Source organism: Temnothorax americanus, unplaced genomic scaffold (assembly GCF_048541705.1).
Source record: "Temnothorax americanus isolate GAGA-0224 unplaced genomic scaffold, ASM4854170v1 Scaffold23, whole genome shotgun sequence".
Lineage (NCBI taxonomy): Eukaryota > Metazoa > Arthropoda > Insecta > Hymenoptera > Formicidae > Temnothorax > Temnothorax americanus.
Window position 1 is genome coordinate 1,753,941 of NW_027509371.1, and position 144,179 is coordinate 1,898,119.

The window sequence follows — 144,179 nt, forward strand, 5'->3', positions numbered from 1 at the left end:
TTATTATTTTTACTATTTACAAAGATTTTTAGGAAAATTTAAGAATAGATAATCTTTGGTTGAAAGAGAATGCATATGGTACACAATAACGTAAGAAAAATTTATCATAAAACTCTGATTTTTTTTCGTACTTTGAAAAAAGCTATATATATTAATTCCAAGAACCGTAATATTTTCTAAATTATATATTGTGAATATTCTATTTCCCATATATATTACTCATCGTTGAAAGCTAAAAGAGTTTATGGTACAAAATAACGTAAGAAATACTAATCGTAAAAATTTGATTTTTTACGCACTCCGAAAGCTATACATATTCCAAGAACCGTTATATTTTGTAAATATACTGTGAATTATATTATATATTTTCAGCTATAATACTCATCATTGAAAGCTAAAAGGTGGATGCAAACAAAGTAGATGATTTCCAACCAAATCATTGATTAAACCTTCAAACGTTAAACCTTCTATAAGGAATTTGTAAATAGGGGAAAATATACATTTTATGTTTTCCCGCTTTCCGATATATTCTATAAGTATATGTATAAGCCCGTAAGTAGGTACTTGTATAACAACACAAGGAACTTCCGCTCGTTCCGTTCGTAATAACGTATTCTGATTGTTTGAAGAAGAAGTATTACCTTTTATACTTTAGAATCGACGTTGAAATTTAACGATGGTTGTAAACTTTTATAAGGACCTTATTAATGATTGCATTTTGCCATGGGAACTGTCTTTATAGTTATCCTTTATACTTTATAGCAATCTTCATGTAACATTTTCCGTATTACAGTCTATTTTGCTCTTGTTTCACTTGTTTGCACATAAAATATTAAACGTATATTAAATCTGCTGATGTGTTCATCAAAATATGATTACTACATTAATGTAACGTTAATAACGATTCTAATAACTTTAAAACACGTCTTAAACTTCTGATGTATTAAATAATGAAAATGAAAATATATATACATAACAACTTCTGTTTATATATATATTAATCAAATTTTACTTTAAACTTTAGTTATAGAAGATATATAATGTTGGAAATTGTGACGAATAACGATTTCTCTCAATATTTTCGCTAACGAGAAATTGTCTTTACAATTGGCTGGAGAATCTACAGTCGAAAGGATACCTGATGGCTTTAGAAAACTTTATGGATTATCGCTGCAAGCGCGCTTGTAGCGAGGAGAAAGGTTAATAGGTGCGCATTCGCTTGGTTGCCCGCGACGCTGAATACGCTTGTACTGTGCTCAAAACGAGCATATCAGCAGACTATAGGGAAATTAATACCAAAGCATATGTTCCGAACAGACCTGCCTAACCGGCGCTCATCGGCTCATGGTAACCAAATCCACGGTGCACAACTTGTGTGCAGTGTGTGCACGCTGGTATGCGTGAGCGAGGAAACGGGGGTGGGGGGAGTAGGAGAAGATAGGCACAAAGTCCGTGGAGGGTGCCAGTTGGATGATATAGTGGATACCGGTCCGTGGTGGTGGCATGGTGGTTACAGATAAGGAACAGGTCGCATCGCGCAGAGCTCCCGGGGTTGGGGGAGACAGCGCGGCGCTAATTTAGTAAGCGGCGAAGGGGGTAGCGCGGCAATACTCGCTTTCAGCTTTCGTGTCTGCGAAGACGGAAGTAACGCCGTATACCTGCAGACGCTTTACATTCAATAGAAACGCCGATACTTCTACTCATGTGTTCCGCACAAAGTATCATAAATAAATCGGTATAATTGTCTCGCAGAAACGAATCGTCGAGGTAATCGAGTAACGTATAACATCCGCGTAATACATTCATTATCCGCGTGTCGAAAAATTAATGTTTCGACATCAAAATACCGTATCAATGAAATATTTCACGGAAGTTTAAAATTTAACACGAAGTTATCGGTATTTTTATTCATTGAATACGCGAGTAGGTTGTAAATATTACAGGTGAAATACGATTTTCTCCAAAAGCGTACCGGTTGCCCGATAATTTCTCCGAAAGAATCTATCGGTGCAGTTTTTCTCCGAGATTTTCTTTCGCAAAGTAAGACCGGCGCGTTACGAGGTATTCTCCTCAAAAAGCCGATACTCCGCAATCTCGAAATATTGTAAATATCCGAGTAACACCCGCGCGGATAACGCACGTAAAGCGCGGGTTATAGTCGAGTATATTTCATCCCGCTCGCGCTCGCGTTCGCGCACGCCGCGCGGAATTGGGTGACTATGACGAAACGCGGGGGATTTCGCCAGCCGGCGTGGCGGAGATTCGCTTCTTGCGCGCCTCGCTGTCAAAACGGGGGAAGAGTATGTACGCGGAAGAGTAAAGTAGGATACTGTGCCGAATGGTTATAGATAAGGCGAGTCTCTGCTGCTCTCCGAAGAGAGAAAGAGGAGAAACAAAAAGAAGAAGAAAAAGAAGAGAGAGAGAGAGAGAGAGAGAGAGAGAGAAAGAGAAAGAGAAGGAGAGAGGGAGCAGGCGCAAAGTTTGATCCCCTTCGTTCTCTCTCACTTTGGCCCCTTTCCTTTTGGATCTGCTGGAACGCGCGCGCGGGCACACCTGCTCCTTCTGCGTGTTGCTCATGCGAGAAAAGAACTGTAAGAGAGAAAAAGAGAGAATTGAGGAGAGGATTGAACTGGGATCAGCGGAATTTACTCCGGCGAATTGTGTGAGCACGCGTTTTCTCTGCCGCGCCGCGACCAAACGGCGCGCGCGGCGGCGAGACGCGTGACAGAAATTGCGTTTCGCGCGAGTATCGATGCGTCCGGGGATATCCCGACTTTACGATGCAAGTACGAGGAATATTCGAATGCGGTGGCAGCGAGGATCTTAGCAAGGATCTCTCAGTTTCTCTCTCTCTCTCTCTCTCTTTCTCTCTCCGGCGACATTGTACCAGTTGTTTGATCAGAGGAAACCCCAAACGGCGTCGGCGGCGGCCGTGTACAAATTCTCGTGAAATATACAACGTGTGTACATACATGTACACATTGCGCGCGCGACGGAGATGTACACAGCTGTTAGAATATCGTGAATATCCGCTTTTCAACCTAATCAGTCGCCTTTCAACAGTCGGTTTTCCCGAATTCCCGAAATAGTCCGGAAATTACATATTGCATGACTCACGCCGGCATTTTGTAACGATTGTAACGATAGCGACAAAAGTCCGAAATAACCGGACGGAGATAAGCGCCGACGACGAGCGCGATAATGTCACCGCTTTGTCGGCGGAAGAGTCGTGCTAAAGAGGGTGGTGGCGAAAGTATGCTAATTACAATGCGCGCGAGCGAAAAAGGGCATCGTACGCGCGCACTTTTATATATAACGTCGTATTAATATTATGCAAATTTTTTTCGTTCGCGTTTTCCGCACGCAACTCCGGGCGTAGTTTGGCAGAGTTACTTCGCCAGAACGAACGTGTGCGATATGACGACGAGTGGAAATAACAGCGGGCTACCGTAAAGCACTCTCCGCAACCGCGGGATAATAGTTATTTGTGTAACAATAAGTGCGGGAATTTGAGAATTGGATACGGGGGCGAGTGCGGTCACCGTATCCGGGAATTTTCATCTTTACGCACGACTTGCATACCCTATTTTATATTGCAAGTGCGTGGAAAGTGGTCTATCACGCACGCGTAGCGTGCGCAATGGGCCACTTTCCATGCACGTGTTACATAAAATATATTCCTGGACGCGGGGGCGCGGCGGGACGAGTTAACGCGCGAAATATCGGACGGTGATTTACGGGACGTACGGGGCAATGTGTTTAATAGGAAGGCGCGAGACCGTTTTTGATACACGTTTAGTATTTCCCAAGGCATCGGGGTAGACAGGCATATATTGTACGCGTAAACGTAATAAAACATGATACACGGTGCGGCGTATGATTAGCTGTTTCTCATTAGCCGGCGGGCGCTTATTCGGCTTTTAGATCAGTGCATGCACCGTGTGCAACCCCCGGCGCGTAGCTCCCAGCAAAACGCGAGGCAGCTTGTTTGTGCTCCCGCCGTGTATTTTGTACTTGTCCATTTGCTTACATGCGTTTCCACTACACGCGTCGTTACGAAGAGTTAGCGCCAATGGACTCGACGCCGCGCCGCGCCGCGCCGCGCCGTTGCTCGCGCTGTGTTAATATCCGTGTGCGCACGCGTATCTTGAAGGATGACCGATTTCCGCCGTACGTATGTTACTGCGGAGCTTGCAATTCTTAGCTCCGAAACTATCGCGGAAAATGAATAAACGTCGGGCAAGCGCCGATTTAACCCAAAGTCTAACTTTTGGGACTTCTGCAAAAATGAATTACAATTGTGATAAAGATGTAATGGTATAAAAGACTTTGATAAAAATACAACTGTCTTCTAATACAATCTTTGAGGAAAATATAAGCATGCTTTTTTGAAACTTTAAAATATAGGTGAAAATTATAGGTATGTGCTGAGAGCCTCGACGGAAAATTATATATAATATAGCTTTATATTGTATATAATTTTCCGAAAATTATATACAATATAGCTTTGATAATATCAAAGCTCGCCCTTCATGTTTATGTAGATCTTTTTTAACGATCAAGTTAAAACCCAGTAAAATCAAAGATATAATATGTTAAAGAAAATTCTACAGTGACTGCAGACAGCAGTTATCAATTGGCCAATGTATATCTGGCGAGCAAATGAATCGTCAGCGTGAGCAACGTAGATAAAGACTTGACACTAGTCTAGATTAGGCTTATGTAGTAAGGTATGTTTCGCCGATTTCGGAAACATGTCGAGAACGGTTAATGGCTCTCGACGGTTTTCGCCGAAGTACCTGTAAATTCTATAAGTTACATATTGCGGGAGAAGTTGGTTGTAATCCACCAACTTCGAAACCCGAGTGTCTTTGTATAGCCAAGCCAGGAGCCTCGCCGTGCGGAGCACGCTGCATCAAAGTAGTATGAAATAACTTTCGCGAGTCCGTGAAGTTCTCGTTTCCTATCCGGTCGAAAATTATTTCCAAGAGCTCAAGTTTCTTAAAGTAATGTCCCATCGGCTAACTATGACGTTTGCATTTTCATGTCGAAGGATAATTCTTCAATTATAAGCATTGATTTGTACACAGTATTCTTTCTTCTTTTTTCTCTCTTCCGCTCTCCCTTCTCTCTTTGCCTCTGTATAAAATGCGAGAATATCGCATTGATGAAGGAGCTAAAATTAAAATATAATGAATGTTTCTCATATAAATAGAATTTATTTCTAGCAAGTGTAATAGAGACACTACGTGACTTGATAAGAGTATTTCTGTTTTACATTGGAAAATAACAAAAAAAGAAAGAATTATATTAGACCACATATGGTCCGCATCCAACCACAAGGATTAAAAATACATATGCAGTCGTATAAATCGAATATGAATATGCCGTGCCAGCATTAATTGGCGATTAAATGGGCGCGAAAATTATTCGCGCGATTTTCGGTTTAACGTAACACTCGTCTCGGCCATGATTCCGGCATGGGGAAATCGCATTCCGTAACAACCGATTCCCCTGACGACGTAGCGAGAAAGCGAACGGGGAACTAACACTGGGGGCAGTTCGTAAACTCCTTGGAACTCGTTGGAACTGGTAACATCTTTGCTACTTGCTACTTCTCGAGTGACAACGGCAAAACTGGTTGGAAAGGCATAAAGCGACATTCCCGTCGTGAGACGCGCTGCCCAGCACACGTCTTCGCAGTCTTGACGCTTTGATTTTTTACTCTACGCGTCGCCATCGAGCATCGTGGGATGCTGTCCCCCCTGTTGAACGAACGGACGCCCGAACCCGAACGTCCTTTTGCTACTTTTGACGCGCGATGTCTTTGACTTCGTTGACCAAGAGAGGCCACGTCCGGCACGTCTGGAAGGAAGAAAGATGGCGCGCGCGCGCAAAGGAATTGTATTTCTTTGCTGAAATCAAACTTTCCCGACGAGGCGCGGCGCGCGGCGCGCCTCACGTTGTTCCCGAGGCAGCATCATAATTATTCGTCGTTTGTAAACTTTGTCGAGAGCAAATTAAATCGCTGGTGAACGCGCGCGCGCGCGCGTTGAATCGACGCGCGATGAACGGGGAATTTCATCCCCCGCGGGCCTTTGTCGAACGGCGTACGGTCGATTAATATATAATATCGACGTATCGACGTCGAAACGCTTGTTAATCCATCGGCAGCAATAATTTTTGGCCTAATTGCTCGCGATCATCTTCGATGAACTCGAATTTTGATATTTATGAGCGCGGATAATATTGACAGCGAGAGCCGCGCCAAGTTCCCATTATTCGTTCATGAGGGATAATTCAGATAAACATACACGCGCGCGCCCGCCCGACCAGGCCGATGCATCAATGTTACAAGCGCTTTAGTGTCGCGCAGCGATAATTATTGCGCGTTTCTCCGGCGCTCATTTAATATTTCAGGCGTGGGGTAAACAAAAGTGTATATTGGATTTTCCCCGGATGCGCGCGGGGGGCCTCTCTTCCCCTCTGGTGCATATTGACCGGACGCTAAACGAGCGCACGAAATTGAGATCGCGCTCTTTCTCTCTCTCTCTCTCTGTCCGCGTGTATACGTTGATACTCCCAATAAAACATACAATCGGATACCGAACGGTTCCCGGTATGCGAATGTACGTATCGAGGCGCGATGCATTTTACGCGCATTATGCCCCCATTATTAAAACATATTACCGGGCGTCCGTCGCGCTGGCCGGTCGAGTGCCCGACGAGCCTGAAGCGCGAGCGTAACGCCGATATATAGGGTTGATAGATCACGCATTTCCCTGACGCCCCGTCGATGAGCTGAGCACGGGGCGCGCGCGGTTATTTCATTTTCCATCTCAGTGGATTTGCCAGGGCTAATCGATAATCGCACCACAGACACGCCCGACGCTCGCTGCGATAACAGCCAAGCGAACGGAGAACCAACTTCGCCAACGTCGCGGCTGTTCCGATGACGTTATCAACAGTCGGCAGACTTGGTCGTCCGCGGACACGTAATATTCTCGAGTGTCGCGCGAATTCGATGAAAGTGAAATTCTGCGGGAAATCTCGCCCGCGCGCACATAAAAAATGCAAGAGACATATGGAGCCATCCAGAGAAGTCGACGGTAAGAATTGGGAGTCTCTTAATATTAGAAGTCTCGTGTAGTACATAATATGTGCGTCTTTTCCTGCAGGCGCACTTTTTGTCGTCTGGCGATTCATCGATAGCGCACGCATCGAATCCCGTTGGAACTCGTTTCGCTGCTAATTAATTTCTTATTATTTTAAATTTAAAACAGATCCGATCTGCGACGAGCTCGCGAAGACGCAACTTGCGACTTTTTGCGCGTCGTTAAACGAAAGATTCTTTCGATATATTGATTTGTCCAGGTTCCATCGACCACCCTATCGACTGCGGAAGTCACCCCTAGACTGGTACCGTCGGCTGGTTACGTCCGGTTGCTGGGAATACAGTTGACCGCGCGTTCATGTAATTCCGGATCGAATCCACTCGGTTTCTTTCGTGTCGGTCAATAGAGCGTCGTGTCTGCCACAAATTGCTGCCGGAACTAAACCGTGGCAATTAGCAGCGTCTGCGTATGCGCGATATTGAATCAGCACACGCGCGGCGACAGCGTTCTGATCTTCCCATTCATCCCGGGAGAGCTTGAATCTCCGAAGCTAATTAATATATTATATCGCGTTGCATGCGGGGCGCGTCGCACTTGCGTAACGGGAATTTATTGTCAAAAAAGGGGTCGGTGACCGGCATCCCGACGGCACTAACGAAAGATTGAGACGAATGGCGCCGCGCAAACAAAACCGTGAGAATTGCGGGAGTACGTCGTTAATACGGCGCGTCGTAAAACCGCCGGCCACGTTGCACCAAAATCACAATTTTTCGCGCCGGAGAATTAAGGAGCCCGCCTAACGGTCAACGTATAAACGCCCGACATAATTGCCGATCAACGTAACGACTCTGTGTGCCCGAGTACCTACAATCTTCAATAGCAGTTGATCACCGATTGCCCGTGTAAAAATATATCTATAATCAACATTATCTTTTGAACAAAGGTAGAAAGTGGCATCAAGTACACGCGTCCCTCGTTGTATTAAACATTCGTACAAAAGATTTGATATAAAAAATTGACGCCAATTTATAAGTTGTCAATTAAATCTAATGTTTCAACATTTTACATTTTTATTTTAAAAAACTTAGCTTTGTTAAAAAGTATATTTTAAAATATTCTAAAGTATATGCGATATGTTTAAATTGTGATATAATAACAAATCATTAAAATGTTGTTATTAGTGATGCGCTTTATTATAGATTATTTTTATAATATTTTATTTGTGAAAACAGTATCTAACAGAGTGTGTATATACATGTGTATAATTAATAAGTATAAGTAATAATATTGTAGTATAAGTATAAGTAGTAATATGTATAATTAATATGTATAAGTAATAATATTTATAATTTATAATTTATTCTTTTATGTGACTAAAGTACTTGTCCACTTTTTATTGACTGAAAATATTTTGAAATCCAACAGCGCCAAGTTTTTTTTACATATAATAGTTTTTTTAACTATTAAAACTTGATAATTAAAAAAATAAATCATAAAATTTATCAATTATACTGTCAGGTTTTCATATTCTAAAACTTTTGTAAAGTTTTATTTGACGATATAATAGCTTTTATATTAAAGCACAGTAATTTAAATTTTACAGACTCTAGTTGGCATCAGGATTTTATATCAAATATTTTATATATTTCACATGTAATGAAAGGTTTTATTCACTAGTATGTAAAAGTATAAATAATTAATTGAAACATCAAATTTGATTGACAACTACAATAAAAGTTGACGCCAGTTTTTTAAATAAAATATTTTGTACAATGTCTAATACAACGAGGGTCGCATGTACTTGGTACCATTTTTTTACCCTTTTTAAAAAGCTTCCACTTATACCCGACTATTCCGTACCACCCGAACTTTCTCTATACTGTATATATACAATGCATAAAATTTTAACTTCTTTCGAAACAAAATATTGAGCCAATCGCTCTACTTTTGAATAAAATATCGAATATAAGAATATATAAAATTCGAATAAAAGAATATATCTTTTCGACATGTTTTCTGCTGCATCATTTACATTTGTTATATGTTATATGTATATGTCAGTACAGCAAGTACCATTTACTGGACGTCTTTCCTGTTTTTATTAACCGATCGATCGACCTTACCGGGAATCTTTCGATCGTAACGGATAATGTCAACGTTGAAGTTCCGCAGTTTTGTTTGGCGGTACGCTATTGCTATGGCAACTTTGCGAATCGTTTATGCGCGCGCACTTTCTTCACTTTTGCACACGTAGCTTTTTACGACGAGCTATTACCAAGAGACGATGAGTGACATATTTCCGGTATGTACATACGTCGCCCCAATGAACGATAAGCCAATTAATTAAGCTGATGCCTAACGGTCGCAAGTATCATCGATTCGTATCAATTGGTCGAGTTTGAGCGGGATCACAGGTAAGGGTCACATTTGAAAGCCATTTAAACGTCGCATTAATTAGCGGAATTACTGCATTAACGGTAATTGGAACGGAGCGATTGCTGCGCTCTCGCGAGACGTAACTATATTCACGTTATTTGCGTACCTTAAATACTTCGTTGCGCTATTAACGCTTAATTTAATGCCCCAAATTCTTGCCCAAATTAGTAAAGAACGTTTATAACAAACTCACTCTTTTATGACAGATATTTTAATTCTTCGCACCTTGTTGAACTGTCGACATCTTATTTTACACTCGGCGCTTCATAATTATTTCAACACTTTAACAATCTCATTTTCGCTTATGGACTTCTTTTCCGACAGAAAACTGCATTTCAAGACCGACAAAAGAATCGGCGCGCAGTTTGCTAAGTTGGAAAAACTGTACAAAATTAAAGTAAAAATGTTATTGTTAGATCAAAATTTAGTCCAACCGAAGATGGCACTTCTCTCTACCTAATTGACTTATCTTTTTCTTACTTATAACGTTTTCATCTGTAATAACTTACATTCACTTGTATCACAAATTACGCGTACGCGTGTCTCGTGCAGAAATGATCAGAAAAGTTGCCTATAAAAATATTTCGTCCTGCTGTTTCAAAACTAGGCACGATGGAAAATCGTGCGCAGCGACGTGACGGTGCACATAGATTTAAGGTGCATACAAATTTGAAAAGTTTTCCTTTAGTTGAAGTTGCAGTATAAAAATCTAGAACGGAGACAGAGAAACGCGAGGTGAAAAAGACGCGAAAAAATAACGAAAACAAGCAGGGAAGCAGCGAGGAAGCAGCGAGATGCCGATTGATTTTTATTACGTACCGCCAAGCCCACCCTGTCGCACCATTATGCTACTCGCAAAAGCACTAGGCATTCATTTTAACTTGAAGATCGTAGATGTCTCCAGAGGGGACCATTTGACGCCGGAATTTTTACAGGTTTTCCAGTTTACATTGCTCTCGTTTTCGCATAGGTTTAGTAACTCTTAACGTATATAAATACAGTTCAATCCGTACAATCGGGATTTTGTAAACAGGCGTTGAGTACAGAAAATCCTTTTTTCAGTTTTCGAAGCTATTTTAATTTCATTTTATTTCAGATTAATCCGCAACATACAATACCGACCATCGACGACAACGGTTTTATTCTGTGTGAAAGGTACTTACGTAAGGGATTCATATTCTATAGTCTTATAATCACTCATTGTTAGCGTTAACCCGAAATTTGTGTTATTGCAGTCGTCCTATTATGGCTTATTTAGTCAGCAAATACGCAAGAAATGACTCGCTTTATCCGAAAGATCCGAAAGAAAGGGCAGTAGTCGATCAAATGATGTATTTCGATGCTGGCAGTCTCTATTTAAATCTTGTCAAATGTTACGTACGTATTGATGCTCGTTTTGAAATTTTTTAAATTTATGATTTACAAATTATGACGGAAACTGCAATGTCTAACGACTATCTTTAATAAAATTGATTTTTTTTTTGTCAGTTTTCATTTAGTTGCATTAATTCATCTTTTCCGTGTGATCAAAAAATTCTATTGCGATTAAAAAAACTATTCTCCGTGTTTTTCTGGGACACTCGGAATTATATTGGCACACATCTCTTTTTCTTTTTATTATTTGATACGAGATACGACAGATAAAATCGTCATCGTTTAGATTATGCCAATAATCCGAGGTATAGCATATCCAGTTAACGAGGCGGATCTAGCTCGAGTTGAGAAATCGTTCGAGGTGCTCAACGCTTTTCTCGACGGCAGGGAATTCGCGGCGGGTGATAACCTGACTATCGCCGATTTCACTATCAGCACAACTATCTGTACGATACTGGTAAGTCCGTGTTTTACGGTGGATGACTTTATGTCGGAGTAATCATACGCAAATACACCGAGGCCGATTATTTCTCGATTGCAGTGTTTTGACTTCGATATCAGCCGTTACGATAACGTTGCCGCATATTACGATCGTTGCAAGGAAAACCTGGAGAGATTCGGGTTTGAGGAGGTGCACGCGGTAGGTGTTAAAGCGTTTACCGTGAAGTACCACGCAAAACTGCAAGAATCTAGTTAACGTGGATATGGATATTTGTGCACGCCTAAAGCGGAGGATCGATAGTAACTCGTTTACCTGAGATCGAGATTAGACATGGAATCTCATTATTGTATACCTTTTATAGAATTTAAAATTCACTTTTTACCACCGCGTTTCCCAACGTTTCGACAGCTCTGTTATAATAAACCACGTAATATAAGTACTTTCAAAGCTTTGTTGTTATTACATACTTAATTATGTATATAGTAGATCCTTTTTGAGCTAGACGTTATATCTTTGCGATATTAATTCTTTCACTGTACAGAGCAAAAGATTTAAATAAATGTATTGAAATATATTTAAAATTAAGTCTGGTAAAAATCTGTAGAAATTAATTTATGATTAATTTAGTGATAAAAATAACTTATGTCTTTTATCTTCCTCGACACATCAACTCTCGTGTTAAGTTTTACAGTTTATACGCTTGTAGATGGTGTTTATGATGAAAAGTTAACAAGATCAATATTCATCCAGCAAATGTTGAAAGAATATAATGGCAACGTCGAGTCGCGAATTACATAAAGTCAACGGCACTACTATACTTCGCCTTGTCATCATTACACTTCATTTTCTTAATTACAGCGTCACATCTAGTCATGCGAAGTATAAAAGTTTTAAGATACACGAAACTTATTACTCTTTTCAAACGCGTGTTAGGGTAGCGAGATAGATAACGATCATCGAAACGAAAGCCTAAAGCGATCGTTATTGCGCGCTGTTATCAAAAATTTTAACATCTTATCGTGAACAAATTTTAGTATCTTATCGTGACATTTGTTATATATATGTAAACAAATTTATTCACACATATTCTCAGAGTCGATGAAACACAAGAAGAGACGATAGATATATCTGTGGAGTCAGGCAGCCTGAAAAACGTACGCTTTATTTTATTTTATTTCCTCGGCGACCCTGGATACCCTTCCTCGCCTCACAGATATCCCTCCTCTTTACACATAGATTGATGTTACATGCGTGCATTTAATCGTTTATCTCCGCTGACATTGCTACTCTGATATTGAGTACGTACATGTATTGGTTGCCCCTGCTACATTATTGCGAGCAATTACGCAACAACCGGCGGTGTGAGCAACCAGTGTATGACGATGACGAGGCAGAAATCCATTTCACAGCCATAGAATCCAGTCAGTCGTAAGACGGCAAGAAACTGTTGCCGTATTTGTCGGCTCATGCTATTGGACGTGTCGAGGAGATTTTACATTTTCTTATAATTACTGATAACTCTCCAGATATTTATAAGATCTGTAAAAAAATAATATTTAAAAATCAGATTAATCTATAGATTATTATAAGAGCACGAAAATATTGTTTTGTATAAATATAATATTTAATATACGACATATAATTTTTTCTAACTAAACTGATAATTATTATATAATTTCAAATTTTATATACACAACATTATATTTTTTGTTAAGCGCGTGCGTGAGGCATAAAATTATGTTTTTTAATTACATATTAATAGAGTTAATTATAAAAAATAAATTTTCAAAAACAATGTTTTTCGACTTGATTTGCAGCGACATACTTAAGAACACACATACATACATATTTTCTGTTACAAGATCAGTTAAACTCCACTTAACTTTAACTGGTGCTTTAACTGGTGGAAAGCGATCTATACAAGGTGATTCTAGTAACAGGAATCTTTTTTATAAGAAAAGAGGAAAAAAGTGATAGAAGAAAAATAAGCTTTCTAGAAATTATCATTTCTTCATTTATAACTGTATTTTTTCAAACGATAAATTAATACATCTGCAAAAAATGCAAACGCTTTTCTTTAGTAAAACAATATTTTTGACGCGTAAATTTTAAATTTTCTCATTATTGTACATACAGAAAACTATTTATGGTAAAGTCATATAGCGAGATCTAATTTTAATGCCACAATGTGGAAAAGAACTTTTAACGATCGAATCCGATCTAATTAATCATTTATGTGATAATCCATCGATGTGATTAACTTAATTGCTTTATGCCAGTTAGTTTCGTGGCAAATTAATTTGCTTTGTGGAAAATTTTCAAGTATAATTGCGTTAAAAGTTTAAACGCCGGCCGAACCGCAACTGGCTAATAATTCGATAGAGCTATACTTATGCGATAATGCTTCTCGCGTTCTTTCGGATAAGTTGCTGGTCGGTCAACCGCGAGCGATTAAAACCGCCCGTCCGGTTTCGATCAAGACGAGTGACTTTTGGATTCGCAGTATACCGATTCGGAAATTGTACTTATTTCGATCTTAACATCATGCTACACGTTTGCGTGGGAACATGACGTTAACTTTGCGTAGCTCTAGAAAAAAGTGTGCCATAGCGTTCACGTAGCGATCGATCGCTTTACATTATTTGTTTGTCGCTTTTGCGACTATACTTGGCATCAAAATTGAAACAGTTTATTTTATAAGTAACTTATACGGAATTGCACCTGTATAATTAACTTTCCAAGATGGTAATTACAAATGTTACAACATTGTACTGTGGTATGAAATATTTACTCTTTTAAATTACATTATTCTGCTAACTATATTATTATCTTCAATTTTTTGTATAGAAATTACATAGAATTATTGTAATGCAAAGATTATATAAATTTTAATGTTGCATTTTATATATTTTAAATAAAACAAGAGAAACTTTATTAAAGATTGAAAAGAGTTAAAGCTTTGATGTTTAACTGACGATTATTGATTGAAAATAGTTAAACGGAAAAAAGTGTTAGTGCGCAGTATGCACAAATGCTAAAATTATATAATCGGAAAAATAAAGTTAATTTGCCGTGCACACGCACACGTGCGCGTATATACACACATACATATACGCATATGAATCGTTTCATTCTTTGGATACTTCATTCTCGTTTAAAAATATACAAAGTTATCCTGGAGTTTTATTCAGTTATGGATTATATTTACCGGACTTCTTTAGCAAATATTCAGATAAAAATGGCCCATCTTTTTAAAACACTAAAGTGTCTTACCCAAAGTATAGTACCCAACCCTCAAATAAATATCATTTGAGAAAAATGTAAAGTTTGTTCAAGATTAAATAAAAAATTTGAGAGAGGGAGAGAAGAGGGGAGATTTTGTCTGTGTTGTAACTTAGAAAAACCGATATCTTGTATCGCTTATTTTTCAAGAAGACCATTTGGTTCTTAAAACTACACGATTTTCCTTTTTATGATTAATTTCGCCCTCGTAGCGTCTGCTTTCAGTAAAATTATTGTGATACAAAGATTATACAAATTTTAATGTTGTTGCATTTTATACATTCTAAATAAAACGAGTTATGTTTATGATTTTTTTAGAGAAATAAAAAAAACTTTATTAAAGATTAAAAAGATCTAAGTTGATGTTATGACTGACAATTATCGATCGAAAAGAGTTAAATAGAAAAAGTATTAGTGCGCACTATAACGGCGATCTTCGGATACTTATTTCATTCCCATTCGCACGATGGTATACGCGCAATGTATAGAATGCAGGCCATCGGTGTAGGAAGGAGAAACCTTGAGGCTCAAGGTTGCACAGACGCTTGGACCGATCCACAATGCTTTCACTTGCTAGCAAGTGGTTGTCTACTGTCGGCTTCTCCAAAAGACGAGATCCTGTACAAATAGACGACTGTGAAACTTATGTAACTCTTGGAAGAGAGGAAATAAATATGTGTCCGCAGCATTGTGTTCCGCTGTTGTTGTTTCGTAAACTTATTGCAGGCACTTTAACTGCAATATGGAAAATTGTCTGGAAAGAGAACGACAATTATTTTTATTTTCCGAAGGTTTTAAATAAACATATGGTTTAATAGCCAAAAATTAAATGTTAAAAGATTTAAGAAAAATCGCTCATAATTAAAAACCATGTTATTCATAATAAAATAATTATTCGCCAAAAATAAGATATGTCATCCGTTAGTGTTATCACCAAGTAGTAGGCGTGGACGAGATCAACGTCATTTTTTCCGCTGTCGATACAAATCTTGCTGAATCATTCGCCTAACAGCGGCAATGCTGAAACTTTAGAGTTTCCTCATGATGTGTAAAGAAGAGCGTGATTGGCATGCAAGTTTTTCATCAGCGACGAATCATCGGCACGCTAGAACTAATTAGTGTTTCATCGGTCAGCCAATAAAAAACTAATACATCGAAAACGCTGATAAATAGAATCGCACACTGTTTAATTTACACAAGGTCAAATTATATTCAATTTGAATAATTTTTAACCATTTCTATAGGTTGCCACTGCTCCTACTCAATACGTAGTTAATTTAACTAAAACAATGTTAATTTAACTAAATCAACGGAGTTAAAATCATACTATTTTGTTTTAAAATAATAAATTTGAACGCACATGATAGTTAAAAATAACAAAATGTTATCTAACTCAAGGTATTGGTTTAAATTTTATCCTTTAAGGTAGTTGTATCGCGACATCAGTATTAGTAAAAAATAATGGTCACACTGCAATACGATAATGCATGGTGGAATCCATCATGCGATAATGTACGCCGGAAAACTCTACTTATTTGTGTAAAACTTTTGACTGAGCTTGTACTGTTTTCACTCGCGTCAGTATTGTCAGTATAATATACCATCGAGATTAACTCGCGACGCTCGCGTTAGTATGTGCTATCGAGGTTATTTTGAATAAATAGAAGAAATAGAAGCGAAAATATCTGTTGAACATTACAAAGGAAAATTAATAAAAAAAAGTATTAAAGAAAAGACTTAAAGCTTTAGCGGCATTGTCTGAACTACATATTGTATATCTAATCTTCATATGCGCAGTGTTGCAAGATTTTTACAGGTTAGCTGTCGTATGTGTTCACCGCTATGAGAAATTGTGTACTTTGTGTAACAATTGCTTCAAAACTAAATAGATAAGGGTCTTGTGCTTTTGTAAGAATATTTTTACAAGTCTCTTTTGTAATCTCTTTGTTTTTCATTAAAATCCTATGAGTAGTTTGATCGCTACAATTACAAACGTGATATAGGAAGCCGTTTTCGTTCTACGATACATGTAAAAGGGGCTAAGTTTGATTTCCATTATTTCAACTTTGGTATAGTCAAGCTTTTTCTACTTGCACGTGTGTGTAGAGCGTGTTTACATTAATATGCTGTTCAAATTTTAATAGATTCCTATGAAAATGGGTTTTGTGACACAACTACCTTAACATTCAACAGTGCCATGCAAATTAAAGCGCAGCCTGATCAAGTTCACGAATATTTCAGCTTGCTTATCAGAACTTTCGCAAATGAAGACTTATCAGCAGTGCATTATTTTGCAAACGGATATATATATACATATATATTGCGATTGTAATTATTCGCATTTTGATACCGAAGCATTGAATAATGAATTTATGTAAATTTTGTTGATTGAATTACAGAAATTGTTGCAAAGTAAGATAAGCGCAACGATAACGTTGTAAGCGGGAGCAATTAGGTGGTCAAGGGAGGCCGATTCGCGCGAAGTAAAGTATCATTATATACTCGCCATCAAACGCCCGATCTCTTAATAACGCATATCGATCGCTCGTTTGTTGCTCGAGGCAATTTTTATCACTTATCGCTATTATGTAAATGGGACATTTGGAACACGATCGAGAAAGTCGCGACCGAAGCAGAAGGTAGCAACGCCTCCCGACGCGACGGCTAGTAAATATTGAGAACCCCCGGACGCGCATCGATCTCACTCTTGCGTGCGTACGATGCAGAGGCTGTGCCGTGTTACATGCGCTTTATAAATAGCTCGAACAAGCAAGTTGGTTAGACAGTTCGCTATAATCTCTCGCTACGCGTCTCCAGAGAACACGATCCGCAGGTTCGACCCGTTGTGACTTCCCATTCCTCCCCGCTTGGCCGCAAATAATTCGCAACTGCTAAAATGATAAGACTGCCTCAACTATTGCGAATATTTGTGATTCATAGTGCGCGAGGTCGACTCTGCGACGAAGGAATTCGGCGAGTGTTCTAATCGTTCCTCGTTACGTTATAATTTATGAACGTGGAAAACTTGCGGAATCATTTTCCATACGTCTGCCCGATGCGGCACACAGTTGTGTGAAGCCACGGCGCGCCGCGCCTGTTCATTATAACTTGTATACGGTCTATCATTGACAAGTTTGCCTTTGACTAATTGATAATGCAAATTTATGTGCCTTGAACTACTAGAATCATCTGAGATAATACCGCCAAATTCTTTCGCCCGATACATTAGTTACTTTTTTTCGTTGACTTTTGTTTCTTTTTTTTTCGCGCGCGGATAATCAGTTTCTTTTTTAAACACCAAAAAATCTCGCTTTTCATCGAAAATAGTTTCACTATTTTCGCCGCTCGAATAGTCCTTAATGCCCGACGTGCGATCGATCACACTCTGGCCGCTTCATTAATAGCAATAGCGCGTCGCGCGTTTCAGATTTCAAGATGCCCATCGATCTTTACCAAGTTCCCGGAAGTGCGCCATGTCGGGCCGTGCGCTTGGCGGCGGCGGCCGTAGGAGTGGATGTAAACCTGAAGCATACTGACCTTATGGCTGGTGAACATTTAAAACCTGAATTTCTTAAGGTAACTTGTAATGAAATTTTCTGCAAAATAAAGTGTTATATTTAGGGATATAAATGTCACATTGAGAAAAAAAATTGGTTGTACGGACTAAATTTGTATAGTTTTTTGTTCAATGATTGATTCAACAAATATTAAGTTGCACTAAACAAAGTACAGTTTATATATGTCAACCATCAAAATTTTTAAATCGAGAATTAGTTAATTTATAACTAATATTTAGTTAAACCAACTAATGTTTAATTGAACGTATCGGACTAAATATTTTAGTTGGATAAAACACATTTTGCGTTTTTCAACTTTTTTCAGTTCAAAATTCTTAAATTATATTATTCTTAAATAAAAAACACGAGAGCAAAACACAGTATTTAGAACTTTTGTTTCTAAAAATGATCTATTTAAAATTATATTTTTTTAAATTAATATTTTTAAAGAATTTTTGAATAATTTCAATTGCAAATTACTTAAATAGATACTTTTTTTAGAATAGATAACGATGTTTATGTTGCGCAAACATATTTATTGACTATTTATTTATTACCGGTTTTAATAATCTTATTATTGAAAATGTAAAGGTGTAAACACATTTTACGTAAATAACAAAATGTTTTATATAAAGCTTTAAACATTCTGTTTACGTACAACAATTTGTTTTTCTCCCGACACTGATTTTGTTGTACATAAATTTACTTTGCAATAACAATGCCGATAACATATAATGCCAGGAACATATACAGTAATTTATAATTAAAACTAAAAATTCTTCAGACAAAGCATTTTTCTTAAAAATCGTATCTTTTAATATTTAAAAAAGCATGAACAAATCTTGTGTTTTTATTCTTCTCTTATCTTTAATTCTTTTCTAAGTTCTTATAGTCAACTTCTATCGAATAAAAGTATATTCTAAATTTCAAATATTATCAAATAATTTAAAATAATTGTTAATTTGTATATTTTTTTAAATATAGATGAACCCACAACATACAATACCTACACTGGATGATAATGGCCTATATTTGTGGGAAAGGTAAGTATTTTTTAATCTTTTTATCTTCATTTAACAAATATTGCAAGTCCGATTTTTACGCGTATAAAATCAATATAATTTTTTGTATAATTATCAACTTTGTTATGTTTCTTTTTAAGTTTAATTTATTTGCTATTAGACCCTGTACTTGTGCAAAACTGATTTCAGATTTCTGTATATGTTTATCGGATATCTCTGTATATGTCTTTTACAAAATTATTCTTTGGCAAAATTAGTGCCAGTTATTTATTATTATGATATTAATTATTTACGCGCTTGCGTCGATTTGCAGCCGCGCAATTATGAGCTACCTGGCTAATCAATATGGCAAGAACGATTCTCTCTACCCGAAAGACCCAAAGAAACGAGCTGTGGTTGATCAGAGATTATACTTTGATTTGGGAACTCTGTATCAATCGTTCGCCGATTATTACGTAAGTTATCCTTGAATCGTATAATAAAGTTAATGGCCGTACGTGTATGAACGTTAATTACAGTATACATTGGTATTTGCTGGCGTCACTCCGGAGCAAGCAAAATACGACAAGGTCAACAATGCCTTGGCCTTCTTGGATAAATTCCTAGAAGGGGAAGATTATGCAGCAGGAAAAACTCTCACTCTTGCTGATCTTTCTTTGGTCGTTACGATTGCTAATTTTAAGGTAAGAAATTGGTTTCACGCGTTAAACATATATTACCGTCCCCCCCCCCACATTAAAACATTTATAAAATTAATAAATCATTAGTGTACAAAAAATAAGTATTTCTAATTGTAAGACATAAAAAAGCGCTTATTTTTTAAAAAAATTAAATATTAGTATTATTATTATTTGCATTATTGTCTATTTTAAATATAATTTTTTGTTTTTTAAAACTTTTGTAAAACTTTGCTATATAATGTAGTATATTGATTATAAAATGAATAAAATAAAAAAACATATAAAATCGAAAATCTATAATTTTGTCGAAAATATAGTTTTATAAAATATTATAATAAAAATAACATCGAATTTTAACAATTTAAACGTTAACATTTCTCTTCTTCCAGCTTATGGACCACGATTTGAGTAAATATAGCAACATTCTGAGATGGTTTGCCAAGATCCAAGCCGAAGCTCCTAAATACAATGAAATCGAAGGCGAAGGTACAAAAGCCTTCAAAGCTTTCGTCGACAACATTAGAAAAAAGAAGTGATTTTGTGATGATTTAATAGTTGTATAATATTGGTGCTATAATATTTTTACATTAAATTGTCTTACAGTATTTCTATACATCATGAATTTTGATTTTGCACAAATAAATTACGATTAAACAAATTACACTGAATAATATAGTTTTAACATAAGTCTGATGTACCTGAGAAAAAGAAAATTAAAGAGAATCGAATTGAAAATCTGAATTCTGAAAAACATTAAAATGTTATATTTTAAGATTAATATTATTATTATTGTTATATCATCTTTATAGAAAACTATAAAGATAAAATATATGATAGAATTAAAAATGACAATAAATTTAGCATTATTATCATAACGGATTTCTAAAACTCGCATAATACAACAGACAATAACTATGTGCATAAAAACTCATTTCAATTGTAAATAATATTCAATCGTATATATATATATAGGTAGCACAAAGCTTGTATTTTATATGATAACATTTCCAAGTATAAGATTAATTAATATTCTATTTCGTCAGTCATCACTTCACTCGTTATAACATTTGATGAAAGTTATTATTAAAATATTACGGGATATATATTCCCCGCAAATTCACGGACGTAAAGTTGGAAATTCTCACCTCTGCTGGTCACTTAACAACGGGAAAACTTTTAGCATAGTTTCCATAAACGATCTGCCTTTGGAGAATCTTGACCTAGCTTGCAACATGGCTTTGTGGTGAACAAAAAGTTTTCACGAAGACAGACCAAAATTTTCCTCTTTCCACTTGAAATCTTGTTAACAGGTAAATTTTATCTTATCAACCGTCGCAAAGTTATGTCATATATATGCAAAGCATTTCCAAAGTAAAATTAATTAATAATTAATATAATTGTTTTAATAAAAATTCTTTTTTACTTACTCTATAATCATTTATGTATATATGTATACTGCGCGTGTGTTTTTTACATACATTTTACACATGCAAGATGTCCTAGAACTCGCACAATGGAATACACAATGCAATTCTTTGTACCAGAACAACAATTTTTCCCTGTGGTAAAATTCCATCCGAACAGTAGTAGTTTTTAAATGAAAGCAATTTAAAGCTAACGAAATGAACGCTGTGAATCAGAAGCGGTGAACGTGCATACTGTTTTATTATTTCTCTGAAGATTTCATAACGACTATGTATGATATTTAAATATATCGCTATTTTAAATACTATTAATTTTTCTGTAAATAATATTAATAAGAGAAAATTTCCCAACTAATATCTCTGAAGCGACAATTGAAATGCTACAATAATTCCTGAAATAAAAAGTTTGTAATTCTTCAAACGCGAATTGTTTTAGAAATTTATCAAAATAAAACTAATAATTTTTCTATTCTATTTTTATTTCCATATCGCGCCTTTCATAAAAATAATCTGTGGTTCAAAGATTCGATATTCGATGTTAACGAGTCTTTCAAATGAGCTCGTTTGGTTTTATTACGCGCGTAATTTGCTACTAATTGTCGTGCTTTAATAAATAACATTTCCAAAAAGGTATAGAAGTTTTGACCGCGCTATATACGATATTGACCACTTGAGGAACCCTCGCGTATTAATTATTGCAGGATAATCGATAGTCGATAATCGATATTTGATGTTCATTTAATTCTAAACTCTTTAAACAGCGTTTAACGATAGCAATAATTACAGTATAATAGCCTGTACTTACATTTGTCATATATAGCCGGTAATCGCAGAAATACGATAGATATTAGACAAGACAAGTATTATATAGACTATGTAAAAACTGTAGTTTATAATACTCCAGTGTAATGTGCGAGAAGATAATGACCATTATGTCCATTAATATCACGTTATGTTTCCAGTTATTTTGGATATTTTTTAAATTATATGTATATATAATTCTTATCTTTTTTATCTTGCTTAAACTGTACTTGAGCTGTTTAAAACACTTATATTCATTAAAAAAGATAAATATAAAAATATCTATCTATCTATCCGATTATCTATTTGTGTATGTCTCTAATGAAACTCTAATAAAGGCCGATGCTATGGCAGTCGCATTTAAATACACGTCGACATATCGATTTGATGAGCAGTTACAGCCCAAGACTGTTCAGTCTTTGTGCAAACCTAGAACTGCATGTACATTTGTTTCCGCGAAACGAATACTTTACTTATTATTTTAAAATCGACAAAAAGATAATACTTGTGAATGCATTATAAATTACGTGAATAACATAATACATCGATAAGTAGCAAATTTTGCTGTTTAAATTCAAGTATGCCCGTGCAACTGTATTACTTGCCTCCGAGTCCACCTTGCCGAGCTGTCATGCTCGTGGCAGAGGCAATTGGGCTCGAAATGGAGTTGATAGTGTTGAACACAGCGGCTGGTGAGCACTTGACACCGGAATATGAGCAGGTATGAAAAATTAATGTATTATGAAGTGAAATACTTTTGTTTCTTATATATATATATATATATATATATACTTTAGACAGTGGTTTGCATGTGAAGTAAATCATTGAAAAGCAATATGTTTCTTAATATTAGAAAGAGCACAATTCTATTTTCCAGTTAAATCCGCAAAAGACAATTCCCTTCATGGTCGACGACGATCTCAAGCTATCGGAAAGGTCTGTAGATGCATCTTTTAATAGCCGTGACATGTAGTTTAATACTTCTGCGATATTTATTAAAAAATGACATATTTCAGTCGAGCTATCATGGCTTATTTGGCCGATCAGTATGGCCAGGATGACACATTATATCCGCGAAATCCAGAGGCACGTGCTTTAATTAATCAACGATTGTACTTCGATCTTGGCAGTCTTTATGCGAGTGTATACGGTTATTACGTACGTACATATTTTATTGTTTCTAAATATACCGTGTTGCGGCCGGGTGTGACCGATTATTGCACATTTGGTTGTAGCTAGCCGTGGTCAAAAAAGAGGCCGATACGTATGATCCAGCGCAATTTGAAAAACTAACAGAGTCGTTCCAAATTATGAATGTTTTTCTTGACGGTCAAGATTACGTGACTGGAGATAACTTAACGATCGCCGATCTTGCTTTGGTTGCCTCCGTAACCACAGCAGAGGTAATTTCGATGGTGTTATGCAATATGAATAATCAGTTATTTTTAGAATAAGATAAAACAATAAACTGTTACAAGTTTATTCTTTGGTATAACATTCCTTTTCATAAATATTTTTGAGAGATTATTCTTCTTTCTATGTTAGTAATTTGATCTGGATTTGATTGCTTTATTTGTTGCCAATTTCTAATTGATATCTAGATATTATTGCAAACTTAATCGGTTTATTATGTGTTACGTTAGGCTTGTGGATTCGATTTAGGAGAATACCAAAACGTTTCCGACTGGTTAGAGAGAGTACAAACATCTGCACCTGGATACGAGAAAGCTAATGGTGAACCTCTCGAGATGTTCAAGCAATTTATTCAAGGTTCGCAAGGCAACACAGAAGAAGCAGAAGGAGAAGGGGAAGGAGGAGAAGGAGAAGAAGAAGGAGGAGAAGGAGGAGAAGAAGAAGGAGAAGAAGAAAATGAATAATATATGTATCTAAATACATTAAATTGTTTCAATTTTCAAACTGGAACATATTAAATAGATGAAACATTTGTGTATGATGCCAGCAATTAAATCTCAATCAAATAAGTATATAATTGTGTGTGTGTGTATATGTAGAAAAAATATTGTCCATTATATAAAGCTTTTATCAAAACTCATATTTAAAATAATTATACGTTGTTTCTTTAGATATCTTTTAGACGGTTTTATGATATATTTTATTAGATTTCTGTATTTTCTGCATATACTCTATAGACATAAAAGTAAGAATACAAGCAAATGAGAAAGTAATACCTGTATAAGCACAGCATAAGATAAAAAATAAATAAATTATTATTATAATAAAAATTAGTCTTGTTAGTGTCATATTAATTTGAAAAACATACGAAATTATTTATTTAATTATTTTTAAATTATGCTACATGTAATTCCCGCAATTTCTTATTTTATTCTCATCTGTTGAAAACTTAAAATGACGGAGCATGCCGACTGATGGCAATGCGACTTTTACGCGAATCCTAACATTTACATTTAACGTATGTCATTTCACTTGTATCATATGTCGGATAATGATCTGCTGAAGATTACAAAATCGTAATCATCAATATGTAAAACCCGTTTCTATTTACAATGTTTTGCTATTTTATTTAATTATAAACATATTTTTCTCAATATATTTTAACATAATAAACATATTATTTAATATAATCCTTAAAATGACAATTTTAACTTTCTTATAATAATCTGACTTTAATATGATTGGATACTTACCGACAGAAAATATATTCCATCGATGCAATAGGTCTTCCTGAATTTGAAATTAATTATTATTGGTATACCGTATATACCTGAATTTGTCCGACTTCAATATTATTAGAAATCTCTTCTTTAGAACTGCTGCGTATACTTTATAACTATATATTCTCTTCACTCATTTGTGTTAATAACGTAAAGTACGACATCGCTGTACTTAATATCTGTTACAAGTATAAATAATATTAGATTGTCACAAAAAAAAGAACAACTGATTAAAATAATTGATTAATTTTTTATTAATTATTGAAAAATTTGCAAAAGTAAAAGACTTTTCTATTCAGTTTAACACGTTTTACCTGCTCTTTACCGGGAATTATTTTATATGATAATATATTTAATTAACTTGTTTTCTATTCCACACACATATATTTGCGAATTTATTTTTAATCAATCAATTGACTTTTAATCAATTTGCAAATATATTTATACATATATATATATATATATATATATGGAATAGAAAACAATTAAATATATAATACATTTAAAATAATTCCATAATACACACACACACACACACACACACACATACACACACACACACACAAGGTATCTGGTAATTACCGTGCCATCTCTCGTGGGTTAGGTAAAGCGAGTTAAACTGAATGGAAAAGTCTTTTACTGTTTTGCAAATTTTTCAATAATTAATGAAAAATTAATTAATAAAGATCCGCATATCGGCGTGCGTCTGCGCATTTCAGAGAAGGAATAGCTTAGCATTACACAATTATTGCAGTTACTACACGCGCGGCGAGACAATGGAAGGGGCATGCGTCTATAGCAACAACAAATAATGCGTAACGCTGGACTGTCTATTATTGAATTGCGCGGGCACATGCTTATTCGCGAATCTTTTTAAATTAATTTCTCATTAATTATTGAAAAACTTGCAAAACGGCAAAAGACTTTTCTATTCAGTTTAACTGGTACTATCTATCCACGAGAGATAGCATGATAATTACCAGATATCCTGTAATAATACAATAATAATACAATTAGAACGAACTTTAGCAATAACAATCTGCAGGACCGTGATTCGTGTTAAATGCAAATATGTGCATAAAATCAAATAAGGTAATGAGTCGTCCAAAGATAATTTTTTTAGCCAAAGATGAAATAATTTGAGATCGAAAATTTTTTTTTCCTATATGTGTATTGTTTATAATCCACAAACATTTTTTATAATCCACAGTTTTGACACAACTTTTCTCGTTATGGATACCCAGATACTCCGGCTATCGAATAAGCGTATATGTGTTTAAAATCTTCGCGTTTAAATGTTTGAAATTTAAATATAAATACGTTAATTCACATAAAATTATTGAAAGAATGAAAATTTGAAAGTGTTCGGTGATCTTATGGACCTTGGTGGCTAAAAACTAAAAAAACTTTTTAATTTAAAATGTCATATGGGTACCCGGATATTGACGTAAAGGATAATCTAAAAACTTTAGATAAGGAAAGTGCCAGAAGTGCGAGGTGTGTCCTTATCGACATATTTTACAACCGGGTAAAAGAATAAAGTGCGACTCGTGACTATAGCATTGTTGCCGCAAAAGAAAACTGGCTCCGATAGCGGTGCTTTTTACAGCTTGCAGTAAATGAATTTCTTTAGGGAAAGTTTTTAAAGGACCGCGTCATGCGGCGCGTCGCACTTACTCCCATGAAAGTGTCCAACGACATAACCGCGAATTGCCCGGCGGTTAATATGCACGGTCGACGTGCTCTCATCATTATCATAATTAACCCTTTCCTCACTGCCCTTCCTGGACCGTTGTCGGGTAAAAGATACCACTTGGAGTTGTAAGCGGCATCGGAGATGGCCGTACTTTGCACAATTATATCATTACACGTCCACGTATAAATAAGCAGCTGGATAAGGCCGCCCACGAAATGGAAGGCAAAAATACACTTTCTGATAGCCACATCTGTCGCCTGCGAACAAATGTGCGTCAAAAAATTTTAAATGGTGACATGTCGATTCCTTTACGGAGTAATTATTAAGAAGAAAAAATTTTATTTTTCCACTTTTATTTATAATAAATATGTAACTATTACAAACACTTCAGAAATTTTTCTTATATACATATTATAATTGATTTTTATGCTTATAAATTATAAACGTTGTAAATAAATAAATATAAGAGTTGTAAAAGATTAAATTCAATTTAAATGGAGAATTAAACCAATCAAATCTAAATTGAATTTCTCGCTGTAGTGAAAATACAGTGGAAATAACTGGCGAGTGAAATAAGGAGGAGGCGGTAAAATTCGAAAGCTCACGAGAAACTGAAATCCACCGAAGCAGATGACTACGCTGGAAAGCAGCAACTGTCCGAGTAATATAATAGAGAACACGCGTCGCATGTTACACACGTAACATATGAGCGTGATGTGCTGCTGCACACAGTCCTGCAATTTCTTGGACGTCAGAACCGTAGCATCCGTTTCCAACGGACTTTTCTGATCCATCGTATCCTTGATGCAATCCTCGACGACGACTTCCACTTTATGAGCCAAGATTTTTAGCTGCGCGGCCGCGTGGATGTTGAACGTGCTCACAAAATTGTCGAAACAGAAAGTGCAGATACCCGAATGTATTGTCGAAAGCGACTGCAAAAGTAACCGTGATAATGCGAAACTTTTATATAGAGAATTAAAAAAGTTAATGCATATTTTTAAAAAATTTTACTTTGCTATAACTAAATAATTTATTCTAATAGAATTAAATTTTTTCTGATGCTCAATTAGAGAATTGAGATATAGTAAAAAAAGAAAATGTAAATATTTTAAATAAATAAAAAAATTATAAGATAAATAATTAAATTCATTCTTTTATTGTAAAAAGATTATAGTTTCTGCACAATAAAAAGAATGTACTTGAAAAGTTAAATGCCAAAGCTTAAAAAACTTATCCGATGCAATATTTATTTATTTAATAAATATATCTTTTCCCCCCAAACACTATAACATATATGAACTATTAAAAATGTAAAGCGTTGAGGAAATTTTAATTAATGCTCAATTAATGCCCATCAATTGTCGATATCAACAAAATTATTAGTTAATGACGTGGATTGCCTATAATTAAATAAAACTCAAAATTTTGTATACCTGTATAGCGTAAGTGACTTCATAGTACGGCGAATGATATGGAAAATCGATCCACAGTTTAAAGGGTAGAATCTTCTCTGTTTCGTTCTTCTCTTGAGGTTCTACAAACAGCATAAAAATATTTGACGCGCTGTAGAGCGTCACTTTAAGTGATAGTTCGTGAAGTAATATTTGTCAATACGCGCGTCTGTAAAGTTGGCATGACATTCTACAAATTTCTAAAAAAATACTAAGAGACCTAAAAGTTCTAATAGCACTGTTCATAGTTGTACAGTTCCTGTTAACATTAAAAAGAATTCCGTGTTTCTCATATTACAAAATCAAAATTGAAAAAATTGAAATAACTTTGCGAATCTAAGCACCTTCTCCTCTAAAGTACCAAAACGTGTGCTAGTTTCGCAAAGTTAACACATTTTTTTCAATTTTGATTTTTTAATATAAGAATTGTGAAATATTTTTAATGTTTATCAGGAACTGTAGAACTATAGAAAGTGCTGTTGAAACTCTTAGTATATTTTTTTAATTTATATTTGTAAAATGTCGCGCCAACTTCACACGTATAACACGCGTAAGCGTCAATACAGCGTAAGCGGAAACGAAAACTATACCGAAGAAAGGTGCAAAGATATAATTGAAAGTCGCGACGTAAACGACGAATATAAAAGTGTAGACCATAGTCATCCCTAGTTTATCGTATTCTTCCAGGATTTTAGCGCCAGCCTCGTCGTAAGTGACATTCCAGAAATTTTCTTCAGCGAAATGAATCAAGTCCATTATCATGTCACGGTAGAACATGAAGCTACCTAGCTTCACCAGTATCATTATTAACAGCAACGTTGCGCACAAGTTGGACGTAACAGCCTATGAGTGATAAAACTACCAAGAATTAAATAGTTCCTGACCCCCATATGAATATTCTGACGGTGCTGCAAATTCATAAATAAACAGATGTTGAAAATAATATAGTTTTATCGAATTTATATTTTTTGTTATAATTGGCATGTTATTATAAAAATAACTTATATTAATTAATTAACGGTATTAGTAAAATTGTAGCAATTGAAAATTTAGTATAAAAATGAGAAAAATAATAATTTTGCAGATAATTTTGATCTTTTATTTCATGTGTATTTATTTAAAAAAAGTATTTCACATATTCTACAAATATTCTCATAATTGGCGTTAAATCCTACTACGATGTTATTAACTTTATTACACAACAAATATTTTGATAGAATAAAATTATAAAAAAAGAGTACCTATAATAACTTACAACCTCAGTTATTTTTTATTGTGATCGTACTAATTAAATAGTTACGTAAAATTTTTAGTTGACGTAAGATACATTTTTCTCATACGAGCTTTCACATTCACTCATACACATCCACACACATACACGCGCACACACAGAGTATCAGAAACTTCCCAATTATACTTTTCCCATTATAACAGTTTGAATCCATCGGAATGAAAGAAAAACAAAAATATAAAAGCAAAACACACACGCTTCGCTATCAAAACTATATGTATTCGAAGTGCATTGTCTAGATTTCTTTTCTCGAAACTAAATTCAGGATGTTAAATGTTAACTGGTCTCATACGCGTTTAACAATTTAAAATAATTCACAGTAAAACTTAAAATAAAATTGCACTTTAACACCAAAATAAAATAAATTCAAGATTCTGTAAGAACCGCGTGGTGCTTCTATGTCCGTCGAGGGTGAACTGTGCGAAAGCGATCGCCGCGTCACTCACGTAAAAGTCGCCTATGCAGTGATACAGATCAACGCCCTCGACGAGAATGGCGAAGACGATCGCCCAAACGGCATAGCCGAACGCGCCGCGCAGGAGCAGCCGTTCCCGCGGTGTCTCGACATACCAGAGTCCAACTACTCTCATGAATAGCCGCGTAATATTCACCGATCGGTACTCCTTACTTCGCGTCATGCCGAAACCTCGTCATTTTCTTACGCCGCCACGGCCTTAAGTGCCATCCGAATGGCCGAGCCATTTCGATATAAGTGGAAGCCCATTATGCTAACAAGCAGGAAAATTGACGCGCAATTGACTTACCTCGCTCTGGGTGACAGGCTGTAATCGTACGCGTCTCCTTTGCCGAAGGCGATCAATCGACGATGTATGCACTAAGTTCAATCTCCGCTGGACAATGTGCTGCGGCCTTTTCTCTTCGCCGCTTCCGTCAGTGGCCCGACTGCAAGCTACCGAACCTCACCGCAAATTGGACGTACGTCTACTTGCGACGTACAAGAACGATATTGAGATAATAGCATTTGCAGACGAGTAATTATCGCGTAATAACTAAAGTTTTTTGCAAGCGCATAGATATAAATACAATGGATAAAATTCTTGTGGATTCGCACTCTTTTCGGACAATTTTTTTACGCGAAGGAAGAAAAATATTTCTGCGAAGTATTTCCATCGAAAGAATTTTATTTACATTTATTCCGTCAGATAACGCCGTTAAAAATAAAATCGCGCAATCTTTGACATTCTATATAAAGTATTACAATATTGTATGTATGTATATACCTTTATAGGTAAAGGATCGTATCTCGAGTTTTTGTCAAAATAGAGTTAATACACTTTTCAATATAACAGGAGCTTAAATTGTATAAGACATTTGTGCCTATTATTACTAGTTCTTAAAATACAATATTAGAAAAAATTGTATTAAAAATTTTTATAGTACCTAATTTTTAAACCAGGTACAGCGTGTTATTGACAGTTGCATTATTAAACATGTCACATTAAAAACTTAATAAATCAAGTTGCTCTACTTTCATTTTATATCTAAAGAAAATATAATTTTCCTATTTAAAACTTTAAATCTTGTTTTCTTGAAATGTTCAAAAATGGACAAAATCCTTTACCTCTAAGGTACAAATATATTTCATATATATTGCATATACATAATTGTATATTTTGAAATATCTAGGATTATAGACTTTTAAAAAGAGATATTTTAATGTACTAAATATTTTTAAGTTCTTTTTTCTCTCAATGTGTATTTCTTATGTAATTTTAAATTCCCTACTCGAGCGCTTATTCCACGAATTTGCGAAGCAAGGTGAAGTAGGATGCCGCGGTGCTCAACACCTGAAGGAAAATAGAAATATTGTCGCGTTGCAGAAATTGTCTGCCCGTAATCGTATATTTCTACGTCAGATTTACCGCCATAAACGTCTCGAGAGACACCGGGAAGAAACCGCCAGCGGATATGGAGCAAGCACGTGCCGATCGCATCATGATCATCAGGATGGCTTTCCTGACTTTCCTGTCCTCCTCGTGGGATAAAACCTGCCAATTGGCGTTGTAAGCTGCGTCTCCGACCGCGCGGCTCTCGTCCATCAAATCATTCGCCGTCAGCGTGACCACGAACAGTTGGTAAAAGCAGCCGTTCGTATGGGCGATGAATATCAGTCGTCTGACGAGAGTACCGCGGGCCTTTTCCAACAAAGACGTAGACGCGTGGAGAAGGTCAGCGAGTAACGCAGGTAAGCTATATTTACGCTCATATTTCTCTTACGTTATATACCTTCACTTATCTAACATCGTTATGTGAGTAAAGAGTTCCGTACGCACGTCTTTCCCCCCCTCTCTCTCTCTTTCTTTCTCACATCCTCTCTCATTCCTCTTGTAGCACACTTACGCGTAGATACTTACCAAAAACACCTGAAAGCCCGCGACGCAAAGCATAACGCCGGACACCAACAGCTGACAAAGGGTCGTGTACATGAAAATTTGTTCCATTTTCTCACTGTACCAGATCAGCTCGTGATGCACTACGACGCATTCTTTGATCTTTTCGTATACTCCCTGCCTCTGTTTCTCGTCGAAAGATCTTACGGTACCGGGCCGTTCGACTCTATTGAGGATGGTTCCCAACTGGTGTTGCAGAATTTTGAATTGACCGGCAGTGTGCAGGTTCAATAGACCCAAGAGATTATCGAAGCAACAGAAGCATACGCCACAGTGAACGAGCACTGAAAGCTGTAAAATCACACACTTAAAAATTGATTTTATTTTGATACGCCAACAATGAAATGCTACTATACATCGAATGCGTACAAATCAATGACATATAGCTACTAGTTCTCAAAATTCTTCAAAAACTTAATTAACATGTAAAGATTTTTTAATCCTACTATCATTTTTTAATCGTCATGATAATACAACTATGGGTTTTGGAAATTACATCAATTTAGAAAGATCAAAATCCATGGTCAAAACGTCTTGACGATTAACTGACCAAAACCAATAGTTGTATTGTCATGACAATTAAAAAATGATAGTCAGTAGGGTCGATTAAAAAGTCTTTGCTGTTAATTATTCACTGGCGAAGTAAATGTTAGTTGTTATTCACATGGTTTAATTAACATGACATCTTGCATGTCTTAACAGAGTGTCTAAAAAATTAATACAAAATCGAACGTTTCTGTACTGCAATACAACCATTATGGAGAACCACATGCTGCATTACCTCGATAGTAAATAATATTTCAAAGTTAGGCGAGATGGTTGTCGGGATTCCGATCCAGAGATTAAAAATAAGCATTCTGTCGCTCTCGTTTCTCCCGATATTTTCTACAAAAATGTAACGTAAAAGAGAAATGTGATATCCTTGTCTGCGCAACAATGTTACGAACAAAAATGCTTAGTACCTGAACTAAGATTTGTACCGTTCGTATATTCTATTCTCTACTAAATGGGCGATGTAAATTTAGATTCGGGATACCGATTATAGGAGACAGCAAATAGGTGAAAACGGTTCCTTGTACGAAGAACGTAAACGTGCACATTAATATAATTCCCTTTTTATTAATCTTTTTCATAACCTTGCTGCCGTACTCGTCGTATTGGGCGTACCAAAAATTATCCTCCGTATATCTCAGCATATTCAACATTTCTTTTCGATGACGAAGAAAGAAAAATATCTTCATCAAAATTATGATTACCGGCATAGAGCTGCAAGAAGTATACGTGATAGCCTAAAACGTCAATGCAATTTTTGTTACTATAATTTTTTACTTTTCATAAAAATTCTATTACTGTATAAGCTAGTAATTAAGTTTATATTAATTACAAGCAAAACACAAAATTAACACATAAAAGTTAAAACTAATAAAAATAACTCGAATTTAAAGCTTGTTATTAAAAGTTATTTATATATTGTAAAATTTCAATTACTGTTACACAAGCAACATTTATTTTATAGTCCCCCTCCTCCCCACACACACACACACCACACCACAATGTGATAGTTTTTCCTCGTTTATTATTACATTACAAATTTTGGTACTTACATAAAAGTCACCTTTACCTAGGTATAATTCGGTTGCTTCTATCCACAAAGCCATGACAACCATGCATATTGTATAAGTCAAAATTCCATTCAATAATCGTTCCTCAGTTTTCGACTTGGCGGGCCAGAAACCGATAACCTTCATGAGAAACCTCGCTAGCCGTATCGATATAAATTTATCTGTCTTCTTCACGTTTTTCATCATGCTCCGACCGCCACTCCAGCGGTTATACCGTATTAACGAGATTCGCGGTATCGCACGCTGCAATGATACACATAAGAGATACGTAATAACAGGCATGCATCACGGTAATCATGGCACGATCTTTGATCGAGTTATTTTCCCGTCTATTACTTCAGCCTGTTATCAAGCCAGTCGTATCGGAAGATAGGAGGGACTGCATTATTACGGGCTACACACCCTCCTCCTTTCTCGCGGAGAAGAACATGCAATGTTAATGCATATCCGTGCGCCGTCGACGAACTCCGTAAGTATCTCTATATTTAGATTAAAGTCGTTTTATTCACCCCTGCGCGCGAAGAGCGATACGGGGAAATAAAAAAAAGTACGTTACCGCACACAGCCTTCAATCTTTTCCCGCAGGTGCTATGTTCACGAGAGATTTTATATTCCTAAAGAGAATTTTTTTTCCCGAGGAAATAGGGATTGGAAAATGTGGCAAAAAAATCACGCGATAACAGAACGTTCTCGCAGAGGCAAAAAAATATCAGTCGACGATTGTGGTTACAAGAGATCGTACCTCGTACGTTTTGACGTAAAACGTGTTAATATGTGACGTTAACGATTCGAGCAATTCGTATGGTAAGTTCTTCTAAAACAACAAATGTGTGTGAATTTTAATTTAATAGAGATCTTATTAGTGCAAAAAAATTAAATTATAATTGTTACTGTAGATTTTATATTAATGTTATAAATGAGAAAGTTGAGAAAAATACAAGATATCTATAAATCTATTTAAAGCATCTCCACCTCGCTCCGCGGAACGATATTTCGTCTTCGATTTGAGATAAGAAACAATAACTCATCATACTTAACGAAATTCGATTTAAACATGAATCGATTTAAACTTGACTTTACATTTTACAATAATTTTCAATTACAAAAGAAAAAATTTAGATAATTTATATAAGTTACAGAATGACAACCAGATCGTTGTTATTAAACTATGCATTAATCTGTAGGAAAATCTTGTTTTTTATTAACACATTGACATCCAACGATCACTTTGTATACCAAATAAAAAATTAGATATGAATATAAAATTTATTATATATAACTTAATACTTTTTAATAAATATTTGTAATCTATTTGATTTTGAATATGTAACAATTATACCTTTAGACTTTCTGCACACATTTTTATATTTTGACGAAATTTAATAATTCTAAGAAATTAATTCCTCATATTTCTCTTCTTTTATTAATAAAACAATTGCGCATTTCTCTCTTTTTAAGTTAATAACGCGCGAAAATAATGGTCAGGACAGGAACTAGGAGAATTATATAAAAGCATATACACAATGGAGATATTTTATTATATATATATAATATAATATTTAATATTATTTTAATGTGTTTTTTTCTGAGAAAATAAGTATACTTATATACTCGCAACTCGATACATTTTAGCTACGTGGGACGTGATTCGGCGTTACCACGGCATCCCCTATAAAATGACCAGCGAAGTGAGGGAAATTAAAATTTATTGCTAGTTCGAACAGTGGACAGAGAAACCTGCGCCTCGACTGGCAGGCGTGATAACGCCAAATCGCCGGCTGTTTACGTACTGTCTATAGGTATATGTATATACATATACATATATATATTCAAAACATACACAACAAACGAAGACTATGGCCGGTATTCATAATCAGATCTTATTTCAAAACCGTCTTAAGTAATGACCGTTTTAAGTTGCTAATACGGTCATTTGATTGGCTAGACGGGGTCTTAAGACTGCTTTTGACCAGACTTAAGACGATCTTAGATATAAGATCCGACTATGAATACCGCCCTATCTTTCGTTGTATTTACGTATTCGTCTTAAGGGTAAGTATTTTTGTTATTTTTATCAATAAGTTACATGGGTAAGAGTCATCAACATTGGTAACATCTTTTGGTTGGTACATTACATACATACTTTGATAGGATGCTATAAACACTTATCGGCGTCACTTGCAATTTTCTTACCTTCTAGTATGTTTCTATTATTTCATTGTTATACGGATAACGCGCCGCGCTTATCCATACAACCGCGCGTAACCGTCAATAAAATAAAATAAAATAACAGAAAAGGAAAAAGGATGGCATATCGTTCGATGTTATGTAGCTTAGAAGATTTATATTACGGCCGTGTTGTAAAGCGTGAGCTCAAATTGAATCGCCAGTATTTGATTTTTATTCGGTAACGCGTGCAAAAGTCAATTTGACTATTACATATACGCGTGCAAGTTTTCAAAAGCGATATTTTACTCTTTGTATGCGTTGTGTGTGTGTAGATATATAATATCATTATCAGTACAAAAAGTTCTTTCACTAAATTCCATTCGAAATAAATTTAATTTCTTTAATTACTGGACAAAAAAGACAAACTTCTCTACGCAGAATAAAAGTTTATTGAAGCTGACGATTATGTTAATTAATATAATAAAAATTAAATCTAGTTTTTATTTCGACAAACACGACAATCTTCTGCGTCTCCTTTTGCACAAACCTAATAATTTGTGATTATGGTGAACGAGTAAATATAACGGTTTTTTTTTGCACAAATCTTTACAGTATTTTTATACAAAGAGCAAAGAAGGTGTTTGAAATGTACAAAAACATCACTTAGCTACAAATGATGTGCATTTCTGATATCTCGATGTGGAAATCTCGCTTGTATACCAAGGCTCTGCCGACATCATTAAACACACGCTTGGCCAACTCCAGCGTAACCGTTACTAATAATATACCAATGACCGTAAATACGTGTCCTATCAATTAAACGCTTAATTATCGTATCCCGTGTCCTGCTTAAGATACACGAGATTATTAAATATTACCTAAGAATAACAGGGAGTGTCTCGCGAACGATTATAAAAAATTGTATAACAGAATGCTTATGTCTACGAGAAACGCTAGTTCATCTTTATCGCCTTCCCTCGCATATCTCACGCGCTATCAGAAAAAATAGGCTCACGACGATGGATTAACCTTTAAACGTCGGCTTTAGATATACTCTACGCAATTTTCTCGCCGCCTCTAGGAATTAATTTTAGACGGTATCTTCAACTCATCTCGAGGTATCCCATAAACGATTCACAATATCAGCAAACACATTATACAAGCAATTTTATGATAAAAGCACTTTTTTAATGAAATGCTCCAACGACAATTTGAAGAATAATATATCTCCTTCTGTTATTGAAGTAGTATTTAAAAAAAAAATTATTATTAGTGCGATCCATTAAACGTGCATTTGTCATTAATCAAATGTATAAAATATTTTTTGATGTTTTGGATGGTTAACACTAATGAAACATTATAATTATCGAATTATTATTTTTGGAACCACTAATTTTTGGAACGCTCATCGACATGACTCGATTTTAAATGCGTGATTTGCGTTTCTAAATTAGCGTAATGATCAAACAAAATGATTGTATGCTGGGGATCAACGCTAAGTAGAAGTGTGCGATACACGCGATACGTTAATTGTTATGATATAAGTTCGCTGTATCTTGTAACCTAGTTACGTTTGATAAAATCCCTGACAGACACCAGCAGTGCACTTTGCCCTACGTAAAACGTGTTATCGGGAATGTTTTAAATTAATATTAAATCCATTCAAAGGGAAAGTGTTATTAACAACAGGATTTGTTCTCGTCGCGATTAAAGCGTGATCATGAATTTCTCGAACACATATTATTACATTGATTACATATCATCACGTGATGAAACGTATTAGCGTCAAAATGGGTGAGGCAGATTCTCTCACTGGATATCGGAGATGTTTCAAGAATCATTAAAAAGACGTGTGTCGACCACTTTGATGGGTCCGTATGAAGTACAAAATCAGTTTTTGGACTGATCATCATTTGCTTAACCTTTAAGAAAGCATCTCAAGTTCTAGAACTTGAACTTTGTCTTCTAATTCTTGTTTGTGTGTAAACTGATAAATAATTAAAGGCATTGATTTCAATGCGAAAATATTTCTCTTTATTTCTCGTGTTCTTAAGATCTCTTAAGTAATCAGTAAAATCAATTAACATTATATGTTCCGGAAACCAAACGAAAAAATCTAAAAAAAAAAAAGTAAAGAAGAAGAGACACTCATCATTAATAGTGTTGAACTTTCTTTACTTTCTTCACCAGTTAAGAGTTAATAAAGGGGATAACTGGGGATAACCGCGAATAGGATTAGTGAATTATTTTTTCATAGCGTCCGGAAACTTTCTTATTGCCCCTGGTGACAGAACTTGAGCGCGAATTGGGCTGGTAAATGTTCGAGTAATTCTGTTATTCGGATAATTAGATAAAACTTGAGGTTTCCAGTAAAAAAAATGGTTGAATATTTCAAGTATCTGAATATCAAGATGTATCATGCGTTTTCTTCGAATATGTACAAATAGTATGTGTTAAATTGGTCAAAAGTATCACAAATCTAATAAATATGGAAATATATGTACCGCAAAGTGACAGTACCGGTACAAATATGACAATAATGCGACCATCTGGAAATATGCATGATATTCGACGTACTCGAATTACTCGACTATTCATTTCATCTCAAGTAGAATTATTCGAATCTGAAAATCGAATTGCAGTAACATCTAAATGTTCAAACGTACCAAGATTTCAAATTTACTTTATACATAGCTCTATTATGAACGTTTTTCTTTACATTTATTTGTTACAACATCTCTCGCATGCATCTAATTTAAAAATGCAACAAACAGTTCTCATTCTGCTAATTGAAACGTTCATTATCTCTAAATAAACAATTTATCGTAAACAATTACTCAATGCAGCTCTCAAAAAAAGTCAAACGCAGAGATATAATTTTCCCAACGGATTCACGTTTTGTCAGTTGCTTTGTAATCCTGTAAACAAAGGCTTCTAAAAGTTACGAAAGTCCGTTAAAATGTGTGCGTATAGAATTTACTCCACGCGTGCGACAAAGATCGATAATCAATCATGGTAATTAACAATCTACTATATAAAAGAGATCCTTGACGGAACGAACGTTAAACCTGGAACGTGTGTAAACGTGTGCAAGTGTCAATGTGTATTTAATAACAACGTAGCAACAGTAGATATACATATAATACGTACATGCAGACAGAGCGGATAGGCTTACGTTTGATCCGTACATGCATACTACTGTGAATTATATCATGCTCGTACACTTGATTACTCGTTACACGTATTCGCAATTTCGTATATGTTGAATTAGCTGCGGCTTAAGATTATCGCCAGGTATTGCAACCGACATAATTTCGGCGTGAATCGCCGATGCTACACACAACGAACAACGCATCTCGCATCAACCTGTGTGTATGTTTCATCATTAGACATCTTTTTGCGCGCGAGCGCGCGTATATACATATGTATATGTGTCTATAGCATCAAAACTTGAACCTAGCAAAAAAACCTGTATCAATTTCAAATCCCGATTGTTTCTACGTTTTTTCAGTTAATTGCCGTCACTGCTGGCCGCGTTTCACTCGTGTCGTGTGTCTCTCTCCCGCTTTCCCATCCTATTTTATTATCATTGTTACACTTAATCGCCACCGACGGATATGAATTGGAAATAGACTCGATGGCCTTGTAATAATTCTGCAGTGTTAAATCTACAGTTCGCCTCGTCTCTCGTATAAAAACCTTACGAAAATAATTGCTCTACCGCAAAATCCGACAATTCGCTTACAGCGTTATACCATCTTACAGCTATACAAGGATTCAAAGTAATCCCGCTGCCCCTAGGGGAAAAAACGCAAAAGCCGATCGTCGCGGCTCTTTAAATTTAACGAGTTAGGCAATACGATCGTTCCGTCGCGCGTTACAACGCGCGCGAAAATCCACGATCTGATTGGCGGGTACCAATGGACAAAGTATACGCTCTTTTCCTTTTATCGTTGATAGATCGTGTGCGGCGAAATAACCAGTCGGGACAAGCGCGTGATAAGCGTTGTGGTTTCAGAAGGCTATGGAAATTGCCCTCGGACAATCCGGACAAATCTTAGATGTGCAAACGCGCAGTCTGCGGACAATAAAGCTCGAAAAAACCCTGTCAATTAATCCAGCAAGAACTAACAAACGCCTGATGATAACAGTACAATGATACATTCTATTTCGAATCAAACCACCACTTGGTCACTTCGGGTAATACAAGAATCCAAGAAATTCCTTGAAAAAAAAAACGCTCAATGGATGTCAAAAAAAGGAGATGTTTCAGACATTTTATCTCACACAAATTACATCCTTAGCACGAGTCGCAAGAAAATAATGACATCGCTCGGACCACAAACAAATATTCCCGATTAAAGTTTCGGTAAGAAAATACACGTATACAATCTTATTATAATTTTAATTATAATTAATTATAATTTTTAATTATAATTTAAAGTATGTGATAAATTGCATGTGCTTATGTGTTTACAAAGATCCAATTAACTCGTTACTACCCAAATTAATTATTTTTTCTTTCTCTACTCTATATAGGATAAATATATTATATAGGATGCGTTAGAGAATAGCGTGAATCATAGTAAATCTTACGAGAAAATCAACCATGATCTATCGATTAATATTTCCTCCCGGAAATTGTAAACAAACTGTCCTTCGTAATTAAAATACCATTGACAACAATCTGCAAATTATTGTATGCTCGCTCGTCTCATTACGAATTCATGTTATCTAATCGCGATTTTTGGTGCAACTGGTGGTCTCAACGTGTATACGAATAAACCCTGCGGCATACGATACACGGATACACGCGTAGCTAATGCCAGAATGTTACGCGATTTATTTTACCAACTCTTGTTCCGTCCGAAGACCGCTCGCGCGTGAAGCAATGTGGACCGAAATCGAATCTTATACTATATGCTGCGTCTTCCGCCGTGTTCAATAAAATGCTATGTTAATTGGTGCACATCACACACCTCCACTTCTGTCTCCTTAATTACGTAGGTATCCCGAGGACCGCGCGCGGCTTAATTGTTTGTCATGACGGAAGTGCCGTGTGTCTACTGTCAAGAGACAACGACTCAACCCATATCCGCGCTCACGCGAATCATCATTCCGAAATCATCGCCACTAACCGCTGTCGCGCTAATTACATACTCGACACACGAGGGTGCGTGCATCCGGTCGCAAACTCGATCCGTCCTGCTTCACATTTAATTGGTAGACTTAACTATATTCTTCGTTTAAACCGTACCGTACAAATATCTCGAACATAGAAGAAGGTTCTAAGGTTCATCGAAGCGTAAATCCCGTCTCCTGGATTACCTAGAAAGCTATACCTTGTCGTGTCGTTAGGCGAAACAATTGCACAACCGCGCGCGCGCGGTGGCGAACTCGTCTTAACAGCTAGAATATATGACGCGTATACGCAGTGGCTAAACATTGTGACAAAATCCAAATAACAACGTCTTTCGTAAGGATAATATGGCAGGGCGACGATAAGCGGTCTGCCGGAAAAGACTTCTTCTTCTTCTCCCGCACTCCCGTTTCTCCGTTGACGACTTTCCGGCCCGAGTAACAATCGTGTCGATCATCCACAGGATGACCCGTAATTCTCGGGCTGGCTGACCTCGGCCAGATTTCGGTTTCGACCGCGCGTTAGAGCGGCCGATCGAGATGCAAAGGCCACCGCGTTTCCTCTTTCAGGTTCGTCTACCGTCGATTGGGTATATCAAATCTGCACAATAAAGCGAGGTCATCTCAGGGCACATCCCTCGCGCTCACCCTCGGCTACAATTACACGCCGGTGTGATTGAATATGTAGGAAACGTTGCTGTCCTGATGGACCGGCGGTCCGTGCCAGGCGCGTCTCGTCGACGAGTTGTTGTTGTTGTTGTTAACGTAGTAAGAGGACTTTCTCATGCTCGTCGAGGAGGACATCATCGCGACGGTCTCGTAATATCTGATCTTGCCGCAGCACCGGCCGCTCTTCAGAATGGCGATGAAGCCGCGCCGGTATTTCTTGTTGAAGAAAGCGTAGAGGATCGGATTTATGCAGGAGTTGCTGGCGCCCAGCCACTGGGCGATCGGCGTGGCGATCGGCAGGATCTCGTCCTCCCTCTCCGCCACGTCGCCGCCCAGCTTGATCACGGCGAAGATTACGTAAAGAGGTAACCATGAGAGGACGAAGAGTATCACGACCACGACCAACATCTTGACCACCTTCACCTTCGACTTCTGCTGTATCCTCTCCATCTGGGCGTCCTTAGTGTCGCCGGGTATATGCCTACGCCACACCTTGATCCAGATGAGGACGTAGCAGAGGGATATGAGTATCATCGGCAGCACGTAGCAAAAAATCAGATTGCCAATCAGGAAGAACAGCGAGCCATCCTTGGGATGCGGCCACGTTTCCAGGCAGAGACGCAGGTCGGGATCGTCGTCGTAGATGGAGACCAGGTCGAAGAACAGCAACCAGGGCGACGTCATTGTCAGAGCGATGAACCAGATCACGACGATCATCATGCGAGCTCTCCGTTTCGTGATTTGACATTTCAGCGGCCACCAGATCGCCAAAAACCTGAAAAATATAAACCCCAGGAGTAATTAATTACTACCAATCGCTTAATTTATTCGTAAAAATTTTGTAAAGATAAAAATTGTTAGGCAAATTTTTATAGGCATATATTTACCATACAAATTGATTAAATCGAAATTGGTGAAAATTTACTTAAAACTTCATAACATTTGAGATATATTTAAAACAGGAATAATTCTACGAATATATGTTTGTTCGAGATATACAATTATTGGTCAGGATAGATAAACTGTATTGACATTGGCGGCATTTCCAAATTAAGGTTACGATTTATCGTTAGCTTTTTCCCAGGGGCATCAGACCCACCCAATACATCATTGGTCAGGGTATATAAAACTATTGTACAAAGTTATTTGTAAGCATCTGCTAATTGACTTTTAACGTATCAATAAGATTTATTTGACATACCAAAGATCTTTGGTTCGATATCTCTTTTATTGAGATAAATAAAAACGATTTGTGTGGTGGGTGTGTGTGTAATACGTTGACGTTTTACCTTCCATAATTTAATGTGATAAAACATCAAGAGAAGTATGTATGTAATAGCTATCATTAGACTCAAGTAATAATCCAAATTTTATTAAACAATGATCGAATACGTCAAGCTTATCGCGAAAAAGCGAAGTAGCGCGGAAAGATATAAGAAGGGAGCGAAATCTCTCGATTGGACGACGAGGTTTTACTTACTAGCGATTTTCTTGTCGGCAATAAACTTGTACCCCGCTGTAAATAGAGAGTACTTGCGTTACATAATCGATCTGATTTATTGTACCGTGTGTCACGAAGAATGCAGAATAGCCATTTTACGGGCTACCAGGACAGGTTCGGCTGAGCCGGGCACGGGCGCCTACGCGAGCGTATAGGAAATCGCGGAGCCCGTCGCGTACGGTCGTCGCCATTTTTAGGTCTTATACATACGGAATTGCCAACAAATATTCCCATTCGCTATTTCGAAAGACACTCGCACCCGTCACGCTTCGACGGGTACGCCGCCGCCGAGCTGTGTATAGAATAGATATGAAGAACACCTTTTATGCCGCGCGAGAATTCTCGTTTGGCTTATTTAGGACAAGTCGGATATTATTTTCAGAAAAAAAATCTGTTTTCATTTGGTATCAACTGAGCTGATCACCTTTGAGCGAATAAACGAACCGTTTATTAACATTCGAAGGCAAGTCTTCTAAAGACCAAGGATGCATTCAAAAACAAAGTAACTGTAACTTCTGTTATAAAAATGTCTTGAGGCTTACACAATCTAATTACGAAGCTTGCAAAAGAGAAAAAATAAGCGTAACATTGTCTATTCAAAGTCGATTATACAAATTATTGTCAAAGCCAACAAGAGCTGAATTTGCGAAAAGAGGAAGTTTGGAGAGTTTTAAATGTCAGAAAGAAAGGGATATTGACATAATATGTGCAGAAGAACGAATTAATTATTCGTTAAATTCTGTAGCCATACAAATTGCCCATCTCTAACGATGAGAAGACGCGATAAAGATCATATATAAATCGCTGTCGAAGCGGTTTGGAACACGCGGACCATCGATCATGACGACGACGACAACGACGTCGCGGCTTCGCGGGATGAAAGCAATTGACGGTCCTTTCGTTTCGGAGTCTTATATTAATGGCGATGAAGCAAGAATTCAGATTCGGAGGAGATCCGCGCGTGGATAAGGCGCGCGCGCGCGCGGGCGTCTTTGTGATGCAAAGAAGTCATAAAAGCGGAATACTCATCGGAGAAAGAGGGGGTATACTTCTTTTTTTCTCATTAATTAAATGGTCTCCCGCCCGACGGGAGAAACGTCGAATATACTATCTTTAATGAACGTTTCTCTCTCGCGACGCCGCGCCCGTGCAGACCGTACAGCTTCCCGAATTCATTAAGTCGCCATTTTGCCGCTCGCGCCAACATAATTGCGGATTTTCCGCCTCCGCTCTGATACGCCGCCCTTCTCTCCGTCTTCGTCGTCGTAACCTTCGATTCAATGAATAAACTTTAAACACTTGTAGTCGTGACCTTCCATAAATCAATGCGGACGATACCGATCTGCAAGCGTTCTCAAGAGAGCGCGCGGCGCGTCACTTCCGAGTTGCACAGCGACGCATATACGGTATATACGCCGCGCAAGTGCGCTTAAAAAATCCGCAAACGCGGAAATATAGCTCGCCCAAGGCCGCCTATGGTCGCGCGGTGGGGCGAACACAATAAGATGATCCCGGAGACATGTATCTATATAAAAGGAATCGTTTTCCCGTATAGTTGCAATCGCAGTATCGGTCAGTGTTGTCCTGTGTGTTCGCCAACGGGAATAAAGCTGATAAAACGCTTAACATGTTCAAACTGGCAAGTATATCCACCAGTACGCTCGTGCATGTTCGTTCGCCCACCTGCAATGTCTACAGAGTGATCGATTTGTTTCCGGCCGCGATACTTCCGCGACTTAATTCTCAAACATCATCGGCACGGAGCGTTGCGTGCTGCATCGTGTTTTCGAAAAATTCAGACGCCACTGCTACGAAACTTTCATCGAGACACGGTCTTTAACGCGGTTTAAGATAAAGCTTTGTTCGTCGTTCCGAGTTAGAATTCGGAATAAAATCCGGACGCTGAATGCATTCCGCGCCAGAACTAGCACCACGAGACTATACAAAATTCTGTGGAGTAACCGCTCAATTTCGCTAATAAACGCGTCGGCAGAGCGCTTACGCCTCATAAATTCGTCGAGTTTCGCCGAAATCGAGAACGCTCAGACACTCCGATCCGCGTGCGTAAAAGCGTCCGCGATCGATCAGCCCGTATATATAAATCCTTCTCGAAGCTGGAATCCCCCGGAGCGAGGAAAAGCGTTATTGCGAGATTACAGCGTCGTCGAAATCGAAGTGGAAACATTTCCGTGCGCGCGAAACTTCCGCGACACGCGTCCGTGTGTCGTGCGGATAATTGAATTATCGTGAAAGAGGAAAAGAAAAGCGTGGCGCTGTCATCGAGTCGAGGGGTAAAGGGGGGAAAGAAAAAAAGAGATCGGCGCTCTCGTTCTTGGCACGTGCGATCGTGTCGGTGATTAATTGGAGCGAGGTGACATCGAGCTCGCGCGCGGCGGGCGCGGTGGCAAAAAGCGGACCGATCAGGCGTCGCCAAAGTCATCCGGCAGCGCACGCTAAATGCGCCTCGCTTGCCCGCTCGAGCACACTCTCGACATTTTTCATAGCGCCCGTAAAAACCGTGACAAGGGAAAACGCGGATAGGTGGAGGGGAGGGGAAGAGGGTAGGTGGACGCGGTCCGACCCTGGGCGTGCGATTTAAGCGACGTGTCTCGCTTTCAAAAGCGTAATCACACCCTTATTGCTTCGCAGGTCCTGATAGCTATTGCGGTGGTAGCGGCCACATGCGCCCCGATGCCGGAACCGGCACCGGCGCCTGCCCCGGCACCAGGTCCCCTGCCACCAGGTTCCCTGCCACCGACCGCGTTGCTCGCCCCTGTTCCAGCGGTGGTCTACGCGCCTTTAAAAGTGTACCCGTATCAGCCGGCGTATCCTTTGGCGTATCCTTACAACAGCTACAAGTGGATCAACCCGGGCTCGCCGTACTCTTACTAAACATCGATTCGGGCTGTCCGGAGAATCGCTAACGCCATCGCGGTGCCCCTCGTATAACGCGATTCCACCGCAACGCGCCAAATGATTCTGTATCGTGGAACGTCTCCGAAATAAAATATTCTCTTGTCGCAAACGCCGCAGTGTGCTCGACTATGACAATCACCCCCCTTCCTCCTCCTATACCCGCCCTCTTTCCCCCCCCCTCTGCCGACATCTCCCGACATCTCCGTTAATTCTGCTCCGCGGAAAAGAGGATCCTCTCGTCCCGAAGCTTTTGGCAGACTCCGCGCTATCGAACGGCCCATCAATTCCGTCCGTTTGTTCGCCGGTTTAAATTTATGAAACAACACGCGTTATACCGCATAATCGCGCTGTTCGCGGACAAGTAATTCCGTTTTAACCCATTATCCGCCAGCGATACATTTTCAGGGTAGTACGTTAAATTTTGGTCCCGCATTCTCTGCGGTATGCGCGATGCCGTAATAAACAATTCCGGACAAATAATGTGAAGCAAATACGAAACAGATGTGGATAGGAGTGTGTGAAGCAACAAGATTAAATGCTCATAACATAACACGGGAGAGAGACATTTCTCTTCTCGCGGGATTTATTTTGCATCACTTTTCATTTTAATGAGCCTCAGCTCCGTCGTTAGATAACCTCAAGATATGTGAATGAAGGCATAAATTACACGACAAAAACATGGAAAGAAAGAGGAAAAACACGTAAATTGAAAACAATGTAATATTAAAAATTCAAATATAATATTTGTGTGATGTTTCGTGAAATATTAAAAATCGTTAGACAAGTGAAAGATTATAACAATTTTTAACAAAAAGCGATTAAATAATGATGATTTCCACATATTTAATGTGACTTCACTGTTCAGCAAAAAAAATGCACAAGAACGAGAATGATTGTTTCCCGTAGTTCTATGGATGCTGCATATCCCGTTTGCTAAATTGTTCTATTACGTCACAATTTTGAGAAATTTGCAGTTAAAATTGCACGCAAGAAAGGACTATTTTAGTGCATTTTGGCATATTATAACCATGATATGTGACGTGTTGGAGAAGTTTTATTGCAATCAAAATTAAGTATGTTGTTAGGACTTTCAGCCCTTAAAAGTTTGTCGAGTCAATTATGATTAAAAAGATATTGATGATTAACATAGAGTCAAAGTTGTGATTATTAGGATCTATGAAACATTTTTAATTACTTTTTAATTAATTTTTAATTGATAACATATGTTTAAAAACACCGTTTAAATCGTTTAAAAACATAATTAAAAAATATTTATAGATCCTTCATGGTTTATGTAAATTGCAACTTTGACGCAATAGACTCTATGTTAATCACTAATATCTTCTCAACCATAATCGACAAAACAAATTTCTTTTAAGAATTGGAAGTTCGACCAACATAATACTTTTTTGATTATAATTAAATAGAGAGAATGCCATATCTTCGATCGGGCTAAATCTTTGTAGCCTAATAATATTTTGTACGAATTTACATAATCTTTATTTAAAATAAATTTAATCAAGGAATTCACGCGCGCGTATCACATTTAAATTCCCTAAGAAGTTACAACTTGTAATGGATTATGAAACTTTGTTACGCGTATAAACCTGCAAGAAGTGAAACTATATCTTATCCACTATGTGAGATACGCGTGAGGAACATATCAGCATACTAATGCGCGTTAATACAACGCATGCACTATTCTGATAAAAGATGTTACGGCGGCAACGCATAACCATTTCAGATGACTATTATTACTATTCCTTTAATTTCATTTTGGAGAAACTTAGCTATATTTTATGCGATATGATCGCGCACTATTGCTACTTTAACTGCTGTTGTTGTAGAAAACAAAGTACACTTTTATTTTATATTATCCACAAAAAACACAACCGTCGCTATTTTTATTTAAATTGAGAATGCTCCATATTAAAGATAATAAGTATAAGGAATTTTACGTGTGAATAGTTTCCGTCAGAGCCTTCTCTTTCTTGGATAAAGAGAAACGATCGATTTTTTTAAGTATGCGAAAACCAGCCAAAATAAGAGCGCGCGTCACAAATCAGACAGGCGGAAAACTTGTCTCGAATGAAACGCATTGTATAATCGTCGAGATTTTATTTTTCCAGACAAGAACACAAAGAAAGACTTTACGCCACTTCTGTCCGTTAATTTCCAAAAGACCTCGGTGTCAACTTTATGCGAGCCATAAAACGATGCACTCGGTACTCTTCCGCGCCTACGACTCGTTCAAAGTGGAATACTGGACATGGCAGCTGATAAGATAAACCAGATGCAATGGGCAAACATCGAATAAAAATACTTTCGGAAAGACGAGGGGTGAAGGAGGAACAATTTTGAGAATGATTCACGCTCGTAAAGCAGAACTCGTGGACTTGTACTAGTTGCAATGTATAACTGTATACGCATATTTGTGTATGTGTGTGTGTGTGTGTGAGCAAGATGCGGTTATGCCGACTCGATATATCTATTTATATTGGAAGACAGAAAAAAATACTTTTACGCGCACTCCGGTTTATTGCGCCCTTAGTAATATACGTGTGCGTTCAATAAAATTGCTGCTAGCATGGCACAGAAATATCGTGGATAAGTCCGGATAACGTCGGCAGACGCAGAACGGCGAACGGAAGGCATAAAAATCTTTTCGCAGGGCCAGCAAGGATATTATCTTTATGGCGGCGTTATTTTCCCTCCTTTATAGTGAGAGTCACCACTGGGATTTGGAGTTGCGCGAGCAATAACACACCCGTTGGATTTATAATTAAAATTTTATTAAAATTCCATATGAACAAGGGTAGGGTTTAGGATGATGGCGGAATGATCCAGGTGAGAATCCGGAAATTTGTTGTTCGATGAAGTACACAAAGAAAAGACAAATGTGGAAAATGGGAAGATTTGACCGATCCTGCGCGGAGTGCTGGAGAGACCTGGTTGATCCGCGCGCACGTTCCTTTTTTTAGATTTCGCTCTCCCCCGCTCGCGGTGGGCCTGATGGTTCACGCGTGGAGGCGATTAAGCGAAGTGTCGAAATCAGCGATTGAAGACTTGCGTGCAAAATTTTTTGTCTTCCTTTGAATTACGGTCTTTCCTTCGCATTAGGTCGATTTACGAGGGAAGTAGGGGATGTGTGTGTGTGGTTTTTTTTTTTGCTTCCAGGGCTGCGTCGTCGTGACTCGGTGGTGGTGGTGGTGAGTTTACGCTGGCTCTCTCAGTCTAACCATGCAGAGCGAGACCACCGTGTCCGGCCAAGACGGTCCTGGTGACGATAGCGGGGGTATGGACAGCGGGAGCGATGGGCTGGGCGATCACTGCGGCATGGCCAACGGACAGCGCCGGGGCGGCAACGACCTGCGGGGAGACGATCGGGCCGACGCCGTGGCTAATCGCAACACCGGTGAGACCACCGGGATAGGCGAAGGCGACCGCCAGGATGGCAGCGAAGACAGCCTATGAAGAAAATTGTACGATGGGTTTAGAAAGGCTCTTGCACTCTGCTCTCTTTAACAGTCTTTCAGTCCGTCCGAAAGTTATCCTAGCTTGCGTAACGTGTCTTCCCATTGGTGTCCCGGTTTCTTATATATGTTCCGTCGAAAGTTCACCGCGAGGAAATAGACAATGAGGCTAATTAAAATTACGCAATCGCTACGAATTACGTCATCTCGATCTAGCGAACTATTTTTATAATCGTCCTATCGTCCCGGTCGTCGGCAGAACGAGATAAGATTAGATCAGCGCGTGCGATCCTTCTGCAAGAAATCGCGAGAGAACACGAAGTCGATCGGTGCATGGAATTGCAATTAAAAATGCAACGTGCGAGCTGCATTCCGCTTTGGCGGTGGCGACTGCGGCGACGGCGACGGTACCACCACTGCTGACTAACAATGTGCATGCTTCAGTGATTTCGTTCGCATAAGATTTCCGCGGGAAAGAGAGGTCGGGTTGAGTTGCCGGTTGCGTCGTCGAGACCGGTGAACGGCGTAAGGGCGGGTTCGTCGTCGTGTCGTGTCGTGCATATACCGCTCGCATGCCAAAGCGGAAAGGTCACAGCAAACGCGAAAGGGAGGAGAAGGAGGAGGAGGAGGAGAGGCCGAGGGAGATCTTTTTTTTCTCGCGTTTACATATATGCACACCGTGGGATAGCCGCCCGTCTCTTTATCGATCACACGCGGGAGACGCGAGAGTGACGACGACGACGAAAGGAGTCCCCGTCGGTGGTATTAGAGGCACTGTTTACCCGGGATGTACAAACGCGTCATTCCGAGCCGGCGAAAAGGAAATCTCGACTCGGAACTGGATGGATAACGGCGCGCTTTCCGGCTTTAAAGCGTAACATCTTTTAGCGTGTATCTTTCTTTCACTCTTCGGCGGATCCTCGCTTGGTATCGTAATGATTCCTTTTACGGATCGACGGACGACACAGTCGAGAATTGTGTTTGCGATCGCACCCGATCGAAGCCGAGGGATGGAGTAATCGCGACGAGACGCCTCCGTTAAAATCAGTCAGCGGAAATATTGTCGCGTTCCTTGTTTGCGGAGAATTTACATTTCGGAAAATCGATCGGCGTTCTATTGTATTCCATTGTGCGTATACTTTATAGCGTTTACGGTTTCATCGATCAGTTAGTCAATACATTCGCGTCAACAAACAAAGCGGAAACGATCGCCACCCGTTCCGTTTCGAGCGTTTTTGTAATTGTAATCGAGGAAAGAAAAGAACTTGCAAAAAAACTATAGAGAGATTATAATTAGATGAATCGTTTTAGCTTACCAGCTTGAACATGTTGATTGGTTGTGGGATTGCTTGGTACTTCTCGGAAGTAAGTCAGCTTATGTCTCTTTCGGCGACTCGGGAGCCTTATATACCGCGTGGGATTTTTAAAAAACGCCATGAAATTGATCACGTGACCCCGTATCTGCATGACGATATCTGCCGGATAGTTAAATCAGCCGATCACTGGGCATGGTGGGGTGGCCGCGTGAACCAATCGTCTCCGCGTTACCGGCCCGATCGTCCCACCGATTTGCCAATAATGCGCTTTCAACCCCTCGCGTCGATTGCGAGAATTGGGTTAAGACACTCCGTGTTGTAAGGTACCGGTACGCAGGCACAGAACCGATACCTGGCACGACGATACACGCGCAACGGCGCGAGTGTGTGAATGTGTGGGGTAAGTGCGGTTTACTTATGTACACGGGAGAAAAATTGCGACCGGGTGCCCGCCGTCGGATGCAAATTTCTAAAGACGGCAGCCAAGGTCTGACACCCGTGACCTTTTTCTCTTCTACTTTTTCATACGGGATACGTCTACGAGAGCATTTATGGATCCCGATTATCAAGTCTCGAAATGGAGCTTAGCAACGAACTCCGTTCCCCGCATCCAGGTATTTTTGCGAGAAGCGAGGAATCTATTCGGCAAAAACTTTGCGAGTCAAAAACTTTGAAGCCACGATGCAATGCTACTGCATTTTAATTAGAGAATTGTAGTCGGGTGTCAGCTAAGTGCCATGTTATAAAATTTCTTTTCCTTGCAGAAACATTTTGCAAGACTATCGTGTACCAAGACTAAGGTATTAACAGGATGGCTGTGGGCCAATGCTTTGCTAAGTAATTATATGAAATATTTGATGCCACCTTCCTAGGTAATTATGCTTCGGGAGTCATAAAGCACTCTTTTATCGAAATAAATAAAATTTATATACATATATTTGTATCTTGGAGGTAAAGAATCGTATCTCCGGTTTTGATCAAGATTAGAGTTGATACTTTTTCCAATATACCAGAAGTTTAAATTGTATAATGGTAAAGAGTCTTATGTCCATTTATTACTAGTTCCTAAGATACATTGTTGAGAAAAAGTGGTATTGGAAATTGTCATAGAAATAATAAACTTTAAGTCCTGTTTTCTCTCTAATAACAGAGAGATATGATTTTTTATTTCTAAGGTAGACACACACAGACATACAATATCTTTGCAGATACAAAACTTAAAATGACTTTCTGGTAACTCAGAATATCATATCTAGAACACTTGTTAGCTAATATTTGATACAATGTTGAGAAAAAGTTACATTAGAAATTTTTATAGGAATAATAAACTTTAAACCTGTTTTCTCTAAATTTCTAATAACGGAGACGATTTTTTACTTCTAAGATATATCATTTCTAGAACACTTGTTAGCTAATATTTGACTTGTATCATACGTTCGGTATAGATACAAACGTATATACTTTATATCAACAGTTATAAATATTGGGATTATTCTGGCATCGAAATGATACGGGTCTTGATCAAATTTTGCAATCTACCCAGTCGGCATTCTTTTCGAATTAAGTTATTATTTATTCTCATCGCGCTTAAAACCTACGGTTGGAAGTTCGATGCGACGATCGGGGCAATCACGGAGATTAGAATAGTTCCTGTCATTCGCGAAGCGAGAGTCTGTAATTAGGAGAAGAGCAATTTAATCAGCGCGACACGCACACACACATAGCGGCGGATCCCAACCGCGGTGAGAGTCTCCAGGGATTTCCCGTCCCGAGCACGAGATCAAACTTTTATCAATGGGGGAACTATTGCGTAAATTATAATATCGGGTTGGATAACTCGACGCGAGATATTATGACTCGGATTACGATCGTCGCGAAACGCATGGTAGCATAACAAGTGCGATCAAATATCCCGGGTCAAGTCGGGACTCGTGATAGTCCTCGGCGCGATAGTCTCCTCGAGTGGGTGTGCGTGTGGGCGCGGTACGGTGCGAAACGATATACACAAAGGCCGAGTGCATTTATTTATCAAACATCGGTCGTTAATGTCCTAGGTAAATCACGAGCAACGGTGAAATCATCCTCCTCAATCTCGCATTGATTCCGATAGCGGTTAAGCGCTGGAGATGGAGTTAATCATCCGTAGCGAGAGAACCTTGTGCGTGCAAGTATGCGTTTTAGATGCGGCAATATTTCACAAGTACAAACGCACGTACGCTCGTACGAGAGATCGTAACGGAAATAAGATCCCGCTAAATTTTCAGCGTTTCGGAGCTCCGCTTTTATCCGACTTATTGAAAGTTTCAATAAGGGGGCCAGTGAAAATAACGCTGCTCCGCAAATGGAATATTTTCTCTCATCCGTGAAATTTATTTCGCCGGATAAACGCGCTCGTGTAATTTAGGATTCGCATTGTTGTTCGCGGAGAAACTGCAGCACTGACACTGCAAGTTTGATGCAAGATCCGAGTCGACGCGCGACGTCCTCTTGGACTTTCTGTCGGGCACAGGCTTGCACAGAGGGTTCTCCTGCCGTTTCTCGTCGCAAGAGGCGTATGGGACAGGAGGAAGATATATTTTCAGCGTTCTTGGCTGCAGTCGATCCCGTGACAAGAGGCCAGAAGATGCATTTGCGCACGTGGTAGGCGAAAAGACAATTCCCCGAGTTTGGCACGGTCTCCCTCGCCAAGCAATTCACGGAAGATCGATCGCTTTCGAAGATCCTATAAAGCCATTCCTCGGATTCGGTGCAGTGGAAGTCCCATCTTTCTTGTCCTCTAATGCGAAACTGATAGCAGGTTACCTTCCTCCAAAAATTCGAATACGTCTTAATAAGTTTCACTCCTCCAACTTATTCCAGCCGACTTTCTTCGTTATTCAATTGGAGATAATTTTTTTTACACCGTGGGAGCTTTTAATTCCGATCTTTTGCACGAGCACCATTCAATCGAGCAGGCGTATCTTTATGACATCGTGCGAATAGATAGTAATAATTTTTGCCGTGAACGAGATTACATAAAGACTATATTTTATTCTCACATAAAACAGAAGCGTCACGTAAGGAGCCGCGCGCGTATCGTTTACGTATAAATGTCAATTTATGTAAAGGCGCGTATGATTTTCATATGGAATAAGCCTCGATGTGAAAACTAAAAGCGCTAGCGACAGTTAATAAACCTTCACGTAAGGACGATGATGCTAATAATGCGGTACGTGTTATCACGATATATCACGCGACACGCTCAAACGCATTGTTCCACCTATTAATATCGCATTTTATATTACAAGATAAATTTTCGAGTGTGGGTATAACGTGCGGCCATTACCACAATCGATATACCATAATGGAAACATGTCGATAATGTGTGCGTTACACCGCAGTCTATAATTATTGTCCGTGAGCGCATTGCATTGCTGATGAGAAATAAATATGTCACGGTGGAACCCGTTACAGAACTGCCGCCATGCCGCAAGAAAAGCGTTAGATTTCATCAGACATAAAGACACAGATTTGTATATATATTTTCAGTAACCTTACTTTAAGCCAGTATAAAAAAAAAATAACTCAAGAATTCATCAATATCTTACAAGCTGTCTAGATAATTATATGTAATTTACCGCTTTTATTTATCTGGTTCGTGTAACAGGTTTGCCTGTAAAAACTCGGAACTTGTCAAATAACTTATTCCGGTGAATATCGTTACGACGGCACACGCGTGACCACTTATTTATTAAATTTAAGGCAACCTTTTAATCTCGCTTTCAATGTCCGATATATTTTAGAAATAAAAAAATCGGGCGTATACACACACACCGCCTTTGAATTAACATACGCAACACAACTCGGTCTGCGCGCGTCTGCGTCGAGTGGGGTATGTGTTAAAGCACCTTCCCACGTGTGCGCTATACATCCACCACACGCTGTCCCTGTGCGCGGATATAAAAAGCGGACGAGTAGCACGTACCTGTCCAGGGAGACCGCGACCAGGCTGTAGACGGAGGCTGCCACGGAGACGCCCTGTATATAAGCGACCGCTTTGCACATGAACCATCCCAGGATCCACGCTGAAACACAAGTCCGTAATTTATCGTTTCGAGTATCACTCGTAGAAACTTCAGGCGGCTGCCTCGACGAGTAGCGGTCGAAGGGCTTTTTAGGGACTACTACTGGCGGGAGAGCGGCCGACTTATACGAGGGCCGAACTTACTCAACAGCGAGGAACAAACGCTAAGTCTAAGGGCACTCGACGGAGATACTAATTGTACCGCATTACCAATGCGAACCAAAAAGAACGCGAATAAGTTGTAAAAATCGCGAGTTCTTTTATAATGTACAATCTTACGTAGCATTAAGTAGCTTTTGGAAAAATTGGGATACGACTCTATTCGTACACTGATGAGAAAAAAATTTGTTAATCCCAAAAATAGTCCGATACGAGCAACTAAATATTTTAGGTAGTTTAACTAAACATTAGTTAAATTAATTAATTCTTGATTTAAAAATTTTAAAGGTTGACATTAATGCATTATACCTTTTTTAGTGCAACTTAATAATTGTTGAAACAACTAATGTTTAGTTAACTAACATATTTAGTTGCTTGTATCGGACTAAATATTTTTTAAGATTAATAAATTTTTTTCTCAGTGTAATTTTCGATAATTATACGAAATTATAATTAACGAAAGTTTGCAGCTCATCAATACATCAAAAGAGATTATCAATAAAGACACTTTAGATTGTTTCGACGACGCGAATAACGGAGCAGAGAAAAAGTATTATTTATAGTTAAAATTAATTATTACTAATTAATGCTTGATTGCGTGAGTCAGCGTGAGAAAGTTCACGTTGTTTTATTATATCCCCGTTGTAACAAAAATAAAATAGAAGTCTCGTTATTTTCGAGCAAAATAATGTCTGAATGATAGCATCGCGTGGTAGTTACATTATGAATCCGAGTGACCCATTTTTGCGGAAAAAAGCGGGCGACATAAGCGTGTATCAATTTTATTGTCCGCCACTTTTCTATACGTTTACAATAACTATTATATTCGTTTTCAAGAAGAATGTAATTAATCCCGCGCCCGAAAATGAGGGGAAGCTTAGAACAAGGGAATTTTCAACTACAGCCATCCATCATCGTCCCCGATTGATGGTACGGTAAATAATTATCTCACATAATACAATATTGAAAGCATTTGGTAGTATAATATGATCGATGGGAAAGTTTATCGTGTTCTCCAGAATAATAGGACTATACAGGGTGACGGGAAGGGTTAGATAGGTCCATCAAAAGAATGGTCGCTCATAAATATCGAGCATCCACCTATATCGTGGTAGTATCGCATCATAATACAAACGCAAAGTGCGAACGAGAGTTGCAGTTAATCTCTATTTTCGCGACTGACTCCATCCCGATCGTTTGTCCCGCGATTGTCACGGTGCCGAGTATCCTCGCGAAGAAATCCTACAATTTTCGAAGAGTCGTACCGTAAATTCTAGCGGTTATAAAATAGAACGCTCTCGTGCGTGATGCACGACGCCGCGCCGCCGATAATGAATAGCAACGCGCGATCACATCGGGCGCAAGTTTCAGCGGAGTATTAAGGGTTGGGGTGTACCCAAGGGGATGTTGAAACGCCTGTTTATCGAATTCGATCGATGTCCCGCTTCCTCTAATCGCGTGACGACACGTTCAAGCTGAACAGCGGACACGGTTCGGCCGTGGAGTATTGTGCGCAAAGTGAATGGTGGCGCACACAAGGTCGCGTAGAAGGGAACCCTCCCGTCTGCACCGCAGATCGCGGCCGTTAAGCCGATAATTATTTATTCCGTCGAATACATAATTTCTCGATAAAGCGAGTCCGACTATCGCGCTGCATTAATGCATCCACTCATGGAGAGATAATGGACAATGCGAATTGCACCGGGGATATAACGTTAATGCTCGCGGCGGGGAATAGGCATCGACGGTTAATTTCTGTAAATTAAGCCTCAAGAATATAAACGAGCGGAGAAATGATAATCATCGTTCCCTATTAATACGAGTCAACTCCAACAAGATTTTCATTCGACGCCTTAGACGCTTAATGTTAGTTTTTATAAAATTACAAAAGAGAGCATCCAGAGATGTATGTTAAAGTGAATTTTCCTCTCCATATCCACCGTTCAATGAAAGTTCTACATTTTATTCCACAGAAGCAATTAACCTCTCGGACGCGCAAAAAGGACCTTTTTTCATAAAATTGAATCAAATATAATATCGGAGATCCCCCGAAGATTCGTCGAATGCACATGAGAGTTTAAATAAAAATTATCCCGCGTCTAAACTCCTCGTAAAAAAAGATGACGATAGATTGGCAATGGAACAAAAATTAAAGAGACCTCGAAAAGTTTGAAATCCAATTTGGCAATTCGATCCTCGGACCCCAAAGCTCGGAAATTCGCTTTCGTTGAATGCCAGTTCCGTTTGATTCTTCCCATTCTTGATAAAGTTTGTAACTTCCGGTTATATAATTTTGGCGAGGGAGATCCTCTCGTACACCCGCGTCGAAACTTGCCCGTCGAAAATACCGTGATCATTGTCGCGCCAATATACGTACGCGCGTCACGAATGACACGGAAGCTAGATTTCGCGTCGCACAGAGGAAACTTTCGCGCAAAATCCACTTCTTTCGCGAGGAAAGGACTTCCCCTTACATTCGGACACGCCGACCGACGGGACTTCCGATAGGACATTCAGAAAGTTTTTCGCTGAATAACGCGCGCGAGCGTATACGTGACTTGTGCCGGGACTCTCTTGTGCGAGTTTCCGGACCGTTTCGGAATGGAGTCTGATGTGCGAGCGAGCGCGCGGGCCACCCCCGATTCGAGATAAAATCAATGTCTTTGTTTCTTCGCTTTTAGAACTTATTACTCCGATCTTTTCTCGCGCGGGAAAAGTTGTATCCACCACCGGTGGATAGATATTAGATATATAGCGAGAGCAGTATATTTGGACCGCGAGAGATACTAGAGTTCATTAGGGTGGCTGATACGGCTGATACATCGGCGTGAATAACTTATGACGAGACGGAAAAAAAAATAGCCTCGTACTACATACAGCCGTTTATTGGTCGTCCGTAGGCATGTAATTACATAATCGTTCCGCGGCTCAGTATTTTCCCTTCTGTTCCACGGCGAAAGAAATGTCGATTGCGCCACTTTACAAAGGCTAACGCACGTAGAACCAGTTTCATAACTCCAATGCAACGTGCAATAACGATTGATAATAATGATAAACGCTCGGCCAACTTCGTGGAAAGCGATTCGAGCACGTGTATTATTTTTATTTATATTCCCTCCCACAGGGGGGGATATTTCTTAATAGAGAGACAAGGGCGCTGAGATAAGGCTCACTGGTAAATGCAACTACTTGCTATTTTTCACAATTTAAATTAATGTCTTTGTCGTGTATCGACGAACTTGAAAATATGCGAAAAGTCTTATTGGTCAATTGCACCAACTGTCTCATTAGTCGCGTTTTCTCTTTCTCCTTTTCGTCTAGCCGTCAGTAATAATATGTAATTTTCTAATCAAAGCTGTCATTTATATTTTGCAGCAGTTAATAGTTAGTCATGGGTATTATATCAGAGTGAAAATTGAGGCAATAACTGGGAAATGACCTTGGCCCATTTTCCGCTCAGATCTACCGTCTCTTTGTGCGCCAAAATGTTTTATTCCATTGTTTTGATGGAGTTACACGTCAACTTTTTTTTTACAAAATTCATATCTTTAATACCAGATATAGCACCGTTTGAAATAGCAAGCGGGAACGTTCGGAAAGTGAACGTAAATGCATTTTGAACTAACGTTGAATAATCGAACTATTATCACAAAATAAAGGTTAATTCGTCATTTTATCGAACTCGTAATTTCGAATAACCCCTGTCAAGTACGCTCATCATATTTATAACTGAACGGAATATCGCTCCTGGCAACTTTCGTTTCAGTACACTTTTCTTTGCAACCAAACCCTTTTTATGGCTATCATCTCAATTGAAGTCTATTGCGCGCGGTGTACGAAAAACGATCGCGTTCTAAAGTGATGGAAGTCGGACTTAATCTCAGAAACGCGCAATGTCGTGCGTTAACGACGCTTTTTCCCCGGCGGCCTTCGCCGCCGGTATAAAAGCGGGAAGAAAAAAATCATCGCTTTTAATTGTCCACCGTGGAAACAAGGTCCGATGTCCGAGTGATCGATCGGTGGTAGCGAATTTAATCGCAAAGTCACGTTCGCGATTTTAAATGTCAAATTTTTACAATTACCTCGCTCGCGCGCGAGCGTACGTATATACGCGTGCAATGCCGTCTCTGCATATTACTTTCACTGTCTACGCTCGATTAGATAAGCCGCTGGCAAGGTAGGTATAATCTACGCACCGGCGGCAATCGTGGTTGTGACCCCGCGCACGACTCACACCACAGCGCACGCCACACCGCACTATACGGTACACTATCGGATTAGCGTGAACGGGAGGAGTATAGCCTACGGTTTTGCAGCTTTTTAGCAGACCCAGAAGTGTAGCATTACCGTAACGCGATCTAATTTTACAGGGACGGGACAGTTAAATGGCAAAAGAGCGACGTTGAGTATCGATTAACTAAAAATGATTTACAGTCGCTTTTTGGACGCTTCCCGAATACGTCCGCGTCTCATTAACTCGATTACTGTTACGAAGGACATGTGTCGTAAAAACGTTTCCCACAGGAACAAGAGGATGTATCCAGAAGACATTTTCGTATTGATTTTTTTTTGGAACGCGCTAAAATCTCGGAGAACCTATATTGAAGATATATATATATATATATATATATATACACGGCCGTATATATCACGACTGTGAATGAAAATGTCAAGTTAATAGTTTTTTACTAACTTTGCCGGTGGATTTTATTTCACGGTTTTTAGATTGGAGCCGGGCCAACTTAGGTTAAGGGCCAGATCGTAGATTAAGTTAAGACCGGAGTCGTCGAAAAGTCTTTTGGAATTTTTCTTCTTCATCAAGAAGAAGTTGTTAAAGGAGCTTACTGAAAGTAGCTTACTAAAAACACACAAAAGACCAAATGACGTTTGAAAACTCAGGGTGCCTCTTAAACATTGTTATGATATTTTAACATTTCCATGCATGTATAGAAACTGTACAATTTATGAGAAGACATGGCCATTATTTTGATAACGCTATTTCTTAATAAAACAAATAATAATTATCTTTTTAAATAGGTGGCTTTTTACATTTTTTATGTTTAAAGGAATCAATTGAAATTAAAGCTTACCAAACTTTTTAGAAAACCAGAAACTCCTCGGAAATTTATCCACTAAAAAGAGGCTTGTAAAGAAGTTTGTATCTCATTTATTGATGGAAACAGTGAATAAAATATTTTGACATATTTATTCCATCATTTAAAGTTAAAAATAATGCTGGATTTTCCATTTATAATAACCTTTTTCTATTTGTGACAACAAAAGGGGGACGGGACGTCTAAGATACAATTGGCATCAGAATGATTAAAGCATTGTTTAGACAATCTCTACTTTATTACTGTTAAAAAAAATAGTAACAATTCAGTTATACATCTGATAAAACTTTGCTATACCAGCAGGTATTCTGTGAGACAGGAACACTACATAGCGTAATATGTTGTCCAAACGCCAACGTCGACTAGGTTGATAAAAAATGGAAATATTGCAAGAGGCTCTCATAATACCTCGTCGGTCGCGAGACTGCACGAAGAAGTAATCGTGAAGACCGTGATGTTGCCACAGAGCGCCGAAAACGAGAGCGCGTCGTACAGGCTCGGATACGCGCTGACAATGCCGTGGACCGCAACATGTTCTCGGACAGATCGGGACCCTTCCTATCGTGGGAGGAATAAGAGAAAAGTACATCAGGGCGCGAGATGTCGCGCGATGAATCAGTGTTGACGTCTGCACAATTTCCTATTGTGCGAATTTCGCAGTTTCGTTTCCGCGATATCGCACTCCCAATGCCAACCTATTTGTCTTTCACATTCCGTTTCCAATTGTGCGAAACGGCCCGAAAACGTTATATACCCCGAAACGCGGAATGACTTTCGACATTCGCATACGCGGGAATGCGGTTCTAATAATTCAACGGTGAAATCATTCGCGATAAAATCCCGCAAAAATATACTATCGAGAGTTTAAACCTTTAAACGGTTACCTATTGCTTTAAGAACTCATTACAATACAAGAATATACAAAAAACTTGATTATATATTTAAAAAGATAATACTGCCACGTAATAGTACTGCGAGTAATTAACTCATTAACTGCTACAATCCTCATTAATGAACAAACGATTTCAATTTTTATATTATTAATTATTATTTGCATTTAATTAAAAATATAAAATAAAAATCTAAATTATTGATGAATGAATAATTACACTGATATATGAATAATTTTAATAATACTATAAATTATTATTCTTGTTTTATTTATAATTTAACGATGTCTGATACTCGAAATAATGTAAATATACATAGATCCGTGTTTCAAAGCTCATCCGTCTTATAACACGAAATAGTATGTAGTACGCATCCCAAATTTATGATGTTTTGCATGCTGTTAAATCCAACCTCGCCCGTCGATATCCGGCCGCCTATAATTTGTAGAGTGTCGAACTGTAGACTTACTGGAGTTATGGAAACGCGCGGATTCTTTTTAATATCCGGAACCCGACGGAAAGGAAACGCCCGGGATGAAAGAGAACGAGAAAACTTATCGTACTTCATGATGTTACGTGAAGTATCGGCGGAAGGGGACGGGGGAGGGATTGAAATTTTTGCAGCGGAGTCGACGGGATTCTCCCTTTCGCGTTCGTCATCGTCAAATATACCTATAGTCGGATCTCTCTACGGCGGAAGTACACGGCAATAAGACCCAGGCGCACCGAGTGCGGATAACATCTTGGATTTTACCGTTCGCGAAAGACATTTTAGTTGCCTGTAAAAGTTCCGCGTCGCGGAGATTCCACGCGTACCTTATACCTACACCCGCGCGCGTGAATATCTAACTATTCTTCTCGGGGCTCTATAAAGACTACGCACGCGACTATAAAGAGATTATTGTTAAAAGTGTAATGTGTTAAGAGTTTAATGGATCTTGCGGCTGCATTAAGAGACACGCTATTCAAATTACGATCGCTGCGGCGCTGTCAAGCGTGACACGAGCTCATTACATATTCCTTGATTTAACATTTTGTATAAAAGTAACAGAATTTTTAAATAGAGAGAGAAAGAACACGGAAGTCAGAATTGCCAGTGACTTTTATATAACAATATTATTAAACTTTTATTTCACGCTGTATGCAATAAAAAAGGCGCAGAATTTTCCGGCATTTTTAAGAAAATGTTGTCAAGCGACAGGAACGTTACAGCTGTCTCATTTCTTTTCTTAGCTCATGAATAATCACAAAGAGGTTTCACCATATTGCTGAACGTCATGATTATTCATACAGGCTAAGGGAAAAATAATAAGTAACAGATGTAGAGTCTAAAATTCTCTAATTTGAAGGCGCGTTTTATATTGCAAACTGGAAACCAGATTTAAAACTTGAAACATGATTTCTTTTACATTAGATTATACAAAAAAAGCGATAAATCCAAGATTTCGTTGGATTCAAGAATTTCATGCGTTTTATGAACGTTTTAGAAAAAAAGGCTGCTGCGATGATTGTTATTAAAAATAATAATAATATTTAGAAATTAATATTTATAAATAAAGATTGAACATTTTGTGTAATTTCATCAATATTCTCTGTTTTGTTACGAGATGCGTATATATATACTTTCAAATGGAATTTCTAACATATTTCTATGGATGTGCATGGATGCTGGCTACCAGGCTGTTGCGATGATAGTCGATCTTCCTAACGTCAGCCAAGTAGAAGGAATTTCAATCGGAAAGCCGTGACCCCGTAACCAAACGGGGATATCGGAATATCCCCATCTCTTCGAGGATTGCCTTTTCTAAACCAGGAAATTCTTAGAAATGGATCGCGCGGTATGGACTTCCGGCCATTGCGGTTTGCTGGTTTTTTTTTTTTTTTTTTTTTTAAAGCAGATCTGATGCTAGAGTATACTCAATCGCGCGCTGCGTTTCGAGCAAAAATGAGAAAAGAGGGACTAAGGAAACGAGAGTAAATTAGCGCGTCGCGTGACGATTGCGAATTTTCAGGTCGATGGAAGCTGAACTGAACATGCGCGCGCATGCACGCGACTTTGTTTTCGTGTATCGCGATAATATCGGCGTGTTCCAAGATGCAGGACCATGTCGTTGTATTATTAGTCCAAATTACGTATGCCACCCAGTGGACATGGAACGCTGGCTATTAGCAAAACTGCAGAAATAAAAGATAATGGGATTTTACTTTCAATGAGAATTTATATTTATTTTTAAAACTTTCTATGTTTCAGCATCATTTTTACATTCAAAGATCCCAGAAATCCCGCGATATATGACTGGAATTTAAAAATATTTTATTTGTTGCATCTGCTATATTGGATCCGCCATTCTAAATTTTTATGTTTCGATATTTTTAACTATTCAAAAAAAATCTTTAAAAATAATTAAATTGGACGTTTCTTTTCTGAAGAAACATCAGATGTGAAAGAGTTAAGCAACCATTTATATTGCAACTTGCTTGTACCAACTTTTTGCACGCAACAATGTTCGTCAACAGGAAAACATGAAGATCAGATGGAACTGGATACGTAAGTGCTCGTCTACAAGCTTGCTTTAAAAAAAATTTAAGCTCTAAGCCGTAAGAAATTGACCAATCACAATAGAATGTGAAGAGAATATTCGACTGTGATTGGTCAATTTTTTACGGCCTATATAGAGCTTAAATACCCTTTAAAGCAAGGTTGTAGACTAGCACTAATAAGTAGACCAAAGAAATCGTCGTCAGATCCATCTCTTCCAAATTTCATTATAAGCAGGATGTTATACGTATAGAAAAAACGAGGGGAGAGCTCGAAAATTATGGTCAACAAGCAAACAAACAAACAAACCACAAATAATATACCTCACTTCCGAAAGTACCGTGAGCTTTTCTAATGCAGGTTCCTCTTAATGAAACATCGCGCGGATTTACGTCTCTTTTTTCCTCCACGCCCATGATATAATGTATCCCGTCTCTACCACAAGTAACGGATTCTTTGACAAATTTGACCGACTTTTTCCACGACGGAAATGGCGAGAGAAAACGCCATTTAACAGAATTTTCTTTAACATTACGTTCATAGTTAATTGTGTCTTGAATTAATATTCTATTATAAAATAGTATCTATTTCCAATTAAAATTTAAGAACACATCAGTTTTATTATTTGTACCTCTGTGAGTTTAATTATATATCTTTGTTAACCGCACTTTAAATTATTAAAATAAATTTTATCTAAAATTAACTAAAAATATAATATAACTATATTCATTCAGTTCTTCAAAATTTTGCAAAAATTTATACTTTTTTAATTGTTTATAACTCGAAAATTATTGATGTCTTCATATTTTTGTTAAGAAAAAATTAATTCTAAATTAGTCAAAAAATCTGTTATTAAAAGAATATTGGATGGTTTTAAAGCACTGTGTATAATTACATTAGAAAGTTTTTCTCGCAAGAAACTTGCTCCGCGAGGTTGTTATCCAACGGTGCGATATGATGATCGGATTGCCATGCTTACAGGTGCTCTCTAAATCTGAATCAGTGAGTAGTTACTGCTGAATCAGTGACTATTCACTGATTCAGATTTAGAGAGCCCTAATTGAATTATATAACTTTATACAAAGCATGAGTACTTATATATAAATATCAATACGATAAGTAAAAGAAATATTCTTAATTAATTATTTAAACACTGTGCTTGGATATTTTCGTCAAATAAAAATCATCTTTATAAGTATGAATCAGGAAATGCAGCATGACGCGATACAAAAAGTCTTTATTCATACAGATACATTAAAATGTTGCAACATTTGGCAATATTAAACACATTAAATGAAAAATTACAGCGAGAACTAAAAGTACAAACGGAAAACGAAAGAACGACAGAAAGAAGGAAACAGAAGAAACGAATAGATATCATCGGACTTTAAGATTGTCCAATTGAGAGATTCGCCGCCATTATATGCAGCTGGCGAAATTCATTACGATTTCTCACATAGCACCTTCATCAGTAATTTCTGCAGATTGCTTGTCGAGAACCATTGATGTAGACGACAACATATTAATCATAAATGAGCTGATAATGATCGGCAATTAAATAGAAAATCGAACGGCAGAAACCAATAACGGTCCAATCAAATTTTCAAAATAAACAATTATTCAAAAACTTAATTCGCTTCATTACTAAAACAATTGTATTGACATAAGCCGATCATTAATTACTGATTTTATAAGAGAAAAGAGATTCCCCATATATATATAATATAAAAACTAAAAACTAGTTAAAAAATTGTTGTTTTTTTTTCAATTGTAAAAGAAATGTCTTCTCTCTCTTTTTAGTTCATATCATAGACTCTTGTGTCTTTGGTTGCAGTTGTTCTCGATTTTCGTTCTATTTAGAAATTTGGAATATCGATCGGCGATGTAGTTTTTTAAAGAGATGAGAACCAGTTACCTATCGTATTAATAACGGCGCGCTAACCTGAAAGTAGGATATATTTGTGGAAAAATGCATGAATAACGGATAAAGGCACGCTCTCGGGGGAATTCGAACGTAGGGCTCTGATCTAGATTCTCGCTGGGCGCGAGCGCGAAGGTTTCGGTGTTGTGTGGCAGCCTCTATGTAGGGCAGCTACATCGGTGTGCTAGCGACCGTCCGCGTTACTGCGACTGCGTGAGACCTCTCTTCGGGACACTGCCCCGGTTTCGAATACCTTCAAGGTCTCGCTGGCGCGGCAACGCGACACGCGCCCTCCCTGCGCCCGCGGAGATCCAGGTGCTAGGACGCGCTGAAAGCCGCGGTAGCATCGCGCTCCTAGCTCCTACCCCTGGGTTAATCGAGTTCTCCGACCCACCCGCGCCACCCTTTCTCCCGATATTTTTCCCGACGTGACGTGAACGACGAAGCGGCGAACACACGTTCGCACGCGACGTCCGACGGCCAGACATCGAATGAAAAAACATTTACGCATGATTGATGGCGAATCGCCGCGAAAGCTGATCCCTCCCATATTGCACGGACGTGAACTGGGCCATCAGCAAACAGTCAACAATATACTGATGAGTTTAATTGCGACTCTATCGAATTTAATTATAACGATGTCATTAAATGTATGCACCCTCTTTTTTTCCTTTCTTCGCCTTAATTCGACCCTTCTGATGTTGAATGTTCTCTTGTGCCTTCTTTTCATTATTTATTCTTCAAACAACTTGGAATCGATTTGCCTCAATCTAAATTTAATTGATCTATTATCTGTACTTTCTGAAACGTCTGTCCGACATTGAACATCTTGGTAACTAAACTTAAACAGTAAATCTGTGAATAGGTCTTGAAAGTTTTTTATTTGAAAAAATCCCTGTACGTTGAACCGTTCAAAAATCAACGGAGTCTGACTATTTCGATGCCGAAATCATGCACGGGCATCTTCAACGCCTCGTTCGCGCGCGTTTCATTGTGCGCCCTCGTATCGACATCTCGCACGCTGCGAGCCAGCCGCGATTTGGCCTTCGCCTAAGCGTGAGCATCCCCGATTACAACGCCGCATCACTCCACCCCTTCTCCTTCGCTCCCCAGCTCCGGTTTATCGCCGGGTCACCAATTCCTACAGTTCGTTATTCGCGACGCTGAGACGCGCGTAACTTTATAGAATCTAAGTTTCTGTAATTAATCCTGCATGCGTGTTCACCCCTTGTCGATGTTGTACACGCGATCTTCTTTCAGAATTGAATAAACGAAAGTTCGCCTCGCGACGGCAGCCTCGAATAATTCGGCTCGTATGCACATGCCGAGTGAAAAGTTGGGGCGAGGGGGTACGCAACGGCATGGCACGAACTAGGGAGGTAGTGACCTAGTACAAGTGGCCGAGATGCATGACCCGAATACCGGCGCTGTACAGGTGTGCGCCGGCGGTGTGTCCCACTGGCCTCTACTCGCTTCGGGAGCACAAAGTGGCTTCGAACACGCCGCGTCGTCGCGAGGTCGAGGAAAGAGGCACGACGTCCCGAAGGAAACCCCGTCTGTCGATCCCTCACGTGATTATCGGTATTTAAGAATTATAGGCATACGGAAAAAGTGTCCGTCGGTGAGGTCAACTCCCGACGCTCGCGATGATGAGCTAGCACCGACCTCTATCTTCGTTATATCGAGTGTACGGTCCATTACGTAACTAAAGCAGCTCATCAAGATTATAGTAGCTGGCTATAAACTCAACGACAATATGTATAGACGTGTTGGATTAATCATGTCTCCGGTCGTGACACCGATACTTAGAATGTGCAAGAATAAACCAATTGATTTATTAATATTATTCTCGCAAACACTCATTGTTTCATTTTTATATATCATCGGGAAATTATAAATATAAATTTCGATCTGTTCTTTTCAGAGAAAGAGAACAAGAAAAAAAGATGACAAAGGAATTTCCAACTGGTATTTCTTTGACTATTTAACGGAAAATAATGGCATTTTGTAAGGTTTCGGAATTTAACTTATTATCCATGTAACTCGCCGATTTATAACACATGACATGTTGCATCCGTATATATATATTCTTACCAGAAAACGCAGTCTATCGGCGCCACCATCTCAGTTACATTGGCTAGATTTATACTCGTCCTTGGCAAGCGCGTCTCTCGACGAATTTCCGGATAACGCTGCAAAGTCAATGTCGCAAGTTACGAATTGTCGGAAACACGGCGCTTGTCTTGGCGCTTGTCTGAGACTGACAACCGCGCGACAGCGTGTAACGCGCTCGACGGGCGAATGCATCCGCACGTATACGTAAGTACGTCTTTGGCTCTTGCAGATGTCCACAGAAACAATAAGTTGGTGCCTGCAATCACGGGTTACGAAGAGGCGGAACACGCCTGAGTGAAACCGCGACGAGATACGGAGTCGCTTCTGCGGAGTTTGCAACGCGACCGTAAGATACCGGAGTAACGTGTGCCACACGCGAAATTGCTTACCGAGATCTCGATCAACTTCAAAGTGTCGATAGAACGAGACTATAATCAAACAGAAGACGCCAACTACAATCGTTACAATCTAAGTCGGAGATGTATCGTGACAACTCCGTGAAGCTTTCTATCCTCAATGGGACAGCTTTTAAATGAAAATAGGAAGTCGTTAAAGTCGCGCAATTCCCGAAACGCTCAGTCCTCCGAAATTTTTACAACGTTGCTCTTTTCAGCTCCCACTCGCTGAATTTTTGTTACGGCATGGCACTTCGCGTGATGTGTGTCAGCTGTCTGTCCTCGAAAGACTCACAAAGGAACGCATGTAAGTCGCGCGTATTTTTCTCCTTAAAGAATCAGACTACCGCGGATTCCACCGGCTGCAATATGAGTTGAATACATTTATCACGACATGATTACCGCGCGTTTGCATGAAATGCAAACGCCTATACGTATCGCGTTCGATACCGGGAGCGCTGCTGAATAACTTGGGTATAAGAGCGACGAAAACGTTTGACTCCGACGATACATTAGAGACAATAAAAATTAATAGGCCGTCGCGCATACACGGACCTGCCTGGTCCGCATCAAGACCAAACTGTGCAGATATCCGCTCTTGTCTGACTTAAATACGTAATTATCTTTTCGCGTGGCACGACCTTGAACGGACCAAATCTAAACTGGGCCATGTCTCTGTCTACCAGGTTCACTTCCAACGAGTCATCCGCTCGGTCATCCGCGGCTTTTCGCATGCACGATGGTTCAAGAAACTCGGTAATATCGTGATGCAAGTGAGACTGTTTCTACCAAATCGATCCGGCTCCGCAAATAAAGGTAAACCTTTTATACGAAGGTGCAGAATAATCGAGAGCTGACAGAAGTGTTCAAGGATGAAACGTTTCCGAAGTGCGAGAAACGTAGATGATTCGTCCAGTCGGAAAGAGAGAGAGGAGAAAAATACTGCGGACGAGTAGTCTATCATCTTGCATTTCGCCGAGAACGAAAAGAAGGCACGCGCCCGGCTAATCGCCCTCGGGTAAACTCCCCGCCAGTAGTCTAGCGTATCGCGCCACCCAGCTCTGTCGCCACCCTCCAACCCTCCCACGTCAAGTGGGACGCCGACCTAGTTAGTTTACCTGTAGACACGGTGCCAACACACCCGTATCGCCGGATGCAGGTATGCCGGCGCGGCGCGGCGCGGCGCGCGGCCGCGGCACACGACGCGCAACATAGCCACCCCCGTGCAGATATACGCGCAATTTTATTTCGCGAAATCCCGCGGCACGCAACACGCGAATCCTTCGGATAATAAAACGTTGCGAAACTCTTCCTCTTATCGCGGAGCACTCGGTACCACCGCCAATGTCCTCTCGCGCGCGCGGCCGATTACGTTTCTTTGGGGTCACGTTTTGCGACGACCCGCTCGGCGAGATCGGACAAAACGGGGTTCGCGTCCGCTCGCATCGGCGTATCGCGCGAAAGGCCTTGTTACCGAAGAGTGACAGAAGTAACCCGATCGATATTGTTCTAAATTAATCGAACGCGCGGTGAGCCAATATTAATCCAACGAGCTAACTGTTTTCGTCGATGGCGTCGATGCGAGGTCGCGTTTCTGAGGGATCGCGCCGCGATCTTTCTCTCTCGCTGCAAAAATTCAAAATCGTATTCATCGGATGCACCGCGGCGTACGGTACGCAAGACGAAGAATAGATGCGCGCGGATAGCCGGGACGGGGAGACGATGGGTCGCGAACGGGGTCGAAGTCGAGGTGTTGGAGCGCGATCGGCCGATGTAGGCCAGGCGAGAGTGTTAGCCCCCTTTCGCCTTGACACGAATACAGGTTGTATGGATCTCGGTTTGGGTCAGCTTATCGGTGTGCTGCACTTTTGAGATACTACGAAGCGGATCGCGAGAATTCAAAGACAATCGAGCCGGGCATAGATTCGTGATGCATGTATCGAGAAAGTCGTTCGTTACGTCACTTCTTCTCCGAGAGAAGATTCCGTGACGCGCGACAGTTATTCATATACGAGCGCCAAATGAGCGGAGGATTTCCATGCATCCGCCCTCGAAGGGGGGTTGCCTTGAGCCAGTCTTAGACATTGATTCCTCGAATTAATTTCCTCGGATCTTTGGATTCCCGACGCGGGATTAGGGAGGATTATTGGAAAGCTGCAGATTTATACCGCGCTGTGGAATTAGCAGTTGAAGATTATAACAAGCATTCTAGGAGCTATTCTATTCTAGAGCCAGGCGAAATTTTTACATCCGCTCTTGATCCTCGGTTGTGTCGCTCGCTCTTTGCAAAACTTTGGCACTGGCTGTGTCAAGATAAGCGGTGTGCGGTTCCTCTCCAATTTCTAAACGATGCGCAAACTTGGGAAACTTGCGCGCGATAAAATGATGCATATATAGATAAATCTATAAGTTATACAGATAACTCTCTTACGTACAAGTCAAGGTGATCGCAGTTCATTTCACACCATTATGTACACACGAGATTATCGACTCAATTTATATAACTCGACGTGCACAAAGCGTCCCAATATTATATATACAGGTAGTAACTCGAAGAACCTCTAATCTTAATTTCAAAGTCAAATTCACCGTTGAATCCCGCGATCTCGACCTTCCCTTGCAGTAAATTTCGCGAAATTTTACTGACTAGCATTTTAGGTATACACAGATGGGACGTAGGTAACTAGGTAATTTCTTTTTTTTACAAAGTTTAATTTAGTCTTCGTGCAATTCTTCACTATTAATTATTTCGGTAACAAAGCTTTGAATTAAGACACTGCTGAAGTAAAAGTTACTTTATATTCATTGAAACTTACCTAAATCTTATTTCGCGCAAAGTCTTTCATTTGCAGTCATTTAGAGATTATATTTTCGGCAATTTAATTAAAGAAAAATCGAGGTTACCTTAAGAATTCGTTCAACTATAAATTAACGTTCGAAAGATCGACATTTCAGAATATTTTGTAATTATTTTGTTACAAAATTGCAAGTCTAGATTTTTTTTCTGAGAAAAGAGCAAATTTTTTACATGTGCTTAAATCTTTAACCAAATTTTACAATCGAATTTTGCTCACTTATTATTATTACAATAATATTGAACATTAATTTACGTTGCTACCGAAATTGAATACAGTTGAATGAGAATTTTTCATTTCACGCCTATAATGTTTTCTGAGAACGCACATTGAATCGCACTGTATTAACTTCAGATGTTTTACGACATCGCGCATTGTCCGCTTAATAGCGCGTTTGTAATTATACGGCGTCCCGATGGCGACATTCGCGCTCGTATTCGATTACAAGGCGATTGTACCAATTGTGTACACCGTTCTGGATCTACGTGTTCCAGCTGAGAAAACATCGTGACGTTGTTTCTCATTTTCTTACATTTGTCGCGTTCGTTCGGTCGGAAATCCCGTCGAGGCCGCGACGAATTCTCGCTTCGCGCAAGAGAGGGAAAATAGACGAGGAACGGTATAAATCAACTTTTATCTTTCGTGCATTTTCATTCCTGATGCAGTACAGCTGTCTTCGTTGGATAAACATCGTTCAGAATAATATTGCTTCTCACAACCTCGTCATATTCTTGTTGTTAACAATAATCAATTACGCAAATGGAGACGTCAAATAAGAACGTTGACATTTTTATTGACCAAATGCCTTTTCATTTCACATCAACCATCTAATATGATTTCACAAATCTCGATTTATTCGCAGCGTTACTTACGCGGTAAATTAATTTTAACTCTTTTAGAAGGAACACAAAATGTCGATAAGATGTTCATACAATAAATCTCTCGATCTAACTTTAGACGTACCTCGATTTATTAACAACATTAATTAGCGAAAACCAATTTTAGTTTCGTGTAAAAGTAAACGAGTCGATAATAGAAATGACGGCACAATTTGTATAGCACACATCCTCTTTCATGCAGCCTTACGTTTTAAGCGAAAGTTCAGTTTAACAATTTACGACGAAGCTAATTTTATTTCACACGCTACGAATGCGAATATTAAATGCGGCATGATGTGTATAGAGAAGCTTCTGTGCTATCGACAAGCGTAGCTACCAATTACATCATAGACTGGGGAAGTAGACAATCGCGGCGACGACAAAAAACTCGTAAATAACAGAGAACATAACTGGTAAATAAGCAAACAAAGTTGATCGAGGAACCTTCAGAACTACACTCAATCGTAAATCGATGACGTTACTGTACACTCGGCGTCGATTGAATTGTCAATAAGGCAAATGGCATCAGTGTGACGGGACATCTAAGGCAACTTCTCGACTTCTGAATGTTTCATATCGAAACTCTCTGTTATACATATTACTTCTATATCGAAACACAAATGTCATAGATACTTCAAAGCACAAAATTCCTAGGGATTTAAGATAAATACTGCGATTTACTGTCAATTAGGATCGCCGATAGACAATAAAATAATTGAAATAACTCATTCAAAATAATGCGTGTTACTTGTGTACCATTGATCTGAAATTAAAACATTTTGTCCAAATTTTTATTTGTGTGTGTGTGTGTGTAAAGTGAAAACTATATGCTTGCTTTTTTGCGATTTTATTGATTATATATATTTAATAAAAAGAGAGAGTTAAACATTTGTATTAGATTGGTGATGATAGCAAGTTAAATTAACATATTATCTAATATCTTTTTTTCTTTTGCTTGCAGATTTATAATTAAAGTAATAACCTATTTTTCTGTGCTTTTAAACTTGAGTTATCCGTTTTCTTATTCTTGCAAATCCATAATTGAAGTAACCCCATTTCCCCTGATAAATCCATAATTAAAGTAATTTTATTTTTAATGCTGGTACGATTGGACGACCTCTCGAGCGTTTAACATTAGAGAATCGAGGTTACAAAATATCCTCAAACGCGAAGGATATTTGAGGCTCGAAAGGGAGCAGATCGCCCTACCGCGGATCTCCGCTAAATGACGTTGACGAACGGTAAAAGTTGCTAATAGGCGCTACGCACGGAGGGGCGCGAAAAAGCGTATGTCTGGGAGGATTTCAGCATGGAATAAAAGGATCGAACCGGAAGCCGGCGGCGCGCGGAGAGCCAGCGAGCTCTAGTTTCCGACGGCGACGGGGTGAGAGAGAAAACCCCGGTATAACGGAGGGTGCGGGAGGCGGTCACTTCGGGGCGTTCACCCTGGTGCCGCGCATACACACGCACACTATCCGCGCCAGCCCGCCTAGCTGCCGTGGATACAGCCGTTTCGCATCTCTGTGCGGATACTACGCGGGGCGTGTGTATATATAGCGCAACAACTATCTGGAACGCCGCGCTTCGACAACATTCGCGAAATGCCTCCGTCCTTTGTGGTCGCCAACATCAAGCTCGGACTCGACATGCTTTATGATAGTCTTGTACGGAAGATAAAGAGTTTAGTAGCCCGCGCATAGCGGCCGACGGAGCAAGTATTTGTGTGGTACAATATCCCAGCTATTTAAATTTTATGAAAATTTTTTAATATCCAGAATGAGACATTGCAACGTATTTCCGTGTCAGTGCTTAAGAATTAATCGATGCAGCGCGAGGAGATTAAAAGAATTAAAGTGAAGATTAAAAGAGTAGGGAGCGCAAAAAACAAAACTGCCATTGATCCTCGTACATCACCGTGTCACGGTATTGGCGCATCTCCGTTGCAATAAAAACAAAAAAAAACGACTCCGGGCAAAATTTATGCCGAGCAGATTCCTGCGGCCGCGGATTTATCGGCTTGCCGACGAAGAGCCTTAAATCGCGCGAATGCGGCTTGTTGCCGAAAAACATTTTGCGCCGCAACCGAGATGGCACGCAAGAAGATGCGGGCGTTGATTAACGACAGCGCGGTTTTGTATCGCCGCTTTATTATAGAACTATTTGCAATTCGGGACTTTACGAGATGCGGCGCGGCGTCGAGGAGAGAGGCGCTCGCCACTTTGCCAGCCACTTCGGAAAAACGACCCGCTTCGAGTGCCCCGATAAAGACTTTCCTCCGCGGCTCTGTTTCTCTCCTCACCGTGACCCAAAGCATAATTAATGACACTCTCGTTATAGAATTAATGTTGACGCAACCGCGATTTACTTATGTCGAGACTCGCACCCAAGGCCGTAAAAACGTGATTTGCCCGGCGAAGAGAGATGAAAACCCCCTTCACGATGACCAATCAAACAAGAGCGTTCGATCGTTCTTTCTTTTCTAGGTATATAACCATGAGTGCGGATAATAATATCCCCAGCTTAACCGTTCAGCATACGCTCCTAGAGAAAGTGGAACACTATTAAATAAAGTATTATATTCAATATCGAATGAAGAAAGTCATACAATATTGATTTGAACATTGCAATTTAAAAAAATGGTTTTCTTAAATGCATGTACGTTTAATTTATAATAAAAATATTCTACATAGTCTCTCATACTGCAGATATCGGTCACATCACGAAAGTTAATGAGCGCTGTAACGAGATTAAACGGGGCCGCGTTAAATACCGCAGCTTTTCCGAGCGGGCAAACTTATTATTCGTTCGCGACAATTCGCGGGAATTAGCAAATGTGATTTTATTTACGTTGAGCTCGCGGTCTGGTGATCGACTCTGAAAGCAGGTAATTCGATTTACCGTGTCGTTAGTCTAGAGTCCCCGAGATCGTTGCCAATTTCCATGTCAAAGCAAACGAGAAGCGTCTCTTCTCCGCCGCGCGAGAAATACGTGCGCGGGTATAATATATGTACGCGCACATTAACGCACGTTGCTTTTACGAGCATCATGAACATGTCATAAACTATTTTGTAGATATCCCTAGGTTGCTTCTTGTTCATTCTTGACAAGAAGCATTTAAGTATTCGCGTAAAGAACCAGACGACCGACCGTTAACTACCGTTTAACGCGTCGCAAATCTCTTATCTTTCCCTTTGTAAGATGTAACACCTGTCATACGTTAATGGTTATAGTTACTCATTATCTTTTCTTTACAACGTATAGAGTAATAGGTTCAATAAATATTCATCATGTAAATCAGGGTATTTACGAAGCTTACTATACACGCTCTTCGTAAGAAAAACCTATGTCTCTATTATTAATTTGCTATCTCAAGTAGTCCCGCGAGAAGCGGTCATTTCCGCAAAGACATTTTTTAAACGCGCGCGCGGCGTATACATCCACCAGATCTACCGCGTTCGCCCCGTAAATCGTGCCGCTCTATAAAGCACAGGGGAGCTGGAAAATTAAACGTGGCTCTCATAGAAACGAGATTGCTCCTCGAGAGAAAGCTCTCTCTCTCTCTCTCTCTCTCTCTCTCGCAGCCAGCGGAGTCTCTCATCCGGAAGAGAACGAACGACTTTTCCCGAAGTGACCCGCGCGCGCCATCAGCTTTATCGATAACGACCTATTATCGCGGGGCACAGTCACTTACACCTTCGGCGCGCAGTCACGATCTACTTTTTGTCTCGTAAATAATCGACGAGGGGCAGTAATAGCGGCACAAGTCAGCGGTAGCGACGGTGGAACTATATCGGGATCAATAGCGCGAAATTCGTTGCGTATTCCACGAACGAAAACGAAACCGGCGCGTTGTAGCGCGTAATTATATGCCCGCCCGCCCGGTGCAAGATGCATCGAACGTATGCGCGACGTTTGCACACGTAATGCCGCGTGATGAGTTACTCGTGATAAACCATTTGGCTCGATGACCATGTCTCTTAACCCGGAAATGGGTGTCCGGGGTGATTTTTACACCCCAATCAAAAATTGTTAGATATTAATTACATATTATTAGTATTTTAGGACAATATGTATAAAGATTTACTCAACATTTTCTGAAAAAAGTATGAAGATACCAAAGAAATATTTAAAACACGAAAGAAGCACATTAAAGTTAACTGTGACGTAGGATAAAAATCACCAGGCGCTCGTTCCTGGATTAATCAAAAACAAGGACGCTCTTAGCAATGCCTTCAATCAAACGATTGCGAACACAACGTGTTTGGCAAGAAGACGGTGCCATTCTATTTTATCTCTCTCAGCACTACCGATAATTTTAAAGTTCCACCGAACGCTCAGAGTTCTCGTTAGATTACACTCGCTCATACTTTGCGAAAACACGTTACGCTTCCAAGATTTATCAAGGCAGACTCGCATAATCGCATTATGCCAATGAAATGTGCGAAGAATACAGCGATATGGAATTTTTTTACATTTAACTTTTACATTTAATTAAATTTTCCGCGAGTATGCGTTGTGTGCGAGCAGATTTATTTCAATAGGTTTTCAGTAAATCGGGAAAAATAACGTCAAGGTTTAGCAAATGTATAGATTTTTGTCTATCACCGGAAGACGTTCGGTATAGAAAATTAGGGAGGCAGCGAAGTTCTTATTTCTGCTGCAAAAGCAACCAAAACAGCGCAGTCGGCGGTCTTCGCCAGATCGATCCTCTAATCAGAGGGATGTCTCGCGATATACAAGACGGCTTTGATCGCGGATTAATCGAATGGATGCGATAGTGAACATTCCTCGGCGTTGGCAGCGCCTAGCTCGAGATAGCCGAGAGAATCTCACGGGCCTAATAGCGTATTCCCGGGGTAACTGCCGATAAACCGTCTTGTCGTCGATAGGAAACGAAATACGAAATCGTAAAAACGCGTTTTTACGTTCCCGTTTACGATTGCGCGCCTTAGGATCGCGCGTCTCGCTACCGTAATTATGAAAATATATACTGCACAACGCGTGGCCACGTGTAGACACGCGGCTGCTTCTACGTTCATAAATCTAAGGGCGATTACGAAAAGTAACGCCGTTGGTTGCGCGTTTCCAGACCATATGGAAAACATTCGAAATTTCTAATAGATTACACGTATGTATAATATAATTAGATAATATAAGTATATATAATATTCACATGTATTATACATTTTATATATACGTTATTATGTTACACATATATTATATTATATGTGTATATATATATATATATATATATATATATATATACATATATATAAAATACAATATGTATGCAGGTATGTACATATGCGCAACTGGCGAAATATGCGCTATAATACAGATAAGTCTGGCAAGGGCAGAAAGGTGTTTCCCGTTGGCTACACGTATGCCGCATTCACTTCACGTGACACGCGTTGTATGGTAGAAATTAAAATTGCAAATGCCTCTACTTTAAAATACGTACTTATATAAGCTAGAGATAAAACGAAACGGCATTATATAGCGATATCTCGCGTACAATCGAAAATAAGAAAACAAGAGCTCCGGAAAAATTCGACGTACAAGGTCAAAGAAATAGCGACAGAAATTAGCGAGTATTATTAATTAATGTATAAACTCCTCTTACAACTTATCCCCGTTTTCGTTAGAAATATTTTACATTTTTTAAAACATCTTAGGATTTATTTCAGTACTAGAAAAAATGGTCAAAAACAACTTTTATAAGGATCTCACGTATCATTTAAAATTACCGCAAACATACTATTACTGGTAATTTAATTTAAAAAAGAGAATAGTTAGATTTAATATCTAATATTGAGATATTATGAAATTAGCGCACCAATTTTTTACAGCAGCTTACCGCTCGAAGGTACGCGAAAAAACGCGAGTTTTCATGGTACTTACAGCACGAATTATAGAAGCTTAATTGGAAGCTTAATTGGAAGCTCGTACGCGGTTCGTAATCGACGCGTGGAAACCGCACGATTTTCACGCGCGTATTAACAGAGACGGAGTTTACGCGCCGGTTACGATCCGCTGATTTTCTAAAGAGCGGCAAGGCACGTGTTTTTCCTTATGTTTTTTTCCCTCTTTTCGAGCGTCAACCGCGTGATGCTTGGAAATGCAAATACGACATTTTGTTTGCTCAAATTGCGATCGGTGCCGTAAGTCTGCGGTCTGTTTGCGTTACGTCGGATTGGGGGGCGCGGCGTCCACTCTCTCGCTCATCGACGTAACGTCTAAATTTGCACGCGATTCGACCGTTTCTCACCGTAATTCATGTTCCGCCGACGTTAACTCACTGGGGGGCGTTATTATCCAAGGAGCGAGTCGATTATTCGCGATTCGGCTGTCGATTCGTCGAGAATTAGACGGCGGCGAGAGCGGGACTCGAGAGCTGCCTCGAGTGCGAACGACGGCAGAGGGAAAGAGAGACGCGAAGGGATCGATTCGATAATACGAAGGGAATGCACCATCACCCTCCCCCTCTAGCCCGGGACCAGCCCCCCTTGCTCAGCCTGGCCGAGGGGGTTGAAACGAAGATTCCGCAACGTTGAATCTCGGGATGTACAGATCGTACGCATTGTGTGCGGCCACTTAATTGCCCTTGAGAATCTCCCCCCTCTTTTAAATGGAGCGCACTTGGCAATGAAGGGTGGCTCATAAATATTTTCGTTATGCTCGAAGGAACATTCCTCCGTGCTTCGCGTAGGGATAGGACATGATTTACAAGTTATTATTCTAAACCCGCGATCAATGCTAATTAAATATATTGACAAATATAAAAAATAGCATGCAATTTTAAATAACACAGAAATAAAATACCGATATAAAAAAACCGATAATTGAAAAACGACATATGGAGAACATGTTACATTTTTTTTTAACCTAAAAAAAATATTAGAAACCTCGTTCTCGCCATAAATTTTTAAATTTATAGCCTCAAGTAGAAACAACCCTCCAAGCGTAAAGGGAAAAAGTGTCTAAATACTCACGGACGAAGATGTTGCTCATCAACGTGGCCGGCAGGCAGAAGACAATGACGAGCACGTCGGCGACCGCGAGATTGACGATGAAGAAATTCGTGACGGTTCGCATGCGGGGTGACCGGTACACCACGGCGATCACGCAACTATTGCCGATCAGGCCGACCACGAAGACGACCACGTAGGCCACGCAGTAAACCGCCGACATGGCCATGCTGTGTCTGTAGAGCCGATCGGGCGCGTGCTCGATCGGCGCCGACAGGTTCTTGCTGGCGTTGAACAGCCCATGGTGGACCTGGTCGTCCATGATGGCACGCGGACTCGTCGTCGCGATCGCTTCTGTGATCAGGTTGTTAAGGTAATCGCCCAAGTCGTTCCGCAACTGCAGCAGAGTGCCGCTGGTACCCGGCGGCCCGGTCGCGACTGACGTGGTACCCGGCACGTTGCCGTTATTACTCCTGCGGCGCGTGTCAACGTCAAACTCTTCGGAGTCCGGTAGTCGCAGGGACGCCATCTCCAGAAGGGGAGACGGTGGTTGCAGCATCGGGAACTTGAGCGTGAAGTGACGGATCGGCGTTTCGACCATTAGCCGAAACGTTAACGCGGCGTGCCGTTGTCGTCGTCGTCGTCGTCGTCGTTACCGCCGTCTCTTTTCCTCCACGGCGCGCTCGCCGTCCGCGTCGTGTCGACGAACCCTGGGGCCAACCTCGACTCGCTCGCCCGCGACCTTCCCGTCCGGGTCGCCTCGTTTTCACTCGGCAGCCTCTTCCGCAGGTTTTCCCGCACTCGGGCCGCGCGCCAATCGCCGACCGATCGAACTCACGTACGCGAGAGACTCGCGCGAACGGTCCCGGAAACGAGCGCTCGATCGTCGTCGGGAACAATGCAACGCCGGTGGAGAACAATTTCCGGCGCGATCGGATGACAGTGATGATAAATTGTCGAAATCGGCATCGATCTCTCGGAGATCGCGGATATTTACGCGCGTGGATCGGACGTCGGAAAACATACGCGATCCGGCCGAGCGCGACTCGCACGTGTGCCAGAGTCCATCCGACCGGAAGTACCCTCCGGATCGCCGGAGTGACTCGACCAAGGGTGAAAAATGATGCAGGAAGGGTCTAAGTGATCGGTCTAAGTGATCCGGTCTAAGTGAGTTAGACGGCGAAAAGACGAGGAAAATGACGAGGGTGGTAACGAGGATGTGGAAGAGTATGTATGAAAACGTGTGTTTGCCGCGGCCGGGGGATGCTGGAGCGACCAATGGACCTGGCTTAGAGGACGACCGCGAACTGCCGCGAGATGCACCCGTCGCGGCCGAGCTGTCTGCTGGCGATGCTCGACGACTGCGCAAGCGTTAACATCCAGCGGCACATGCACCCGCATGCGAGTGTGCTCGCGCACTAGCCCCCACAGCCACGCCAAGTGAGACTATTGCGAGCGAAACTCATGGGAAAATGGGAAGAGTGCTGGCGACGATGACAGCGCGCGCGACGACGCGCGCGAAGACGCGCGCGGGGCTGCTCCGCATAGAGCGGTCGCGCGTCGCGCGTGTCCATCCTCCTCTTGCTGTGCGTTTTCCGCCGAAATACGCGCGATGAATTCGTAAACCCCACCCCATCTCCCCACCTCCCCTCCTCCTCCGTTGGCATCGCTCGCATCGCCGACTCGGCGCCCTCGCGGGACTCCCCCATCCCCATTTCCTCCCCCTTGGCCAAATGTCGCCAAGCGATTCTACCGTACACGCTGTACAACAGTGCATCGTTCACGTTTATTGCGCTTATATCAAAATCCGAAGCTGAGAAAGCGGTTTGCGAGACGACGAAACGATAATGTACAAAGAGCAAGAAAACTGTGCTCTCCGATCGTAAACTGATAACTGATTAAATAGCATTAAACTCCGGATGCATAATGCGATAATTTTTAAAGGGAAAAAAGATGAAATCTTTGTCAAAGTTATAAATAGAATCTCTCTAAAATAATAGTAATGGTAATAAACTAAATTTGTCAGCAAAACAATATTTTGCAAACCCATATACTAAGAAAGCAGTTTGCGAAACGACGAAACGATAATGTACAAAGAAAACGAGAAAGCCGAGCGCTCCGATCGTATATAAACTGATTAAATAGCATTAAACTCCAGATGCATAATGCGATTACATTTAAAGAAAAAAAAAGACTAAATATTTATCCAAGTTATGAATAGAATTTAAAATAACACACAGTAATAATATAATATAATCAACTAAATTGTAATTAGATTTTTATGTTGCTTGTGCAAAAGAATTTGTCAGCACTCGGCAAAGCAACATTTTGCAAATCCGTATGCACGATAAAGAAATTATGCCCAGCGTGTTGAATTCATGATGAATTCTACAATGAATCAAATTATTCAAATATAACAAATGAACAAGGATATAGTAAAGAATTGGTGAATTTTTTTTCACTGAACCAAAACTGTACACGAATACAATAAAAGCATTCATTGTAGTAATAAAAAATTTATTGAAATTGGTTCAAAGAATTATTTTATTATCATAATGATTTATAGTTCATAAAAGAATAATTTGAATATTAAACTATTACTACACAATTTATTGTAACAATAAATATGTATTGAAAAATCTGTCATGGATTTATTATATTAACGGAAAACTTTATTGAGTCAATGAATAATGTAATTGAATCATGCATACGACTTTATTGTTATTAATGCATGTAATCGTTAATTTGATTAATGATTTCATTACTTTATGATCACGTTATTGATAATATGAAATGATATAATTGACTAGTTCACTGTATTAATGACTTTTTTCATAGATTTATTAAAAAGCTTTATTAAAACAATGAATTTTTTAAATAAATTGATTAAAAAACTTTATTGAGTCAATAAATAATGTAACTGAATAATACGTTAGATTTCATTGTATTAATGTATGTAATCATCAATTTGATGAATGATCTAATTACTTCATGACCACGTTTTTTGATATTACGTAATAATATGATTTATTTATTCATTGTATTAATGAATTTTTTCGTAGATTAATTAAAAAACTTTGTTGAGACAATGAATTTTTTTATAGATTATTGAAATTATTCATTGAATCAATGAAATTGAGTAATACATTAATATTATTAGTATTAATGTATATATTTATTAATTTGGTGAATAACTTAGGGCCAGTTTTTCAATAGTCGTTCAAACTGAAGTTTAGCTAAACTCACTCGTCATCTTTTTCTAAAAGGATATATATCCCTTTTATAACAAGGTATTTAAGATGACCTTTATGGGCGTCCAATACGTCGCAGAACTGTGGATGTTTCACGAAAACACACGTGCGCTCTCAAAATTTCCTGATGTGTCAGAAGCAAAACTAAAACTGTAACCGGAAAGGGACACATTACATTTGCACAGTTTTGACGCTGTCAACAAACACGTCATGTTGCTGTACTGACGTGGAGTCAGTGCCAAAAGTGGCCGTAACTCGGAAGGGAACGCGTTTCATGAATAATATTTCACGTCAGTCTGATGAGCACAATACGCTTTGGAAACAGCACCCTCTTTTTCGTTTATGCATACACCCCGTATACAATATTTTTAAATGTATTTTAATGTTTTCACTGTTCAATGCTTTTAACTGACATATATTTAATTTTTTAACAGTTACATATCTACATCTGCAATGACACTTAATTGATATTTCAACATATAATTTATTCTAATTGGTTTATTGTCATTTGATCGTTATAGACACACACATTATACAATTTTTTTATTGTTACGCAGAATATAAAACTTTCAAAGAACTTTCCTAATGTTTCAAGTAGTTTTCAAGACATCTGTTTTTTTTCTCTCCTTTTCGCAAATGTATAAATCGTAAACTTTGTTATTCGCGTTTGAAATATATGTATGCTCTGAAAACACTGAAAAATAATACTAATTTTACATTTTTTATATTTAATTTATGTATAAAATTAAATTGTGTGAATTAAATATTTATTTATTTATAAATATTGTTTTATGCTAATAATTTATTAACTTTAGCTTACATTGCCAAGAAGTGGAGTTGATTTACACAATTTTTCCTTAACATACGCGTACAATCCATATGATATATTTATTACCTTCGTACGTATTACCACCTATTCCTTTTTATTTTATTACTCTCCCTCTTCCTCTACAATTTTTTTAGCACATTTCCTTTTACATTATTCAATTCATAAAATTCATTGTTCCATACTCGTTCCAATATTTCTTCTTTATTCCTACCTAACTCCTTAAATTAATCCTTAGTCCTACAACACTCCTCTTTGTAATGACTCCTACAATCTTGTCCTTGCCCACAAAATACACATAACGTTTTCTCCTCCCTTAATCAATATTAATTCCTCTCTTTCATATTACCACACCTCAGACTTAACAACGCACTTCATCTTCCCTATTCAATATTTATCTAAAATTTTTTCCTGCTTTAAATACCTGACCCTATAATATTGTTTTATATTAACTAACATTAAATTAAAAGAAATAAATAAACTTATTAATTAAATTAATACTATTGTCCTTCTATACAATGTTAATACTTTCCTTCAGATTATTGAATTTTTTTTATGGTGAAAATAATATCACAATTGAAGCGATTATAAAGAAAGATCATCAAAATATGTCTGATTAATTTCACGGTATCGTTAAAAATAAGGCATACAGAAAATATAAGATAGCGAAGATACGTAATTTTAAAGGAATCTCGCAGCTCACTCCATTGGCGTTGAAATATTTTTGTAGCAAATGTTTCTTATCTCGCGACGGAATTTTGTCGACTGAATTTTTCATGTTGAATATCTGTCTTCAAACGACGGCAAGTTTCGCTTTCTTTCCTTAAATGAAATAACTGCACCGATGAGCATCTCTAAATATTTTACATACCTCTCGCAAAGTTATAACGCTCTTTAATTCACTTTATCATCACATGTTAAATTATTAACATATTATACTTTTAAATAATCTTAAATATTTTGTCAATATTATCCGTACTTTAAATTAAAATTTTTTATTAAGGATTAAATTGTATATAATATTAATTTGCATTTTTAAGTTAGTTTATAAAGTTTAGCTCAAAAATTTTATAAACGTTCTTTAATTATCGTTTATCTAAAATTGTAAAAAAAAATAACATGTCTTATTCTCTCAAGTAATTTTCAAATTCTATATAAATATTATTTTTTAATGATAGAATTGTAGTGGTTTTCTTACAATTCTAATTTGAATGTTCAGTTTATAATTTTTGGTCTTAACGTTCACGAATGATAAGAGATCACGCCTCATTAACTTGTTCCTAAATTATCGATGTTGATTCGTTGATAATGACTGTTCGATAATACTTTATGACTGTTCTCGAGGTAATGAAACTTGCCAGTTTTAAAGAATTTTTCTGGATTGTTTGAAGAAGATAACTGCGCGATGAGTCGCAATCGTTGATTTTGCTCAATTCGTCATAAGCAAAGTTCATCTTTCTGGGAATTTAGCGCAGCGTTTTTACTTGTACTTGTGTTATGCATTATTATATGGCCTTGTTTCTCGCACAATGGAGACCATTCGTTCTATTTCTCACAGGTTTGTGTAACCTTGTAAGGTTATAACAAATAGCAGGAGAGGACATCTTTTTTCTCCAATATCAGACACAGGCTAAATAAACTTCCAAAACACGTTGTGCTACACTTGACCGAGTATAGAATATAGAGATTTTGATAGAAAGTGTCCAATTATTGTCACATACGAAGTACTCACTGGAGTAACATACAGTAACGCACGAAATTGATCGAGTGTTTCTAAAATAATAAAAAATTGTTCAAACCCTTATTATTTTAGAAATATATTATTTAGACTTTTTTTTATTCAGATTCCTCTTAATGTACAAATTATATGTTGCTTTTGCATGTCTAATCTCTTTCTCTTTTTCTTCTTGTATATATACTTTTATAAAATTTTTAAATATTTTAATTAATTCCGCGACTATATATATCGTCCTTTTGTTTTTACTATAATTAATGATTTTTACTTTTTTACATACCCGCTAGACATTTATCTACAATATCTACATCTAATACTGTTACCGTCAAATTGAAAACCAAATGTTTACCGGCGTGGAAACGCATTCGCGACTAACAAGAAAACACGCAGAAGTTTCTCTTTCCAATTCTGATGAGCTTTTGATATGCGTTGTATTCTAGACCAAAAGAACACGTATTTTTTTATATGTGACCAATTTTGGGGATAAAATACCTTTTTCACAAAAAAATCAGATTTTTTCTTTCAAACCGAACATCGTCGAAACTAAAACAGATAGAAAAATTTTTTTGCAGTAAAAGTTGAATGATTTTAAAATAATGATATAACAATTTTTGTACTTTTTTAAATACTCCCACCTCTTATCTCCATTTGTTCTCTAAATTTTGAAATTTTTTAACAAAATTAAAAGTTATTTTATTATGTGTGAATAATAAAATTATTTTTTTAAGAATCATTTTCGAGAATTAATTACAAACGCCTCTGTACGCATATTATTTTGTATTTGTCCATGCGATTCTTCACACATGCGGCATGTTTCGTTCGCATCTTCCTATGATAGAAGTATATGTATATGTATATGTATATGTATATGTATATGTATATGTATATGTATATGTATATGTATATGTATATGTATATGTATATGTATATGTATATGTATATGTATATGTATATGTATATGTATATGTATAAGTATGTAATCACAGAAGTTTTTATCACGCACAGCTAAAACAACATTTATATAACAATTAAATGTATAGTAAAGGCAGAGAGAGCTCTTGTAACAATTGATTTTAAAAACTAAAAGTAAAATTGTATGAGAGCTATAAACATTAATAGAAAGAATCTACATTTTTAGTAACATTAGTGCTAATTAGCTAATATTACATGTGATAATATGTAATACTATATATAATATGCAAAATTCACACCCTAGAAAGGTCGTTCCCCACGTTTTTGAGACTTGAGACTTGAGACTATGTTATTATTATGTCTGTCAACCTCCTCTACAAATGCATATAGAAGTCAAGTGTGCGTTCATGGCCCAAAACCCCTTAATAAAATGGGCGAGGTTCTTTTCAATATTAGTATATACCTACTTACACACACACACACACAAAGTCGCTAAGATACACGATAAAATGTCATGTACCTACTAAACTAACAAGAGTATTTTATACTATTGTTTATCCAACGATATATTTCTATATTGTACTGACTTTACTTTGTACATTTTTATAATTATTCATTTTTTTTACCTTCAATTTTCTAGCCGCTAGCGATTTGATTTCTCTTTTAAACTAAAATAACTTAACATAGAAAAACGACAGCTACACGTCGTTACAAGATACTCATTTCATTTTTACATAAAATAATAAACATAATAAATATAAATGCAACATGTATTCCATGTGTCTACATAATTCACTATAGTGGCGTAGCATTAGAAATATGCATAAATATAATAGTAAAGGCTCATAAGATTAGAAATCAATAATCAAAGAGAGATGGAGCGTGGAGTCGTAACAAGGCGTATCAAAAATAATTCTTTGGAAAATTACTTTATTATATACGGTTGATTTTTTATAATAAAATAATCTTTAATTTGGTCATAAAAAATTTCTAAATTTAGAAAAACATTAAATAATGGAGGTATATAAAAAAGTAAAAAAATAAAAAACTTCTTAATCATTATTTTAAAGTAGTCTCGAGACCATTCTACTTTTGTTAAAAAATGTTTCCATCTTTTATAGTTTTGACGATATTTGCTCTCAAAGAAAGAAACCAATTTTTTTTTTTTTTTTTTAAGGAATGTTTTACCTTCTTAAAGTGCGCGTATAAGAAAACACATGTCTCTTATTGTGGTCTAGAATACAACATTTTAAAAGCGCATCAAAATCAGAAGAAGACGTTAGTTCCATGCGTTTCCTTGTAAGACTGACATCACCGTGAGATGCATGGGTAAATGTTACTATTACGGCATAAATTTTGGAAGAGCGAGGCGTATCTACTCACTGTCAGCCCGACGGATCAATTGCGGCGTTGCGACGCACACTCGAGACAAATACAGCCGCACGTGTGCCTCGTGTGTGCAGCCCCGATTAATCTCTTTCTCTCTTCCACTTGATCGTAATTCTCCCCATCCTCTTTACTATCTCTCTTCCTTTCCATACGACGTCATTCGTCTTGTACGTCTCCTCCATTCGTCAGCTTGATTTCGTTTACGTTTTTTTTTTGCAGGCGCGACGCCCACCGCCGTCGTCTTTCGTTGATTACGTAGGATCGTATGACTCCGGCGAAATTACCCAAATTTCCGGCTTCTAGAACAACGACGTTACTGCGAGCGACGGCTAAGCGGCTAATTGAATTAACTTTCAAGGACGTTCAGTGAAACGAATCGTCTGAAATTTTCTTTCTAATCTTACTGCCGGCCATTACTCTCGTCGTCCTACCGGTGGTTAGTTATCAAATGTTCGTCAGCCGAAATTAGTTAAAAAGATTTCCCTATCCTCTCGTTTCAGCATCGTATGATGTTATCGACAACACGACTACCCCGACAAATTCAATTAGAATCTCGATTAGTCCCTTCCCCTTTCCTAACAGTTTATCAAGTCTCATCATACCTGAGTTATTCTCATTTACTCATGTGTTCTCAATTATAAAGTTGCAAAACAATTTTATATTGTTTAAAATGTTGCAATTACGCCAACAGTCTGTTTTAATCAATTTATTTGTTTCTATTTTATAGATCACACATCAGCAGAATAAATCTAAATAATATTAATTTTTGTACAAGAAAATTTTCTGATACATTGAAGTAAATTTTTTTTTTAGTGAGAATTTAATTAACACTATTTATTTTTATTGTTTGTTAAACTTTAATATTTGTATAAATATTTAAATTTGATGTATCAAATTTGATATTTAAATTTTTTAGATTTAAATTTGATAATTAATTTATAATTAAATTTGGTGTTAAAATATTGAAATTTAGAGAAAACAAAGTTAGAGAAAACAGATTCTATTATCAAAAACTGAAAAAGTTCAGTTTCCATAACTTTAATCCAGCAAACTCTAAAATGATCAATAATTTCACTGCCGCTTGTATAAAATGGAGTAATAATTAAAAATAACAAAGAAAAACAATAAAATATATAATTTTAAAATAATATTAAAATGATAAAATAAATAAATATAATAAGGATCTCTTTAATCACATACGTCACGAAGAAACACAAAATCGCGACAGATATAATTTTCTCCCATATTTTTATACTCCACGTTTATCGCCAAGATAGATACCTCGTACTTTGTCCTATCACATTCTTAACATAACCATCCCATAAAAGAAAATAGCCTCGCGGAATGAAATGCGAAGGGACGGAAAATATCAATGTTTAAAATCATAATGCGACGTCAACATAGCTAACTGTCATTCTCCCCCGCACGTATCGGGCTCGATAACTCCCGTCAAAATAGCTGCCTTATATTCCACCGTATTATATTCTCGTATGCCTGGCGGATTCACGTGACTGGAGATTACCTTCCTTATCCACGGTACAAGATTGCAAGCCGTATCGCGATGCAGCGGAAGGATGATTGGGACAATGGCAGAGAGGTGACTATGCAGGCTCGAGTATATCGACTTTTTTTCCCATTGGCAAACGCCAGTGGGGAAAAAGTTAAACGAACTTCCGGGGAGCCACCTCGTCGACACAGCGCGCAACGCTTTTCGGGGCCTGGCAGATGTATAAACGTAATCGTACGAAAAGGATTTTTCCGAAGTGGCGCAACGGCAAACTGCATTATTGGCGGGCTCGCGGTTAAGACCCGGATTCGGGCTCGTGAGCGGTTTCGAATCCGGCGAGCGAGGCGCACCGGGGGATCCTCGAGTTTCTCTTCGGAGGACGATAATTCTCTGTCACGCTAAACGGAAAACCGGAGATCCAGCTGTATCGTTCGAATTTATCGTCGGATTGTCTCATAGCGAGAATGAGAGAAAAAGAGATAGAAAGAGAAAGAAAGAGAGAGAGAGAGGGGTGGGAGAGGGAGAGAAGATCCGCAGTATTTAGGATTATCGGATCGCAATTATTATTGGACGTGTCAGTTATCTTTTAAGGGTGACTGCTAAGCGGATTTGCATAGTTTTAAAAACGGCGCACATTCGTAATGCGTCTTTTCAATCGGAGCGTATTATAAATGCGTGAAAACGCGGAGCGTGTTGGAAATTCTGCGGTATTTTTCGGGATACTTAGACGCAGTGCGGAGAGGGCGACAGAATTATCGGTATTCCCTCCCTCCCTCCAACTCCTCTCTCTCTCTCTCTCTCTCTCTCTCTCTCTCTCTCTCTCTCTCTTGCCCTCTCCGCCAGATCTCTCGCCTTTCCTTCCCCGCTGCAATCCACTTTCATCTCCGTCGCTATTATCCGAGAATCTCAAAAGAGATTCGTTCAGATCTCGCCGGCGATCTCGGCGACGATCTCTTTTCCTCGGCGCACAATGAGACAAAGACGCTCCCTTCGTTAGTGTAAACTGCATATAGATGACCCGCGCCGCGCCGAGGAGGGGTAGCAAGCTCTTTTCCGTCGAGAAGCGCAGCGCTCGTTCCGTGCATCTTCTTGACCTTCGGTGAGAAAACTTTGAAAATCATTTGCCTCGCTCTCGCGCGCTCACCTTCATTTTTTCCCTCTCTCGATTTTATCCCGCCCCGGAGCGTCTTGAGCGGCGCCCTTCGCTCCGCTCGCTCCTGCGCAACTTTATACTTTAGATTCTTCCGCCCGCGACTTCCGGGAGGGCCGCGGGAATTCGCGAATTAATCGCCTGGTGGTGAAACTATCGCGGAAGAATTTCGGGCAATTTTAAACCCGGCATTCCCCGTCCGGACCTCAGGAATCAGCCCGTTGATTGAAGATGCTTTCCCATCGTCGTTTTTCTCGACGCGAAATTCGATGGACCTTTAATCGGACGGCCGCGCGACGTAGGAGCTTAGTAGGGGCTTAAGGACAAGGTCGTCGTCAGTCGGTATGACACGGCGACCTGCAACCTTCGACGCGATATTAGGGAACCGAACCGCGTGTAATCGAGCGATCGAGTTTTCGGGTTATGCGCGGCTGCTGTCTCGCGCTACATCATCTTGCTGCTTCACGTGCACCTAATAGCCGGTCCAGGCACTATAATGCATACGATTGAATATGCGAATTAGCTCGCCTTGACGCCCAGAGCACGAAACAAGTCATTCATTTTCCCATCGGATCGACGCTTAAGTATCTCTCCGAGAGTACAGTCCATCGGGTGTTTTCCGGATGCGAGCCAGCGGTTGCCGGCTACGGCGGCTACTCGAGATGCATTTCCACCTAAGTGTATCATGTATTCATGATATAACACGCGTTGCGCGGGTAGATACTAATGCTACGAACGTGTCTGTACAAGAATGAGTGTTTCTTTCGCAGCGGCGCGAAATGATATAAATTACGTCGCAGTGGCCGGAACAAAATTATGCAAACTGCGTCTTCATTTATTGATTAAAATATTTTCCTTCTTATCTTCGTCTTAAAATTTGATCAAACTGTCTCCATTAATATACATAGCGACATTAATAAATTAATTATTGAAATACCTACATAAAGACTGGAAAAGGAATCATTAAAAAAAGATATTAGTAAAATTAAAACCCATGATTGTTGAGTATTCATGGAAAGAATAATTGAACAATAAATAAATGAAACACGACCGATATGACATGATATACAATCAATTAAGGAAAAACGCCATTTTATGGTCAGGACTGAATTTTGGTAGACTAATATTATTCGAATTTTATTTCATTACATTTCTTCGCCTTAGCAGACCACGCGCCGTTACAAACGGTCTTGAAACGTAGCCTCTGAAGCTAATAGCACAATCACATTTTAAATTAATAATCAATTTAATAATACTTACACACAGCTTAGAATATAAAAGATACACGATATAGGATACGGAATATGTTAGATATGTTGCGAAAAATAAGGATCGGCTACGTTTGAAGACCGTTTCAAGGCGAAGAAATTTACATCAAATTCACACGAATAATATTATTACACTACCAAGATCCAATCCTGACCGTAAAATGACGTTTTCCTCTAATATAATAATTAAACTTAATTTGTTGTAATTAATTTAATTATTGATTTATTTAATTAAAAAGTTGACGATATTCTGCAGAAAATTGATTGCTGAAAAGAGAACGTCTTTACGACGTCTTTAGATTGTTCGATCCGCCATTCGAACGCGACAGAAGGGAGTGACAGGTCTCCCTCTAGAGTCGCGACTAAATGAAAGAAAAGCAGAGGCTGGAATGAGCTGGTGGCTTCGAAGCAAAATCGAAGGTCACGGCCTCGTCAAGGACTGACTACGAAGGACCGTGCCGTTTCATCAACTTGGAGGTCCTGCGAGAGCGTTATTCGAATACTTGAGTGAAATATTAGATACCTAACTCCATGCCGTTCGCGTCGCGGAATCCTATATCCTCTTTTGCCGTCGGGATCCGTGATTTCTATACAAAATTACCTTTTTCAAAAAAGGTAAAAAAAAGGCGCCAAGAGTACGCGCAATAACGTATTTTGTACGTATTTTGTAAATTCAAAAATCCAACCTAAGTGGTAGCTTTATTTCTCCTTCACAAAATTATGTTACTTAACTCAACTCAAGTGACATGTATTTAAAAAAAAAGATGTGAAATCTTTAAATTAAATTGCGTCAATTGCAAAGAGAATATGTATATTGCTTTGAAAAATAATTGTTGTGCAACTACTTTTAAAAAATAAGACCCAAGTGTTATCTTTTGTATTCCTATTCAAGGGTCTTCTTATTCCAACCCAAGTGGTAATAGCTTCTTAATTCTCTTTAACAAATTTTTAATATTACAAAGAACCATTTTAATTACAAAGAATTAAAAGAAGTAACAGTACAAAATAAAAATATTTAATTAAAATAAAATAAATAAATTTTTCTTATAAAAACTTGGCGCTGCTAGACTTTGAAATTTAAACATTAGTACTAAGATTTTTGATTGAATAAAAAAACAATAAACACATAAATTAGGGAAGAATGCGGCATGAGTAAAAAAGCATACAGTTTGACAACTTTTACAAGCAGACAGCATATACGTACGTGTACGATTTTGTGGATACACCTTCCTTCTTAAAGATCTCGGCATCAGCTCTCTACAGTCAATATTTATATATTTCACTATCTGTCACGACGCGGCGACGGTCACGACTATCACACACTATTATTCTTTTCTAGGTTATAACTGCAGACTTACGTTTACGCAAGCGTTACTTCTGTAGTAACTTACGATAATTCACTCGTTTACACGGAATGAATTGTCATAAAAGTTATTACAAAACCCCGTTTACACGGAGCAATTATTGTAAGTTACTACAGAAGTAACGCTCGCATAAACAATAGTATATAACAGCGCGTTGAACCGGTTGAATGAACGCACTATCTGTACTGAACGCAGAACAACGTACACGTACGTACAAACTGTCACGCACTGCGACAGTGCATGGCACGAGTGCACTGCAGTGCATGCGGTCTGCACGGGCATTACTACCCTCTCGTGTCAAAAATAGGAAAGGTACAGACGCGCCATTTTTGTCCGACGACGACGACGTTTCTTAATTGTAAAGTTTAACATTTCAGACTTTGCGTCACAATATCTCAGCTCGTAAAACGCGTAGCGAAAAAATAAAAACACTTTTATTATATAAATCCACCCCAAGCTATCGATCAAGCCTACTTAGAACTTGATCCGTTCACTCGTTATTGAGATCTCAACATCTCGGGTACTTGCAACTCCGTCGCGTACTTGGCGCGAGACACTACCGCGTCTCTTGATCGCGTAAGAGAGTCAGAGTGCGGTCTCGCTTCGCGTGCACTTGGCACAAGACATTACTTACGTGTCTCTTGATCGGCGCCGAACATCGACGGTCGTCCCTGGATCCTCCCAGTCGAGAGTCCAGAGGTCGAGGTCGTCAACGTTAATCGACAACCTTTTGAACCATGCGCCAACTTGATCTCATAATCGATGGCGTAATTCGATTCAATTGAGCATTCGATCGGGCGCTTAAAACTTATTTGCCGAACGTATTAGGTGCCCCGAAAACGCCCTACTGGACCCGCAACCGTGTTTAGTCACCGAACTGCTGTTCTCCGAGAATATTATGATTTTTTAAAATGAACATCCAAAGATATATATAATAAATTAATTGTCAAGATAGTAATATCTTGAGATAGTAATATCTAAAGATTGAAAAGGATAATTGTTGAGAAAGATTGACGCGGTTGGTAAAATTAAAACGATTATCGATTATACCTTCCAGGGGAAGTGGTTAAAAATTTTACTTACTGTAATTACGTTAAAAAGTTAGCGATATTGTGATTGCTGAGAAAGAATGTTCTTGCGACAGAAAACGTCCCTTCCGTAAATGGTATTGGTTGTTGTTCTTGCCGCGGAAAGCAAAATGGAAGAAAGGGTTTTTGTCGCGTCGTTTTAAAAACGAGCATGGATAGACAATCGTCCATCATCTGCAGTAAATCGCAATAAAAAGGACGATCAGAAACGACTTTGCACGCCCTAGCAGCATTATCAATAATTTACACCAGTGTCCTTCCGATATATCCTTCGTTTAAAAAGAAATTAATAACGCGCCTGCGCGCGCTGATTTGATTTATCGTAATTAAAACGCCCACGGTGATTTAATTAAGTAGAGAGATTCCTCAGACGCGTCGGGGAAGACTTTGAGAGGAATTGCGGAATATCAGCGTTGACGAGTCTTCGAAGGTCAGATTTGACGACAGCCGTGATTGCGCCCGTGAATGCGCGGCAGCATATTTCAGCCCACTAAGAAAGCTATGATTAGAGCATTAAAAATGTTAATTAAATTACTTGAAAATATTTACCTCAAAATATTTAATGTTAATTAAATTAAAATTTAATTTCTAAAAATCTTCTATATCACAAAAATTAAATAGACATTTAAATAAATAAATTTTAAAAATCTTACAACTAAAAAGTCACATTCCATTTCTAAGAGAAGTCGAGGGAAGATTTATTATTTTAACATCATTTTATTTATAATAAAATTTTCGTTCCAAAGATAGAATGTTGACCATTAATAATAATAATAAGTTAATAGTCAATATTCATGTTAGAATAAAAATGGAAAAAATTTATTACTTGTATTAAACATTTTATGAAATGTTATCTAATAAGAAACGACAGCTAGATTAAGACATAAATTACACGTATGTTACACTTTGTTACATTTTACACAAACGTACATATTACACATATATTAAATAATTTTCCAGCTAACACATAATCAGGGTAATAACCCATCGAAAAATGGACTTACTCGTAAAATGTATCTGTACATGATGTGCAATGAATTATATTAATAAGTACAACATTATAATTACAAGGAATTATATTAATATACAATATATTAATATTATACATAAACGTTTGCATCTGACGTTATATAATAATATTAAGGCGATAAATAATATTAGCAACAATTGCTGCCGCGCCGTTACCTAATCTATCTCGCTTAGTCGAGAAAAACATGGAAGATCGAATGCCGAAGACGGTGCCGTGTATTTACAGAAATGAATGATTCTCTGATTTTGACGACGCACGAATACTTTGGCAACGAGATGACACGCCGTGAGCACGCAATGTACAACAATTTAAACGCGCGAATTTGCGAAAGGGAGGCGTTAAATTATCGAATAGGAATCTTCGCAGCCGTTGTATCCTGGGCGCTCCTTGAAAGTTCCTCTTCCTTTTACAGATTGACGCCGCTAGTAGAGCATGTGGCTGGTTCTTGGTATACCTGCGAATTGATTATCTGTTCAATTTTGTCAGATGTGCTAAATTTAATACGTGACACTAAGATTTTTTGACATTTTTTTTGTTTTGCGATACTAAAATTGTATATCTGTGTACGTTTGTGTCAATGGTACTTTCCAATTTTGTCGATATTGACCTACCGTGAATAGCGTTCGGTAGGGAGCTCGCTAACGATATCTCCGTGCCGGGATGCTCGTGTATCACCGTCTCGGTGATATTGTTCTCCGCTTCGGAATGAGCGCGGCGATGCTCCGCCTTCCGTCTCTTCTCGGTGCCGATGCAGCAATGCTGCTGCGCCTGCTGCTCCCGCTGCAAACTCATCTCGTGGGTATAAACGGATTCGGCGTTCGAGAAGGAGTGAAATCGTTGCCGCCGTTTCGCCGCCGCACGTCTCCCGACCACGCTGGAGGTATCGTGGCTGCCACGCGAAACGTCATTGCATCTCTCGCGACGCCGAAGAGACTTGAGCGAGTCTTCGTACCCGCTAAAAGAAAATAGAAGAAAATTTTGCCACGGGGGGAGGAGGGTGAAAAGTATGAGGCCCGTGTTAAGTAAATTGATGAGACAATTTTCCGGATCTACATTGGGATTAGCATAAGAGCAAAGCTATATTTGTTACGTAGCAATTAAAAAAATGTATGAGATGTATTTCTGTAATTCATATTTATTAATATATTTACAATTATTAATAATTTATTATTATTTTATATACATTTCGGTAATTTATTATTTTTCTTCGTTACAATGCAACTAAATTCGACACGATTTGAGCAGATTCGAGCCTTCTGTCGGGGAAACCGCGTTCAACTGACGAAAACTTGTATTTAGAAACCCAACTTACTTGCTGCTCTCGCCGCTGGAAGGGCTGGATGAGTGACTGCAATGACAAGAGGTGCGCGCTACGATACCAGAGTCCTGACCACTGGAATGCAAGGATGTCGCGGATGCCTCGAGGCCTTTCAAGGTACCCGTCGACCTCACCGCGTGTTTCCCGCCCCCGCCCATCCTGAAAATAACCCGTGGCAGTGGCGTCTGTGTACTACTATCGTAAGTTACTCAGAAATTTCCCGATACAGTATAATCTATAGATCTGTGCAAGTTTTCGGACATGCTGATTACATAATTACACTCTGATTTTGTGTTCCTAACATCGACATTTTATCTTTGAAAACTAGATTTTTATTAATACGGAACGATAGTTTATCCATTGTTTAGTTTATCACAATTATTAATCTTACCGGATAGACCTATTTATACATATATAAAGAATCTCTTGCAGATTATTCTTACAAATACAAGATCGTCTTCTTTATTTTTAAATGGCTTTTATACTAATAGAGATATATAACTTAGATTCGAGAGCTCAATATTAAAAATATTTTATGTTAAATAAAATGGTAACTTGTTCCTTCGCAAACATTGGCGTATCAAATACTAGATAACAAAAAAAGTTTATGTAGATTTTAAAAGAAAAAATGAAATATATATATATACACCAATAAAGATTCAAGTATAATCTCGTAAAATTAACATATATATTAATCGACTAAACTCAGTACGTGCTTTCACGTACGACATTTTTACGTTACAAAAAATTGTCATAAATATTTGCTAAACCCACACAAAATTTTTTCGCTTCCAATAATCTTGAATGAGATCGGACTTACGTGTGAAAGCGGACGCAATTACCGTGCTCGCACATGCTCTGTCGCCTGGGCATCTCGGAGCAGAAGGGTTCAGGGTCGTAATGGAGACCTTCGACGAAGGTGGGAAATAGCGGCGGCTTTTGCAGAGTGCCGGCGGGGTCCGTCAGAGCGAATCCGACCGGGCCGACCGTCGAGAACATGGCCTTGTCTCGTCGTCTACGACTAACGAGTAGAATTCGAAACTCCCATTCAAAGCGCGAATTTTGTGACAATGATGAAAAAAATCAGCATTCAAATTAACCGATGCCAATTAAGTACTAACAAGACACCAGAGAAACGATTCAATTCTCTATTTCGTTATTTTTCGTTCCAGAATTTTGTCTTGTATGATTAAGCGACGCGATGGGTTTTAGATGGAGTAATAATAAAGTTACATGTTAATGATTGTTAATAGATAATAGTTTTCAACTTTTTGATATACGAGCGTGTGTGAGAGAAGAAACGGGAAATGATAAGACTCTCTAGCCAACATGTCCAGGAGTTAGTATGGCAGCGCGGATGAGCGTTGTTGACTTTAGGCGAGATGGCGAGCGAGCAAAAACACATTCCGCGTACCGTTTGTTGCGACGAACGCAGGTAACGCACAGGGCGGTCACGAGGGCGCCCACGAAGACGACGCAGCCGAGTACCACGACGCCGACCTCGAGGGTGGACAGCAAGTAACGCTGATTACTTCTACGTGGAGCGTTACCAGCGATTTCCAGCACGCGATATTCGTCCAGTTCACGTTTTATGTCCGCTTTCTTGTTATTAAAAACGCTAAAAAGCCACGCGTATATATATTATTAAAAGATCAGATTTGTTACGATATTTGGACACCAAATATGATTTTTCTAAAACTGACTGAAACTTTATATAAAATATTAATTAAATTTTCAGCGATTAATTTAAAGTAGTGCGTTAAATTGTTGAAAAAAAAAAAAAAAAAACAATTTCCAACTAATTAATCAAAACGCTAGATGCAGATAAGGAGGACGAATCTGAAATATCTTTTATGAAAGATAATAATTCGACTAGTCACCTGTGCAAAGTTTCCATGTCTACCATAACATTCAGATTTGGGTCGATTGCATACAGATAAACATCGGTACTGAAAAATAATTCAAAATATAACGAGCGATTTAGAATCGTCAATTTAGATCACCCTGTATCGTTCATCAGACAAATCACTTACGAGGCTCCGTCGATCAAGTTCTTCTCGATATGGGGCTCCAGCTTTCTCACTCGCACGTCCAAGCCAGTGACATTCTGCAACGCGCTGAAAGACAATTCGTAAATGTCACCGTGCTCGCATTTATCGCGTTTATCACGAAACCGAACTTACATGGTGATGTTCTCGAGCTCCGGCTCGATCTCGATAGGCTTCCGACCCATGACCATGACAACTTGCTTCTGATCGTCCAACACGTACACCTACGAGTTCAAAAGCGAGATACACAACTGAATAACGGAATAAACTGTCAAGGTTGGGGCGTCGAGCGAAATGAGAGGGAAGCGGAGGGGAGCTTCCGTCTTTTGAAACATCCCATTTCCCCGGGGGGAAATTAGCTCGAGCGCTATCTCTAACGGCGAGTAATTAAGATAGACCAGTACGTGAGAAGTACGTGGGAGTATACGGATTGTGGACTTACGAAAACGTTGGCGATGCTGCTGCGCCCGCTCTCGGCGCCCTGCCTGTCAGTGGCCTTGACGTCGAAGCCGAAGACGCGACCGGCGTCGCGGCCAAAACTCGCCACGGATCGCACTTGACCGCTGAGTGGGTCAATGGCGAAACGCGGAGCATCCTCCCGGCCAAGAATTTGGTAGCGTATCTCACCATTTATCCCCAAGTCCGGATCCTCGGCCTGCGATCCGCCAAGAGCGCGTCCAAATAAATTCCAATACTAAAGCTGATGGCTGATTTTTGAAGCGCTTCGAATCTTTAACTCGCGATTTTTTAATTGTCAAAAAAATTACGTGTCTCATATGTTCCAAATTTCATCGCAATTAACAGAACGGTCCATATATATTAGACAAAAGAATTTACCGTGAAAAGCTAATTCAAAAAATAAATAAAAAAGATAAAGATACGTCAAAGACGGATACGAGAAGATAGAGGAAAAGCGCGGAAGATCAATGGGCAAAAACCAAAATGAATTAAAACGAGGTCGCTTTGACTCGCGCCCACGAACGCGCATACGTACCTCCACTTTGACGACCTCGTAACCGTAATGAGCTGTGGTGGGTATAGCGGCGAGGATGGGCCTGTCCTTTGTCTTGAATCTGGGCGGGTTGTCGTTCACGTCTTTCACTCTGACGACCACTCTGGCTTCATTAGGCGCCAGTCCATTTAGCCTCTCCCCAACGACCGGATAGATCATCACCGGCATGCCACGGCCGAGCTTCAGCCGATCAACCCTGACCCTCGCCTCGTATCGATCTCTGGCCTCCCGATCGATCTCCGTCATCAGATACAGAGAGCCGTTTTTAGGATCGACCGAAAAGTGCTCTCTGCCGTCGGAGCCGTCGGCCACAATGCTGTATCTTATGTAATCACCGTGGCGATCGTCGGCGAGATCGAGCTGCGCGATCAGCAACGGCACGGAAGCGTTCTCGTCAACCTCCACCTCGTAATATCGATGCCGGAACGTTGGGATTTTGTGCACCTCGTTGTCCGCCTCTTCGTCGTCGTCGACGTTCAACACCGTGACGAGGACCACGGCCGAGGAGGTCAGACTGATCGGCGAGCCGAGATCGCTCGCCGTGACGATCAAACGATGGTTGCTCTTGGTCTCGTAGTCGAGCTTGGCGATAGTCGTAATCACGCCCTCCTTGCTGTCCATCGCGAAGTACTGCTTGTCCGCGTGATCCTGATAGCTCAGATCGAACAGGATCAATCCGTTTCCGTTGCCGGCGAAATCGCTATCATTCGCGTATACCTTGGCGACCTGAGTGCCGATCTGACTGTTCTCAAAGACGGAGACCCGGTAGATCGGCAATCGATCGTCTTTCCCCAGCTCGTCGTAGCCGTGGAACGTCGGCGCGTTGTCGTTCACGTCCAACACATTTATCTCCACCTCCACGGAAGAGCTCAGACTCGGTGAGCCTTGATCGCGAGCGATCACGAGAAGACGATGAGTCGTAGCCCTCTCCCGATCGAGAGTTCCGCTCACTCGTATCATTCCCTCATAGGGATCCACCTCGAACGATCGCGACCCATTGCTGGCCCGTCCCGAATCCTCGTGGCTGGTGATGAGCTCGTAACTGAGGTTGGCGTTCTCGCCGAAATCGGCGTCGAGTGCCTGTACCGTGCCGACAGCGTGATTGGAGTAAGTGCCCTCGGCTACGTCAAAAGTGTACCAGGACTTGTCGAAAACGGGCGCGTGGTCATTCACGTCCGTCACGTGGATCCTGACGGTGATGTTATCCGCGAGACCGTCGGAGTCCCTCGCCAGGATGAACAGCCGGATGTCCTTCTCGGGCGGCAGACTCCGGGCGACGGATATCTCGGCCGTGCGCGGATCGAGATGGAAGTAACGGCGACTGGTCAGGTCGTAGCGACGCGATCGTACCCCGCTGGAAGTCGTCTCGTTCCCCAGACTGTACGTTATCGCCGCGTTTGCGCCCTCGTCCTTGTCGTCCGCCAGCAGACGGATTATCGGCACGCCGATCGTCGTGTTTTCCGGCACCAGGAGTAACGGCGAGCGCCGCCCACCGTCCACCGAATTCTCGGGTCCTTCGTTCTCTATCTCATCATCCTCAGCGGACGCGTTGTCACTCGGATCGTACGACACGCGCACTCCTTGATCCGGCAGAACTACCATCCGTATAAACTTCGGAGGGTTGTCATTCAGGTCGAGCACCGTTATCCTCAAAGTGCTCTCCGACTGCAATCCGCCTGTGTGCGAGAAATAGACAAATAACTTATTTGAATGTTAAATAGAAATACAGGGGAGGGAAGGATTAATAGAGGACTTACCGCTGTCAGTGGCAGTAACTTGGAATTCGTAGTTCGCTCTTGTCTCGCGATCCAAGGTTCCGTACTCGAGACCTTCGAAGTAAACTCGGCCCGTTATCGGGTCGATCCTAAACAAGCCGCTACCGTCGCCCCGCAATGCAAACGTGAAGTCCCGATTTTCGCCCTCGTCTTTATCGCTCGCCGCAATCGGATTTGTCAGAGTAACTTCCGTCCCGGCAGGACTGTTCTCCATAATCCGGCCTTCGTAAACGGACAAGGTGAATTCCGGCGCGTGATCATTTTCGTCGTCCACGACTATTCGCACCTGTGGGTGGATCGTAAATCCAACGATTAAAACGACGGGGCGTACAAATACCGAATAACGGAATATCTTGCGCCGGCTCGAATGATAAACTTATATACCTGAAACACGCCCACGCCGCGCAAACTCTCGGCAATCACCGTAATACTATAGTTCTCTCTTGTCTCGCGATCCAAGCCTTGAGGAGCGTAGAGAGAACCGTCATCCATAATGGCGATATCGGGCACATCCTGCTGATTGACGATAAGGAACTGAGTGCCGGACATAGCCGCCGTTGTGCCATTGTGCGGAAGCACTTGGCCGATCAATGCGCCGGGAACATTCTCCCTCACGTGAAAAGCGAGAGAAGCGGTGGTCGTTCCCCTGCAATCAACGGTCATCGACTTTTGAGTAAGCAAATGGTATCCACCCAAGTCGCGCGAGACCTTTGACCTTTCGACGCGTCCGACGAAGTCAGTCAGTAAATCTGGCGTATCGATCTCGTGAGAGAGAGAGATACGCTGGGAGATGCGGCAAGACGCGAGCTTGCAAAAGATATTACTTAACAGCGATACCCGGAGGCTAGATTGCGGGAAGTAATATATAATTTGTCAACAGAAGCACTCCAACATAATTTGACAATTTTATAATTTATTTGACAGATACCTAATAGCCGGTAAATCAATCAGACGTTGATTAGCGAAGTTTCCTAGACGTAATAATTGAAGAAAATGATGAAGAGAATTTGCGCGTGTCTCGCGTGTCTCGCGTGTCTCGCTCGGCGTTCCCGCTTGTCGAAAGTATTATGAGAATCATTAAAACCAAGTTAAGCATTATGAGTTTTCACTCACTTCGTGAAGATACCCCTGTCGTCGTTCGGATCCACCACGTGAATCGAAACGTTCGTGATCAGCGTTAGTTCCCTCTCGTCGCTGACGATCGCCTCGAAGTCGTATATGGAACGGTCGAAGCGCTCGATCTCCTCCACGACCGTTATCGTGCCCGAGCGTTCCTCCACGGCAAATGGAACTGAAATCCCCGTCGTATATGCATGCAGCATGTGTTACGCATTTGCATGAATAATATAGGCATTTTGCGCATCGCGTGTTTCCGGCCGCGGCGGCGTATTGAAATTAGGGCGCACCTGGGGATAGCCCCAGCCCGCGAGCGGGGGTTTATTAGACCGTTAAGAAGTCGCGACGTTGTTTAGCTTTTAATTCCCGCGAGCGCTATGGATTAATTAACGCGCCGCACGCCGTCGATATGTCGCGTGTATATATACGTACCTCCCTCCTCGTAACCGTGCAGAAGATCGTAGATAAGGTCATTAGTTTTGACAGCGTCATTTAGGCGAATCTGTCCGACGCTGGTACCTACGGGCACGTTCGCACCGACCCAGAACTCATAAGGCGCGCCGACAAAATCCGGTTCCCACGAATTTGGACCTGAAGCCCACAAATATATCGGATAAAAGTCTCGATGAAACAATACGGGTATTACCAAGCGAAAATGTCTACGCATTTACCGAAAGATATCCTCTAAAACCATTTAAGTTTATTTGTTCTTTAAAAAAATAATGATTTTATCAATAAAAAAACGGTGGAAAAATAGTGAATAATTTATATCTGAAAGTTTCCTCTTTTTACGAGCTACTGTTTCTGAACTACTTAACAACGCTTATTCAATTTCGAACAAAAGCTCTCATAATTATATCTGCCATTTTAATTAGACAGTTCGTCAGTTAAATCCGCCACTGTTTTCAAATTTCTTACGCAAGAATGCAGACTCACCGTCTGCCCGAAAAACATCCACCGTGACGACTGCTAAGGAGAATCTTCTCTCGCTGGGATTCGCCGGCTGATCGGCCGCTTCCACAAAGATCGCGTGTCTACCTTCGAGGATCGGGCTCTCCGACACCGTGATCAAGCCCGTGCTCTCGTCCACCGTGAACGGCGGTTTCCGAAGCGTGGAGTTGCCAGGTTTCTGCAAACGGTAGCGGACCAATCCGTTGGGGCCCAGATCGTCGTCCACCGCGTGCACCTGGCCCAACACGGTGCCGACCTTCACGTCGCTCCTCGCCACCAGCTCGTAAAGATTGCCCGGCACGAAGATGGGATTGTTGTCGTTGGCGTCGAGAAGGGTGATCTCGACGTCCACGGAGGATCCCTTCAATCCGTCGCTCGTCACGACGACGCTCGGCCTGTGTTCCACAGCGTAGACCTTCATCTTCAGATGATCGCGCTTTTCGCGGTCCAGGACCGTCTGATCCTTCACGGTGAGCCAGCCGGATTCCGGATCCACGGAGAAAGCGCCCGATAGATCCACCAGCCGATAATCGAACTCCCCGTTCTCGCCCTGATCCTTGTCACGCGCGATCACCTGCAGCACGCTGAAGCCGTTCGGCAGATTCTCCACGATGCTGATGTTGTACAGATCGACCTCGAACTGCGGCAAGTTGTCGTTCAAGTCCAGCACCTCCACTTCGACCCGCGCGACGGTCATCTTCAACGGGTTGTCCACCTGCGACGCGTGTATCTGGAGATTGAACGTGTTGCCCGGCAAGCTCCGTTCGGCGTCCAGATCGATCGCACGTTTCAGGAACAGCGAGCCGTTCTTCGGATCGAGATGAAAGAAACCTCTCTCGTTGCCGGATATAATATCATATCGCACCGGCACATTTATGTCCCGATCGCGATCGGCCGCGTGGATCGGATTAGTAAAGTTTATTTCTGTGAAGATTGGATATTCCTGCGAAAAAGGAAAATACCGTGCTTCAGAATTTGCGACTTTGTGTGTGATGCGAGGTGTCTAAAAAATATTGTTAATTTTTCTTCAAGAATTCTATCTTTCTTGAATATTTCAAATGGCCGAAGGCCAAACTCGGAAAACATTTGTCGAACATTCGTTTTTAATTTTTTCAATTTTCAGTTTTAAGTGAAATAAAAAATCTCAATTATACATTTAATTCTGTGTATTAAGTAACTCCGCAAAACTCCGCCTACATAAGATATTTATTACTTTTACTTGAATTCCGATACGTTCAGGTTAATCGGATTATTGAAACACCTCGCATATCAAATACATACGAATAACTATATATCGTAATCGTACCGGCATAGGATAGAATTCGTAAATTTTCGCCTTGTAGATGTCCCGCGTAAATTTCGGATCAAGATCATCGTTGTCCACCACGGTTATCTTTACGGTGCTGTTTGCACTTCTGGCGGGGACACCGCGATCCTGAGGAATTGCATCATATGTGTTACGTCAGGAATTACAATTGCAAACCAATCCGGTTTGTCATTCATTGCTGAGTTTGCAGTTTTCTCGCAATATGTCGACTGTCGCAGAATGCAACGGTCATCTAACTTTTCAGCGAAACAAGATTCTATAAAGCTGCAGAGAGAAAAACTGCATTATATTTTTATGGTATACATTATGTCACTCACGGTCGCAGTAATAACCAGGGTGAATTCGCGATCCCCGCTGTCGTAGTCGACCGGCTTCCGGAGTATCAGGGCGGTTCTGTGGCCGGATTCGAGAGAAAATTTGCCTTGCTCGTTTCCCTTCACGATAGCGTAATAGACGTCGCTGTTCGGCGTGTTCGGCTTGTCGCCATCCAGCGCGTGAATCCCGCGGAATATCGTCACACCTGCGGAATTTTTCATTCCGAATCTTTATGCCGTGCGCGTCAACTTCTCGGAAAAGCGTGAAGATGTGAGATGAAAAATCGTTCTTCGATTCTCTCGGTAAAATTTGGAAAAATGAAATTTGATATGACGAAAGTGCTACGTCCGGTCGTCCGGTCGCCAGAAAAATATCACGGAGAAATATAGAATGTGTCAAATTCCGCGCGTTCGACCGCACAACGGATCGTGCATGGCGTCGAGTAACATTTTATTTCCGTGAATTACATGCAACATATATGCAAAGGCAGTTGAGAATATTAATTATGCGACATTCAGGTTGCGGCAGCGCGATTTATGATATCGCTGCACAGAAAAAAGAAGTGTCAAATCAACACTGATACTAGCTATATGCAACAATATATGTATAATCTTCTTATAAGACTTTCAACTTCCCATTTCATCTTTTTTTCTTAGTCAAACTAGATAAAACTTCATTTAACTATATAAATGACTTCATTCAAGCAAGTTTTCTTCGTTTAACGCAATATAATCTTATTACGCAATACTCAAGATTATAGATTGTTGCATATATATATAACGAGTATATCAGTGTTGATTTTTCTGGTGAAAATATTTTCTCAGAATATTTCTAAGAATTTCTCATATTTTAGATTTATGAAAAATTCCGAAAAAATATGTCAAATTTCTCAGATACTTCTACAAATAGTTGGATGAGGATTTTCGGAATATTTCAGCATCCGTATGTATGAAAATTTCTGATTAATCTCGTAGATTTTCTCATATTGATTTAGATTTTTCCAAAAATATGTTGGCGAGAAAAATCTGAAATATTTTATTATTATTTGGTTCGAGTATTCTTGAGAAACATTTCAATTCGTGTAAAAAGTCTGAAAAATTCTGAGCACATTCTGAGAAAGTCTGAAAATTTTCATAGAAATTCTGATTCATAATAATGAAAAATTCCGAGACATTTTTCCACCAGGATTGACATTTCTCTTTTTTCTTATGTGTGGGCTACAATATCTCACCGACTGGCGTAAGCTCGTCCACCGTCACGTGATAAGGCGCATCGACAAATCGTGGCGCGTGATCGTTTATGTCCTCCACGTAGATCGTCACCGACAAATGCGACGATACCTAAACATAAACGGCCGAACGTAAGTCACACTCCGGTGGCTGCGCCCGATCGGTCCTCTCCTATACCCCTCGCCGGTCACTCGCCTGCAATCTCTATAATTCATGTTGAATTATGCGACACGGCACAATTCAGGCGTTTCAGGGCTCGTTTTACGGCGTGCGGGTCATAAAACCGATGCTATCCGCGTTTGGGAAGTGAAAAAGGGGATCGATGGTACCTGGGGAAACGGTACTCGGCGTATAGTCCCCGACAATCCGCAAGTTGTCCGCGGAATGGCGCGTTTAGGCGCGTACATATTCGATGCGACGCGACGGCGAGTTATAAGCACGGATCTAGCGCGCGACCGTTCGCGCGAAAGCCGGTAATCGTCGGTAATCAAGTCGAGTAAATAGTGTGGAGTAAAACGGCAAGATCTGCGTGGCGCGGCTATTGATCACCACTTTTCCGCTCGTTCCCGCGCGCGTTATACGCTCGTCGCGCCGGCCGAGTATCGTCGAAAGCAAAGTAAGTCGGGCGCCTGAAATTATTGAGAGGCGGAAAGTGGACCGAGAGAAAACGTCGATTTGCATCCCCCGATTTGAAACTGCATGCGCCGAAACGAAAATGTATTCGGTATCTATGAAAATAAAGCAATAAAATTCCGACTCTTACCCGCCTCGGTATTCCGCGCTCGCGCGCGCGGGTGTAGTTACATAAATGCTTATTACCACGCGCAAAAGAGCTTGAAAACCGGTAAAATCGCGCCCCGTTCATTCGTTCTTTTCCCCCCGCATCGAACCGGTTCGCGCACGCTCTAATTATGCAGGCTCGGGGATCGATCGAACTCAAAATCAAAAAATTCGCGCGCTTACGACAATCTTTTAAAGAGCAACGAGCAACACACCCACGGCGATACGAGCGCGACTGACAAGTTGTCGAGGGGCAGGAGGGGGCACTCTCGGGGAGACTGGTATTTCGAATTTGACTATGCGTACAGCGTACCGCGAGGTCGACGACCGACGTGAGGCGTGTAATATATACAGTTTCGTGTTCTTACCAACGAGTCACCGGAGCCGGAGTCGCAGGAGACTCGAAATTTTAATAGGTTCCTCGGCGACTCCGCGTCCACCAGATCCTCCAGAGATTGCGCCAAAATCAGGGAAACGTGCGTCTTGTTCGTTTCCTTGTAAGCGAAGAAGCCGGCGTCCTCCTCCTGCCGACATTTATTTTCTCTGTGTGCGTTTCGCTTCGGACAAATAGATTAGTATGGATAGAGATTACGAGACGCGTACCTTGTCGACCGGCGCGATGGCGAGTCGATTTCTCGGATGTGCCTCCAACGATAGAATTTCGGTGCCTATTTTCAGATTCTCCGGTACCCTCACGAATTTCAGGTACTCTCCGACCGGATAAAACTGGCATCCTGATGACGAGAGGAGGAAAACGCGACGTTAAGTTTTGCGACGTAAATTGATTAGAAGTGAAGGGCAATTGCGGGGCAACGCCGCCGGAATTAAAATGCAGGGAGCGGAATTCGCGAAGTTACACAGTTACGCATCGCGGAGGAATAAGAATGCGCCGGTGTAGGTACTCCTCAAACAGAGAATGGAAGTAATCGAGTTGGTTTTATTTCCACTTTTATTTCTCTCTATCATCAGATAAGGCGGTAAAAAGGCATCGCCGTGTCGAATACAATGTCGAATACGACGACATAAACAGCGTTGTTTGCCTTCGCCAGTTTTGCGTCAATTTCCGCCTACTTGCCGGCAGACTCTGCTTCTCCGCAATTTATTTTCGAAGTTTATGACAAAGGTAGATCGATATATGCGGCCAAAATAAAATATTTTGGAATTTTTCTATAGAGTCATCTTGCTATCACAAAAATATGGAAGTTCTTTTTCAAACACTTCTGTGTAGAAAGATACGATAGAGATTTTTTAATTATTTAAATTTATATATCATATGTGTGTATGTGTGATTAAAAGACGCTATTTTTTAATCAAAGAATAAGTCGAAGTTTAAAAAAAAATGAAGAGCGGTAAATATTTTATTTATCATGTCTATTACAATTTACGTGTAATGTATCTAAATAAATATCTAAAATATGCAAACTTTCCTTACGATTAAGTTTCTCCGTGATACTTAAATAATGGATCTTCTCTCGCTTGCCCAGTATGTATATCAGATAGATAAGTACATCGTGCACGTAAAATGTCAGGAAGATCGGTAACGCGAACATCACGCAATCCTCTTGTTAGGGAAACGATAAAACTATCAAATCGAAAATTTATAATTTTATAACGGCTTCTAATCCAAACACTATTAATGTCTATCGATACACCTGTACCTAAGGAAAATTAATTTCCAATCAATTCGAAAGATATGTCTCTAATTTTATACTTTTACTTAAAGAATACGAGTTTTTTATTGTTATTTTTGTAGTACGAGCAGCGCTTCAAATAATACGAAAGCGCGAGTCGAGTAAATCATCATTCGAGCGCGGTATTACTTCATATTTTGTATTTCAGATAAAGACGCTCCCAGATCCGCCGTATACGTATGTATACGTTTCGTCACTAGAAAACCGACCGTGCGCGGCACGTAAACGATTCTCCGGCTTTACGCTATTGTTGCGTACGCGCTGAAATCCACGCGCAGGGAACACGACCGACTAATTATCCAAGCATAATCTGGACGCGAGAGTGAAACATCGCTTCCGACTATACGAAAGGGAACGGATCGAGAGACGATAACGGGACCCGCGCGCGCGCCGCGCGTTATCCGGCAACGAAGGAAGCGCGCGCGTCTCGATTTTAATCTCAATTTATTCCGGACTGCGATCGTTCAGATCAAATATCGGGAGGAAGGATTCGTGGCGGCGCGCATCGCCGGCCGCCTGCGATATTCGCAGATTTTCCCGAAACGATTCGTGTGCTTCGCACGCGTGTTTCGCTCGCGTCTCGTGTTAAGATTCATCTACGACCCTACCTCTCGCGAAACGGAAGCTTTATCTCTAGCCTGCCGTCGTAAAAACGTCACACACCGGTGATTCGTTTCGAGAGCTCGATATCTTTATAATCGTGCTGCCAAGTAACCGCACGCGCGGGGATCACCATTTTATATCCTCGTTTGAGCTTTTTCCACACGGCACTCCGACCGCTTGGAGTTGGGCAATCGCGTGACGTAAACATTTCCCCCGTTCTACGTATGCAATCTCGCAGAAAAGAAAACTCACGGAAACTCACAGACACATATATATATATAGAATGTATCAAAAGACAAAGTCATCATCGACAGACTAGAATGAGAACAACGTATACGAAACTTTCCGTATTACTTAAAATATTTTGCGGCAGTTTTATTATAGACGTAACACAGTTAGCATAAATAATAATTAGTAAAACACATAACGTACTCCAAATATTAGCTCCTTTTATTATAAACGAAATCAGCGCGTCAAACATTTACACGCGTTATTTATTTTACAAAGAAGACGAAGAGAAAAGTTCTTAATAAGCTCCGAAAACTTCTCGCCGCGTCGGTCGCGTCGCTCCTATACCTTTTGGTACGCTCTGTATAAACGGATGCGAGAAAAGCCGACTCGCGTTAGGGTTTCTTGTGCAACATTATCGCATCTTGATCTCATAAATCTCAATCCACTCGAAGGTGAGTTTCGGGCTTGACGCATTGTTATTCTGCGCCCTATTTATGTCGCGGCGAGTTAACCCGGGGCATCATTAGTTATCCCGAGCTTTAAAGCTCGGTCTTTCGCCGCGGCGACGACGGCGGCGACAAGTGCCGATTCCCCCGCGTTTAGCCGCATCGGGCCAAAGTCTCGGTTGGACCGTGTGCTACAGGTGGTACTTATCACGTCAGACTTTCACCTTATCGCACAGCGAATGTAACGTACTCCGATTACGAGGTGGACGCGCGCTCATGCGTACCCGCTGCGCCGCGCGGACCCCCGTTATTTTTTTCTAGTCTGCGTATACGACTGAAGTTTCCTTCGGCTGTGTGTACTTTCGTAACGATTTTTTATAAGTGTCTCATACGGAAGTTTTAATTTCAGCGCACGAGCCGGTAAATCTGCTGTACCTTCACTTACAACGTTTTTCAGAGCATTTACTTCGAAAGATAAAAAGAGCAGAGAGGCACATGCTCCAGTTTAATCATATCGACCTACTGTCGATTACGTATTATATATGATTTATATATATACTTCCGGTTTCCCTAATATCCTCGATGTGGTTTTGCGGCGACATGCCGAACGACAGTGCGTTGTCGCGTCGCGGACGCGGTTATGCCTTAATTAGGGATTTGCTTACGCAGCGGAACTAATTGCGAAACTTACGTCTAATTATCATCGACGTTGTAGACACGGTTAAAAATAACTTTACACTTTCTAACCGTCTCAGGCGACGCCAATCGAAGCGTTTTCTTGCGAGGTGCGAACGTGCCGGGCTTCCATTTGCCATACTTTCTGATTCAAACACTGACAGATTACGTGCGTAATATGCGTGGATAATGCGATGCCAAGAAATTTAACGCGAGCGCTGCTTGAGCGGTCATGAGTAATATGAACTCTGCTACTAAAGATTTCAACCATAAAATCTATAAGCTCATAAACTTTGCGCTACAATTAAATAAGAAGAAGAAAAATGATATAACTGATATAAGAAAAAAAATGTCTTTTTTTACATGTTAATTTAAATTTGTTCTTTTTTACCGCTCTTTTATTATTTTTATTATTGCAATATTACATAGTGCTTAGAGTTGCATTGATAACGCTAGCACTTTGCTAACTCGCGTAATCAACAACTTTTAATTTTTGCAGCTATCTTCTTAGATAGCGTAATTGGCGTGAAAGTATTTATCTAAATGTAAGTTAGCACATGTTTTGCGGTCGGCATTGAATCTCTCGTAGCTTCACTTTCCAAGAGGATTGCGAGCGTTTTAAAGGAATCATTTTGCAGGAATCGAGTCTCTCTCTCTCTCTCTCTCTCTCTCTTCTTCTTCTTCCTTTCTTTCAATCTGTCTAGCCATCTCTCACTTCGTCCGCGTCTATTTCTCGAGTCGATGCAAGGAAGGGGGATTACTTTTGAAAGGCGAGCGGGCCAAGAAAATCGCGAGCGAGTGCTCGGCATATACGTACATACGCACACGCCCACAGACACATCTTCATCCAGATCCGCGTTATACATCGTTTGCGACAATAGATATGCTTTGCCTGTCGCACACAGCATACACACATACACACGTATATGCGCACGCGTGTCGTTGCATTTACAGGAATAAGCCCGCTGCTCTCCGCTTTGACAAAAGTGGGCCAAGGTCAGCCCACTTTTTGTGCCCTTTTGTAGCTTCTTCACTTTGAGACGGAGCCTGTGGATGTGGGAACTCGAACGCACACGTTCTCATACTGTGAAGCGGCTTACATGATATCCATATATGAATGTCTCATAAGTTTCATATATTCTTAATTAACCGGCACGAGCCCAGCTAATTAAGATAAGAAATATTCCAGCAATGATAATTTCAAATATATTTTCTACTTTCTTTTTGTTCTAACTGAAGCATCCGACGCGCGTCATATCGTTTCAATTAGTTAGCTCAATTAGCTAGATTTCATTATCATTAGATGTTATTTTGATTTTGTTCCGTAAATTTCTCTCTTTCTTCGGCGTGCAACATTTATGTATTATTCCTGTGCGTGCAATCCTTAGTGCTACACTCATTTGTACGCACACAATAACGTTATTATTAATTATGCTATTAATTATGCTTATTAAAATCTTCGACATGCCACTTCAGTTAAACGATAATTTCTCAAGTTATAATATATTGAAGCGTATTTTACGGGACTTGTTCTTTACGGGGCTTTGTCTCACGGAGGGAACTTCCGCAGTATATCGTCGGAGTTATGAAGATGTATAATGAATATAACTGCATGGATTTTCGCCGGGAGCGATTTATAACCGGCGAACGCGCCGCGCGAACGTTGCGTCGTTGAGTCTCGCGCGAATCAATCTATTGTGCGCAACGGTATATATACGCGCATCGGCAATCGAATACTTGCAATGTATGCGCGAACCAACGTGATATATCGCGTTAGCGTTTTCTTATCGATCGACGCAGCCGGGAAGATTCGCTAACGAGCCGCCCACAAATTGATGTACAGACCCGGCCGCGATCTCACGATCTAAAATGGTAACGATGGGAATTAACAGTCCATCTCCGGCAAGGCGGCGCCTTCGCTCGCGCCGTGTACGTGCAAATTGGCGCACCTACACGTAAGTACGTTCGCATTGTTACCGGCGACAATGCAGGCTGCACAAGGGTACGCTGCTACTCGAGCACGCGGGCCGCTCTGTATATAGGGGCTAATTAGACTTTAGAGATCAAATCCTCGATCGTCTCAGAATGCCAAATCGCTTACTAACTGACATAGTTGCGTCTAAAAAAATGTTTGGCTTCTTTCGTATTAAATAATCATGAATATTGCTATAAAAAGCGGTATTGAATATTGATCAATTGGTACTTTTATCTATATCATATTACTTGGAGAAGCATAGGAATTATATATTTAAATTTAAATTTTCATAAATTAGTGCAAAATTGATCGAAATTGCAAATTTCTGCTCTAAACATTTAATTATCGATTAAGCGTTTGTTAATACATTTCCAATTAACATTAGCATGTCTAAAAATAAATCATTTAATTATTGTATAATGCATGTAAATGGTATATCTATATTTTTGTATCTTTGATTAAAATATAAAATGGACTTATTTAATTTTAATTGTTTAAACGAGTCGTAGGGAAATAGCGGATTCTCTCGGAAAGAATTAATATTTAATGCATATTTCAGACATGCATTGAAAATTTTAATTTCTTAGCATTCTTAAATCAACATGGTTTACTTCTCTACTCACAATTTACTTTTCCGTCGAGAATGTTTATCGAAAAACGCTACGGATTAAGAGAATAACAATTACGGGGATCTATCGCGCGCCGCGCATACCTGTTACGTGCTGAACTTGGACGGAGAAGATGAGCAGAACCACCGCGATCAGCCAGGAATGCGACGGTGGGAAGGTAGACGTCCCCCTTCGCGGCGACATTTTTGGCTTCCTCTACTTCCGGTCAGCGCGTCTGTCACGTTGTGGTCTCGTACATCCCTGAAATTATTCGCGGTGAGTCGACGACTGGCGAGAGCCTGCCTGCCTGCCTGCCTGCCTGCCTGCCTGCCTGCCGGCATGCAGGTGCCAGAACCGTGACGATGCATCCTCGCAGGTTGCACTAATTGTAAAGTGCATCCTACGTAGGTAGCCACGCGCGTCTTATGTAAAAGGCGCGCTCTTGCACGCGCTCTCCGCGGGATCAAGGGAGGAACAATTGCGTTCCGATATACGCGGCACCGGGGTTTATTTACCTCTTCCCTCTCGGTGCGAGAGAGATTAGCCTTCCGCCGCGCGGCGTGCGGAAAGCAACGCGCGCGTTGATGTTGCAATCGAGAGATAGAGACCCATGCGAGATTCAGTCTCGCCGGTCTGCGCGCCGCAAATTTCGAAATTGCATTGCACACCGTTTCATTATATCGGAAGAAATTCATTATATTCAGTTATGATTCTCCCATGATTATACGAGCCTACGAGGATTTTCTCCTGTGCGTATACGTGAAAGATATATTGAAATAGAGAGCTTTTTCCCCGTCATTTAGTAAAATGCAATCATCATTCTATGTGTAGAATGTTTCACTTTTACAGTATTACATTTTCTGAGCAGTCTCTTTAATCAATTTATCCTACAACGAATGATGTTCGATTTGATCGAATCGGTAGAATCGATTTCCCCCAAACAAAATAATGTAAATGATGCAAAAAGATTAATATAAATAATCTATTAAAGTTATTCGTCTGGCGTATTACATAAACAGATTACATTTTTACATATTTAAGTTTAGGAGCGTCTTAATAATATATATATAATATGGGTTTTATTAATTTTTTATAATACTTTTTTAGATTAAAATTGTCAGTACACTATAATTATCCAATAATCGTTAACCTTCTTATGGCGTAAGTTTTATAATATTTTAATTGTAAATTAGTTCTTTGGGATCTAAAATGCAGCTTTATATCGATTTATCTTATGAAATGACGCAGAAATAACGCCTCCACAAAATAACATATCAATTTCATAGGTATATTCAATTCGATACTGTCGATCGCCATAAAGAAGCTTGCGCGTGTACACACACAAAATGCGAAAAAACACAGAGCGACAAATCGACGTGAAGATCTATGCCGAGGTTCTTGCACACTGCGATTTCACTTTCAACGGAACAAGCGACCGTAACTCGAACAAATTGGCGTTACACGATTCGTGCTTGTCAATCAATTTAATATTTACTGAGGAATACTTTTCCGGTAGATTGTTCCGCCCGTATTTTCGGAGAGACAAAAAAGAGATACCTGTCCATATTAAATTGAGATCGCTCTTGAAACGCAGAATTCAGGATAGAGAAACTTCCGATTACGGTTTTAAACGATTTTCTCTTCATCGCGCTTGCATCCCGTTTATCCTATCTGTCTTTGTTGGGGTAAAAGGTGAAACTTTCGCTCCGTTCGCATCGTGTGCATCGTGTTTCGCGAATAAATCTCATTTCTCTTGGCCGGACACAGGTCGCATGTGCGTGCCACGCATCGTCGATTGTACGATGCGCTACCGAAACCTTGAAACAAAATTAGAATCAAAAGATAAAAGGTCTATTTTTTTTTATTTGAAAGGCCGCATAATAGATAAGAGTGAAAACAAATTAGAATGTGCACTAAAACTCTGTTTTACTAAATACTGGTAAATAAATTATGCTGAAAGCAAAAATCTTAAAAACTTATCGTTTTCATCAAAAATTTTCTGATGTTACATGAACTATACGCGGTAAAGAAATAATATAGACTAAATTAAAATTGTATGTATTAATGTTTTTATTTTTAATGTCAAACCCATAAAATTTTTGTTTTATAAAAATGGAGATTTTTCCTTTAATTGATAGAATAAATAAAAGAAATTACTGTCGAGAACGAATAAAACATGCATATTATTTAGTGTAAAATATATTAATTAGTAAATGATAAATTTCCAAAACAGATTTCTCATAAATCAAATTGTCATTTAGTCAACCTTTTCATTAGTCGCGGATAAAGAAAAATATACCATCTTTTTACATCTTTCTTATCTTTATTTTATCCTCGAGAATATGTTTCTTATATCTATGTATAAGAGAAGATAAAATAAGCAAGTGAGAGTACGATGAGATATTCAGGACGTCATACGTTATTCTTTTTATAAGGAAAAGTACAATTTCGTGCGACACGTCTTTTAGAAGATTCAATGTGGATAAAACTTTCGCTCGCGATTACCAACGGAGATTTCGCATTTCACAAACGAGTTATATTTGCCACGAATTGAGAATAATACCGCTGACCGCTGCACGACGTGTCTTCGCGAGAAATTTGTCGGGTGGTGATAAAACTTAATGTAGCCCATTTATAAATGAATTAACTGCTTTTCGGGAAAGAGAAATATCGACCTGCGCCGGTCCGAATAATAAAAATCAGCTGTTTGAGGCACGGATGATATAGGAGGCTGCAGCTGCGCTGCGTAAAGTGTCCGGAGTGCGAATGACGGTTCAAGTGCACTCTCGGGCAGTTCGAGTGATCAGCGCGAAAAGCGGGCATACTAAAGGACCTTATGTTCTCTCGAGCACGTTCCTTCGAGTTCTTACCCGGCCCGGGTGATATATACCGATATACGCACCGCGTGATATATACCGGCCACATGTGTGTGATATACATGTGTGTGTGATATATACTTCCTACATGTATGTAATGGCAGGAATGTGACAGGAAAACTTTCGCTATTACGTATTTCGCGTTCCGCGAGCGAACGGTAGCTGTCACGCTCGGATGAAGGTTTCAGGCGTCATCGAACCGATAGAAAAATGGACAATATACCTGCCCGTTCCATCGCGCGCAGCAGCCTACTTTGCACTTTGATCATATAAGTACCTGAGGAAATCTTTCTTGACGGTAAAAGAAAGGAAACGAACGCGCGCGCGCGCGCAATTATCGAGATGACAACGTACAACCGGGGAGACAAACGGCATTGACCAGAATAGGGAGTCGTGCATGAGACGATAATTTGTATGCACTTGCACGCAAATGTCATAAAAAACTATTTGAAGAAGCAGTAAGGCACACGTTACTTTTACTTTTCAGAATTTATGATAAAGCTGAAGTAACTCTTCGTACAGATTTAAATTTTAATTGTTTGATTTTTTTTCCCCAAATTTTAAATTTAAATCGAAAACTTATCGAAAACTTTACGACGCAACGATAAGTTACTTAACCCATTTTTTTAAACATCTCGAAAAAATTATTGCCAAAAGTTTCTCAAATATTTTATCCGACGTATTTTTGCTCGGAAATAATTCACGATAAGATTCACTGTCGAAGCTTCTAACGCAATATCGGAAAAAAGAGTTGCGGGGTACGATTTTGCTTCTGTAACCCCGATTTCCAAACGGTCGCGATATCATTTTTTTGCTCGCCAGTGGATAAATTAACAAAACTCTCGCTCCAGTTCGTCGTTCACGAGTGAACGAGAGATTTGTCGCGGTCGACTGGCGAGTGTACACACTGTCGATGCACCAGGAGAGCGGTCGGCGCGGCGGCGAGAGCGATTGTCGCGTTGATGCTGACGAAGGGTCGACTCCGCGAATCTACCACACCACTATCTCGCTGCCCATCATACGGCCCTTCGAACCGCGCGAAAAGCCAACAATCGCGAAAATCCAATCAGCCGAGATGGCTGATCCTCTTCACTGACCTTGCTCAAACTTGCTGAAACGGAAGCTCGGCGCGGCAACGGGCGGCTCCGAACCGTTCTTTTCATGCAGTTCTCGCACCGGAAACCCAAGGTCTCTCGCGGCGCGTGCACTCCGAGGACACACTCCGCGCGACACACCGTCGTGACCGTCCCGGACCCGTTTCCCGAGACAGATAATGGAAAGCTATTAGCGTACGACACGGTCGTCCGTCGAATGAAATCTCCTCCGGGATTCCTCCGAGTGTTACCCTCTTTCTCTCTCCCTCTCTTTCTCTCTTCCCGCTGTCCACCACGGTGGGCACGGCGCGAAACTTTCGCCCAGTTTCGCGTTTCACGTTTCACAAGTGACTGGCATTGGCCGCGGCTGGATGTTGATCGCTCGTGTATGATCGCCACTTTCGGTGCACGCACCTGCGTTTCCCCTTCCCCCCTTAACGCGGGAGAGACTTCCTGCGACCTGAAACACGCCCGTCCCCCCGTCTCGCGTCCCGTTTCCCCCCCGCGATTTGAATTCGATTTCAGGTGATCCGATCCGCCGCTACGCTGCCTCGAACGTGCGAGAGGAAGGAATGGCTAAATGTCCGCTCCGTGCACGTACACACAGCTATAGGTATACCTACTCTCTTAATTTACCCCCCTTTCTCGAGCGCGGAGCACGGACGTCCTTTCGCTTTCAGCGCGGCCACTGACCACCATTACCCCGCTTGCTGTGTAGCACCGCGAAGGAACCTTATTACTTCCTTCACTTCGGGACCCCCCATCGGTGCGCCGCTCTCCGATGGACCGCAACGTAATATTAGCTGACAGCCTGCAGACTTTAGATCCTCAAGCGTTCGAAAGGCCGAAGGTGCATTACATTATTATGATATTCACGTCAAGTTCATGAATCTTGTCGTCTATCTAAAATTGAAATTAACTAATCCTGGCGTATTATCTTCAAAAAATAAGCGCAAATTTCTCGATTCAAAGAGTGACGCCCAGAAAATTCCTCTTTTTGAGCAGAAATAAAAAAATATAAAGAAATATCAAATAAAACTATTTTTTTATTTTTATTAATTACAAAACCGTTTTATACAGATAAACCGTGAACCGTTAGACAGATAAAATAATAAAAGTTGTTTATTTTATAACTAAAATCCATTGAAGTCAATTTCGAGCTTTGGATGCGCCAGACGTAGTGTTCGAAAATCGAATTCAATTTCACGTACACACACACACACTCTCTCTCGTATTGCAATGTGCAATGCGCAAACGTTCTCTTTAGGGGGCCAAAAAGTTTCCATTTCTATTTCTCGAGTAATTCTACAACCTTTTGTTGTGTAAGCAAATTCCAGTTTTTGACTGCAACTGCATTAATTTCTGCAACACATATTGCGTCTCGTTATTTTCTGAGCAATTATTTCCTGCAACAATTCTTCCTTCATCATCAGCAGCAGCAGCAACAGTCACCTTGCAACTGTCACCTCGCATTTGCACCTTTTTTCTTCCTTTACTTTTTCCTTTTTTTCCTTTATTTTCTTATTTTCTAGAACACCAATAGTTGTTTCAGAATATGTATTGCAGGCAAGGAATGACTGATTTATGTTTAAAAATTCACAGAGACATATATACAATTTAACTAAGCTACAATATTCAATTATTGCCATTGTGATTGTAGTCGAAACTAAATGATTGCAATGTTCAATTTTACTTAAAGAAACACGTTTACTATTGACAAATTAAGCAATTTAACTGGAACTTTGATCCACGATATCTCGAAAATTAGACATCGTAACGTAATAGCTTATTTGCAAGTAATAATCTACATATTGTAAACCTTTATAATGGTACCTTATTTAATTCAAAAAATTTTGAATTTAAATTTTTTGCTCAAAAAAGGGATTTTTAAGGGCATTTTGCAGCAATAATAATAAATTGTATAATTGTCGAAGCAAGATCTTTCATAATTCAACAGGAAAAACAGAATAAAAATTAATAATTACGAAACTTCAACTGCGAAAATTCAATAATCATCACGCTGTTAATTATAATGCAACAATTATGAAGTGACTTCTCATGTCACATTTATTACTCCTTTTTTTATCAAATTGTAGCTTTAAAGTGCGTCTAATTGGCCGCTTTACTTTCAATTGGATGTAACGCGATGTGAGACGTATCTCACAAGGTATGAGAAGATCAATCAGCCGGCACAACAAGCGCAATAGCGCAATCGCGATTCCAGATAATAAGACAGAGATTTCACCGTGACGGACTATAGAATTTATCTGCTAGCATAATGAGCTTTTCGCAAGTGATGGCAAGAACAGTTTCACCACATTGACATTATGCATAACATTATCGAGCGTGCCAAAAGACAAGAAAGTCTTCGGTGGCACTTTCGTTCGGTTCACCTCTGGCTGCTGCAATTTCCGCCTGTCATATTGCAAAATTAATGAGATAATCGATATCAAGGGGGACCCGGCGCGCGCGAACCAGTTTGCGGAGATTAAGAGATCCTCTTCGTTCACACTTGTTAAATGCTCTTATTAGTTAAATGCGACTTTCGTGCCGAGTGTTTTCGTCCCTCTTATTGCGTTTTCTGGACCGTTACGCCGCACAACTTGTTTGTCGTATGGGGAAAAGATAATAACCGTCGGCGCCGTCTCGTCTAAAGGCGACTTTTCCCACTTTGTTTTTTCCGCATCTTCGCACTCCTTGCCCTTGCCTTCATCATGACTTTTGACAAGCGATCGGCGCGGCGGGAACAAACAGTTTGGATGGAAGGATTATCGAAATTGCCGCGTACATGCATACGAGAGAGACAAAATGTTGCCAGTGCGGCCCAAACTTTACAGAACGTAAAAGTGAAAGGAAATATCTCTAACGCCAGAAGCCATCGTCGAGTAACGAAATTACGCGGGTATCGCATATGTGAATTGTGTCATTGACGTGGACGTGGTCCCCCTATTTATATAAATGGCAAGCCTGTCATCGTTGGGACCGTTTTTCTTGTGCAACATTCCGCGTATGATGTATTGCACGGTATGCTTGTTATTCGCATATTGTACGTATTCCATTTCTCCTCTTTGAAATTTGCGAAGTCACCGAATGCTGGAAGCGCCGTCGTCGTATATATTCCGCGTACACCAGCCTTGACCCCGTTTACGGATAAAGCGATTCCTAATGACTTTTAGGCCGACGCGAAAGCCGATTGTTTTACAGCTGTCGAAATAATCGATCGCCCGACCGCATCGCACCATGCCGCATCGGTATTTGCGCCGACCTTAGGAACCTCGGGGTGGAAACTGCAGCGGATCAGTATTTAAGAGAATTCCGTCCTGTGCCAGCGGGGGCTGCGAGTCGCCGCGAGTGTTTCCAATGTGAGCATCAACTATACCTATATACCAAATGTCCCAGAACTACCTTATCGCGCCTCTTGTGATTCCCCGATCAATTTCGAGATCTTTCCTTAACAAAAATATCGAGGAACCAATATTCCTTAAGTTATGATCGAATAATAAATAAAGAGCTCTTTGAAAGTTAAATTAAGCGCGAGAAAACATGGCGGAAGATTATCCTTCATCGGAATTTCAAATGGACGTGACTTCAACAGATTTGCGATATTTGAGCATAAAGATAAGGGAGATCGGGGCTAGTTGGTACGCTTTTTTTAATGATTTTTTTACATGTAACTAATAAATACAAGCCGCAAAAGAATTTTTCAATAGCCGCATGCTTATACAACACGAAAATGATTTTTTGAACTGAATAGTATAATTAATTTTGTTGCACCAATAAAAATTATAAGGCGACTACATTGGTAAAAACTAGCCCCATAATAATTAAAATGTGGGGTACGTTGTTACAATGGATAAAGTTGTGAAAGATCCAGTTAAAAAATATAGATAATATATTTATTAAAAAACATATATGATAAGAGAACGTTAACGGTGAAATCTTATATAAGATCAAAATATCTGCCGCTGTTGCGAAAAAATTATATTTTATATCGACCGAATTAGTCGACATTATAAATAGAAAGCAACAACTTATCCCGTCATAACCAGCCCCGTTCTGTCATATTTAGATATTTTGATTAATTATTGCTTAAGCAAAAAAATGTTTTAAGACATTAACATAACTGGAAGTTATTACGTTTAAAGTAAAGATTTTAAAGAATTATGATATAATGACCAGATTTATAAATATAACATTTATAATATATCACTGATTTATTTTACTTAATATATCGGCACTGATTTATTTATGCAAAACTAAAAATATTTTCCGTTACTCAGCTTGAAAATAACTAATTGAAATGTTATCGCAATGTTTTCGTGCGGAAATGCTATATTTGTTATGCAGTATTTATCTTTTGTCATTTTTACAATATAGTTACCGTGTGCCAACTAGCCCCGGTCTCCCCTACTTACAATTAGTTGTAAAGACAGTTAATGTTGGAGACAGGAGACAAATTCTAGCGAATTAAAAGAGACAATTATATCTGTAATCATTATTCAACGATCAAAACTTCATAATTTTTAATAAATGTTTAATAGTTTAATAATTAATGGACAAATAAAAATGTTGTACAGGTAATAACTAATATTCGCGTGAATATACGTTTCCCAATTCGTATGTTCGTTATTCGTGAATATTCTTCTCACCATTGACTCCGGAATGTGTGAAAAGCGGGTCGCCGTACAACGCGGGAATACTACTATTTTTCTTTCTCGCGATTTACGATAAATCGTGAGGTGCCTGCTGTGCCGGACAATGTCGGCGCTTTTCTCGAACGGCAACGTCTCGCGCACTTTAAAATCAATCGAAAGCACCGAGGAAAGTGCCTCGCACTGATCCGCGTCGATTTTTCACTTTATCCGACGACGAACTTTCCTCTCGTCTCAGAGTTCAAGGGGACGCTCTCTCCGTTCATAGCGGCGTCGCTCGGATCAAAGAGGTATTATCCGTCGCGGCTGATTACACTTTATTCCGAAATGGCGGTCGTATCCAAGGACGTTATCTGAGTTATCTCAGGTCATGCCGCTTGAAAATGAAATAAACGTATACGAAAAGACGTGAGAGAGCTATACTTATTCTACAGCCACATTGTCTTATATTTGAAGATCCAACGGTTCGATAGAGTATTATTAACGCAAGAACACATATACGCGCACAATCAGCAATACTATTTGAACCAATTACATAACTGGGTCCATATGGAGAGCAAAATTAGATCTAGTTATCTATTTTATCGAAAGCGAGATAAACGCATGAGAGACTGCCTATAGCATCTACTTTCCAACATCTCCTGTGTTGCAAGAAAAAAAGAAGTGTCAAATCAAAACTTATATACTTAAATTAACGCATTTATTGTTTCGTATATACGCAACAATTTATAATCTTCTTATAAGAATCTCAACGTTTTATTTCAACTTTTTTTCTTGTTGAACTATATGCATAAAATGAGAAGTAAGAAAACTTGCTTGAATGAAATGCTTTATTCAAGCAAGTTTCTTCGTTTATATAATCTCATTTCAAAATTTTCACGTTAAAACTAAAGATATTTTCAAATAAAAAATATTCCTTTTTTCTAAGTTGCTTATTGCCAAAATTGCTTATTTTTAAGAAGATCCTCTTAAAGCAAAAAATGTGTTTCGTCAAAATATAATTTTAGTCTCCAAGTTTTAGTTTTTGAAAGGAAAGACAGAGAGATGATATTCTAATAATATATAGCGAATAATACGCATGCATATTCTAATAACATTTTATCTTATTGTCTAGATTGTATGTACAATGCAGATATATCGTATGTACAATCCATATTATACCGACTTTCTATTATCTGACATTTCGATTTCTCGACATGTTGACGTGAATTATGCCACAACTCGCCACAAAAAAAATAATAATACAGAGAAACACAAACTTCAATAAATAATCTTCTCAAATAATAACTTCGGCGGATATATATACAGCGAACGCGGTCTTCTTAAGAGACGACAGAACAGAAAATCCTCACATATAATGTATAGGGGGAAGAGGGGGAGGCAGGCAATATTCAATTTTTTTGCCGTAAGCACAGTGAAAATAACAATTTTATTTATCCAAACATTTTAAGTATATTTAAATGCATTTATAATACGTAATTATTATATATTTTATATTTATATATTTTTTTTCTTATTTATAGAAGAGATACCGACGACGGAGGAGATGGCGCGAGAAGCGAGCGGACGATAGGGATCCTTTTTTTTAGGACACCGAGGCTGTAGGATGCAGATTGGTCGTCCGCCATTAATGAAATATTTCCGCTTTGAGTATATTTTAGTAAAATAGTGTATAGTATATGCCAATTTATGACATATGACCACAGTATAACTGTTACTGTGTCATAACTGATAAAGTGAGCAAGAGAAAAAGTAAAAGTGCAAGCGCATTGTACTTAATAAATCCAATTTCATTAAAATTGAATGTGATTTTATATTATCATCTAATACTGAAATGAGAATACATAACCTCAACTATAAATCATCAAATTAACTAATATTGGTAAATATAAGCTCAGACTATTGCGTCAACACATTTTTAGTATAAAAATGATTTTCAAAATTGTTCTGTTTCTTTTTTTTCATTTATTGAATTTACAAAGCTAAATTTATATAAAAATTTTTAAATTTATCAAAAAAATTATGTATTGCATTATTTATTGCATTTATCCATTTATTAACTTTTTGTGATAAATTAAATTTATCAGTATTTATTGTTTGTTACTATTTACTTAATTTCTTAATTTACGGAATTTATTTCATTTAATTAAGTTTTATTTATTTACTTTAATTTAATTGAAATAATTCCTCAATTAGAATTGAATTTATATAGACATATTTTTGATACAGTTATTTTGTTTTATTCACATTAATGGCGGCTTTGTCCCATCCCTCATTAAGGGGATGCTAAATACCAACAATTGCAGTCAAAGCTCGTTCTTTGAAACGCCATGTGTGTTGGATAAGAGGAGGTGTTGGAAAGATGTACAGGGTTGGGTAAGTCCTTCAATGTAAAAAAAACGCCCTTTAAGACCCCTTGGGGTAAATAAAGTATTTTTATCTATATTTTTTCTTATTTAAAAAAATGTGAACCTAAAATTTATATATAGTACACGCCATATTTAAAAAAAAAATATCACGTATGATATGTACTGACCATACTGACCATACTGGTCCTGCCGCCTCTGGTCCCTTAGATTTTAGATATTTGGTAAAATTATATGACATTCTAGTCCGTTTAGCCTCTCAGAAATCTTGCAGCAGCGATCAAACATCATTCCAGATTCGTCTACACTAGATTCCAGTACTAGTTCTCGATCTCGATCTGGTTTCCGCGTCTACGTTTAGGAATATTTAGAAATAAGACGTGAGCGCAGTGGATAAGAAACTATACTAAAGATCATTGGACCACGATAGTGGACCGCGATGCTGGACCGTCGCGCGTCATGCTCGAACGATCAATATGATCATCGGTGAATACGCCGCCGCGAGGAGAGACACGCTCGAGCGGATCATCGCGCGGACTAAGGAAGGATTTCGCCGGGTTTAGCGGGACGAAGCTTCAGCGATGCACTCGATTCGGTAGGTATCTCAAGTGCCGAGCGCAAACAATATTGATACAGATATTGTGCTCTTAAAACTCCGCCTCGCGATCAATCAAATACGTGAATGATGCGTTTAATGACTGATTAATAATAACCGCGCCGCGGCAATCCATATTCCTATTTGTGAAAGAGTGGAGACAATAAATTAAACAGTGTCCTATATGTACAAAATGCATATTTCAATTTATTACTATATATTTATATGCAGTATAAATATATACAGAATGACAATCGAGAAGTTGCTGAAGCTGTTATTTTGTAATGTGAATGGATAGAATGAAATAAATTAAATTATATTATAGAACAAACTCACTATTTTTATTGATACATAGTGCAAGAGAAAAATATATACTTGTATTTATATAAATCAACATTATAAAAATAGACAATTTGATTAGTTTATTTGCACGGCTCAGTAATATTCATTATAAAATGACAGTTTTTTAATTTCAACAACTTGGCAGCAACTAAAATATGATTATAAAATGCAAATTTAAATAATCTTGGTTGCCGAATTGCAAAACATTTAATCAAGAAGAAATATCCAAGAATGCTAACGACTTGAAATTTTCGCCAGATCTCCTGGATACATGCGTGGAGTCTTAAGGAGGAAATCCTGCATAATTTTGCTTCACACCAATTATTCAAGCTGCTGACGAAAGTAATTTTTCCTACGAGATTTGTAAGCAAAAATTAAACTATATAATTAAATAATATAAAACAGGTTAATAAACAAATTTTTATCTCAATTTCTATCAAAAACAAAACAAATTCTATAAATTAATTAAAAATACAAAAAGAGTATGCGTGAGTTTAAAAAAATACATTAAACTAAAAACCAATTTAGGAAACGTTGCGAAATTAGAAAATTAAATAACATTGATTATATCGTGGCAGATATGTGAAAATCAATCATATCGCACAAGATTGTACTCGGGGAATTTAATAAAAAATTTCCGGATCCTCAAATGCCGCGGATAATGCTTTTCGAGCATCACGGAATCACTTCGCACGGCAGGTGCGGAAGAACGCGCGCGTGTGAATTTTCCACGTGCCCTTTCGCAGAGAATGCCACGGGAGCGAAATGCTCGCTTGCACGTGCATTTGGAGAGTTAGGACGGGACCCAGATCGATCGCTATATACCACAATTTCCATCGGTGCCCGCGGATCCGGTCGGTTGCAATGGAATTACGCAATTAGTGCGAGTGCGAGCGACAAAAAATTCGATCGAAATGTAATGCAACCGTCGGGCAATAGCGAGCTCGTCGGCCAGAGTGTGGATAGGGTCGATAGCTAGAGAGTCCAGAATTGTTAACGTTAATCGCAACTCCCGCAAGAATTCTCGCGCGGGATATCATAATTACTATCAAATCGATATCGCTACAATCGAACGTGCATATGTAATATAATATATTATAGTTTATGTTGTCTCTCCCTCTCTCTCTCTCTCTCTCTCTCTCTCTCTCTCTCTCTCTCTCCCTATCTCATATCAGTTTATTGCGTAAATTACAGTTGGCACTCCGGGGTTAACCGAAGTTAATATATCCGCGCCTTCTCTCCGCGCAAGCTTGGCGCTTGCGACAACTTGCTTACGATATTCGTTAACGCGCAATAACGATGCGCGTCCTGATAACCGTGTGTTGAATTCCGGTCTTTCGTGCGGATATCAAGTAAGCGCGCTGGTATATTGCGACGTCTTTGCAAGGCTAACCGAGTGGCTCGGTAATTGCCGCCGGTTGCACCGGCATGGCAGTACCGTTTAACCCGCGCACGTAATAATAAGTCCTCTCACGAGGAGACATAATGTTACCGCGCGCGCAGCGAAGTTTAGATAAACATATGCCATCCAAGTTTCTCTAAACAAGATGTTAGAATCCCGCGAGCAAACACGCGGGGGTCTGTATCCAACAAGGCGCTTACAAACGTTACACACTCCGGACGAATCTGATTAACGTCGGTTTTGTTAACGGGTTGTAGGTATCCAGAAGGCGATATTGTGTAATTATTTGCAATAAACGTCTTAAATAGGCATGCGATACGTAAGCAATCGGCATGCGATGTACAAAATTATTTCTCTCGGAGCGTAAACGATCAAGAAAGATTATTTATTACTTTTATTCGTTTTCTCATAAAAAATCATGTCAGCAATTATGATACTATAATCGCGATTATAACTCGATAGCTTGTATAAAATTATAAAAATTATTGTCGTAAAAGCTTCTTACATTTTTACATCGTTTTCATCAAATAATTGCATGTAAAATTATTGCACGTTGAAATATTTTCGTAAAAACGTAGCTGAATATAAAAATATAAAATTTGCTATTTTTATTTCATGAATTTAAAATTGAGAAAACTATCCGTGTATATATTGCCATTTGAAAATGGCCCGTTATGGCTATATCGTTGTCTTGATTCAAAGTTTGTACGTTAGAGTTAGAGATGAGTGTGACAGAGGGAAGTCGTACAGTACCGAGCGATAACAATTTATCGCATTGTTCCTTGCAACTCAAATCGTATCATGTTATAGATTTACTCTACTTCAAGATAAACTTTAAGATAAACTAAACTTAGTGTTGTGCTTTATAGCTTCCTAGGGACATATTTTCGTCTATCTTAACTTTTAAAACTAAAGCTTATTTTAAAAATTGATAAATATTTATCGAACCATTAGCTTTCCATAGATAAAAAATATTTTTTTCCGTTAATTTATTTGTATGAGATTATATTATATGGACTATATAAAATTGTAAAAGCATATTTGTGTCTTTGTTAAATGGTCTAATGACATAGAATTTAACGCAGCATGAGTATTACACAGTATTTATGTTTTTATACAATAATTTTTATAATTTATACATTTAACGCATTTGTGGAAAATAAAGTGCCACTAATGTTATATACATTGTCTCATTATATTCAATTATATTCATTTGTTATATTCATAATGTAATTTCAAGAAAATAATTGTCTCTTATAATCTCACCATAATTTCGTTAGAATTGACATATCTTCAACCTTTAATCAAAAGTAGAATACTCGAGTATATTTTGTATTTTTCTGTTTAAATTTTAACCCGTTTTAAACAATCTATAATTTGTGTCGAAATTCAGAATAAGACTTTGTATGCACAACTTTATATGCTGTAATACGAAAAGCAAAGAGTTAAAAAATACAATATATATATACATATATGTATACACATATATGTATACTAGTATATATATGTATATATATATATATATATATATATATATATATATATATATAATGTATGCGTTTTCCAACAAGCGACACAATTGTCGTTCTGTCTTTGTTGCTTATTGAATGCCAAAGAAAAGATAGAACGTTCGCGTCGACTTGTGTCGCTTGTTGAAAAACGCACTGTGCGTATTGCTATTGAGTAATTTATAATAAATTTCAATGACACAAATGCGTCGCCGATCCGGTACTGTTTAATGTATTTTAATGTATATTCCCTCCCGCTCTCATCTACCGGCGCGAATCTCTTTGACGACGGCGAACCTTGACCTCGTCACCTTCTCGAGAAGTTTCGCAAAATGAGAGCGCTCGCTGACCCGCGCTTTCGATCCACTCCACCTTGCGGCTGTTTATAAACGGTGCGCGAGCGGCAGCTCGAGTTGAAATTCAAGCGGCGCTTCTACGCTCGATCGCCGCGCGCGGAATAAGGATCCTTCCTATCCTATTCTCCCCCGCCCCCCTTTTATTTTTTATTTTTTCACTTCGCCAAGCCGCTAGCCCCGTAACCTGCTTTCGGGCAGACCGCGAGCGTGCAAAAATTCAGAATGTCGTTCGATACATTGTAAAATATATTAGATATGCTTTACATGAATTTTAATATAATTGTTAATTAGAACATTTTTTTATAAGAATAAGTGAAATAGGACACGCGTTGTAATATACATTACAATTAACTGGAAAAATTGCCATACAAGGTTTGGATCTTGGCAGCCTAATAATAATATTCTGCGAATTTTTTATACTTTTTCCAAACTCCGAAAACCGCATATTGATTTTTTTATCGGTCTTTAAAACACATTTTTTTATAATTGAGATGAAGCGTGTCTGATGTTAAAATTTGAGAAAATGACAATTGGACTTATTACGATCTGTTTTATATTTTTTATAAAATTAGATTTTTTTTATATCAAGTCCAATAGATGATTTATAATTCGTGTCGAAATTCATGATAGCATTCTATTTGTAATAGAGAATACGTGCCGTGTAATACGAAAACTATTTGAAATGACAATTAAAATATATACATATATGAAATGCACACTTCACAAAATACAGTGCATATAAAGTTCTAAATAGAACTCTCTTATAATTTGATATACGATTCGCAGATTGTCTAAAGAAGACGTCTGTCTTAATATATTAAAAAATCAGGCTACACTCATATATAAAACCTGTGAGGCGTGTGAGAATTAGGCTTTACGTGAGTACATCTTACACGAAGATCTTTTGTGTAAAATAAATCATTGACAATTTATTTATTCTACAATTAGTTATTAGTAGAGCGTGCTCTAAATCATTTAAAACGCTTATAATAAAAACTGATCGGCTATTTTCCTTAAACCCACTTTAGAGGATATCTATAATTCATGTCAGAGAATTCAGGATTGAATTTATATAATTTGTACGTGAATATATTTTTGAAAAATCAAGACACACACACGCGCGTATAAAATATATATTAAAGTACACATATGTATATTTAAAAAGTGGCACATAAAATATTAACAAGTATAGAACTCTATCCTGGCGCAAACTAGTACAATTCTATATATGTCTGGCGCAAATTAGTAAGACTTTGCGTATTAGAACGTTTTTACAAAACTGTGTTTCTCTGCAGGGATAAACAAAACGTGCTTCCGCGTATATGTAAAAAGTTCCCATTGTACAAGAACGCTAGTTAAGAAACCATTGCGAGAGTCACGCGGCACGCGTTCGTATTTCATGGATCTGCGCTCACCACGACCGAGACTAATGTCGAAATAGCCGCGAGCCGACGGCGAAAAGTCACGACGAATCCGACTTGCACTTACCGGTAATGCGTGTCCACCGGGGCGATATGTCCCAGACATGTTCCACGATCCTTCCCGCGCCGATTAGGTATTGCGGACGCGTCGTCGCCGGATCGCGTCGGTCGTACGCCGACTACGCCGTACGCGTCGCACGCGATTCCTGATTCACGATACCGCGATTCCCCGCGTGAGTTGAATGCACTCTCTCACGGGGCCCTCCTCGGCCTATCGGCTTCTCCACACGCGCTTCTTGCCGTGCCGACGGCCGACCGTGCACTGGGCCGAGTATATACTCACCTGTGTGCTCACCTGGCTAGCGTAGATCCTGCCGGTGTCAGATGAGGAGGACCTGTTCCTTCCGGGTTTCTTCCGCGCGCGATTGCTCGGCCTCTCTTCTCTCTCTCTCTCTCTCTCGATTCTATATATCCGATTGTTTCGCCGTCGCTGTGGTTTCGCTTGTCACGCTTTAACACTTGCTTACACCTGTCGGCCTCTCAGCGGACTTCAGCTACCGCTCTTAAGGTAGTCGTCTCGTCAGGGCATGTATTAGATAAAGTTTTCGATTTTGGATTTTATATCAAATTATATGATCAGCTTTGCAGTCGATTTTTTCTGTGGCTCCTTACCGACTATTTACTCTAGAAAATCGATCTCGAAAATCACAAATTTTGCATTACTTCATACAGACGGCCAGAAAAAGAAGGCTCTATCACGGTTTCAATCACATATTTTTCGCATTTTTCGATTAGATGAAGTGAGAAAAAACATTGCTTTTTGTACATTAGATTTCGAAGAATCCGATGCAACCATAAAATATATAGTTTACCGGAGATTTCGCTGCTAATTTTTTAGTTTATTTTAGTGAAAATGCGGTAATCGAGCAGACATTCTTTGGTCGAGGTAAGGTTGGGAAGACTTGGCAAGCCGCTGGCTAATCACTGTAGTTGCAGGTTATGAGGCTCGTCTTTCTTAGCCGAATTGGATAGTAATTGACACCCCTGTCATGCGTTTTGAAACCCTTTCTCAGTAATTGTCAAAATTCAATCGAAAAGGAGATGTAACCTCACTTGTAACCTTTCTCGACGACTCGCATGATCAGCTGATCAAAACGGAGTCAAATGAGAAAAATCACATAATTTGGAAAAAGTAACATACTTTGGCACGTATGAAATTTTACACCATAATTCATAAAATTATTTTTCCCTTAGCAAAAATTGCCTGAAATATATTTCTGAACGTGAAAACCTACAAACAGTCACATGACTAGCACGTAGCGAGACGCCTACCTTAAAATCAAGTTTTCATCTAAAAATTTTATTGAAGCGATGTCCGTTACATGACTGATTGTGTTATCTCCCCGATTTCTTCTTTCGATATTTAATTTGTGACTAAAATTCCTTATGTTCAATTGTTGATTGTTTAAAAACTATATATGAGTGCCTCGTAAGTTTTGTTGAGAAGTAATCAATTCGCCCAAAGAGAATATGCGGCGTTAAATATCCCGAAGCGCTCAATTTGAAATGAAATTTATATAAATAAATAGACTAACTCTAGAATAAATAGAAATTAAATAAATAAAGTGGAATTTGAAACTAGGCGAATGTGCGCATAACAAGTGGTCAAGCAGCTTAAAATCGCTTATATCTAAAATCACTTTTCAAATTGGCGAATAGAGATTGTCTCCTATTATACAACGTAACCGTCCAAAGTGGCCGGTCGAAAGCGAAAGGGACTAGACATTTCTTTTTCTTTTTTTTCCATGACGCTCGCCAAAGGAAAGAGAACCGAGGAAACGCACGCATGACGAGGCACGGGACTAGTTCTCGCACGGCGGTAAGCAAAAATCGAACGAACGCGTTTTATTTTCGATATATGTATAACACATCGCGGCAAACGGAAAACGGGTCCGCACCTACGAAAGACGCCGTCCTTGCACGCTCACTTGCAGTTTGCAGTACATTTCCATGCAAAACGCGTAACTGCATGCCATCAGTAATCGAGAGATAGATAGATAAAAAAAACCGTATTACACGGTAGACGAAAATTCTCGAGGCTAAATGACGAAATTCAGTTGGACGGATATTTTGGATAGATTTCTTCGCGGATTATTATACGTCCGGAAGGAAGTACGTTAAATTCGAGGACGGATATCAGTAGTCGCGGTCCCTCTTTTCAAATTGTAACCGTCCAATATCACTCCAATATTATTTAATATCGCAATTAATATCTATATAATTACATCGCCGATTCAACAAAGCATCGAATTTACCGTCTCATTTACATAATTCTCCAAAAATTTAATTTTATTGATTTCATAATTATATAATACATTTTATTATTTTATATATGTATATTATATATTTTTTATATTGTACATATATACATATACTTGTATTATTTTTTTCTTTTATCTTTTAAACAAATAACTACCTCGAATAAATAATCAAAATAATTAATAAATTAATATAATAATGTTCTTCTGTTAATAAAGCATACAGCCTGCGTTTATTTATTGCCATTGGGAGCTATTGTATAAAATATATGTATAATACACATAGCGTGTTATAGATTTTATTTTATCAATAGCTCTCAATATAAATAATTGAACGCAGGCACATATGACTTCTCTTCAACTGGACGATAACAATAATCGTGAAGCTAATAAAATTCATATAAAACAATAATAAGTCTAGGATCATCTTTCTTGATTTGCTGGGGAAAGTATTTATCGAAAGGCCGACCACGACAACAAAATGCAGCGATACGCACAGAATCAATTGGCTTAGGGATCTCGCGACTTCTTCTCTTCTACCTACAGCGTAGAATAATAATGCGACTCTTACGTGGAAATGAGGTTAAAGAAAGGAGAGTGTGCAAGTTGAACATGGAGAGAAACAATATGTGGAACTTCTTTCGCGGTGTATTATCTTTCCAAACTAATTAAACGAATTATATTGTCGGAAGCTTATCGAAAGCCAGTCTTTCAAAATATCTGTAGCTTTTATATATTAATTTTGTAATGCGATTTAAAAAAATATCGGTGTGTGAAAACCAATTTTTATCTTATGACTGTATTCATCAAAAATAAGGTATATTAAATACCATAAAAAAATACTCTATTTCATAGTGATTTACGGCGTAGAACAGTTTCATAAAAATATAAAATATTTGAACTTTAACATTATAAACACTTATGACGTTACCAGACTAACAACAAACTTGAACGTTTACTTACTAGAATTTATTTAAGGCATTTTATGCATCTATAATGCATAAAACCGGTAAGAAAAAGGGTGTGATAGAGAGGGAAGAGGAGGAGGCATATAAAATTGCAAAGGAATGTAAACTCATTGACATTTTTGTATGTACATAGACTTGTACGTTGCTGTATCAGGTTTCTTTAGCGCGAAAAGTCACACACGGGATATTAAATTCTACTCTTTCCCGAAATGTTGTTAAAGACATCATATTTTTTTCTCTATTTAATTTTATTATAAAGATAATAAGTCAAACATTATTATATTGTTGTAACTTAAATAAACTTAAGATAAAAAGGAGATTTTGAAATAAAAGTATTTGATTGAAAATCATAAAAATTATTTAAAATTCTACTTAGCAGTATTGGAACAGCTATATCATGCAATAAAAGCATACCACTTGAAGATGTATGTCACTTATGTCAAAATAACAAAATGAAGCTGAAATTTACAGAGATTGTGCACTTATATATATCCCAAAAACCTGTGTTAAATTTGCGATCGATTTTCCGACCCGTTTCTGAGATATTTGCTTTAAAAGTTACATAAATTATATATATATATATATATATATATATATATATATATACAATTCCCATGTAAATATCATAACATGTATCTCTGCTCATGTACGGTGTACGGTAAAAATGAATGAAATTTTTATGGTACACTTCTATGACATCGAAAATTGCAATTACGGTTTTTTAAGATTTTCTGGTTATAATATATATATTTTTTCCAATTTTTTAATGACTTATAAACAATATCAAGTACAAAAATGGGACAAAATTGCGATTTTTACGCTTTTTCTGTCCCAATGATACCATGTGGTTTATGAATAATTTCTGAGATTAGCTCTACACTGTTTAATCAAGAAAACAAAATTATACTATATATATAGCTATCTGTCATACATCTTTAATCGTCGAGTTCTTTATCTTAAATTGTCTAGAAACTGAAATGTTTTAAAAACAGTAATTTCAGAATTGGAACAAAGTAAAGGATTCGATATGACTCGTGAAGTATAAGTCAGCGAGAAGATTGTACATTTTGTGTAACGGCTCTAGTGTTAAAGATTGATAATTTTATGTAATTTTCTCATTAAAGGTAAATTTGATATTATTATATATACAAACTTTCGTTGCTAAATCGAACGGACCTTCCGTTCATAAATTCAGTTTAACCGCTCTCTTTCTGCTTTACCATATACTGTTAATTATGCTTCCCTCGGACTTAATTTTTTACCATTCATCGTTAACTACAATTTTGTTAATTAAACTTTAAATCGTACGCGCGTTTATTATGCATTTTGATATAAAGATAAAAAATATAATTCTGTTGTCTTTAATCTAATTTTTTTTGTTGCATATGTTAATTTTCGTCCGTTGCATTTGATTCTTACGATCGCCAGGTGACGTTATTATCGCTCAGGAGAGAGAAAACAGCCTTTCTATATTTTTTTATTATTCTCAGATTGTTCTCTGCATGTGTGATCGTGGGTGTGTGTCAAAAACTTCAAAGTTCTGGACACTCCGCAGGCTCTCTCGTTTCTGATCATTTCAGAGCAATTTGCGGAATTACGAGAAATGGCGGACCCCAAATACGCTGATTTACCCGGAATTGTAAGCTTCCTTTACATTCTTACACGTTTATTACATCCGGTTTCGCGTGCGCCACATCACGAGTAAATACATTCTTATATACTACTTGTAATTGATGTCTCAGGCTTACGACCAGCTCGACGTTTACGAGACGAGCGATTTGCCAGAGTCGGAGCAAATGCGAATGTACTGCGAGGTAAGACACAAATCTACATTGTACACTACATAAAATTCATCGTAATTGGCGACGGATTTATTCAGGATGAACCTGATACCTCTTGCGTGGAGAAACTGCATATCAGTGCCAAGGAAGCGTTCAACAAGTTTAAAGGAAAGCAGATTCTTGGGAAGCCGGTCGATTTCTCAGATCGTCTATCTAGCAAGCCAAGAACGGGATACAAGTAAGCTGTTCTAATGTTTAACAATACATGGTATGTGAAACGATATATACGACACAAGTATTTCCAGATTCGGCGATGACGGCGATTGGGAACTTGTCGGCGAGGGCGAGAAAGAGACTCCTCTTCAGAAGTTCCAACGACTGCAATGTGAAGTTAAGGAGTTGTACGAAGAAGTGAATGAACTAAAGGTAAATTGCCATTGTCAATAGAATGTGCTTAAAATTATTCCGTAGTTCATAGACATAATAACACTGACAATATGCGCAGGAAAAATCTAAGGACGAGGAAGAGATCAAATCCGCAAGCGAGATTATTTCTCAAGCACGGCAGATAGAGAAGCAGTTGGTTTCTCTGAAACTGGAAGAATGTCTAGGGCCTGACGTAGTTGCGAGTCTATCAGATCCACAAGGCACTATACTTAGGTGTGTGAAAGTGAAAACCTACGATCTTGTCATAAATATCCTTTTCCCCTCCGCAAAATTGTATTACAGAGTTATATTAATGTTACAGGCAATTGATATCGCAAATAGAGTTGTTTAAGCAAACCAGCGTCCCTCCGTCCAAGTCATCGGAGAGTAAAAAGACAGGCGAATCGGTCGAACCCGGTGTCCTTAAGTATCAGATGATATATTTGCCGGAAAAGGCGAGGATGCAGGAAGCTGCTAGGATCGCGCAACTCGAGCAAAGACTTTGCTGTTTGGAGAACATCATAGGAACAAGTAACGACAAGTTGTCGAAATTCTCGCAGGTGTCTGCAGATTCATTATAATTTATCACGCATACACATTTCGAATAGATTTAAGTAATTTCCGTTTGTTTCCACAGAATCTCAAGTGTCAGGGCGTAATGGAAGCTGTGCAACAACTGGAAGCAAAGGCTGCGTTGTTGGACGTTAATCAATTGGACACTATCGAAACGAGATTAGGCACTTTGATTTACCGGATGGACAGCATCGCGCAGAAAAAAGCAACGACGGAGCAAGAATCGGAGCAGGAGCTGAAGGTAAAACATCAATCAAGTGTTAAATTGAAAGTGTCATCAACATTACAGTATGTCTTGCATAATGAATCTCTTTCTTTCCTACAGATCTCAGAAATGTATGAAATAATGAAGAAAACAGACGCTATATCACAAATACTACCGCAGACAGTAGAAAGATTATTGGCATTGAGTGACATTCATCAACAAGGTATAATTATTCAACGATAAATGTGCTTGTCTTAAAAAATATAATATAATATACATATATATATTCTAAAAGGATTGCATTGCATTTCAGCCGCTGCCTTCAGTAAATCTTTAATAAAATTAGAAGAACTGCAAGTAGAAATCTCGTCGGGATTAGAAAGTAACAAGTCTATGCTAAAGGGGGTGCAGGAAAGTTTCGCCTCCAATATGGAGGTTATAAAGGGCAACATAGCGTTGCTCGATGAGCGTATCAAAAAGCTCAACAAGTCATTAAAATAGAGGTATTAAACATATTTAGCATACCTAGATTGATTTATGAAAATCGCTTTACTCAGAGCATTTATACTCGTATCATGTTAAAAATTATTTATTTAATGTGGTTTATAAAATTTTCTATATATTTTGCTTTATATCCCACAATTGTTTCATTATTCTTAAATATTCTGCTAGTATGTTTGATTTCTATGATATAATTGTTGAAACAAGAGCCTACTAAACTCAATTTAGACGTATAATGCACGAACGCAAGAAATGCAACTTCATATAATAAAATAAAACTGGAACTTCAGTAAAAAAAACTTACAAATTTTATTGAACACTTTATATATGATATGTGGATGTAGGAGAGTCAACGAGTGTTACGAGATATAACCTAAGTACAAGTTAATTAAGCTAAAAGTCAAATAAAATGAATGATAAAAAAATATGTATATAAAGGTTCAGTATATCTTTTACATAGGATAATGTGACGGAAAAAACTGTATTCACCTTTTTAATCTGTATATCAGACTTTTTATTTAGAAACAATTAGAATCTTAATTTCTGGAAAAACCACTTGTTTTTTCCGTTTTTATACCTGGAAAAACGACGATCAAAATTAGATAACATTGATTGCGACGCGGTAGTTGGAAGTTGGAGTAACGGCAAAACGTTAAATTACGTACCTCTCCTCGAATTTGACGCGCGTCTGGAAGCGAACCTTTTTGCGCTTCATTGGGTCCTTAAGATCTTTAGGGGCCACTTTTTCCAATTGTAAGTCCACCGTGTATCTCGTTGGCATTAGGTGGTTATAATTTAGGATCTAAAACATTTTATAAATAAGTAAAGAGCTATATATAAGAATGTTCTCTTTCAAAGAACTTGCTGAACCAATGCACACTAGTGTAGTAAGTTAGCGAATTCGGGCGCTTGCACTAATGCACACTGAGTGCGCACTAAGGCTTGTTCTTAATCAATTGTTATATTTACAGATCATCTCAAATACTTCTTAGTCTGTAAAATGATTTGTACAACATCCGTATAGACATTACAGGTTGTTTTATTGGCTAAAAAGTTTTTAAATGTGTATTAAAATGACTTTAAATATAAGAATAAACAAGCCTTAGTGCGCACTCAGTGTGCACTAGTGCAAGTGCCCAAATTCGCTATTAGAGTAAAAGAAGAATATTTTGCTTCACTCTAACTTATTGCACCAATGTGCACCAGTTGAAGTTCTTCAAAAAAAAGAACAGGTGGACAATCAACGCGATAAAAAGGGCAAAGATTACATGGTGGAAACTTTCAAATAAAGTTAATTTAAATTTCCGAAGAGCAATTGGCAAAAACGAAGAAATAATCTTACCTTAACGAAAGGCTTGATTTTCGAGCGTTTATGCAGCTTTCCCTTGCCCATCCTTTTGTGAACTTTACGTGGGTACCGGTCGATGCCCGCAACCATCGCATGCCCATACTGTTTTTCCGCTGTTCCTTCATCGTAATTGCGCATGACAATGGCTTTCCTTCCCGCGTACCGGCCGCTAAGGACCAGCACGACTTTGCCTATTTTCATAATCTTCACCATCTTGGTGGTGTATGCTGGAAAAGAAATAAAGGTATGTAAATAATTTTGGAAAAATTATTTAAAATATAAACTTATATTCTAGCGAGTTTTTCCATTGAATTGAAAACGTTGACTCTATTGATTTTCCGTCTGAAGCAAATCGTATCGAGATAAATCCTCGCTGGCGATGTAAACATTTCAGATACATCAAGCGTCACATAACCTCTTGTAACCGCATGAAAGACAAATTTTACTCTAGAAAACAACAGAGAGAGAGAGCCGAAGGCGTCGCGCCGCGTGGCGCAACGTCGTGCGAAATAACGAAATCGCGAGAAATTGACGACAACCGGACAATCGGTCGTCGTGGAAGGCGACGTGAAACCCGGCGCGGGGAGGTTAACCCCGCGATCGTCTGTCGGCAAGTATTCGCCGCGACCACGCGGAATCGACCATTGTCGTGCGAACGGGGATCGCGTTGCACCGGTTGCACGCCGATCGCAAACGCGACGCGAAACACGGCGGAAAAACTCGCGAAACACCCGATGCTCGCGGATTATTCCACGCAGCGTCAAGCATCACACACCTCACGGCTTTTCCGCACCGTACGAAAGGAAAGGAAGTCAACCAAACCACGTTAACGCGCCATCGACCTGGCGAAGAACGACAGAGCCGCCGCGGCACATCCGCCGTCGTCGGTCCTGAACGCGCAGGCGCGTCCCACGCGTCCAATCGGCGATCCCGGCAGTCCACATTGGCCATTCAGCGAAGAGTTGTGAAGGGGAGCGTCCCGTTTGACCACTCACGGCTCCCGGTGCCTGGAGTTTTTCCACTGGGTCAGCCAATCAGGTATTTTTATCTTGAGGGTCGACAGGAGTCGTTTATTACTGGAATCGAAAAATCCGTATTACGGCCAAAATAATGAGAAAATCGCATTTTAACTATGATATTCGTAATCGGCAGCATCGCCTTCAAGCTACTACAGAGCGACTTTTTTGAAAAATGCTCAAAATAAAATTTTTGAGTTTCTAGTTTCTATATAAAAATTCGAAGCCCCCCGCCCACACATGTACTTTGATATATTATATAGGGCGATGAAGCAGATGTCTCGGAGGCTACATAATCACAAGTTCAAGTTAGATCTGCTAAAAACCATGTATGAAATCTGACACTTCCTTTAAATGTGCATTGTTTCTTCACATATTTTTTATGTTTATTTTTCTTATATAATACTTTCCGACAACGAGAGAGAGAAATGAGAAATTATCTCTGTTTAACTTTAATTTATTATTGCACTTTGGACAATATATTTCGTTGCTTATCACATTATGTTATTAATTCGTTTTTATCGTGAGTCACTGCCAAAAACTCGTACAGCTTCATTTTGGCACGATAACTTATGACACCGACAAGATACCTGGGGTAAATTTTCGTGACTACCAAAGGGGCCCCAGGGGCCCGTGAAGAGTACTGACATTATCGACTGTTTTGGCTATTCAGCTATTCCAAAAGTTAAAAATATATTTTTTTAACTTAAGTTTTAAAACTTATGATAAAACAAAAAGAATATCATTTCGAATTATTTTACACTTCTGACTTACCAACCAAACAGTTGTCACGTGATCTGCCGCATGCGCGTGCGGCCACTGAGCATGCGCATATGGCTGCAGGGCATGTTCGTAATCGCTACAGCTACAGCCACATGTCACAGCTGTCCCAGCCGTGCTTTCATCGCCGTGTTCCGTGTTGCCGTATGCGGCGCATTCGCCGCAGACGTCGTCGATCGTGTCCTCGCTCCTCGCGATAATCCCCATCACTCTTTCGTCTTTCGTCGACAATTTGTCGAGGATTCGCGCCATCGTACGCGCGTCGCCTTTTCTTTCCCGTAGACTTTTTCCTCGCGAAATCTGCCGAGTTAAAAGCGGACGCGTCGTTCCTGCACGATGGTGAGGTATTACGAGAACATCACGGTCTTCAAGTTCGACTGGACGCAGGTTGTTCGTGGATTCTTTCAGAGATACCCCAATCCGCACAGGTAACGTAACCGGACGCGCGTTACGTCACGTGCGTGTTTTATCGAAACACATATATTATATAACGTCAAGCATAACATTGATAACTCACGTGCAACATGGATTTCCAGCTCACACGTTCTCTCCGAGGATACGATCGCCAGAGAAGTCACAGACGGAAAGCTCTACTCCAAACGATTGTTGACGAAAACCAACAGGGTGCCGAAATGGGGTGAGAGATTTATCAGTAAAAACATCGTCAAAATTGTGGAGGAGAGTATTGTTGATCCTGAAGCGAAAACGTTGACCACCTACACGAGGAATTTAGGATACACCAAAGTCATGGTAGGTAAATGAACTTTGGCGAAGTATACTACGTTTACGCGAGCGTTACTTATGTAGTAACTTATGATAATTCACCCGTTTACGCGGAATAAATTATCGTAAGTTACTACAAAATCCCGTTTACGCGAAGGAATTATCGTAAGTTACTACAGAAGTAACGCTCGCGTAAACGTAGCGATAGCCAGTTAAAAAGTGTTTTGTTTCAGCAGAACTTATTTTCTAATGAATTAACACATGCTTGAAACTAAAGTAGTATGCTTGCGTGTACAGAATGTAACTTATAAAACTAACTTTTGTTCAGAGATTGTTTATAGATTCTTTAATCTATTTGATATTAACGCTAAGTAGATACTGTATTTTTGGACCACTCACCTGGATACCCTGGAACTTTTAAGTCTAAAGAATTTTTGAAAGTGTTTCTGTGTTACAAAAAATCTATAAAAATTCATGTATTATTTTTAAGATTTCAAAAAGGCATTTATATATTTATATAAGGCCGGAACTGTTGCAATTTTGTTGAAATGTCAGGGAAAAAACTGTAAAATACAAAAAATCAACTGCGTCTTAAAAGGCCCACGGTATCTGCACGCACAGTGTTAATTACTTTTTAAAAATGTTCACAGATTAATAACTCTGAAATATAGAGCAAGTGATTATGATTCTTGTCGATTTATGTTGGATAATCGTGCAGGATTTTAACAGAATTATAATATTTCTTACAGAGCATCGTCGAGAAAGTGGTTTATCAGATCTCCGAGGAGAATCCAGAATGGACAGTTGCAAAGAGATCGGCGTGGATCGACAGTCAGGTCTTCGGTTTCAGCAGAGCAATTCAAGCCTTCGGCTTAGATCGATTTAAAAAGAATTGCGCCAAGATGTCGGAAGGCTTCAATCACGTCCTCGCGAATATGTTTCCCCACACAGCGCAGTTTCTAAATCCGCGATTGCCGCAGACGAGTTTCTCCATGCAAGCCGGCCACAGCGCGGCGGACGATGGAGTTACGACGAAGCCGAGTCTCGCGGAGGACTTGCAGCATTCTTTACAGGGTAAAGCGGAGAAGGTGAAAGACGCCGCTAAGAAAGCCACGGATTTGGCGAAAGAAAAAGCGAGACCGATATACGCGGCTTGTCAACCGAACCAATCGTAAATTTCCGTATTCCGGAAATGCATAACGCAAACAGCTGTATTTGAATGTGAATAATGTTATTCAGCGATGGAAAATATTCACGAATAACACTATATTATTGTGATTTTAAACGAAACAATGGTAAAGTTTCAGAGACTAGTTCGAGAAAGCATAATTGTACATTAATTAATCGACACAATTTAATTGACAATTAGTGACAATTAGTGCAGAAAGAATTAGAAAGTTGATTGGTAACAATGAAAGTTGAGATTTTTCTAGGCTTGATAGTACAAGGTTCTCGGAATGTTGCAACGTTTACGCATGTGTAAAATTTGCTAATGATTCTAGCGTCTGATCCACTTGTATGTTACCATTCCTTTTAACTGCCAAATTGTTATATAAGTGTGCTATCAAATATGATGCATGCATGCATTATTTATTATACAATCGAAAAACACTCTCGCGTAAGGTACTAAACGTAAGAAGCATTTGATATGCTTATCAACGTATATCGCAGCGTTCATTCGCGCATTCCGTGCGTACCGTTCGTATACATAGAGCTGCATAAAGCTCGCAATTGACAGTTTATAAAGAACAGCATTTCGTACGCAATTATTAACGCCAATGAAAGCAACTACTTACGTCACAAATATACATTCAAAGGGATAGTTCTATAATGAATTATCCTTTTTTTGTTACTGTAATAAATATAGTATAAATATAGTTTATATAGATGTTCCGCGTCGGCACGGACAGCGTATTGACCAATGTAAGTTATTGAAAGACTTGATTTCGTACGTTATTAATATCGTCTTTTGGATGTCATAATTTCAGCATATGTTGCCATATGTTTCTACAATGATTAGAATTGTGATTTATGATTGTTGTACAGTATTTCTTTATAAATACCTCTCTTTAATATATATCTATGTTATTGAAGAAATTCAAATTATTTTTTAATGAATGATAGTAATTAACTGAATTAAATGAAATTTTCACGAATGTAAATTCTCACACGTATTTAAATAAAGTTCAAACTCTCTTTTTAAATTAGAAACCTAAATGTTCTTATTGAGAAAGTCATTTTACCTAATCTAGGATTGTATGATACTAATAATGCTATAATTCCCAATATGCGCCAATATCTGCAGATTTGAACGAGACATGACATACTGCAAAGTTATCGAGGCTAATAACGCTACTCAAAGCTGGAGTGCCTGAGCACGTATAACGTATATTATCTTTTCAACCATCCGTCGGGTCACATATACCGAAATGAAGGAATTGAAAATATCTGAAATTACTTGAAACGATAATGTCCGTGAGAAAATATGTATCTATGTAAATATAACAATTTTTAAGGCGATGCTGGAGCCGTCTATATAACCGACAAAATTACCATTTTTTATTGTAGGAGATTTAGGGCCGTAGGGCCAGTATTGATGGGAGATCGGAGAAAAGTTAGCGTAGTAGTGGAGCAGTCGTGGGGTAGCAGCCTAAGTGCTAGGCGTGTGAGGTGTGATAGCGAAGGATCGAGTCCCGGTCGGCTCCGTTAATTTTTCCTGTAAAGTTCAGGTTCAGAAGTGCTGGGATTGTGCTCGCGTTACCTCGTTAAAGAGGGACTTGCCTGATACACCGGATACCTGCCTGTGGGTGGTGTGATTGGGAAGTTGTGACGATTATGACTAAAACTTTATTACGTGCAATGGCCTTAACGCTCGCGTAAACGTAGTAACAGTCTCCGATTAACGTGATCCTCCGATTAAACTCACTCTTCGTCTCTTTCTAGAGGGACAGTTAGAAAGAGATGCATCGGAGACTGTGATATCGGCCCATAAGATAAGGAGCTTTTTCAATCTGGCGCGTTATTTTGAAAAACTGTCGATAAGGTAGATAAGGCGGGTTTGTTACGGTCGATAAAGCAGAGCTTTGTATTCTAGCCGAGATATGAACCATGAAAAATGTATTGTACATACATACCTACCGAAAAAGTGTATTGTCGATAGGATAATCTCCTTTTTTGGCCTGCTTCGTCGAGTTGCAATACTGTACTATACTCAACTATACTGTACCATACCGAATGGAGTAACATCATATTTTACAATTTATTAGAATCGTTCAATGTCGCGTAGTAATGTACATACACGAATTATAAATTATTAAAGTTATTTATGCCGTCCTAGATAACAAAACTATGTAAATGTGATCATGGCCTCGTTACACGTAAATTGTGCAATTAGTGATACCACAACACAATTTTTTTCGTTAATCGAGAGATTGCTTTCGTTAACTAGCACGAAGCTCAGTGAAAAGAAACAGATCAATGTATATTTGAACGATCTCAACGAGTTGGATTACAGATGTCTCGATATTGTAAATAATGACGTAAGGACGTATTTGGTATTTCTGTGACACGATACATTTTATGTTAATTGCATCTCGAGCTATTTTATTGTCAATTTATTGAGATTACATTTTAATCTGTTTTCAGGCGGTGCCGTTGTTGGTGAATCAACTTTGCGCAGTTGTTCTACCTACAGAAATATCTTTAGTCCGAAACGTTTGTAAATTTCTGTACAATCTAACTCAAAGCAACATCAAACTCCACGGCCGGACATTTGCAGCTTGCAAACGGTGGCTCTTAGAAGCGTTGGAATTCTCTGAACCGCTGGCACAGGTCGATGTGTTGATCGTTATAAAAAGCTTTTTGCACTTTGGACATTTTGATGATATCAGTCATGTTAGTACACAGTTTTTTCTCCAATGACGAACAGATTATTATTTAAATTAAATTGGTACATTGTTAAAACTAGGTAGCTGCTTTATGTTTCAGCATCTACGTCTGTTACTCAGGGATAAAGGTTTGCTAATGAAACATTTAAATCCGCTATGTAATCCATGGTCTGAAATCAATTTTTATGCGCTTGGATGTTTAGAAGAAATTGTGCTAAACAATAGTAATTATTGCTTATCAGACGAATTTACATGTTTGATAAAAGATATAATTTTTAATATTCTATCACTTTTACCATATCACAATGACGATAAACTATACTATAGTAAGGTATGTAATTTAGTTTTTATACGCAATTTAAAAATAAACTTTATCACATATACATTTTATTCGTATTTACAGATCGTAAATTCATGCTTGTACATTTTGCATTGCATGGTTTTGGAAAAAATGATCCCTAGTTCTCCCGATTTTGTTGGAGAGATATTAGGAGTGGTGCAAGCATTTCTATTTTACGGCATCAAAGGTTACTCAGTCATGAAACCGCAATTACTTCGTCCAGCTGCGATGAATCTCCCGGAACGTGTTCACGTAGTTCCCAAGTGCAAGAATCTTAAAAATCACAAAGCAAAGCCCAAGAAGACACCTTCCAAGAAAACTGCATCTGATACGGGAAATAATATTCTTCCAGAACATACGGGAATTTCCAAATATTCCAGTGATTCAGATACTTCAGATACAGAAATTAATAATTCTGCCCATTTTGATTCGAAAGTAAGATTGGGAGCTGTACGTTTATTGCATACTCTCGTAGAGATCACACAGAGTAGAGAGATCTTCGGGTACTGGCCGCAAATCGTGGCTACCGGTTCACGAAACGACGCACGAGTATTGACGAGAAGTATATTGGTTGAACCTGTGTCGAAAGTACGACAGAACGTATTGTGTACATTAACTGAACTGCTGATAGGTGCTAAACCATTTTTGATACACGCCGAAGATACCAATCATACTTCTTTCATCACATTCTTCGGCACGGT

General features: G+C 39.2%; 11 protein-coding genes, 1 long non-coding RNA gene and 1 pseudogene across 20 annotated transcripts in view; 7 read left to right on the plus strand and 6 right to left on the minus strand.

Annotated features, from left to right (window-relative positions):
- Positions 1-9,358: 9,358 nt before the first annotated feature.
- Positions 9,359-11,806, plus strand: LOC143898328 (glutathione S-transferase D1-like). 3 transcript variants are annotated; one of them, XM_077407710.1, is made up of 6 exons: positions 9,359-9,529; positions 10,229-10,486; positions 10,648-10,706; positions 10,787-10,928; positions 11,212-11,382; positions 11,467-11,806. In XM_077407710.1, the coding sequence occupies exons 2-6, from the start codon at positions 10,346-10,348 to the stop codon at positions 11,620-11,622; spliced, it is 669 nt and encodes a 222-aa protein (XP_077263836.1). In that variant the 5' UTR covers positions 9,359-9,529; positions 10,229-10,345; the 3' UTR covers positions 11,623-11,806. The 3 variants fall into 3 exon arrangements, with proteins under 3 accessions (XP_077263836.1, XP_077263837.1, XP_077263835.1); XM_077407711.1 differs by having other exon boundaries at positions 10,265-10,486; XM_077407709.1 differs by having other exon boundaries at positions 9,360-9,529; positions 10,240-10,486.
- A 5,518-nt stretch (positions 11,807-17,324) lies between these two features.
- LOC143898329 (glutathione S-transferase 1-like) lies at positions 17,325-20,566 on the plus strand. 2 transcript variants are annotated; one of them, XM_077407713.1, is made up of 6 exons: positions 17,325-17,482; positions 18,077-18,225; positions 19,191-19,249; positions 19,542-19,683; positions 19,747-19,911; positions 20,298-20,566. In XM_077407713.1, the coding sequence occupies exons 2-6, from the start codon at positions 18,085-18,087 to the stop codon at positions 20,442-20,444; spliced, it is 654 nt and encodes a 217-aa protein (XP_077263839.1). In that variant the 5' UTR covers positions 17,325-17,482; positions 18,077-18,084; the 3' UTR covers positions 20,445-20,566. The 2 variants fall into 2 exon arrangements, with proteins under 2 accessions (XP_077263839.1, XP_077263840.1); XM_077407714.1 differs by lacking the exon at positions 17,325-17,482 and having other exon boundaries at positions 18,060-18,225.
- A 1,966-nt stretch (positions 20,567-22,532) lies between these two features.
- On the plus strand, positions 22,533-24,078 carry LOC143898327 (glutathione S-transferase 1-1-like). Its single transcript, XM_077407708.1, has 5 exons — positions 22,533-22,854; positions 23,011-23,069; positions 23,150-23,291; positions 23,369-23,536; positions 23,777-24,078. The coding sequence occupies exons 1-5, from the start codon at positions 22,714-22,716 to the stop codon at positions 24,008-24,010; spliced, it is 744 nt and encodes a 247-aa protein (XP_077263834.1). The 5' UTR covers positions 22,533-22,713; the 3' UTR covers positions 24,011-24,078.
- Positions 24,079-24,331: 253 nt separating this feature from the next.
- Positions 24,332-33,872, minus strand: LOC143898313 (uncharacterized). The gene is made up of 12 exons (XM_077407689.1): positions 33,283-33,872; positions 32,715-32,967; positions 32,460-32,563; positions 31,643-31,969; positions 31,151-31,423; positions 31,039-31,075; positions 29,714-29,913; positions 28,567-28,819; positions 27,959-28,059; positions 27,128-27,457; positions 26,504-26,779; positions 24,332-25,005 (listed from the first exon to the last, which is right to left on the minus strand). Exons 1-12 carry the CDS (start codon positions 33,580-33,582, stop codon positions 24,943-24,945), a joined length of 2,517 nt encoding a protein of 838 aa, XP_077263815.1. The 5' UTR covers positions 33,583-33,872; the 3' UTR covers positions 24,332-24,942.
- Positions 33,873-35,798: 1,926 nt separating this feature from the next.
- Positions 35,799-80,280, minus strand: Sifr (SIFamide receptor). The gene is made up of 3 exons (XM_077407707.1): positions 78,405-80,280; positions 54,448-54,547; positions 35,799-42,052 (listed from the first exon to the last, which is right to left on the minus strand). The coding sequence occupies exons 1-3, from the start codon at positions 78,979-78,981 to the stop codon at positions 41,269-41,271; spliced, it is 1,461 nt and encodes a 486-aa protein (XP_077263833.1). The 5' UTR covers positions 78,982-80,280; the 3' UTR covers positions 35,799-41,268.
- LOC143898331 (uncharacterized) lies at positions 43,602-45,823 on the plus strand (annotated as a pseudogene). The gene is made up of 2 exons (XR_013257178.1): positions 43,602-44,417; positions 45,428-45,823. The product of XR_013257178.1 is annotated as an uncharacterized LOC143898331 (transcript).
- LOC143898332 (uncharacterized) lies at positions 48,465-50,623 on the minus strand. Its single transcript, XM_077407715.1, has 2 exons — positions 50,484-50,623; positions 48,465-49,162 (listed from the first exon to the last, which is right to left on the minus strand). Exons 1-2 carry the CDS (start codon positions 50,493-50,495, stop codon positions 48,929-48,931), a joined length of 246 nt encoding a protein of 81 aa, XP_077263841.1. The 5' UTR covers positions 50,496-50,623; the 3' UTR covers positions 48,465-48,928.
- Positions 80,281-93,561: 13,281 nt separating the features above from the next.
- Positions 93,562-129,056, minus strand: Cad89d (cadherin 89D). 3 transcript variants are annotated; one of them, XM_077407851.1, is made up of 22 exons: positions 128,680-129,056; positions 112,105-112,261; positions 106,375-106,505; positions 106,140-106,295; positions 104,994-105,102; positions 103,765-103,967; positions 103,427-103,555; positions 102,106-103,063; positions 101,602-101,760; positions 101,167-101,344; positions 100,438-100,699; positions 100,036-100,339; positions 98,261-99,954; positions 97,709-97,921; positions 97,402-97,490; positions 97,252-97,335; positions 97,099-97,167; positions 96,633-96,836; positions 96,039-96,239; positions 95,213-95,377; positions 94,512-94,855; positions 93,562-94,344 (listed from the first exon to the last, which is right to left on the minus strand). In XM_077407851.1, exons 2-22 carry the CDS (start codon positions 112,202-112,204, stop codon positions 94,307-94,309), a joined length of 5,790 nt encoding a protein of 1,929 aa, XP_077263977.1. In that variant the 5' UTR covers positions 112,205-112,261; positions 128,680-129,056; the 3' UTR covers positions 93,562-94,306. The 3 variants fall into 3 exon arrangements, with proteins under 3 accessions (XP_077263977.1, XP_077263976.1, XP_077263978.1); XM_077407850.1 differs by lacking the exon at positions 128,680-129,056 and adding an exon at positions 115,974-116,308; XM_077407852.1 differs by lacking the exon at positions 128,680-129,056 and adding an exon at positions 115,974-116,307 and having other exon boundaries at positions 93,562-94,354.
- Positions 129,057-133,377: 4,321 nt separating this feature from the next.
- On the plus strand, positions 133,378-135,936 carry Dctn2-p50 (dynactin subunit 2). The gene is made up of 9 exons (XM_077408004.1): positions 133,378-133,537; positions 133,641-133,712; positions 133,778-133,917; positions 133,985-134,105; positions 134,185-134,339; positions 134,428-134,665; positions 134,743-134,919; positions 135,004-135,106; positions 135,197-135,936. Exons 1-9 carry the CDS (start codon positions 133,502-133,504, stop codon positions 135,382-135,384), a joined length of 1,230 nt encoding a protein of 409 aa, XP_077264130.1. The 5' UTR covers positions 133,378-133,501; the 3' UTR covers positions 135,385-135,936.
- On the minus strand, positions 135,875-137,666 carry Rpl27 (ribosomal protein L27). Its single transcript, XM_077408023.1, has 4 exons — positions 137,508-137,666; positions 136,727-136,959; positions 136,050-136,186; positions 135,875-135,961 (listed from the first exon to the last, which is right to left on the minus strand). Exons 2-4 carry the CDS (start codon positions 136,943-136,945, stop codon positions 135,913-135,915), a joined length of 405 nt encoding a protein of 134 aa, XP_077264149.1. The 5' UTR covers positions 136,946-136,959; positions 137,508-137,666; the 3' UTR covers positions 135,875-135,912.
- Positions 137,667-138,221: 555 nt separating this feature from the next.
- LOC143898491 (uncharacterized) lies at positions 138,222-138,780 on the minus strand. Its single transcript, XR_013257226.1, has 2 exons — positions 138,523-138,780; positions 138,222-138,421 (listed from the first exon to the last, which is right to left on the minus strand). It is a non-coding gene; the product is annotated as an uncharacterized LOC143898491 (long non-coding RNA).
- Positions 138,635-141,286, plus strand: Prel (preli-like). The gene is made up of 3 exons (XM_077408018.1): positions 138,635-138,956; positions 139,065-139,278; positions 140,001-141,286. The coding sequence occupies exons 1-3, from the start codon at positions 138,865-138,867 to the stop codon at positions 140,424-140,426; spliced, it is 732 nt and encodes a 243-aa protein (XP_077264144.1). The 5' UTR covers positions 138,635-138,864; the 3' UTR covers positions 140,427-141,286.
- A 1,128-nt stretch (positions 141,287-142,414) lies between these two features.
- Positions 142,415-144,179, plus strand: part of LOC143898483 (HEAT repeat-containing protein 6) — a 4,888-nt gene continuing 3,123 nt past the window's right edge. The window contains exons 1-4 of one of the 3 annotated variants that reach the window (XM_077408003.1): positions 142,415-142,790; positions 142,897-143,145; positions 143,239-143,469; positions 143,542-144,179. The exon at positions 143,542-144,179 is cut by the window's right edge and continues 188 nt beyond it. In XM_077408003.1, coding sequence (XP_077264129.1) covers positions 142,614-142,790; positions 142,897-143,145; positions 143,239-143,469; positions 143,542-144,179 — 1,295 coding nt within the window. In that variant the 5' untranslated portion in view covers positions 142,415-142,613. Of the gene's footprint in view, positions 142,791-142,896; positions 143,146-143,218; positions 143,470-143,541 lie in introns of those variants that run through there. The other 2 variants (XM_077408001.1, XM_077408002.1) reach the window with 2 other exon arrangements.

What these genes read in the sequence shown, in the direction of transcription:
- LOC143898328 (XM_077407710.1), top strand. Translation starts at nt 10,346, where the DNA reads ATGCCGATTGATTTTTATTACGTACCGCCAAGCCCACCCTGTCGCACC. An exon ending in TGACGCCGGAATTTTTACAG is followed by an intron (nt 10,487 to 10,647) that starts GTTTTCCAGTTT and finishes ATTTTATTTCAG; the next exon opens with ATTAATCCGCAACATACAAT. An exon ending in GGTTTTATTCTGTGTGAAAG is followed by an intron (nt 10,707 to 10,786) that starts GTACTTACGTAA and finishes GTGTTATTGCAG; the next exon opens with TCGTCCTATTATGGCTTATT.
- LOC143898329 (XM_077407713.1), top strand. Translation starts at nt 18,085, where the DNA reads ATGCCCATCGATCTTTACCAAGTTCCCGGAAGTGCGCCATGTCGGGCC. An exon ending in TAAAACCTGAATTTCTTAAG is followed by an intron (nt 18,226 to 19,190) that starts GTAACTTGTAAT and finishes TTTTAAATATAG; the next exon opens with ATGAACCCACAACATACAAT. An exon ending in GGCCTATATTTGTGGGAAAG is followed by an intron (nt 19,250 to 19,541) that starts GTAAGTATTTTT and finishes GTCGATTTGCAG; the next exon opens with CCGCGCAATTATGAGCTACC.
- LOC143898327 (XM_077407708.1), top strand. Translation starts at nt 22,714, where the DNA reads ATGCCCGTGCAACTGTATTACTTGCCTCCGAGTCCACCTTGCCGAGCT. An exon ending in GATCTCAAGCTATCGGAAAG is followed by an intron (nt 23,070 to 23,149) that starts GTCTGTAGATGC and finishes GACATATTTCAG; the next exon opens with TCGAGCTATCATGGCTTATT. An exon ending in CCTCCGTAACCACAGCAGAG is followed by an intron (nt 23,537 to 23,776) that starts GTAATTTCGATG and finishes GTGTTACGTTAG; the next exon opens with GCTTGTGGATTCGATTTAGG.
- LOC143898313 (XM_077407689.1), bottom strand. Translation starts at nt 33,582, where the DNA reads ATGCCTGTTATTACGTATCTCTTATGTGTATCATTGCAGCGTGCGATA. An exon ending in TTTGCTGTCTCCTATAATCG is followed by an intron (nt 32,564 to 32,714) that starts GTATCCCGAATC and finishes ACATTTTTGTAG; the next exon opens with AAAATATCGGGAGAAACGAG. An exon ending in CGTTGGACACTTTCATGGGA is followed by an intron (nt 25,006 to 26,503) that starts GTAAGTGCGACG and finishes TACTTGTAACAG; the next exon opens with ATATTAAGTACAGCGATGTC.
- Sifr (XM_077407707.1), bottom strand. Translation starts at nt 78,981, where the DNA reads ATGGTCGAAACGCCGATCCGTCACTTCACGCTCAAGTTCCCGATGCTG. An exon ending in GATGAGCAACATCTTCGTCC is followed by an intron (nt 54,548 to 78,404) that starts GTGAGTATTTAG and finishes CTTGTGTTTCAG; the next exon opens with CGTGGATCCTGGGATGGTTC. An exon ending in GTCGCGGTCTCCCTGGACAG is followed by an intron (nt 42,053 to 54,447) that starts GTACGTGCTACT and finishes TATATTTTTCAG; the next exon opens with GTTTTTGGCGATCTGGTGGC.
- Cad89d (XM_077407851.1), bottom strand. Translation starts at nt 112,204, where the DNA reads ATGTCGCCGCGAAGGGGGACGTCTACCTTCCCACCGTCGCATTCCTGG. An exon ending in AGTTACTGCCACTGACAGCG is followed by an intron (nt 99,955 to 100,035) that starts GTAAGTCCTCTA and finishes TCTCGCACACAG; the next exon opens with GCGGATTGCAGTCGGAGAGC. An exon ending in TGCGTTCGTCGCAACAAACG is followed by an intron (nt 96,240 to 96,632) that starts GTACGCGGAATG and finishes TCTACTCGTTAG; the next exon opens with TCGTAGACGACGAGACAAGG.
- Dctn2-p50 (XM_077408004.1), top strand. Translation starts at nt 133,502, where the DNA reads ATGGCGGACCCCAAATACGCTGATTTACCCGGAATT. An exon ending in AAATGCGAATGTACTGCGAG is followed by an intron (nt 133,713 to 133,777) that starts GTAAGACACAAA and finishes GGATTTATTCAG; the next exon opens with GATGAACCTGATACCTCTTG. An exon ending in AGTTGTCGAAATTCTCGCAG is followed by an intron (nt 134,666 to 134,742) that starts GTGTCTGCAGAT and finishes TTGTTTCCACAG; the next exon opens with AATCTCAAGTGTCAGGGCGT.
- Rpl27 (XM_077408023.1), bottom strand. Translation starts at nt 136,945, where the DNA reads ATGGTGAAGATTATGAAAATAGGCAAAGTCGTGCTGGTCCTTAGCGGC. An exon ending in AAATCAAGCCTTTCGTTAAG is followed by an intron (nt 136,187 to 136,726) that starts GTAAGATTATTT and finishes AAAATGTTTTAG; the next exon opens with ATCCTAAATTATAACCACCT. An exon ending in CGCGTCAAATTCGAGGAGAG is followed by an intron (nt 135,962 to 136,049) that starts GTACGTAATTTA and finishes TCGTTTTTCCAG; the next exon opens with GTATAAAAACGGAAAAAACA.
- Prel (XM_077408018.1), top strand. Translation starts at nt 138,865, where the DNA reads ATGGTGAGGTATTACGAGAACATCACGGTCTTCAAGTTCGACTGGACG. An exon ending in AGATACCCCAATCCGCACAG is followed by an intron (nt 138,957 to 139,064) that starts GTAACGTAACCG and finishes ATGGATTTCCAG; the next exon opens with CTCACACGTTCTCTCCGAGG. An exon ending in TAGGATACACCAAAGTCATG is followed by an intron (nt 139,279 to 140,000) that starts GTAGGTAAATGA and finishes TATTTCTTACAG; the next exon opens with AGCATCGTCGAGAAAGTGGT.